Genomic DNA, 143,441 nt, shown 5'->3' on the forward strand with positions numbered 1-143,441 from the left:
AAAGGGAGACTAGTATAGATCCATTTCAAGCTATTTAGCTCTCATCAGCTAGCCATACCCTTACTGGGATTCGAACCTGGGCTGTGTTATACACTAGGCAAGAGCCTTAACCACTATGCCACAGGCTTCTCCTCCTTTATCAGCTGAGCCAGGGAAGGCTCTTGTCTAGTGTATAACACAGCCCAGGTTCGAATCCCAGTAAGGGTATGGCTAGCTGATGAGAGCTAAATAGCTCGAAATGGATCTATACTAGTCTCCCTTTATTTTATCAGCACAAATACAACACAAATATAAAAAAGCAACATTAAAAATAAAAATATGGGTTTCTGCCTGGATGGTTTTCTGTGATGAGCCGAAAGGACAGAAAGAGGGAGGAGTGAGCTCCCTCCCATATTTAGGCATACCAGGGGTTGTAACACAAACACACACACACACACACACACACACATATATATATATATATGTGTGTGTGTGTGTGTGTGTGTGTGTATATATATATGTATATATATATATATATATATATATATATATATATATATATATATATATATATATATATATATATATATATATATATATATATATATATATATATATATATATAATTTGTGTTACAACCCCTGGTATGCCTAAATATGGGAGGAAGGTCACTACTCCCTCTTTCTGTCCTTTCGGCTCATCACAGAAGACCATGGAGGCAGAAAACCATATTTTTATTTTTTAATGTTGCCTTTTTATATTTGTGTTGTATTTGTACTGATAAATAAATAAAGGGAGACTAGTATAGATCTATTTCGAGCTAATTAGCTCTCATCAGCTAGTTCAAATCCCAGTAAGGGTATGGCTAGCTGATGAGAGCTAATTAGCTCGAAATAGATCTATACTAGTCTCCCTTTATTTATTTATCAGTACAAATACAACACACACACACACACACACACACACACATATATATCCCATTTCCCTGAAAATAAGACCTCCCTGGATACTAAGCCCAATAGGGCTTTTGAGCGCATGTGCTAAAATAAGCTCTCTGCCAAAAATAAGCCCTCCCCAAAAATATTGCAACACACCAGCAGCCATGAGGTGACCACGCTCGCTGCTTCCTGCACCTCAAAAATAATAAGACCTTCCCGAAAATAAGGCCAAGCGCTTATTTCAGGGAATCAAAAGAAAATAAGACCTTAGGAAACCACATTGCCTTCTGTGAACTTGACTGTACTGTGGATATGCAAGGAACGGCACCCTCTATGTTTTATCTAAGATTTCACACGGAAAAGGGAGGTTAAAGCTCTCACCCTGTAATTTACCAAGCAAGCAGTTTTTAAATTGGATTTATCAGGATGAAAACTGGTTCCCGGCACTTGTGCAATGCAGAAGAGCAGTTGCCCATATAAAAGGTATTAGAGATTATGTTGGATTGGGAAGCTTCAGCTGCAAATGAAAAGCTTTGCTGTTTGGCTCCAGGGCATAGAAGAAAGCTTGTGTAGGTAGGGATGTTTTGACTTATTGCTCTCTAAAAGGATGTGTTTCTCTCAGGACCTAGCAATCAAGCCTTGAGTCCCTCTGGAAGAAAAATGCATACAGATAGATTTCTCGACAGTTATGGGACACATCCTGGCTTCTGGATACTGGTTTTTTTTAAGACTACTAATTTTTCAATTTGGTCTGAGCTCAGCCAAGGTAAGCTAAATCCTGCCACCTCTTGGGCCTTTGAGGAATTACAACTTCAGAAGGAGAATAACAGAGTTGGAAGGGACCTCGGAGGTCTTCTAGTCAGTTCGGGGTGTGTGGCAGGCCTGGGTCGCTACCAGTTCCAGTGACCCAGGCTGTCAAACCACTACCGGTTCGGCTGAACTGGGCCAAACCGGTGGGAACCCACCACTGTATTGTTTGCCGGTGTATTATTGAGGTTGAAGCTGAAGTAGTCATTGACAGGTAGGATGTTGTAGCAGACAATTTTGTGTAGTATGCTTAAGCCAGACCGTAGGCGGCATAGTTCCAGGTTGCCCAATCCCGAAATTTCAAGCCTGGTGGCACCAGCCTCTGGTGTAGGAGAATAGAATAATAAATCTTTCTTTTTGGTCTCCTCAAAATCAGAACCCTTGAGATATCCAAAGTATTTCTGAGTTAGGAAAGGGGGATGACTCTGAAATAATGGATGTTGTCCTTCCTATCTTAAGAGGACATTGTGGGAGGCTCCGTTTGGGTAGAGACTTTGGCTTAAAAAAACAGCTTCTTGCAATTGCAACACAGCCTCAACCCAACTATTGCTTATCTCCGGTTGCGGTATGGTTCAATTAACTCCGCTTGCTGTGTGATTTCCCCAGTGTGCACCACACACAGTGATCCATAAGCTAACCCCCAGGGCTGGATTCATACAGCAATCTGCAATTCAGTATTGCATCTCACTCAAAAAAGCAACACCGACCGAATTCTCCTTTTCCACAAAGTACAGGGGGTCCTCGACTGACGGCCACAACTGAGCCCAAAACTCCTGTTGTTAAGCGAGGCATTGGTTAACTTGAGTTTGGCCCCCATTTCACGGCCTTCCTCGGCCACAGTTGTTAAGTGAATCATCGCCGCGGATAAGTTAGTAAGACGGTTGTTATGTGAATCTGGATTTCCCTGTTGACTTGGCTGGTCAGAATGTCGCAAAAATGGATCATATGACCTCAGGACACCTGAACCGTCATAAATATGAAGCATTTGCCAAGCACCTGAATTTCGATCACGTGATTATGGGGAGGCACGTGCAATGGGTGGTGTGGGAAATGGTCATTTTTTTCCAGTGGCGCTGTAACTTTGAAAGGTCATTAAATGAACTGTTGTAAGTCGAGGACTATCTGGCACTGCTCCGAAGAGAAACCTTCTGCGTTTGTAGATAACAGCAGCACAACTTTTATATCAACCTCCTGGCAAACAAATTTTAAATATTTATTTACCTAACTAGCTGATAACCAGGCATAGCTCGGGTATGTATTTATACCAATCCTGTATTAGAAGTTCTGCAAAGCCGTTACTATGGCAACTCCACTGTGCTGTACAGTAGAAGTCATTTTAAGGCACAACAGGCTGTGTCTTAACAGAACTTGAATCCAAAACGCACACTGTCACCATCAAAAGTACTGTGACTTGGCACTATAGATAAAATTCAGTCCTTTTCATTTCAGCAGCCCAGGTGTTCCAGAGTTATGCTGGAACACCCACACGGACACCCACACCCATGCCGAGGGATGTTAGGGGGGTCTTAACCTCACAGTATTTGTTTCCAGAAAATAAGTCATCTGTGTACCAAGTTTGGTTGAACTTGCTCAAGACGTTCCAGAGTTATGCTGGAAAAAACACGCGCTCGCGCGCACACACACACACACACAAAAGGGAACAGAACTACAAACAAAAGTAGAAAAGAAAAAATAATATTAGATGAATAACAAAGGAAAAGAGGGAAAAGTAAAAGAAAATTATAAACAATATAAGCATCTATCTATCTATCTATCTATCTATCTATCTATCTATCTATCTATCTATCTATCTATCTATCTACAATATAAACAATATAAGCATCTATCTATCTATCTATCTATCTATCTATCTATCATCTACAATATAAACAATATAAGCATCTATCTATCTATCTATCTATCATCTATCTATCTATCTATCTATCTATCTATCTATCTAGTTTTGTGTGTGTGTGTGTGTGTGTTATCCAGCATAACTCTGGAACACACACACACACACACACACACTCACACAAATACTGTAGAGGTAAGACACCCTTAACCCCCCTTGGGGAGGTGTTCTGTTAAGATGCAGCCTGCTGTGCCTTTAAATGTTTTCTACTGTACTGCCGTAAAATGGATTCCACTGTACAGCACAGTGGAGTTGCCATGGTAATAGCTTCACAGTACTCCACAAGGGGGCTCCAGTTACAAATTACATTTAGTCTGGACATTTCCCCCTATAAATAAATACCCGCGCAACACCAGGTCATTGGCTATTCTTATATAAAACAATATATGAAGATTTCAGATCTAAAAGAGAAAAGGATTCTGTTAAAGTAAAATATCATGACATCTGATGTTTCCGAGAAAGAAGCATATTGCATTATTTTATGATTAGCAGAAAGGATCGCCTTTTTCCCAATGTATGAATAATACATATCCTGAATCCAACTTTTATTATCAGGGGGAAAAAATCCAATTTCTCACCTACAATTCCTTTGGCAATTTCCCACTCCCAATATAGCCAAAGCTTCTCTAAAACAGTTGAATTCCTCATTTTTGGAATGTAATTCGAAACAATATGCATATATTTAATTTCCTGGAGGATCAAACATTTTAAACATTTTTTAAGATATTATTTTTTGTGGAAAATGGACATTACATCATAGTTTTGAACTAAGAGTTGAATGTAAGTATTTCTTTTATCCTTAGAAGAAGTCGGAAATTAATTCTTTGTATATATTTTTTCTTTATCTATTTCTGCACCTCTATTTCTCTCTTTTTCTCATACTTTAAAGTTTTTATTTGTGTTATAAACAATTCAATAACATTATTACCAAGATTAAACTTTGCTAGAGCAGTTCCCTAATATGTCATATTTCTTCTCTGAAAACGTTCCTTTACTTAAAAGTTTTCCTGTTGCAACCAGCACAAATTACTTCTTTCTCCTGTTTCAAAATAGATAATCCTATTCATGCAATCTAGAAATTATTTTTGCAGCAACGTTGCAGGCTGACTCATCATAAGACTATGACCGCTCCGAGATTCCCCTTTGGTCTGAGGTAAATTTAACATATATGCCTCTGTAATGTGTGTTAGATTTCATTCTGTGATTTGCAGTCCATTATACTAAACAATTCAAAATCATTCCGGATTTTATCTTGGTTTTCAAAAGTATTAACAATCTGATTCAGTAATGGATCTTTCGCAAATTTGGAAAACCATGCTATTCCCCCAAGCCATTAAAAACTTGAAAGGCCAAACCATGGAATGTGGTGGTGTTGATTCAAACATTTAGTTGTGTTTATCTCTTGGAAATTTTATAGGCATGTTGCCTATAAAATGCATTTCCGCAGCCATTTGACTGAAATGGAGTACCAGTGGTGGGATTCAATTTTTTTTTACTATCGGTTCTGTGGGCGTGGTGTGCTTGGTGAGCGTGGCTTGGTGGGCATGGCAGGGGAAGGATACTGTAAAATCCCCATTCCCTTCCCTCCCCACTCCAGGGGAAGGATATTGCAAAATCTCCATTCCCTCCCTCCAGGGGAAGGATACTGCAAAATCTCCATTTCCTCCCCATTCCAGGGGAAGGATACTGTAAAATTCCCATTCTATCCCCACTCCAGGGGAAGGATACTGTAAAATCCCCATTCCCTCCCCACTCCAGGGGAAGGATATTGCAAAATCTCCATTCCCTCCCTCCAGGGGAAGGATACTGCAAAATCTCCATTTCCTCCCCATTCCAGAGGAAGGATACTGTAAAATCTCCATTCCCTCCCCACTCCAGGGGAAGGATACTGTAAAATCTCCATTCCCTCCCCACTTCAGGGGAAGGATACTGTAAAATTCCCATTCTATCCCCACTCCAGGGGAAGGATACTGTATAATCTCCATTCCCTCCCCACCCGGGGAAGGATACTATAAAATCTTCATTCCCTCCCCACCCAGGGAAGGATACTATAAAATCTCCATTCCCTCCCCACTCCAAGGGAAGGATACTGTAAAATCTCCATTCCCTCCTCACCCGGGGAAGGATACTGTAAAATCTCCATTCCCTCCCCACCCAGGGAAGGATACTATAAAATCTCCATTCCCTCCCCACCCGGGGAAGGATACTGTAAAATCTCCATTCCCTCCCCACTCCAGGGGAAGGATACTGTAAAATCTCCATTCCCTCCCCACTCCAGGGGAAGGATACTGTAAAATCCCCATTCCCTCCCCACTCCAGGGGAAGGATACTGTAAAATCTCCATTCCCTCCTCACTCCAGGGGAAGGATACGGTAAAATCTCCATTCCCTCCCCACTCCAGGGGGAGGATACTGTAAAATCTCCATTCCCTTCCCACCCGGGGAAGGATACTGTAAAATCTCCATTCCCTCCCCACTCCAGGGGAAGGATACTGACAAATCTCCATTCCCTCCCCACTCCAGAGGAAGGATACTGTAACATCTCCATTCCCTCCCCACTCCAGAGGAAGGATACTGTAACATCTCCATTCTCTCCCCACTCCAGAGGAAGGATACTGTAAAATCTCCATTCCCTCCCTACTCCAAGGGAAGGATACTATAAAATCTCAATTTCCACCCCACTCCAGAGGAAGAATACTGCAAAATGCCCATTCCATCCCCACCCCACCAACCTGCTTTCCAGCTCCATTCTCCTGTGCAGGGCAACAGAAGAAGACCCAGCCAATCAGCTAAGATGTGGGAGGCAGCGAAAAGATGGGGGAGGAGCCAGCCAGAGGTGGTATTTGCCGGTTCTCTGAACTACTCAAAATTTCTGTTACCGGTTCCCCAGAACCGGTCAGAACAGACCGAATACTACCTCTGGTGTAGGTGTAAGGTTTTCGACCCGAGCAGACAGTTCGACTACAAGACCTCCAAGGGCCTTCCAACCTAGTTATTTTTTGTTTTCTATGTTTGCTAAGGTGATGACCACAAGGGATACAACTAAAGCCCTACACTTTTTTTTAAAAAAAATTGATTACGCAGTTACAGCATATACTTTTCTACAAGTGGAGAAAAAGGAATAGAAGAAAAAAAAAGCCCAGAACTTCCAGGATAATTGATACAATTATCAACACACCTACGTTTTTTTTAATAAAAAATATTTTGCTTTGTATGAATTATATGGTGCTAAACATAAAAAAAAATTGGGGGGGGGGGGAAGAAATGTCTTTCTGGGTTCAGTTCCAAGTGGGGAAAAAGACACTGGATTCGTGGAAGCTGCTTGGAAAATGGTTTACAGGACCACATGGTTTGAGATGCTGAGAAAAAAAAGGGAAGAGATGCTGAGAATATTTTATGCCCTCTTTGGGCCCCACCCCAGAGCTTCCTCTTCCTGTGCAAGAAACATACTCTGATTGGTGATCAGACTCCCAGGGGGCGGGAGTCCTAGCTAACTATGTAGGCTGACTGTCTTTTGAGTCCCAAGCTTGGTTGACTCTTGCTGGGTGATGATGTAATGAAAGGGCTTTGGGATTCCTATTATGGCTGTGCCTGAAGGAGGTAGATCTTTGTTATACAGAATAGACTGGCTCAGGCCTTAATGGCTCATTGACAAAGGTGGGGGGCAGGGAGCTGTTTTGTCTTTAAAACATGTTTCTCCTTTGCTCATCCCTGGAAATATAATATTCTGGTCTTTTTAATATTTCCTAAAATATTTCATTTTCCTAGGAGAGGGGTGGGTGCTAACTTCTGACATATCAATGCATACGACTGGATTAATGGAATATTCAACACAATACTTTTAAGAAAGGGGAGGGGTGACATATCCTATAAGGAGCAACACATTCAAAAATCTATGACTGTGTTTTTTTTGAAAGCCTTCCTTGCCCCTTTCCAGAGAGGCCTCATCTTGATTAATTGCTCTCGTTCATTTAGTGACCATTTGAAGTTACAGTGTCCTTTTGAATCTTCCTCCTCCTTTTCCGAGTCCTTTTTCCATATGGATAGTGGAATGACATTTTTGGAACAGAGAAAGACTCTGCAAATTTTACCTTGCTCTTTCGTCTTCCGTCTGACACCATTGCAATGATTCTGTCGGAGATGACCCAGCTGAGCCCACGGATGGGGTCAAAATGCATCATCTGTTTGGAATTCTTACACCACCATAAATAAACCCATAGTCCTTTTGAACTCTATCCTGGCTCCTCATTCCCCACGCCGAACAGATTCTTTGACAAAAGCAATGTATTTTCTCTAACTGATTTCCCTTCTGACCAGCTAGTCGGTTTGCATGCGTGTGCCAGAAACCGGAAGATTATCTTCCTGGTGTATGCGTGTGCTCCATGCAGCTGCTCTTCCAGTTTCTGGTGCTTCTCATGCATGAAGACCAGCTGGCCGATGCGTCGGAACCCGGAAAAGCAACTGGCAACAGCACGCGTGCCCGGAGAGATGACTCTGCATGCCACTTCGTTCACCAAGACGGGTTAATCTAATGTTTCTTAACCTTGGCTACTTTTAAGGTAAGTGGACTTCAACTTCTTAGTTACCAAAGCTGGCTGGGAAATTCTGGGACTTGAAGTCTCCCTGTTTTAAAGTCGCCAAGGTTGAGAAAGACGGTACAGATAGTTCTCGACTTGTGACCATAATTGAGCCCAAAAATGTCTGTGGCTAAGAGAGACATTTGTTAAATGTGATTTGCCCCCTTTTACAACCTTCCTTGCCAGAGTTGTTAAGTGAGTCACTGCAGGTGATAAGTTAAGGAACACAGTTGTTAGGTGAATCTGGCTTCATCATTGAGTATGATCATACAACTTGAACATACAACTTGAACATTGGGCATTATCTAATAAAATAAAATTCAAGGATGAAAAAAAAAGTAAAGTTCTACGTTTGTGGAAAGCAAGACAAAATGCACAGGTACAGTATAGGTGGTACCTTGCTCAATAATAGTAACTATTAGTAGTAAATGTGAGAGGGATCTTGGAGTCCTAGTGGACAACCATTTAAATATGAGCCAGCCGTGTGCAGCAGCTGCCAAAAAAGCCAACGCAGTTCTAGGCTGCATTGACAGAGGGATAGAATCAAGATCACGTGAAGTGTTAATACCACTTTATAAGGCCTTGGAAAGGCCACACTTGGAATCCTGCATCCAGTTTTGGTCGCCACGATGTAAAAAAGATGTGGAGACTCTAGAAAGAGTGCAGAGAAGAGCAACAAAGAGGATGAGGGGACTGGAGACTAAAACATAGGAAGAACGGTTGCAGGAACTGGGTATGTCTAGTTTAATGAAAAGAAGGACTAGGGGAGACATGATAGCAGTCTTCCAATATCTCAGGGGTTGCCACAAAGAAGAGGGACTCAAACTATTCTCCAAGGCACCTGAGGGTAGAACAAGAAGCAATGGGTGGAAACTAATCAAGGAGAGAAGCAACTTAGAACTGATTCCTGACAGTTAGAACAATTAATCAGTGGAACAACTTGCTTCCAGAAGTTGTGAATGCCCCAACCCTGGAAGTCTTTAAGAAGATGTTGGATAGCCATTTGTCTGAAACGGTATAGGGTTTCCTGCCTAGGCAGGGGGTTGGACTAGAAGACCTCCAAGGTCCCTTCCTTCTATTGTATTGTACTGTATCATCAGAAGGTTGCAAAAAGGATCCCATGATCCTAAGTTACCATCATAAATATGAACTAGTTGCTGAGCATCTTAATTCTGATCAGGTGACTAGGGGCACGCTGCAATGGCCATGTGAAAAATGGTCGTATGTATGAAAATGGTAATAAATCTCTTTTTTCAGTGCCATTGTAACTTCAAACAGTCACTAAATGAACTGTTGTAAGTCGAGGACTACCTGTAATCCATACTTATCAACCTGCTTTTCAGTTGGCAAAAGGATTCAAAGCCAGTGCCAGAATTTGGCAAGAGAACGCAAATCTCAGGTTTACAGTCAATGTAAGGAATGAAATCCTGTTGGTAACTTATTTAATTTCCAATTTTGGGCAAATACAATTCTCGCTGCTCTAGTTACGTGTATAATCCAATAAGTATCCTCTTTCTTAAGTTTCTCTGGGATAATACCGAGTAAAAATATCTCTGGTCTAAATTCTATTTCTTGTTGTAACATTTTCTCTTGCCATACTCTTATTTTAGTCCAATATTTTCTTACTTTTGCACATGTCCATCATATATAAGAGCCTTTTGTTGACATTTCCAACATTTCGTTGACTTGTCTTTAAACATCTTTGCTAATTTTCCCAGTGACATGTGCCATTTTGTATAAGTTTTCTTTGTCAGCTGTTGACATGGTTAATTTATAGTTCCTTTCCTGTAGTTGTTGCCACTTTTCTAGCTCAATCCTGTAAGCAAAGTTCTTTGCCCAAGTTAACATTGTATCTTTAACCACTTCTTCTTTTAGCCTAGTTCTTAATAGGTGGCTAGATAGTTTCTTAATTATTCTTTCTTCCGTTCCCATAAGTATCTTATCCAACTCTGAACTTCCCAAGTTAAAACCGTACTGTAGGGAAGGAAATCCTCATCTGAAGCCAGCTTGAATTTTATTGACAAGTTTCCTTTTTTCCTTCCTCAATGAGGAGAAATCTGCGAAGGCGAGATCAGGCTTGGCTTGATGGCCTCTCCTTCACCATCTGTGTTTAAATTGAAACAAACAAACAAACAAACCTCTATCCTTCAGCATATAAAAACTTAGAATAACTTTATCACTTTGAATGTACACAAACCGCCCTACATTAAAATGAAATTTCGTCGCATACAGCTCTCCAAGGGTCACCACCTCCAATATACACAACATAAACATGACAAGAATATGAAAGAAAGAAAGAAAGAAAGAAAGAAAGAAAGAAAGAAAGAGGGAGGGAGAAAAAGAAAGAAAGAAAGAAAAAGAAAAAAGTAGAAAGAGGGATACAGACAAAGAAAAAGAAAGAAAGAGGAAGGAGGGAGGGAGAGAGAAAGAAAAAGAAAGAGAAAGAAAGGAAGATTGAGAGAGAATGAGAAAGAAAGAGAAAGAAAGGAAGAAGGAAAGAAAGAAAGAAGGCGGGAGAGAGAAAGAGAAAGAAAAAAAGAGAAAGAGAAAGACTGAGAAAGAAAGAGAGTGAATGAGGAAGAAAGAAAGAGAGAGAGAGAGAGAGAGAGAGAGAGAGAAAGGAACGAAGGAAGAAGGAAGGAAGGAAGGAAGGAAGGAAAGAGGAAGGCGGGAGAGAGAAGGAGAAAGAAAGAAAAAAGAAACAAAGAAAGAGAAAAGAAAGAAAGAGAAAGAGAAAGAAAAAGAAAAGAGAAATAGAAAGAAAGAACGAAAGAAAGAAAGAACGAACGAACGAAAGAAAGAAAGAAAGAAAGAAAGAAAGAAAGAAAGAAAGAAAGAAAGAAAGAAAGAAAGAAAGAAAGAAAGAAAGAAAGAAAGGAGGAAGCCGGGAGAGAGAAAGAGAAAGAACGAACGAACGAAAGAAGGATGCATATACCCACATATATTATAAAACTACACGGCTGCTGTAAACCTCGCATCATTTAATCCCTAACCACGATTCCTAATCCTTTAGGAGGGGGGAGGGGACGCGCGTGGAGATCCTCGCGGCGAAGAATTGCGCCCGCCCGTGTGGGGCTGTTTTATCAGGCGCGGAGCTTCCCCCGTCCCTCCTTTGTGCTTCCCCCGCCACCTCCCCGCACCTGGGATAGGAGCCACCCTATTTCCTTGCTAGGCTTCGTCCCGGAGAAGCCAATAAGCGCGCAGCTTTCCTGGCTTCCTGTCTCTCGTAGGTGTGTTCCTCCGTGGCTCACCTGAAAAAAAGTGAAGAGCCCGGTGCGAGGGCTCAGCCCCCCCCCCAACCCGGGGAAGGCAAGAAGGAGCAGGGAGCCGCCGAAAGCCTCCCCCCCCCCAGGGGACCCCAATGGACAGGCCGGCCTGGCCCCCAAGACCGAGGAAGGGCACCCGCTTCAGGTAAGTTGATCTGGAGCTCCGGACTTTTTTAAAACAAACAAAACTTTCGGCCAAGTTTGTCCCGCTGCCAAGTTTCCTGGGCTGAATCAGAGCAAAGAGACGCGCTGGGGCCTCGCGTAGGAATTCCAGGTGAGCTGCGGCGTCAGGTCGAGCCCGGAACCTAACTTTGTGGCAGGCAGGTAGGCAGTTTGCAGGGAAAGGAAGGGAAGGAAGGAAAAACCAGAGGGAAAAAAAGATTCATTCTTTCTCTCTCTGCCCCCCCCCCCTTTTTCAGCTGCAGAGACGCCCCCTCCCTCTTGTAAAGGGTTGTGATAAGGTGTGTGTTTGTGTCTCTTCCTTTCCTTCTGGGTGAATTTATCAGCAGTTCTGAGCTGGATCTCTTTTGCGGGAAAATTAAGACAAAACTTGCAATGCCGGGAATTCCCAAATTTGGGTGAGGATTGTCCAGGAATGTGCGCCCCCCCCCCCCACATCCGAAGGAGCTGTTTTCCAAGGCTCCTGAAACTTTTTTTTAAAGTTTGTTTTTACTTTTTAATCTCCTACATACATTTACAGGTTAGGGTTAGGGTTATATTCTCACGGTTGTTATGAACATTGTGTATTAACCATTTTGAAAACCCCTTTTTCCATACAAAAAATTCAAAGCTTAATTTAAGCTCCTGAAATTTAAGATGCCTTTGAAGACAGGTAGTCCTCGATTTACAGCGGTTCATTTAGTGACCAAAGTTACCAAAGCGGGAAGCCCTGAAAAAAGGGACTTAGGGCCATTTTTCACACTTATGACCGTGGGGAACAACATCCCTGTGGTTATGTGATTTACATTCGGATGCTTGACAATTGGTTCAGATTTACGATGGTTGCAGTTTGTGTGTGTCTGTGTGTGTGTGTGTGAATCATGTGATCTTCTTTTGCGACCTGTTGACAAGCAAAGTCAATGGGCAAGCCCAATTCACTGAATTGCTTTTAGCCATTTACCAATTCAGCTGCAGAGGTTCGCTTAACAAAGGTGGCATAGGAAAGTCGCGAAACGGGGCAAAACTCAACGGATTGCCCACTTAACAGCATCCATTCTGGGCTCAACTGTGGTCGTAAGTCGAAGACTACCTGGAGTCAGCAAGGGTGCTTCCGGGGTTCGAGATTTGGGGGGCTGCCAGCTCCTAGGGTGGGGATCAAGTTAGCATCTTCAAGTCTGGATGCAGAATTTCTGGAAAGATAATATTGTTGTCAGCCTCAATTGTTGTCTTCCTCCCCCAAGAAATGGTCCTCTTTTCTTTTAAACTTCTGAGGATCATTGTGAGGATGGCCAAGGGGTCATTGAGGACAGTCCCCAAGGCCAATGAACCCAGCTGGAATTCCAGACACCTCTGATGTTTAAATCCCGGGCTGCTTGTTAGCTGCCATCCTGTGGCTGGCTGTCGTTCCAAGGTGATGAATGCTTTCAGAGAGAGAGAGAGAGAGAGAGAGAGAGAGAGAGAGAGAGGGAGGGAGGGAGGGAGGGAGGGAGGGAGGGAGGGGGAGGGGGAGAGAGAGAGAGGGAGGGAGAGAGGGAGGGAGAGAGGGAGGGAGGGAGAGAGGGAGGGAGGGAGAGAGGGAGGGAGAGTGGGAGGGAGAGAAACGCTGCCTCTCACAGCCTCCAAGAAAGGGGATATTTGCTTTTTCCATTTCCTTCAGAGGCTCCTTTGAAATTATTTTCAGTGTGTAGTTCTCTTTTTTTTGCCAAGCGTGTGAGTCAAGGGTGAAAGGAAAGTGGACGGTGGATGGTTTCTCACCCCTCTGGTAGTTGATGGTTTCTCCCCCCCGCCCACAGCCCTTGTTGTGTGGACTAGTCCATCACTCCAACCACATTCTGAAGGCATCATCACGAGTCAAGACAACATGGAAATTTTGTTGACCTGGATTTAAGGTTCAGCATAATATCTGAACCCATCCACGTGTCTTTAAATCATCCATATTTCTTCTTTGATTCTTTTACTCGCTCTTCATATCAAGGGTGAAATCCAGCAGGTTCTGACAGGTTCTGGAGAACCGGTAGCAGAAATTTTGAGTAGTTTGGAGAACCAGCAAATACCACCTCTGGCTGGCCCCAGAGTAGGGAGGGAATGGAGATTTTGCAGTATCCTTCCCCTGCCACGTGCACCAAGCCACGCCCACAGGACCGGTAGGTAAAAAAAAATGAATTTCACGACTGCTTCATATATACGGTTAATTTTTGAAGTTCTGGTAATTCTCCCTAATTCTATAATATTACCCTTCCTCAAAAAAATAATTTAAAAATAATATATACTTGGCTGTTACTGGAGTATTCTAGCTCCAGAGAAGACTTTTCCAAGTTTTAAGGTACAAGTATGAAATACATCAAATATAATTGCACAGCTGCCATTTTCTACAGTTCTGTAATTGTGACCTTTCATTTTAATTATCCTTTTAATTTTATTCTAATTTTATTGGGTAGTTTTGGTAAGCTGGTTGGTTTCAGGCAGTCAGATAAATGTTAGGTTAATGTTGATTTTACTGAAGCATAGAGAAAATGATAAAACATGGAGGTGGCTATAAATGGGTCTAAATTTAATTAATTCAAGTAAGTCCATTTAAACAAGGATAAGTTTGAAACATTCTACGTTTAACAGAACTTTTAAATAGAACTTAAAATCCCTCTATTATTTGTTGATAACAGGGACGTATCACCTGGTAATTGTTACATCTATAAGTATTTTGTTGTTGTTAGCTGCGAAGTCATGTCCAACCCATTGCGACCCCATGGACAATGTTCCTCCATGCCTTCCTGTCCTCTGGAGTCCATTTAAGCTCACGCCGACTGCTTTGGGACTCCATCCAGCCACCTCATTCTCTGCCATCCACTTCTTCTTTTGCCCTCCATCTTTCCCAGCATGAGGCTCTTCTCCAGTGAGTCCTTCCTTCTCATTAAGTGGCCAAAGTCTTTGAGTTTCCTCTTCAGGATCTGGCCTTCTAAAGAGCAGTCAGGGTTGATTTTCTCTAGGACTGACTGGTTTGATCTCCTCGCAGTCCAAGGGACTCGCAGGAATCTTCTCCAGCACCAGAGATCAAAGGCCTCCATTCTTTGGCACTCAGCCTTCCTTATGGTCCAACTTTCACAGCCATCCATTGCAACTGGGAAAACTACAGTCTTGACTATACGCACTTTTGTTGGCAGGGTGATGTCTCTGCTTTTTGGTATATGGATAGGGAAATAAAGAAGCACATGTGAACGCAACCCAGTGAAGTGATTGTAAAATGTATGGAATTGTCCGTTTTTCGATATCTTTCCAACGCCTTTTATAAAAAGCTTTCCCCCATTTTTTTTCATTTAAAGTCTACTGTGAGAGCAGCAACTCAATTTATACACTTCTCTGCCACCATATTTGTTTACATTTTGCGTTGATGTTGAAACAAAGGCCATCTTTCCTGGGTTGGTTTTTGGTTGGTTTGCAGAATCAAAGCCAAATGGATAATTGGTGTGTTGTGGCTGCTTGTAGTTATTATTATTTTTTGTTTATGTCACAAGGTCTTAAACGAGGTTCTTTTAGAACTGGAGGCGGAAATGACGTAGTTGTGGCCCGCCAGCAGCCAGCAAAGATGGTGGCAGACTCAGACAGTGAGGAGGTTGGGAAGGAACATGGGCCAGTCCTGGAGTCTGGGGAAGGCTCTGATGAGGGCTCTGTGGCGGAGGCAGAGAGGGGGCCAGGGCCATCCAACAGTTATCAGTTGCCGTCGGAGATCAGTGGGGCAGAAGAACAGCAGGAGCCTGTTCCCTATGTGCACATGCGCAGAGCTGCCAGGAGAAGGGAACAGTTAAGGAATAAAGGCCAACTTGGGAGTAAAGGCACAGGTGGACCGTGAATGACCCTTCCCAAGTGGAATAAAGTGGATACAAAGTCTCACTGATACGGAGAGTAGAGAAGCAGTACTTTGCTTTTACAGAGGGACAAGGAGGATGGTTAGCTCGCCTGTCGAATTGACCTGTGCTAATTTCCCAATTTCAAGAGGAACAATTTGATTTGTTTATGCCGCGTGTACCACCAGGCAGGTACCAACAATTTGAAATAAACTCTGCTGATTAAAGTATAGGTTGAATACTTTTAAGATCCTAATTAATTTAAGATTCTGCCCCCACCCCCACCCCAAATCTACAACCCCGGCTTGTTTCTTAATTAAACAAGCGTGTTGTTTTGTTAAAATTGAAAATGCTGAGAATTTTAAAGTATACGTCTGATTGAACGTAGAGTAGGAGGTAGGGTCAAAAGACAAACTCCATTGGGTCTCTACCGAGTGGAATTTCCATTGTTTGGTTATGGTGCTTGGTTGTCATATCTGAATCTTTCAAGTTTCAGTGTAGTGCGTGTTTTTGATTTATTTATTTATTTATTTTTGGTCATTTGTCACTTTGTTCTCTGTAGAGCAGCTGACATTTTCCTGCTTACCCTTGCCTCCTCAGCAAGTTTTCCACAGTCCCAAGGGTTCATAGACCCTTGGGACTCATATGGTAGCATCTTCTGATTTTCTTCTGTTGGAGGAAACGTCCTTCTGGGTTCAGTTCCAAGTGGGGGAAAAGACACTGGAAACATGGGGGCTGCTTGGAAAGATGGATTTAATGGTGGGCAGGACCACATGGCTTGAGGTCCTGGGGAAAAAGGTGAGCACATGCTTCCAGATGTGGGGTGAAGAAGAAAAAGAGACTGAGATGCTGAAAGTCCCTGGTTTTGTGCCCTCTCTGGCCTTTGATCTTGAGCTTGTATTCTGATTGGTTGTCAGATTCCTATGGGGCCATGAAGGGACAACTTTGTAGGCTGTGCTTTGGTTGCATTGCTGGCTGGTGTAATTTTCCCAGATGCCTTGTGGTGAGTTTCTGTAGAAGGCTAATCCTTTGTTATGTATAATACACTGGCTCAGGCTTTAATGGCCCATTGACAAAGGTGGAGGCTATTAAAAGTGAGTCCGTCTCCTGTCTAAAAACATGTTTCTCCATTTCTTACCTGGGAAATATAATATCAACTGCCTTTTCAATATTTCCCAGGATATTTCATTTTTGTAGGAGAGGGGGGGGGATGTAAAGGATTTGAAGTCCAGACAGCATTACTACTGAAATAGAATAGCTATAGCACTTAGACTTATATACCGCTTCACAGTGCTTCACAGCCCTTTCTAAGCTGTTTACAGAGTCAGCCTGTTGCCCCCAACAATCCGGGTCCTCATTTGACCCACCTCGGAAGGATGGAAGGCTGAGTCAACCTTGAGCCTGGTGAGACTCGAACTGCCGAACTGCAGGCAGTCAGCAGAAGCGGCCATTTGCAATCTTCCCAGCCAGCTCCCAGAGAAGCTTGGATTTGTTTAATGGCCATATGATTCATTTAATGGCAGTGATTCACTTAAGCAGGGCCAAAAAAAACAACCAGTCTTACATTCAGGCATGGCTCCATTAACAACCTCTTCGCTTAACAATATTGAAGGTGAAAGGAGGAGTGATGTCAGAGGATGAGTTGGTTAGATAGTTGCCATTGATGCAATGAACTTGCATCTGGCCAAACTCCAGGAGACGGTGGGAGATGGAAAGGTTTGGCGTACTGGGCTCCATGGTTTTGCGAAGAGCCGTACAGGGTTTAGTGACTGAATAACAACAACAACAAATTGCTTAATCGTGGAAATTCTGTTCCCAATGTGGTCGTAAGTCGAGGACTTCCTGTGTTTTCGGCTAGAGCTATTCTGGGGTGAACAGGTTTTTCTGGGTTGCAATTCATGGCTAAGCAGGGTGCGTGGGTGTGCATTGGGGAGAAAGGGGTTGAACGCAATAAATCACCTCTTATTACTAAGGATGAAAATGAATGGCACGGCAGTTTTGGCCACCATGATATAAAGAAGATGTGGAGACTCTACAAAGAGAACAGAGGAGAGCAAGAAAGATGACTCAGGGTTAAAGATTTAAGATTAAAACATTAACAGACTGACATAGCTGGAAGGGACCTTATAGGAAGTAACAGTAACAGAGTTGGAAGGGACCTTGGTAGTCATCTAGTCGAACCCCCTGCTCAGTCAGGAAACACCTATACCATTTCAGACCAATGGTTGTCCAAACTCTTAAACAGTAACAGAGTTGGCAGGGACCTTGGAGGTCATCTAGTCCAGCCCCCTGCCCACGCAGGAGACCTGTACTAGGGATTCGAACCGCCGAACTGCCAACCTTTCTGATTGACAAGCTCAGTGTCTTAGCTGTTGTCCAAACCTCCCCGCTCAAGCAGGAGACCCTACACCATTTCTGACAGATGGCAGTCCAGTCTCTTCTTGAAAGTCTCCAGTGATGAAGCCCCCACAACTTCTGAAGGCAACTTCTGTTCCTGGGTTGATTGCTCTCACTGTCAGAAAGTTCCTCCTTATTTCTAGGTTGAATCTCTCCTTGGTCAGTTTCCATCCATTATTCCTTGTCTGGCCTTCGGATGCTTTAGAAAATAGCTTGACCCCCTTCTCTCTGTGGCAGCCCCTCAAATATTAGAACACTGCTATCATGTCTCCCCTGGTCCTTCTCTTCTCTAGATTAGCCATGCCCAGTTCCTGTAAATCATTCTTCATATGTTTTAATCTCCAGTCCCCTAATCATCCTGGTTGCTCTTCTCTGCACTTTTTCTAGAGTCTCCACATCTTTTTTATAGTGTGGTGACAAAAAATTATCCAAAACATATGACGAATGATTGCAGGAATTGTGGATATGTCTAATCTAGTGAATGGAAGGACTAGGGGTGACATGATAGCAGTGTTCTCATATCTCAGGGGTTGCTCCAGAGAAGAGGGGGTCAAGCTATTCTCCAAAGCACCTGAAGGCAGGACAAGAAGCAATGGGTGAAAACTAATCAAGGAAAGAAGCAATCTGGAACTTAAGGAGGAATTTCCCAACAATTAATCAGTGGAACCAGAAGTTACAAATGCTCCAACACTGGAAGAGGTGACTTGGTGGCTAAGACACTGAGCTTGTTGATCAGAAAGGTCGGCCCTAGTACAGGTTTCGAATCCCTAGTACAGGTTTCCTTCATGAGCAGGGGGTTGGACTAGATGACCTCCAAGGACCCTTCCAACTCTGTTACTGTTTAAGAGTTTGGACAACCATTTGTCTGAAATGGTGTTTCCTGACTGAGCAGGGGGTTGGCCTAGAAGACCTCCAAGGTCCCTTCCAACTCCGGTACTCTGTAGTTTTTACAACCCGAATAATGTGCTCTAATTTGTAGGCAGCGAGAGAGTGAGAAGAGGGTTAAAGAAAGTTCTAGGTTTCTCGAGGAATGACTTTGATGACTCTGCATTAGGAAATGGAAAGATGCATGCCCTGACTGGTTAGGAAAACACGCACAGATGCTTGTTTGCTTCTCGGTCAGATTGACCGAGCAGCTATCAAATACAAAATGCTTGTGGATGCAAAAGTAGGATCTCCCAAGGAAAGCCACTTTAGAGCTTATAAAGTCTAACAGCACTCAAATGATTTACAAACCGGTCCCTGGATTTACAACCATTGCAGCTTCCCCATAATCATGATCTACAGATCCCTCACATCTTGGACATAAATTGCGTCAACTTCTACCCTCAAAACCACATTATATAGGGCATTTACACACCAGAACAATTAGACACAAGGGCAGGTTTTTTTCCTGTCATCACTCTGCTAAACAACTAGTTCCTTCAACACTGCCAAACTATCTAGTGAGGCTGTATTGCTATTCTTCTTCTCATCCTTCCACGTATCTATCTCTTCCCACTTATGACTATAACCATGTTGCTTGTATCCTTACGATTTATATTGCTTTATTTGTTTTATATGATTTGATTGCTAATTAGTAACCTATGACTATCACTAAGTGTTGTATCTTATGAATCTTGATGAATGTATTATTTTCTTTTATGTACACTGAGAGCATCTGCACCAAAGACAAATTCCTTGTGTGTCCAATTATACTTGGCCAATAAAGAATTCTTATTCTACTCTACTCTACTCTACTCTACTCTACTCTACTCTACTCTACTCTACTCCACTCCACGCCCATCTCGCTTAAATGCCTTGTTTTACAATTCCAGTTGTGGTCGTAGGTTGAGGGCTATCTGACTTTTGGAGGAAGCTAATTGTCTTCAAATCCATCGGTTTGACAGGGATGTTTAGGGAGATAAGGGTGTGTTTCTTCACCTAGGAAGATCTGCAGCCTTTATTATCTATTCATATATTCGTTAAATTGCTACCGATATCAGTGGTGGCTAACTTCTTTGTCGAGGCGTGCCAAAAGCGGGGCGGTGCAGGGGGGGTCAGACATGCGTATGCCCACACCCTTAATGCAATGCCCTCCCCCCACACATGTGCTCAACCCCCCACATGCACGCGCACATGCCTCACTGAAGCCTCTGGACTTCAGGGAAGCCTCCAGAGGTCAAAAAAACAGCCAAAAACCAAGGCCAAAAATCAATTGGCCAGCGTGTATATGTGCGCTGGAGCTGACAGGGCAACGCCTCACGTGCCCTCAGAAATGGCTCTTTGTGCCACCTGTGTCATGCGTGCCATAGGTTCTCCGTCACGGACCTGTATGGTTACTTTTTTATGGGTGCCTTGTTTATCCCAAGCAAAATGGAATCTCATTTCGGGTGAGGGAAAACCAACAAAAGGCACCAAAAATTCATGAGAACGGGCGGACCGAACTCTGTAACGTGTTAAAAAAAAACAATACCTTTAAATGTATAAGAAAAAAAATCCATGTTTTGGAGGTTTTTTTCTAAACCGAAGTACACTTTTGCACGAAGCTGTACCTTTAGCTTTCCTCTTGCTTTACTAATCCCTGATGCTTCCACTTGCCCACGAAGAAGAAAAAAAGATTGTCCCACAATTGCCAAGTGTGACTTTGATGTAAATAAATGGAGCTGGAAGCAGACTAGTGCATCGCTGAGCTGCTGAAAATGGCTAATTAGAGGGATGAATGAATCCAACCAACCAGCAAAGCTAGTTTGAAACTAGTCCTACATTCGTGGGAGGTGCAGAAATTCCGGATACAGTCACTTGAACCTCATTAAGGAAGAAGGTGCAATCTCTTCATTTTTAATTAAGGTTGTTGGAAAGAAATGATATAGAAGACTTTGGAGACCCAGGAGCACCTGCGGGATAAATAAATAAATCTGTTCCGGCCCGCCAGCAACCAGCAGAGCTGGCAGCAGATTCGGACAGTGAGGAGGTTAGGGAGGAACATGGGCCAGTCCTGGAGTCTAGGGAAGGCAGAGGGCTCTGTGTCGGAGGCAGAGAGGGGGCCAGGACTGTCTGACAGTTATTAGCTGCCTTCAGAGTCAGACATCAGTGGGGCAGAGGAACAGCTGGAGCCTGTTCCCAGTGTGCACATGAGCAGAGTTGCCAGACGAAGGGAACAGCTAAAGAACAAGGGTCGACTTGGGAGTCAGGCCACAGGTGGACAACGAATGGCTCCCTCCGGAGGAAATAAGAGAGGAGCGAAAGGGGAGTGGAGTTTTCAGGAGACAATTAGTTCACTTCATTGGTTCGTGACTCTCCAAGACTCCTTGCCAAGTTCTGCAGATATCGGCCTGGCAGCTCTCCAAGCCAGATAAGGTCTGTGACTGTAAATCCTCCCTTGAAAGACTTTGCTGGATGTGAATGAGCAGAACTCACAGGAAATTAATAAAAGGGTTTTTTGTTGGGACCAGGACTTTGCTTCAGGCTCTTGGGAAGCCTTGGTCAGAACAACTCCTGGGTTTCCAGTTTGAATTCAGGTTTTTGGTTTGTTAATCTGTAAACCCCTCCTAGTTCAGCATCCAAGAAGAGACATTTTCTCCCACGGAGCTCCCATCTGTCTTGAAACATCCATTCAAAAGGGCCGGTGAGGTGAGACGAAATGAAAGGGATCAGTGGAGGTTTATCTTTAGGGGTCTCCACAAAGCGTGGTAGAAAAAGTCAAAATGGTGGCCGCAATGATGCCGTTATTCTTGAGGGCAATATAACACTCCTCTAACAACCTTCCTGAGGTGAAGGGCACCCTTTGATGCTGTTCCAGATTATGCGTATCTGGGTTTATTGTGTCTGCTTGTGCGTTGATTGTTCCATCTGGTTGGTGTTTCAACCTCCCAGAATCTTTTGAAATGGGCATTATACAACCGATCCTGTACATAACATTGGCTGCTGTCTACAAAAGAAACAAACCCAAAATGAAACAACAATATTTGGAAACTATTACTTCACGGGAAAGAAACAGAGGACCTTATGCAATTCTGATTTTTAAAAATGCTACACATTTTTGGTAAGGCCACACTTGGAATCCTGCATCCAGTTCTGGTCGCCACGATGTAGAAAAGACTTTGAGACTCTAGGAAGAGTGCAGAGAAGAGCAACAAAGATGAGTAGGGGACTGGAGGCTAAAACATACGAAGAATGGTTGCAGGAAACGGGTATGTCTAGTTTAATGAAAAGAAGGACTAGGGGAGACATGATAGCAGTCTTCCAATATATTCCAATTCCAATCCAATAGGGATTACATCGTCTTCTTAATGTTGCAATATCTCAGGGGTTGCCACAAAGAAGAGGGAGTCAGACTATTCTCCAAAGTACCTGGATAGTTCTAAGTTGGTTCTCCCCTTGAAGGGTTTCCACCCGTTGCTTCTTCTCCTGCCCTCAGGAGAAGCATCTTCTGATTTTTAAAAGTGCTATACAGGGGCCAGTTCTTGACTTACAACCACAGCTGAGCTCAAAATCTCCATTGCTAAGTGAGTTGTTCAGTGAGTTTTGCCCCCATTTTACGACCTTTCTTGCCATAGTTGTTAGATGAGTCACTGCAGTTCTTTTTTTTTTAATTGAAAAAGTTTTATACAAACAAATTCCCCCCCTTTTTACCCCCCCGACATATAATATAGATCACATACAAATACCATACCCTCTTCCCTCCCCCCGTCTTAAGATAAGTTTCTCATTCAAATATTGTACCCCCTCACCTCCCAACAATCATAATTTAAATTTCTCTTATAGTGACAATAGCCCATTAACCCCATCTTCTAAATTAATTATACATATATATTTCCCCACCCTCCACCCTAACCCTCTCCCCACCTTTCAATCAAACCCACCCCCCTGGCTTCCGCTATGCACCACTCCAGTAATTCCAAACATCCCATATGTTATTTACTCTGTTCATCTGTCAGTCTAAACATTCTTACCTAAAGGCTACATAGTACTTTCTAGTCCGATATTTATTCTGTATATAATCAATCCATTTTACCCATTCCTGTGTATAATTCTCCTGCTTCTGAGCTTTTAAGAAAGCTGAAATTTTTGCCATTTCCGCAAACCCCGCCACTTTCTGAATCCATTGGTCGATTGTCGGTAAGGAATCTTTTTTCCAGTGTTGAGCAATCAACAACCTAGCTGCTGTAACCATATACAAAACCAATTTTGTTTCCCCTTTAGTAAAATCCTTAATTATACCCAATAAAAACATTTGCGGAGTAAATTGTATTCAGTCACTGCAGTTCTTAAGTGAATCGTGCGGTTGGTAAACGAATCTGGCTCCCCCCCCGCCGTCAACTTCGCTTGTAGGAAGCCAGCTGGGAAAGTTACAACCGGTTATCGCTGACCCCCAAGGACAGTGTAACTGCCCTAAATATATTCCAAGTTGCAAAGTACTCAAATTTTGATCACCTGACCATGGGAATGCTGCAATGGTTTTAAGTGTGAATACCATCATAAGTGACTTTTTTCAAGTGGTCAGTAAATCAATCAGAATAGAGCTGGAAGGGACCTTGGAGGCCTTCTAGTCCAACCCCCTGCTCAAGCAGGAGACCCTATACTTGTGATGGTGAACCTATGGCACGCATGCCACAGGTGGCTTGCAGAGTTCTCTCTGTGGGCACGCGAGCTGTTGCCCCAGCTCAGCGCACATGCGCACATCTCCCGCCGGCCAGCTGATCTTTGGGTCTATTCCGTGCATGCGCGGGGACGGGGTGCAAGCAGGGGTCGTGTGTGCATGCACAGGGGGAAGGGAGATCGTGGGGGGGATTGTGCATACATGCGCAGAGGGAGCATGGGCAGTTTGCGCATGCATGCACGAGGATCATGCGTGCATGCACAGGGCACGGAGTGATGCACGTGCATTGCAATATGGGTGTGCGCGCACACGCTTTCTGCACGCAACAACAAAAAGTGTAGCCATCACTGCCCTATACCATTTGAGACAGGTAGCTGGCCACTCTTTTCTTAAAAACCTCCAGTGATGAAGCCCTCAAAACTTCTAAAGATGAGCAATGAATAATTAAGAAGTGAGGACTACCTATATTTATTTTAGGACAAACAGGGAGTAGCCCAAGGAGATACTTCCTCTGTCTTTCTCTCGGATGCCCTGTTTTTTTTTCCTACTAGGTGTTCCTACAACCCCCTCACTTTGATCCTTCCGTTTCCTAGATTTAATGACAGTTTGATGTCATGCGTAAGGCTCCTCGCTGGAAAACACGAGACGGTGAATTCCAGTCCCGCCTTGGGCTCAAAGCCAACTGGGTGACCTTGAGCCAATCATTTACTCTTTTGCCCCAGGAAGAAGGAAGTCAGAGCAAAATTACTTCCGAAACTTGGGCAAGAAATCCGCCTGGACTAGTCCAGGCAGTTGCCAGTCCTGAGTCAAAAGGCAGAAAAAAGAGGCCTGTGGAAGGAAATTTTGGACGGCAGTTTTATCACTATGTCTGGTTGAATGAGAAATTTATTTATTTTTATTTATTTTATTAAACTTCTAGACCGCCCCCTCTCCCTGAAGGGACTCGGGGCTGTGTACAGGTACAAATTTAAAAACCATACACTCGAAATATACATAACTAAAATTGAATTAAATATCCCCTGTACAAATTTATAAAAATTAAAAACTTAAACCTTAAAACCAAATCATAAAATTTAAAAATACAAACTGAGGTGGGAAAGCTGGAATTAGGCCAGGCCGGCTAGGTGAAACAGGTGGGTTTTGAGTTTCCGGCAGAAGGAGCGGAGGTCCGTAGTCATTCTAATGTCAGGGGGAAGGTCATTCCAGAGGGTTGGGCCCATCACAGAGAAGGCCCTTCTCCTGGGCGTCGCCCGCTGGCACAGCCTAGTGGACAGCACCCGGAGGAGTCCCTCTCTGTGTGAGCGGATCGGCCGAAGGGATGTATGAATGAAGCCTGTGCTGCTGAAATGCATTTCTCAATGAATTTTTGTGAGATATTTCAGGGGGGGGGGGAAATAAAATCAGATGAATTTTACTTTTCTTGAGATTCTCCGTTCCTTAAATGTAGCTTTTAAGGCCTGTAATAACTCAATTCCGTCACCAGATGGCTGCAGTTACATGGGTTTGTTTCTCCCCCTCTGGGAAAAAAAAAAGCTGTCCGTCAACAGTGGATTAATATATACTTTTAAAAGCAATCAGTGCTTCAACATTCAAAAACACGGATGTGGTGTACCTTAAAGGGACTGACCAAAATGTCTGTTGCTGACTTGTTCATTCTGAAGTTCACCAACCCATGCAACTGGATTTTCACGAAAGCGAATTTACTCGGATTTTTTATCACCTCCTGTCCTCTTGTGCAACAGCAGCCCCCCCCCCCAAAAAAGCTAATACAATCATTGGTTGTATAAACAAAGGCATCGAATCAAAATCATGTAGAGTTTTAGTGCCGCTTCGTAAACTTCAGCAAGGCCACACCTGGATTATTGCATCCAGTTTTGGTCACCACCTTACAAAAAAGATGTTGGGACTTGGGGAAAAGTGCAGAGAAGAACAACTAAGACGATTAAAGGTCTGGAGACAAAAACATACGAAGAACGGTTGCAGAATTTGGGTTTAGCTAATCTGGAGAAGAAGAAGAAAAGGACTAGTGGGGGGACATGATCGCAGTATTCCAGTATTTGGGCGGTTGCAACAAAGAGAAGGGGGGGGTGTCAATTTATTTTCCAAAGCACCAGAGGGCAGAACAAGAAGCAATGGATGGAAACTAATCAAGGAGAGAAGAAACCTGGAATTAAGGAGAAACTTCCTAACAGTGAGGGCAATTAACCAGTGGAACAGCTTTGCTTCAGATGTGGTAGGTAGCTTCATCGCTGGAGGTTTTTGAGAAGAGGCTGGGCAGTCACTTGTCTGAAATGTTATAGGTCAGTGATGGCGAACCTATGGCATGCATGCCACAGCTGGCAGGCGGAGCCATTTCTGAGGGCACGCGAGGCGTTGCCCTGTCAGCTCCAGCGGGCGCTGGCCAGATGATTTTTGGACGTTTTCCCCTGAAGCTTCTATAGGGCGAAAAAAACGCCCAATGCGCAAACCGGAAGTTCAGGAATGGACTTCCAGTTTGCGGGTTGGGCTGTTTTTTGCCCTCCCCGGGCTCCTAGAAAGCCTCTGGAGCCTGGGGAGGGCGAAAAACAGACCCACTGGAAGTCAGAAAATAGGCCATTTCCAGCCCCCAAACGGCTTCGGGGCAGGGCGGGGAGTCCGTTTTCACCCTCCCTAGGGTCCAAGAAAACCATGCGCACATTTGCAGGGTAGTGTGTGTATGTGTGTGGGTATGTGTGACACACACATGCACGGGGGGCATTAAATTATGGGGATGAGCAGGGGGCTGGACTAGAAGACCTCCAAGGTCCCTTCCAGCTCAATTCTGATTCTGATCCTGACTTCACAAACAGCAGAGGCTCCTACCCTCCTGCTCGCCCCCTATCCTCCTCCCTCCCTCCCTCCTTCCCTCCCCTGCTATTTTATTTATAACAATAAAAAGGGAGGGAGGCAAAGCTTCCTGCCATTCAGCTTCCGAGGCTGCAGGAAAAGGAATCGATGCAATCTCCAGTTTGCATTCATGCAGGCTAAATGCTCATTAAACCAGGACGCTTTGTTTTGCACCAAAGAAATTACCTGATACGAAGGCCTCACTGCTATGAATTATTTCTGTCCCCAGGGATGAGTGACCCTTTAGAGTCCCACTAGCCTCTTAAAAGGTATGACGGACATTTGGGGTCTGTTGCCAGAGCTTCTTCTGATAACAGAATAACATCGTCAGAAGGGAACCTGGAGGTCTTCTAGTCCAACCCCCTTTTCTCAGGCAGGAGTTCCTATCCATTCCAGACAAATGGCCGTTCAATCTCATCTTAAAAACCTCCAGGGATGGAGTATCTACACCTTCTGGATGGAAACTGTTCCACTGATGAATTGTTTTCATTGTCGGGAAATTTCTCCTTACTTCAAGGTTGCTTCTCTCTTTAATGATTTTCTATTACTTCTTGTCGTGCCCTCAAGTGCTTGGGAGCATAGATTGTCCCTGTTGTGGCATGCCAGCAGCCAGCAGAGCTGGCAGCAGATTCGGACAGTGAGGAGGTTGGGGAGGAACGTGGGCCAGTCCTGGAGTCTGGGGAAGGCTCTGATGAGCGCTCTCCGTCAGAGGCAGAGGGGGACAGAGCCATATGCCAGTTCTCAGCTGTTGTCAGAGTCAGTGAGGCAGAAGAACAGCTGGAGCCTGTTCCCAGTGTGCGCATGCACAGAGTTGCCAGACGAAGGGAACAGCTAAAGAACAGGGGTCAACTTGGGAGTAAGACCACAGGTAGATGATGTATGGCCCTCCCAGAGGAAATAATAGAGGAACGAAAGGGGAGTGGAGTTTGCAGGAGACAATTAGTTCGCTTAATTGGTTCGTGACTCTCCGAGACTCCTTGCCAAGTTCTGCAGATATTGGCCTGGCAGCTCTCCAAACCAGATAAGGTCTGTGACTGTAAATCCTCCCTTGAAAGACTTTGCTGGATGGGAATGAGCAGAATTCACAGTCAATGAATAAAAGGGGTTTTTGTCGGACCAGGAGTTTGCTTCATGCTCTCGGGAAGCCTCGGTCAAAACAGTCCCCCTGTTTGTGCTGGACATACAAATATTAGAACACTGCTATCATGTCACTCCTAGTCAGTGGTTGGCGTTGCATACTGTAACAACCGGTTTGAACCAGAACACAAAAATGTGAGTTTGTGCATATGCGCAGCAGGAGATAGGGTGATTATATAAGACGGGAGAGCATCGGGGTAAGTGGGCGGGCCGAGCCATTGGTTGGAATCACCGGTTCAGAGCATGCTCTCCCCGGCTCCTTCTTTTCTCCCGACTAGCCAAATCCAAATTCTGCAACTCTTCTTCATACGTTTTAGCCTCCAGTCCCCCAGTCATCTTTGTTGGTCTTCTTTAACTTTTGTCTTCAACTTTTCTTGCCAGTTTAGGTTCCCCAGTGGCAGGCGTGGTCTGGAAAGACCTGTGGGCTGTCACAATTGGGCAATCACAACGTGAAGTGCGCATAAAAAGCAAGCAGAGCTATTGGATTTCTTTGACCACAGATGAGGAGACCCTTCCCTGGTGGTCTCCTACCCTGTTTAGCCTATCTGTGGCTGATACTTCTCAGGACTGAAAAATATGGAATGCAGCGTGCCTAATTTACAGATGCATGCAGATAGGTTCCTATTTTTATAGTTTACTAAAGCTGTGGTGTTTTTTTTTAAAATCTTCACACACAATACAATTTTCCTTTTGTGCAGATTTGTCTTGCCCTAGTACACGGGTGAGCAAACTGCGGCTCTGGAGCCGCATGCGGCTCTTTTATCCCTCTGCTGCGGCTCCCTGTCATTCAAAATATGCATCACAACTGCCAATACAATACAATAATACAATACAATACAATACAATACAATAGTAGAGTTGGAAGGGACCTTGGAGGTCTTCTAGTCCAACCTCCTGCCTAGGCAGGAAACCTTAACCCGTTTCAGACAAAGGGTTATCCAACATCTTTTTAAAGACTTCCAGTGTTGGGGCATTCACAACTTCTGGAGGCAACTTCTGTTCCACTGATTAATTGTTCTCACTGTTGGGAAGTTTCTCCTCAGTTCTAAGTTGCTTCTCTCCTTGATCAGTTTCCACCCATTGCTTTTTGTTCTACCCTCAGGTGCCTTGGAGAATAGCTTGACTCCCTCTTCTTTGTGGCAACCCCTGAGATATTGGAACACTGCTATCATGTCTCCCCTGGCCCTTCTTTTCATTAAACTAGACATACCCAGTTCCTGCAACCGTTCTTCATATGTTTTAGCCTCCAGTCCCCTAATCATCTTTGTTGCTCTTCTCTGCACTCTTTCTAGAGTCTCAACATCTTTTCTACATCGTGGCGACCAGAACTGAATGCAGTATTCCAAGTGTGGCCTTACCAAGGCATTATAAAGTGGTATTAACACTTCACCTGATCTTGATTCTATCCCTCTGTTTATGCAGCCTAGAACTGTGTTGGCTTTTTTGGCAGCTGCTGCAAACAGCTGCTGACACCCATTGGCAGAACACGATTTATTGAACTCTTTGACCCCAGTAGGCCAACCATGGATAAATCCAAGAAAAGAAAAGCTTCAGAAGAAAACAGAACGTTTAATTCAACTACATATGATAGTTCTGTGGCCACTCAGGAAATAGTCAGGCAAGGGAAGCGTTTTGTGGCTCCTGGTGTTTTCTTTTCTGTGGGAAACAGGTCCAAATGGCTTTTTGAATGTTTAAGATTGCCGACCCCTGCCCTAGTAGAAAAGAGAAGTTTACAATAATTTTTATAAACACTGTGTCGGAAGAAATATGCATCTGGTTCAGTTCCAAGTGGGGAGAAAGAAACCGGAAACATGGAGGCTGATTGGAAAGATGGTTTAATGGAGCATTTGATTCTGGGTAGCTGACACATGGAGTGGAGAATGAGAGTTATTTATACCTCTTTTGGGCCTTGCCCTTGAGCTTCCTGTTCCTGTGGCAAGGGCATATATCCTATTGGTTGCTCTCAGGCTCCCATGGGCTAGGCAGGGGTCATAGCTGATTTTGTAGGTTATCTGAGCCAAGCTTGTTTGAAGCTTGGGCTGATGCAGTGAAGAAGGGGCTTTGTTGTGCAGTTTCGGTTGTGGCTGAATGGCTTTGCCCTGAAGGATAATCCCATCACCCTGGAGCTGAAGGTCTTTTCTTTAGTAGATAGGCTGGCCCAGTCCTTCTCAATGAGCATCAAATACCTGCTGGGGGCCAGGAGCTGGGGCTCTGAGTTTCTGTCTCCCTTAAGTTTCTATTCTCTATCAGAGGGGATGCTATTGTTTTTTCCAGTTTTGTGCATATATGTCCCTGGCCTCTGTTATGATGTGTAACATGATATATTGTATTTTTTTACAGTAATTTCCTCTTAATTTCCGCCTAATAAAAATAATTCTGGTTTTGAATCTATTTGTTGTTTGGTGATTTCCTCTAGCCACCTTCGTATCTTTGTCCAAAATTTCTTTGCTTCTGGGCTTGTTCACCACATGTGGAAATATGTTCCTTGCTTCTGTTTACATTTCCAGTATTCCGCTGGACTGTTTGGGAGCATTTTCGCTATTCTTGCTGGGGGCAAGTGCCAACGATAAAACATTTTATATAAATTTTCTTCATATGCTGCCGACATTGTTAATTAAAAAAAAAGTGTTAGAATGTGCGGAGATGGATAGGCTTACAATGAAAGTAAAAGAAAGGGGGAAAATGGAATACTATTTGATTTGGGACACATGGTATAATTGGTTAGAGAATAGAAGTAAAGATCAAGAAGGTTAAAGTAAATTAAGAGGTGACAACAATGTAATAAATATATATATAGTGTTGTAACTATAGTAATGGCATATTGTATAAGATAGATACATACCTAAAAGGAAAGGAAGAATAATGTAAACAACTTGTACATACATATGAGATATACCGATACCGGAACATTGTAAAGATTGAAATTGTAATACGAAATGAAGAAAATTGCTTGATAATTATTATTTTTTTAAAAAAGATTTCTATTCTCCTTTAGTGGAAATTTAATATTCTGCCTTTTTAATATTTCCTAAAATATTTCATTCTTCTAGGAGAGGTAACTTTCTACAACTGTTTATACCCAGCCATGGGCGATAAGGACAAATAATTCAACCAGCTATTTTTTCCTTGACCAAACAAATGTTTCTCCAAAGGGCTCCAGCCTAGGATTCCCAAACCAGCTTGCTAAACAAGCAGAGACTTTAATGACCTGATTAACTCAGTGCCAGTGAAAGCTTCAGGCCGTGATTCCCTTTTTTTTCCATTAAAACATCTAGTGCATTTGTTTCTGAGAACTGGCCAACTTGTTTATACAGCAGTGGCTAGAAAGAATGCTAGCGAAGTATATGAAATTAATCAGCTCTGAAAGTCTTAAGAAATTGCAGCGTTGATGCGGCCCCTCTGGATGAGGGGGGAATTTTTTTTTTTTACTCATTATATCTGAGGGCAGCTTGAAGTCAAAAATTGGATTTTTCTAACTTTGCTGTACTGAACATAGAACATAGAATAATCAGGTTGGAAGAGACCAGTGACGTGTGGTGAGATTGATGGCTGGTGAGGCCATGATGTCATCGCAATCAGATTTACAAACATTAAAATCCCTACAAATTATCTTATCCAATATTTGATTGGCAGCAGTTAACGGGTTAGGTTTAAAGTCTCACATCAGCATTCTTTACACATACTGTAGCACACGAAAAAGCACATTTAACTGGAAAAAAAATGAAGTTATTGTGGGTCTTACCTTTACTTATAAATGAAGTCCATCCGCCGCTCTTTCTGAACAAAAGCATCTATAACTTGTTGGTAGAATTTTTCATTGTCTTCTTTTAGTTTTAAAAAGTCTCCCTCTCTCGATGGCGATCGCGGCCAGGGAAGAAAGTCGTCCTTGGTGTCGTCATGTTCCGTGGCTGTCACTTACTCTGCTGCCGCTGAGTCACAGGAAGAACGAGCGCCCTCTACTGTGAGGCAGGAGAACTGCGGGCCTCACCTAGTCTGACTTTTTAGGCGTTTTAGGATCGCTCAGCACAAGAAACACAAGAAAATGGCCTGAAAAATGGTCCCCAAAACAGCCAAAAAACAGCCTGAAAAAGCCCAAAAATGGCCCGAAAAACAGTTCAAAAACAGCCTGAAAAAGCCCCCAAATGGCTCCAAAACAGCCCAGAATGGCCCGAAAAACAGCCCCCAAAACACCCTGAAAAATGGCCTGAAAAACAGCCAAAAAGTGGCCCCCCAAACGGCCTCTTTTTAAAGCTTTTTTGGGGGGCATTTTCTGGTGCTCTGGTGCCAGTGAAGGCCAGCTGGCCAGCGTGAATGTATGCACTGGAAACCAGAAGAGAAGCTGGCGATGGCACGCGTGGTCACAGAAGGGGGCATGCGTGCCACAGGTTCGCCATCAGTCCTAGACCCTTTCAGACAAATGGTTGTCCAATCTCTTCCTAAAAACCTCCCGTGTTTGGAGCACTGGAGGGAAGCCGTTCCACTGATGAAGTGTTCTCCCTGTCGGGAAATTTCTCCTTACTTCTCAATTCTCTCTCTCTTTTTAATGATCTTCCATCTATTACCGTACTTCAGGGGTGCTTTTCACTTACCTCCCCTACCGGATCGCAAATGGGTATGTGCGTGCTTGCTCACTTCACTCGCACGCACCCCATCCACGCATGCGCCTGGCCTTTCCCGCATGCGCCTTGATCAAAAACCATCCCTAAATAGGACAAAATAGCGCGACCCTTGGTTTCCGCTACCAGTTCGGGCAAACTGGTCTGAATCAACAGAATACCATCTCTGCCGTACTTTAGATGATGAATAACCTTTTTTTTAACAAAAAGGTAATTTTTTTAATTTAAAAAATAGCTTTTATTAAACATTTTTACCTTTAAAAACAAAAAGAAAAACACAACAAAAAGGAAAAAAACAAGAGAAACATAAAGTTGTTATACAGCCTTCTGTATTGGCATTTATGTTCAGCCTTTGTAGTTCTCCATTCTCCATTGCCTTTCCTGTTGATTTTAACTTCTCTAACAGTGTAAAATCAGTAGTAATAACACTTGTAATAATATTGATTGTTCATATCACCATTATATTTACATTGTAGTCAATACTTTAAGTTTGATAGTAATTGGTAACTTTGGTTAATTTTTATTCAGTACTAGTTTAGGAAAAAAAACACAAACAAAGACTTCTATTTCCTATTTTGGCTTGTGCTTTCTAGCCACTTATAAATTCTATTCCATATTTTATAGAAATCCAATTCTTCTCTTTCTTTTAATCCCGTTCTTTTAATTAAGGGGTGCACATTGTCTTTTTAGGCCTAATGCTGTTTCACCCACTTAATAACTATTATATAGTACAAACATAAGCCTTATTGGTATTGGGAAACCAAAAAATGTTTTGTAATTCACTTTATATTGCAAAATTCCCTTTATTGCGGTGGTCTGGAACTAAACCCACAATGTCTGCAAGGTGTGCCTGTATCCTTATCCAGATAAATCAGCATGCTTGCAAGAGACACACATACACATCCTTACAAACGCTCACTGGTGCAAACTCTTTCAAGCCATAACTTTTTTGCATAATTATTCAATGTTAAACACAGATAACAAAAATCAGGAGCATTCCAGCTATTGCTGTTTTTCTCCTGTTGGAGATTAGAGCTCAAAGCTTACCCAGTCTTCTTTCTATATTGCTACACGTTGTTGAAGATTTGTTATACAGTTGTTGATTTAATTGTGAATTTCATCAGCCATCAAATATGGTGGGTTTGGAGGGAAACCAGCTGGCATGTGAGCATTCTGTGTTTTGGCAGCCAAGAAATAATTCACCTTTTTTTGGGGGGGGGGTAGCATTTCCTGTCTTGCATACCCAGTAAGGCAGGCAGCATCAGAGGTAGAACATTCAACTGCCCAGAGAATTGTGATGGACTTGTCCAAGTTCTCCTATGCCCCCCTTTTTAAAAAGTTGACACCTCTTTGTTGCACACAATAAGGTACTTTGACTTGGGAGCCTCTGAGGACTGTGTCCCATCTCACAGCATAGAGAAGATAGTGGTAAGGTCAGCAGAGCCAGGAAGAAGGCTGGGCTTAGAAGGAAATAAATCCATGATTTTCTGGGGAAATCCTTCGTCATAGGCAAACCTGAGGTCACCCAGGACTGGTTGGCATGAAAAGAGGATAGTGCAAGATATTGCTAGAGAGCTGTTGGGATTTGTTGGATGAGAAACACACCATTTCTACTTCAAATCAAATGTCAAATAACTTTATTGCAGTGATTAACCAGCAAAACGAAGGAAGAAAAATAATAGTTTACAAATACCCAGAATGTAGAAAAAGAATAGGGAGAAAGAAGCATTACATGGAAAAATATGCTAATTGGTTTCATAAGGTAAAGCTAAAGGTTCCCCTCACACATATCTACCATCCTCCCGAGTCCATTTAATCTCACTCTGACTGCTTCAGTGACTCCATCCAGCCACCTCATTCTCTGCTGTCCCCTTCTTCTTTTGCCCTCCATCTTTCCCAGCATGAGGCTCTTCTCCAGTGAGTCCTTCCTTCTCCTTAGATGGCCAAAGGATTTGAGTTTCCGCTTCAGGATCTGGCCTTCTAAAGAGCAGTCAGGGTTGATCTCCTCTAGGACTGACCGGTTGGATCACCTTGCAGTCCAAGGGACTCAATGCAGGAGTCTTCTCCAGCACCAGAGTTCAAAGGCCTCCATTCTTTGGCGCTCAGCCTTCCTTATGGTCCAACTTTCACAGCCATCCATTGCAACTGGGAAAGCCATAGCCTTAGCTATACGCATTTTTGTTGGCAGGGTGATGTCTCTGCTTTTTAGTGTGCTGTCTAGATTTGCCATAGCATTCCTTCCCAGGAGCAAGCGTCTTTTAATTTCGACAGACTAGCCAACTAGAAAATTCCCCACTTTGGACAACCAGCTTTCTTTCTCTTGTTCATCCCCGTCTCTGCTTTTCTGCAACTTTTAATGTTAGGCTAAGTATGATGAAACTTCCTGACAGTGCTTGTGTATCTTTATGTGTGTGTGTGTGTGTGTGCGTGCGTGCACCCGGGTAGGGAGCAGCCTCTAATTAAACAGGACATTTGCTTTTAGCTTCACTTAGTCATTGGTGGGGGTGTGTGTTTAGACTAAATCTTCAGCATTGCTCAATGCACCGACTTCCGTTGAGGCACAATGAAGAAGTGGCCCGTCCAACAGCTTTCAGCAAACAGAGTTGGATTCCTTTAACCTCACAGTCCTCCCGTTGTGGTCCAGGAAGCAGAGGGAGGGGAGAACTCATAGCAACAATGGCTTTGGGACATCCTGCTGGCTCTTGACACGGCTGCCGTTCTCCCCTCCGAAAGAGCTTTCTCGCAAGGCCAGGACTAGCTTGTTCACTCCTACGACCTTCTGCTCTTTCCCCAAGCAAGGAAGGGGATGGAAGAAGATCCCACCAAGGCAGGCCTGGTCACCTAACCTGGGCTTTTAGGGGCTTCCAGCAGAGGCTGGCAAGGGGGGTGGTAGGCCTCCTCTTTGTGTGCGTGACATATGCGTCTTCCTGGATCAGAACAAATGGGATACAGAGGAAGCAAGGAGAGAATGAGACGCTATCTCAGAAAGCTGAGAAAGGTAAGGTGCCTTTTTCCACATATTTTATTTTATTGCTTGGTCAGGAGACTTTTGTATTCTGCAGGAGTTTAACTTGCTCGCTTGGTCATCCTTGGAAGGTTGCTGTCCTCCTGGGGAAGCCTCCCCGCTCAGGGGCAGCACGAACTGGGTAAATCCCCCAAGGATGGGTAACAATGACAAAGGAAGTCTAGGATCCTCATGACTTTCCTGTTTGGCTTTGTGTGCAGACACACACAAAGGCTTGTCTGGGAGGATCTTTGGCTGCTCCAGCAAAGCCAGTCAGACCTGAAAAGAATGCGCCTACACCGCTAAACAATGACTAACGGAATAGCAAGAGTCGGAAGGGACCTTGGAGGTCATCTAGTCCAACCCCCCTGCTTAAGCAGGAGACCCTATCCCGGTGATGGCTAATCTTTTTGGTGCTGAGTGCCCAAAGTGCACACCTGTGTGCCTGAATGTATGTGTGAAACCCCCAAAATGCAATGTGGGCACCCCCTGCTCATACACCCCATTCCCCCTCGCCCATTTTTGGCTTCTAGGTTGGTGCAAGAGGCTCTCCAGGCCCAAAATGGGGTATGTGGGGGTGGAAACATGCACACATGCGCGCACCCCTAAAATGCAATGCGAACACTCCTGCAACTATTCCCCCTCCTACACGCACATGTGCATCCACCGCATGTGCCCCACCCCCCCACGCATACACGGCAGAGACCCCCAAACCACCTGACCGGTGGGAGGCCTGTGTGCATGCAGGCGGGTGGAGCTCGGCTGGGGCGACAGCTGGTGTGGCCACAGACCGGGCTCTGCATGCCACCTGTAGCACGCATGCCATAGGTTTGCCATGATAGCCCTATACTATTGAGGTGAAACGGTTGTCCCGTCTTGTCTTGTAAACCTCCAGTGTTGGAGTACCCACAATTCTGGTCCACCAATTAATTTGTTCTCACGGTCCAGAAATTTCTTCTTACTGTATTTTCCGGCGTATAAGATGACTTTTTAACGCCCAATAATTATTGCAAAAATCAGGGGTCGTCTTATATGCCGGGTATAAGAAAGGCCATACCAAAAAAAAAAAAAAAAAAAGGAGAAGCAACGCCGCCAAGCAAAGAGCCAAGCCGCCACCAGTGGCAGACGCCAGCCTTTCAATCGATAACCTCGGCGCACCTCGCCTGGGCACGTGGATGGATGAGCGCTGGGATGACTTAATAAGGTCTGGCTGGCGGTCTGGAGGAGGAAGGCGCTGAGCTTAAACTACAGAAGCCCGGCAGCGCGGAGGCCTTCAGTCGGCTCACAGGCGCCTAAAAATAGAGGGTTGTCTTATACGCCCAGTCACCTTATACGCCGGAAAATACGGTTGTTTGCTTCTCTTCTTGATTACTTTCCATTTGCTGCTTCTTGTTCTGCCTTCAGTTGTTGAGTTTTGCCCCATTTCATGACCTTTCTTGCCCCAGTTGTTCAGTGAATTACAATACAATGCAATACAATACAATAGTAGAGTTGGAAGGGACCTTGGAGGTCTTCTAGTCCAACCCCCTGCCTAGGCAGGAAACCCTATACCGTTTCAGACAGATGGCTATCCAACATCTTCTTAAAGGCTTCCAGTGTTGGAGCATTCACAACTTCTGGAGGCAACTTCTGTTCCACTGGTTAATTGTTCTCACTGTCAGGAAATTCCTCCTCAGTTCTAAGTTGCTTCTCTCCTTGATTAGTTTCCACCCATTGCTTCTTGTCCTGCCCTCAGGTGCCTTGGATAATAGTTTGACTCCCTCTTCTTTGTGGCAACCCCTGAGATATTGGAACACTGCTATCATGTCACCCCTAGTCCTTCTTCTCATTAAACTAGACATACCCAGTTCCTGCAACCGTTCTTCATATGTTTTAGTCTCCAGTCCCCTAATCATCTTTGTTGCTCTTCTCTGCACTCTTTCTGCCGTTGTTAAGTTAGTAACAGGATCTTGAAGTGACTCTGGCTTTCCCATTGACTTTGCTCATCAGAAGGTCACAAAAGTTGATCACATGACCCTGGGATGTTGCAACGGTTGTATGTGTGGAAAACGATGGTACATCATTTGTTTTCAAGGCGGTTGTAACTTGGAACAGTCACGAGATGAATAGTTGTGAGTCATTGGTAGTCAACCTGGTCCGTACCGCCCACTAGTGGGCGTTCCGGCTTTCATGGTGGGTGGTAGGGGTTTGCTGTAACTCTGCTTTATAAATTTTATAAAGTAAAGTTACCTCCCTACTTTATAAATCACCATTACTGTGGAACCGGTGGGCGGTTAGAAAATTTTACTACTAAAAGAGTTACAAAAGTGGGTGGTAGGTATAAAAAGGTTGACTACTCCTGTTGTAAGTCGGGGTCTACCTAGATATGGAACTCCCAGTTATATATTCATTTCATTTGGGGGTGGGGTAATGTGGGAAACCTTGTGACAGTTGTCAATCTTTTGCCCTGGATCTGGCGAGGTTTGATGATGTTGGATGATGGGGGATTGTTGTTAGTTGCAAAGTTGTGTCCGACCCATCGCGACCCCATGGACAACGTTCCTTTAGGTCTTCCTGTCTTCCACCATCCTCTGGAGTCCATTTAAGCTCACACCGACTGCTTCAGTGACTCCATCCAGCCACCTCATTCTCTGTCGTCCCTTTCTTCTTTTGCCCTCAATCTTTCCCAGCATTAGGCTCTTCTCCAGGGAGTCCTTCCTTCTCATTTCATCTTTCATCTTCAGGATCTGGCCTTCTAAAGGGGTTGATCTCCTCTAGGACTGACCAGTTTCATCACTTTGCAGTCCAAGGGCCTCGCAGGAGTCTTTTCCAGCACCAGAGTTCAAAGGCCTCCATTCTTTGGTACTCAGCCTTCTTATGATCCTTCACAGCCATACATTGCAACTGGGAAAACCATCGCCTTGACTAAGCACACTTTTGTTGGAAGGGTGATGTCCCTTCTCATTAGGTAACCAAAGTTTCATCTTCAGGATCTGGCCTTCTAAAGAGCAGTCAGGGTTGATCTCCTCTAAGGATGAAAGAAAATGGTACCAACACCAGGGACTGTCTACAGTACCTCTTTGGCCCACCAGAGAAGGACAACTGTTTTAAGTAAAGCTGGTGGTATGATTGGTAAGCTATAGTTAAAAAAATAGCAGAATAGCAGGGCTGGAAGGGACCTTGTTTAGACCACCAAACAATGACTAACAGAATAATAGAGTTGGAAGGGATCTTGGAGGTCTTCTGCAGAGTCTAGTCCACTCCCTGCTGAAGCAGAAGATCCTATAATCATTCCAGACATGATTCCAACCATCTCTTCTTGAAAACCTCCAGTGATGGAGCCAACCACAATTTCTGGAGTCAAGTCGCTGCACTGGTTAATTGTTCTCACTTTTAGGAAGTTTCTCCTTAGGTTGGACCTCTCTTTAATGATTTTTCATCCATGACTTTTTGTTTTGATCTCTGGTGCTTTGGAGAACAGGCTGACCACCCCCATCCTCTCTTCGTTGTGGTAGCCCCTAGATATGGGCAAGACAGCACATTCTTATGGCTAAACTGTGGGGACTCAGTGGTGTCTTTCTCCTCAACTGATAATTGTGTGGATGTACAAAGGAGCTTTGTAATTTTATTTCTCCGTCCCTTGAGAGATAATTTAGGCTGCAAGTGTCTGGTCCCAGGTTGGCCAAGGACCATCTGTGCAAAGAGCAAAATTGAATGGGGCCCTGTGTGAATGAGCAGGATTATCATTCATTGGCATCCTTCAGTCTCAAAAGACGATGGTATCGTGCTCTGGAAAGAGATCAAAGCTGGAGTGTGCTCTCCAGAGCACGAGGTCTGGGTAGATGAATATGGAAGGTAGGCTGTTACCCAAGCAACGGATCCCCCCTCTCCACGTCGCTGAAATAGTCCAATGGAATTGCAGAGCTGATACGATTGGTTCCAGCTGCGTCACGGGAGTTACCAAAACGTGGTTGTACACAGTCATGAACTGGTTCCAGGACTCCGGCTCCGGATTTTGCCTGGAGGTTGACTCCTGAAGCCTTTTCCAGTAGTGGATATAGCCACAAGGCAGTGGGGGTTTGTATTCAGAGTTTCCCTTCTCCTAGAAGACAGTTCTGCCGCTTTATCTGCCGCTGGGGCATAGAGCCCTCTTCCACCTTCAAAACCGTTGACCGTCTTCTCCTGTAACCATGGAAAGGGGCCCTTATGAGGTGTTACTAGCTGGACCAGCTGGACCAAGGATTTTTTAAGGAGGTCTTACTCTTCCATCACTCACCCTTTGTCCTGGCTTGTGACAGGCAGAGCCTGGCTTCCCAAATGTTGGGCCCAGGATGGTGGGTTTATGAGCAGGATAAAATCCCCAAATCCCTGTAGATCCTCTTCTATTTTGTACTCCAGCAAGCCTACATCTGACAATATCTGCAGGCATTGCCCAAGACTCCCTTGGTATGAGTGTGTGTGGGCGTGGGAGTGTATGCACCCACCCACTCACCCACGGGTACAAAGCATGAACCCATCTGAGCTGTCAGTTAGGCAACAAGGCTGCTTGCTTTCATAAGATCTCATCCCGAAGATCCTCCTTGTGTCTCTGAGATTTTCTGCAGCCGTTGAATGAACATAGTATCTCCTTCTTGAGCTCCAGAATAGACCTTTGGAGGGGTCCAATGCAAAGTTGTTTAAAGCCCCCCCCCATTTTTTTGTTCAGGAGATGAGTCTGAGTGTGGTCTGTGGGTGAGTCTGCATTTTGGTCCATGTCTCTATGGCCCCAACCGTGGGAATTCTCTTAGAAGTAAGTTTTATGGCTGCTAGGTTTAAACTCCTTCATTCTTCTCTGATATAGTGGTCAGGGGTATCATGGGCCCATCCCTTAGCCCCTAAACCAGGGGTCCGCAACCTTAAACATCCAAAGAGTCACAAAGGTCCTAAACGGAAGCCTCCCATTTAATTCTGGAGCCGACCGGAAGTCTGGTTTCCCCCACCATAGAGTCTCCTCCTGGTGCAGCATCCTTTTTCCTCTAACTGTCCTAACTGAAAACCCTATCAATTGTGGAGCTGACTGGTGACAGGGAGCTGCAGCAGAGGGATGAAAGAGCCACATGCGGCTCCAGAGCCATGGTTGCTACCCCTGCCCTAAATGATTCCACAGCACAGCACCAAATGGGACCTCTCTTCCTTTAAACACTTTGGGGTGATGAAATTACAGGATAGACCTGGCATAAAAAGGTAAAGGTTCCCCTCACACATATGTGCTAGTCGTTCCCAACTCTAGGGTGGCTCAGTGACTAAGACGCTGAGCTTGTCAATCAGAAAGGTCGGCAGCTCGGCGGTTCAAATTCCTAGCACCGCTTAACAGAGTGAGCTCCCATTACTTGTCCCAGCTTCTGCCAACCTAGCAGTTCGAAAGCACATAAAAATGCAAGAAGAAAAATTGGAACCACCTTTGGTGGGAAGGTAACAGCGTTCCGTGCGCCTTCTGCATTTAGTCATGCTGGCCACATGACCTCGGAGATGTCTTCGGACAGCGCTGGCTCTTCGGCTTTGAACACCTGGCATAGATCTATCCATATTGTCTACTACCATGATTGGAGATAGCCTATGTTCCACTTTGAAGATCTATTGCAACTGAAGGGAGGGAGGGAGGGAGGGAGGGAAGGGGAGGAAGGAAATATTCCACCAATATTTCCAAAATAAAACCTGCTAGATGATTGGCTTTGCAGACTAAACCCAACTCTAGCTGGGTGAATGGAGATGAAGATGCTTCCGAGTGCAGTTCAAGTGTTGGTAATCACCATTAAAATTCTTCATGGAATGGTCCAGGATCACCTGTTCCCACTGGAGTTGGTCCGTCCCACCCATGCCATCAGAAGAAGCATGCTGCAGGCCACCTCCCACTCCCCCTTCTGTTTCCACCCTCCCCATTGCATTTGGCTGGATGTCGTATCTTATTTATGCTTTTATCTTCATAGTTGTTTTTTTTAACGATTGAAAACCACCCAGAGTTACCCTGAGGTAGAATGGGAGGCCAAACGCATTTTATAAGCATAATCAATCAATAAATTGCACAGAAGGCAATTGACTGGGTTGACTTTTGCAGACTGCTTCTTCCCAAAGGAACTCGGTTCCAGTGGGTAATCAGCCTTCACACATGTCAGCCAGTGGCATGGCTGTCTACAAAGGGGTATCAAAACAACAGCAGAGGAAGCAGCAACAACAACAACAACAAAACACACTTCCAAATGGTCAATTGTGCACATAAAAAGGGTTTGAATATCGAGGCTTGGATCGATATCCCTGCCTTTTCAAAAACGCAGAAGGCCGGTTTGCAAAATTAGCAGGCCCACTAAGGAAAGGAGGAGAATGACAATGCGTGCCCAGCCTCCCCTCGCAGGAAACAAATGTTTTAACCACTGGTTTCCTCAACTCTATTTACTCCATAATTTTTGTGTAATGTGCAGCCTTAGGGGACCTGCGTCGTTTTCTGCTGACATTTCTGTATTTTGGCTTCAGGAGGCCACGCGTCTCCCATCCTTCCTCAGCTCCCCTTTAAGGAGCTTCATTCTAAATGGAAGCCATTGGCTTGACCGGCATTCCGATACTGAGCACCAGCCAGGAATTAATGGATTAAATAGACTAATCAAGGAGAAAAGTAACCTAGAACTAAGGAGGAACTTCCTAATAGTCAGGGCAATCAACCAGTGGAATGGTTTGCCTCCAGAAGATGTGGATGCTCCAACTTTGGAGGCTTTTAAGAAGAGACTGGAGAGCCACCTATCTGAGGATGTAGGATCTCCTGCTTGAGCATGGGGTTGGAGTAGAAGACCTCCAAAGTCCCTTCCAGCTCTATTCTGATTGAATAATTGAATAATAATAACAACGCACAGTATGGAAAACGTGCGCCTAGATAATTTTTCTCCACTGCCATGTCATTCGGATCTGGAATTATCTGTTGACGTGTCCTGCAAGGAGGTTCAGGACCAGTAAAAGAAAGAACTGCTTTGCCAGCATCTCGGGTACTTCCTCGCTGCAGCTTCTTCTCACCGTGGTGAGGTCAGCAGAAACTGAGATCAGCCTGTTAGGAGATGGACCAGGATGGTGACGGTGGTGGACATGGCACTGTAAGAGCTGGTGTGTTATCGATGTGACCTTAAGGAAGTATGGAATTCATTGACACCAGATGTGGTCAGGGTCACCACCAGGGTAGACTGGTGCTCCAGGACCTTTGAAAGTTATATGGTTCAATGGTTCTGAGATCACTTCTGCCAACTCCTTCAGAACTCTGGAGTAATCCATCCAGGGGTGGGCTGCTACAGGTTCACCCAGGTTCACGAGAACCCGTAGCTAACATTATGGCCGGTTCAGAGAACCTCCAAATCCCACTTCTGGCTGGCCATGCCCACCCCACCCATCCCCTCCCCTCCTTCCCCGCCCTCCCCCCAGGAGTCTCCATACAACCCATTTTGGATGCAAGGTAAGTGCAGGGTCCACGCGGAGGCTCAGGTGAAGAAGCCCCACCCACCCCCATGGTGCAGGAGGCCGACTAGGCCACGCCCACCATGGCCACGCCCACACAGCAACCAGGCAGAGAACCCATTGTTGAAATTTTTGAACCCCACCCCTGAATCCATCAGGTTCCCTATGATTTGGACTCATCTAGAGCGGACAGCTGTTCTCCCTTTTTCCTTGCTTCTTTTAATTTGTATTCCTAGTCTGCCTAGGAATACGGTTATGTTTTTGGTAAGCGGGGCTGTATAATCTTTTTGGGTGAAGACAGATGCAAAGAAAGAACTAAGTAACTCTGCTTTCTCTCCACTGCTTGTTACTTCCTTGCCAACTTCTCTCATTAGTGCATGCATTGTTTCCTTGACTTTTTTCTTGTTTTTTATATGTTGAAAGCAACTTTTCTATATTTTTTTTACCATTTTTGACATTTGTTGCAAGTCTTACTTCATTATGAGCCTTAACTTTCCTGACTTCATCTTTGCAAGTTTGGGCTATTTGTTAGTGTTCTGCCTTAGTTCTGTGTCCCTTCTTTCCACTTTTTTGTTTTGTTCTTATGCTTGTTTGTTTTTTCAGTTTATCAGAGAGTTCTTTGTGTAACCATACTGGTTTCTTCTTGGATTTCTTGTTTTTCTTTTTCAGTGGTATTGAGCTGGACTGAGCTTTTATAATAATATTTTTCAGTGTTTCCCAAGCTTCTTGAATTGTTTTCCCCTTTAGGATCTTCATCCATCAAATCTATCCCAAGCTCTCTCTAGGTTTGTTAAAAATCAGCTTTTAAAAAAATATAAGATACTGGTTCAATTATGCTTTATTGTTTATATTTGCATTATATTGAATTCCAATATGACATGGTCGTTCTCCCCCAAAATTCTGCCAACTTCAATACCCTCTGTCACTTCTTCTCTGTTAGTAATAGTACAGTCCAGTGTAGCTGTCTCTCTAATTCCATCCTTTACCTTTTGGATGACAAAGTTGTCAGGTAGGTTGGTTAGAAACACGATCTTCTACTTAATGCAGTTTTTTTTTCCTCCCAGTTGATGTCAGGGTAAAGTTCTCCATCACTACTGTGGTGTGTTTCCTAGATAAATTTTTAACTGGTTAGCAAAAAAAAAAAAAAAAAATAGTTCATCAATTTCTATTACTTGTAGCTGTAGGAAGTATGGTTCCCAGGAACTATCATATTTTTGGAGTATAAGACGCACTTCTTTCCCCTCAAAAAAGAGGCTGAAAATCTAGGTGCATCTTATACACAGAATACAAAACCCAAAACCCTGCCCCCTTCACCAAAATGGTCGTGCATAGCTTGTAGGAAGCTTTCAGAGAGCTCCTGGGGGCTGGGGAGGGCAGAAATGAGCACAAAATGGTTGTTTTTTGCTCAATTTTGCCCCCCCCCCCAGCCCCAGGAGCATCTATAAGCCTCTTAAAGGCTATGCATGCCCTTTTTTGACAAAAACCAGGCCCATTTTCATGAAAAACTGGCTTTTTTGCTCATTTTTGCCCCCCCACCCGCCCCTCCCAGGAGCATTCTACAAGCCTCCTAAAGGCTATGCGTGCCCTTTTTTGAAAAAAGAAAAACCAGGCCCGTTTTTGCGGGAAAAAACGGACCATTTTGGGGAGGTTTGTAGAGTGCAAAAACTTTTTTTTTAATTTGCCTCTTCAAAACCTTGGTGCATCTTATACTCCGAAAAATACAATAACAGCTTCGCTGACTCTTCGTTACTTCCAGAATCAAAGCTTATTGTCACAAGGACCAACTGTGGAAGAGAACACATGGCTCCCCTTCTAGGAAGTATCTAACCAGCCATCCCTTGCCAGAAAGCTCTGGATAGGGGGAGGTCTTTGGTTGCTTGACTTGTGTTCTATTCAATAGAGCGTTTGAGTATATCACGTGGTAAACCGATGGATCTCTGAACCCTGTTGATATCACACTGATATTATGGAAGACCTCTTGGCTCATCTGATTTGTGTGCAGCTCACAATCAAAGTTCTATGGTTGGTTATATTTCCTAGTTTGGGTAATGAAACATCTGCAAGAAAACAAGCAAGCTCAGAGAGCACTAAGGACCCCAAAGTCCTCGTCCTTCTCCTCCTCCTCCTTCATCTTTCCATAAACTCTACTCCCTTCTAGCACTCATAATGTTACCTAGTTAGGATAATGAAACATCTGTAAGAAAACAAGCAAGCTCAGAGAGCACCAAGGACCTCAAAGTCCTCTTCCTCCAACCCCTCCTCCTCATCATTTCTTCTCTCCTCTTCAGCTTCCTCTCTCCTCTTCCTCCTCTTCCTCCTCTCCTCTCTCCTCCTCCTCCATTCCACAAACCCTACTCCCTTCTAGCAGTGATGATGTTACCTAGTTAGGGTAATGAAACATCTGCAAGAAAACATCCGAGCTCAGAGAGCACCAAGGACCTCTCATTTCCACCCTGAGCTTCTTCATGTTTTGTTGTATTGTCTCTTTCAATGTCCTGCTTTCAATCCAGAACAGTAGACGAGGGGCAAGGGGCATTGTGGCTTGTACTGGAAAATTATTTCCTGGGAAATATTCTCCATTATGAAGTGCATGTCTCTAACATTGTATGCTTATTACAAAACACAGTCGGCGGCCAAAAAATTAATACAGTAGTTCCCAATTTACGAGCACAATTGAGCCCAACATTTCTGTTTGTTAAGTGAGACATTTGTGAAGTGAGCTTGGCCTCATATTACGACCGTTCTTACCCAGTCATTTACTAAATGAGTCACTGCAAGTTGATAGCTTAGTTCTCTGGTTGTTAAGTGAATCAGCCATCCCTGTTGACTTTGCCTGTTGAAAGGTCGCAAAAGGGGATCGTCCCCCCCCGGTCACTGCAACCACCGTCATAAGTATGAACCAGTTGCCAAGCATCTGAATTTTGATTACGTAATTCCCAGGGATGCTACAAAAGGTTGCAACTATGAAAAAACGCTCATCAGTCCCTATTTTTCCCCAGTTGTAACTTTGAACGGTCACTAAATGAACTGTTGTAAGGCAAGGACAACCTGTAGGGTAATTCTAGCAGAATGTGACATATGGCAGATTGCTTTGGCTCTATCGCAGTGATGGTGAATCTTTTTTTGGCACCGAGTATCGAAAACATTGCGTAGAAATGTTGCATGTGCTCGTCAAGGCCACGCTCCCGAAAAGCCAAACTTCCAAGTTCTGGCTTGCATGCGCACCCTACAATTAGCTGTTTGGTGCGGATGCGCACATTGGTTTTTGGCACTGCCACGCACGGGAAGCCCAGCTGATTGTTGTGCATGCATGCGGCCCAGAAACCCAGAAGACAAACAGGCAAGGCCGTGCATGCCGGGCGACATGGCTTCATGTATCACTTTGGGCACATGTGCCACAGGTTTGCCATCCCGGCTCTATCGCATCCACAGGTCTGGAACCTTAAAACTTCTGAGCATCCTATGGATAATTATGAGGAGATCAGAGAGGTCTTTCAAACATGATTGCTGTAGTTGAGGGCAATGTATGACGTTTCCTCTTTTCTTTTCTTCTTCTTCTCCATGGTAGAGCCTAACTCCCGTTCTCTTGCTTCCTCTTTCTCCCTGCCGGGTCGGAAGAAGCAACGCCTTTGCTCAAGTCAGGATTCATTGTCTGCAAGAGCCGTTTATAATCAGGCAGTCCATGGATGTGTTAACGACTAAGGGAAAGTTTGATCTCAGGGTTTTCTTAAAGAGGTGGAGAGTCTAGAACAGTGTTTCTCAAACTTGGTGACTTTAAGTCCTGTGGACTTCAACTCCCAGAATTCCCCAGCCAGCTATGCTGGCTGGGGGATTCTGGGAGTTGAAGTCCACAGGACTTAAAGTCGCCAAGTTTGAGACACTGGTCTAGAAAGAGGGCAGAGAAGAGCAACAAAGATGATGAGCTGGCGGGAAGCTAAAACAGGACAAGGGTGGCTAATCTTTTTGTCACCACGTGCTGAAAACGCGCCCGCACCCATAATGCACCTTGCGCATGCATATGCGACTGCCCCCCATGCATGTGCGTGATTCCCTGCCCCCCTGCGTGCATGTGCCTCGCCCATCCCCCTCACCCATTTTTTGGTTTCCAGGTTGGTGCAGGAGGCATTCCAGGCCCGAAATGGGATGCCACTGGGGGCCTGACATGCCACCGTCCTCGCCCCGTTTTCGCTTCGAGGTTGACGCAGGCCCAAAATGGAGGGTGGGGATGCTGCATGAGGTCCCAAAATGCAATGTGAGTCTCCCCCCATGCATGCACCCCCCACATGCTTCCTGGACTCCCTCAACTATGCATGCATGGCAGAGACCCAAAGTCCAGCTGGTTGGTGGGAGGTGCGCGTGCATGCAGATTGGAGCTGGGCTGGGGCAACAGCTGCCATGCCCGCAGAGAGAGCTCTGTGTGCCACTGTGTCACATATGCCATAGGTTCACGGCAGGGCTGGGTTCCTGCCAGTTCTAACCTCTTCTATAGAAGAGGTTCCAGAAATCTACAGTGCCGTTTAGAACCGGTTCCAGCTCCCTCCCCCCGTCTGTCCGCACATCATCAAGATGAAGAGCGAGAGGAGGAATTCTTGGAGTTGAAGCCCACAAGTCTTAAAGCTGTCAATTTTGAACACCCCTGGGTTTTTTTCCTAAAGGGTTAGGGGTCCAAGGATCTTGTAACTTGACAGCTTTAAGACTTGCACACTTCAATGCCAGAGTTCCTGAGCCAAACATGACTGGAGGAGGAATTCTGGGAGTTGCAGTCCACAAGTCTTAAAGGTGTCAAGTTTGAACACCCCTGGGAGTTTTTTTCTAAAGGGTTAGGGGTGAAACTTGACAGTTTTAAGACTTGCGTGCTTCAAATGCCAGAGTTTCTGAGCCAACATCTTGGTTGCTAAGCAAGAGCATTGTTAAGTGAGTTTCGCCACATTTTACAAGTTGGCCATGCCCATCCAGTCACATGACTTCCAAGCCACTCCCACTAGGTCACATGGCCGGCAAGCCACTCCCACCCAGTCACATGGCCAGCAAGCCACTCCCACCCAGTCACATGGCCGGCAAGCCACTCCCACCCCGTCACATGGCTGGCAAGCCACTCCCACAAAGCAGGCCACCTACAGAAGAGGTTCTAAAAAATTTTGAAACCCACCACTGGTTCACGGGCATAGGATGAACAGTTGCAGGAACTGGATATGTCTAACCTCATGAAGAGGAGGACTAGAGGTGACATGATCGCAATCTTCCAGTATTTGAGGGGCTATCCCAGAGAAGATTGCGGGGGGGGGGGTCAGCCTATTCTCCAAAGAACCTGAGGGCAAGATAAGATATAACATATGGGAAATAATCAAGGAGAGAAGCAACCTAGAACTAAGGAGAAACTTCCTGGCTGTTAGAACAATTCATCAGTGGAATGGCCTGTTTTCAGAAGTTATGGGCACTTCATCACTGGGGGATTTTAAGAAGAGATTGCGCAATCATTTGTCTCGAACGGCGTAGATTTCTTGCTTGAGTTGGAGGATGGATTAGAAGACTTGCAGGATGCCTTCCAACCGTGTTGTTCTGTTATTGCGTTCACCCACCCATCTCTTGTCTTTCTTGAGAAAGCTCCTGCCGTGTTGTTGTTTTTAGTGTTGCCTTCACTAAAAATGCTGAAAATGTCAAAATACTCCTAAAGTGGAGTCCTCTCTGAACTTGGTTGCTTGCATGAAAATTTTCTGTTGCCAAACTAGGTGACATCTTGCCACTCGCTTTGAAACATCTCCAGTTTCCATTCTATTTTAACTCCCATTATTGCCTCCAGCCAATTTTTGATCTTTTTCCAAAACTTTTTAGCCTCCTCACAGGTCCCCATAAATGGTAATACGTTCCGTGTATCGATTTGCATTTCCAACATTTTGGGGAGGCATTTGTTGATATTTTAGCTAACCTTGTTGGTGCCAGGTGCCATCTATAAAAACATTTTGTCCTGGTTTTCCTTGTATGCAACCGAGAGTGTCATTTTTAAGTTTGTTCCCCAAGGTTTTTCCCATTTGTCTAATTCAATATTATATCCAAAGTCCTGCGCCCATTTTATCATTTGTTCTTTCACAATTTCCTCTTCCATTTTATACTTCAGGATAAATTTATATATTCTCCCTGTCATTTTTCTATCTGGGCTTTGAATGATTTTATCCAATTCGTGTGGTTCTGTTTCAATGTCATATAATTTGGTATCTTTATTGTATTTAGTTTTGATTTGAAGGTAAGTTAGCCAGTCAACTTTCATGTTCTGTTCTGCCAATTCTTTGAAACATCTCCAAATGCATCTCCAAACATCTCCAGAGAGCACCAAGGATTCCACAGTTCAACCCTGAAGTCCGTAGTATTCCCTCCCATTGTCTCCTTCAGTGTCCTGTTTTCGTGTAGAACAGTAGATGAAGGCCAGTAAGATTTAAGAGTCAAAGGATGGCTTGTTGCGGACAATTGCTACAAGCGTGGAGCATTCAATCTACTCAGCCTTGCTGTGAAGCAATCGGAGATCACTTACACAGCATCTCATCTGAATTGTTATGGTTTAATCTCCCAAATTTGGCAAAAAACCAGTACGTATTTTATTTTAGGAAAGCTATTTGTGGAAGAGTAGTAATAGTCCACTTTCCCCCACCAAGCTACTCAGCATCAAGGAAAGGCTGACGGGGTTTTCTAAAAATGTCCTGTAAAAAATATGACGCCCTCAGATGGAGAGTCAACAGCCCCCAGGTCTGGAGGTGGCTGATGAGGAAAAAGAGGAACAGCTGGGTCCAGTGCCTGATGTGTAGATGTGTAGAAGGCAGAGGAGAGGAGAGCAGTGGAAATCTATGGGCTGATCCTTGGGATGGAAGAGCCACCGCTGCCAGCAAAGCCCCACTCTACCTCTGCGGATCAAAAGCAGGGGGTAGAGATGAAGGTGGCTCAGTGGCTAAGACGCTGAATTTGTCAATCAGAAGGGTTGGCAGTTCGAATCCCTAGCGCCGCGTAATGGAGTGAGCTCCCGTTACTTGTCCCAGTTTCTGCCAACCTAGCATGTCGAAAGCACATAAAAAATGCAAGTAGGAAAATAGGGACCACCTTTGGTGGGAAGGTAACAGCATTCCATGGGCCTTCAGCATTTAGTCATACTGGCCACATGACCGTGGAGACCTCTTCAGACAGCGCTGGCTCTTCAGCTTTGAAACAGAGATGAGCACTGCCCCCTAGAGTCGGGAAAGACTAGCACATATGTGTGAGGGGAACCTTTACGTTTACTCTTATGAAATATGCTTATGAGACCAAGGTGAAAGCTAAAGCAATTCAACTCAGTGTGAACTGAATGTCTGGTTTACGAAATTTTAACCACTTATCAGTTCTTCTCATGCAAGGGACAGATGGAAGGTTTTTTTTTTAATCTCTAAACACCCCCCCCCCTCTCAATTCCTTCTTGATTTTGGGAAGCTGCATGGATTCTGCATCTCAAAACAGAAAACATCGGGCCAATATTTGCAGTGAGAGCTATCAGGAAGCATAGGCCCGTGAGGCTGGAGGGCTAAGGATAGGATGCTTGGGCAGGGGTTGGACTAGAAGACCTCCACGGTCCCCTCCAAACTGTTAGTCTTTTTATTCTGTTGTTCTGTTAAGGGGAGCATCATGCCCAAGAGAGCTTCACAGCCTGCCTCCGCCACGGACGTTTCCTGTTTTGGTCTCTCAGCAATGCCTAGCTGGTGGTTGTATCTTTGATTCCGAGATGCCCACTAACATTCAGGGAGAACAATTCAGACATACTTGAAGCTCTTGTTGCAAGAAATGTCCATGTGGATTCAGTTCCAAGTGGGGAAAAAGACACTGGAAACAGGGCGGCAGTTTGGAAAGATGGTTTCAATGGTGAACAGGACCACATGGTATGAGATTGGGGGGGGGGGGGAGGATGATCCCATGCCTTGAAGATCTTGAAGAAAAAAGGGAAGAGATGCTGAGAGTGCCCTCTCTGGGCCCCACCCCAGAGCTTCCTGTTCCTGTGCAAGAAATGCACTCTGGTTGTTGGTCAGATTCCCAGGGGTGATAGCTAACTTTGTAGGCTGTCTTTCTTTTGGGTCCCAAGCTTGGTTGACTTTTGCTGGGTGATGATGTCATGAAAGAGCTTTGGGCAATTCCTACTATGGCTCTGCCTGAAGCAGGTCAATCTTTGTTATGTAGAAGAGACTGTCTCAGGCCTTAATGGCCCCATTGGCAAAGGTGGGGCCAAAAGTAGGAGGCTGCAGGGAGCTTCCTTTGTCTTTAAAACATGTTTTCTCATCCAGGGAAATAGAATACTCGGCCTTTTTAATATTTCCTAAAACATTTCATTTTTCTAGCAGAGGTACTTCCTGCACATTGCTTCTTAGCATTTCCCTAAGATCAATTTGCAAGGTCCATTTATCCAACGGACAAAAAAGTCTGCAGAAGGCTATTCCAAAGGCATTGATACCGTGTGTGTGTGTGTGTGTGTGTGTGTGTGTGTGTGTGTGTCCGTCCGTCCGTCTGTCCGTCCATCCCTGTATGTTTCTGTACAAACAGACTTTATTCCCACACACCAGGGAGAGTAAACAGAAACAAAAATTGAACCCCAATCCAGAGGCTACACAGCCACCGATCGGAGTTGCTTCAAGTTGAACTTCAACTCCCAGCGTTCCCATGGCTGGCCCAAGGAATTCTGGGAATTGAAGTCCACAAGTCTTAAAACTTGCCAAGATTGGATGCCTCTGGGTTAAAAGGGAAAGGAAGCAGTCTGGTTCGTGCTGCAGTGAAGTCACCGGGGTCATGATGTCATCGTGCAAACGATGCAAATTAGATAAGGTGGTTTCCCATCTGGAAGCAGCAGACACCAGCTGACCTCAACCAGATGTTTAGAACGTTGTTTATTCCATCAGAAAGTTCAACTTTTTGGTGACGAAAGTGATCTCTGAAGGAAACAGAATAACAGAGTTGGAAGGGATCTTGGAGGTCTTCTAGTCCAACCCCCTCTTTTCAAGCAGGAGACCCTAAGACTCCCAAGAAGGCTCCACACCCATTTGCCACCACTCAGGTGTCCTTGAGGACACAGATAAATCTCCAAGTGGCCTCAACGACCCTCTAAAAGGATGCAAATGACCAGCTGTCTGCAAGGAGTATCAATCCTTCCATTTTCCCCACCATCCAGTCAGAGCTGAAGAAGCTTCTTGGATGAGAAGTGAAACATCTTCAAAGAAAAACCAGAAAGTCCAGTTGCCTCTCGAAAAAAAAAAAAACCTTTGAGACAACCATATGACTGAGAATCTCCGTAGACAGGATATATTATTTTACCACAATTTACCATTTTACTATACTATTTTACCACAAAACACTTCAGTAAAGTTAAATTTCACAACAGGACTTTGAATAGCCCACCCTCAGTCCTTCAAGTGACTTCGTTTCAAAGCCAGTTAACACCCCCAAAGCAGAACATCTAAGTAGAAGTTTGCAAACACTTGGAATAGTGTGTTCAATTTTGGTTGCCACAATGTAAAAAAGATGTGGAGACTCTAGAAAGAGTGCAGAGAAGAGCAACAAAGATGATGAGGGGACTGGAGGCTAAAACATACAAAGAACGGTTGCTGGAATTGGAAACTATTAACTATTAATAGTTTAATAGTTTCATTAAACTATTGAATTTCTAGTTTAATGAAAATGATAGCAGTGTTCCAATATCTCAGGGGCTGCCACAAAGAAGAGGGAGTCAAGCTATTCTCCAAAGCACCTGAGGGCAGGACAAGAAGCAATGAGTGGAAACTAATCAAGGAGAGAAGCAACTTAGAACTAAGGAGAAATTTCCTGACAATTAGAACAATTAATCACTGAAACAACTTGACTCCAGAAGTTGTGAATGCTCCAACACTGGAAGTTTTTAAGAAGAGACTGGACAACCGTTTGTCTGAAATATTACAGTGTCTCCTGCCTAAGCAGGGGGTTGGACTAGAAGACCTCCAAGGTCCCCTCCAATTCTGTTATTCTATTCTCTCTCTCCTCTGAGGAAAACAAAACAAAACAAACAAACCAAAACCAGAGTCTATTTTAGGGAGTGGGAGGACCAGAAATGATGCCGCCTTCTTCCTTCTGGTTTAGGAGGAGCTTCCTTTACATGCCAATCATAACTGCCACTTCCATGTTCAGCGGGCATTTATCTGAGCGGGCATTTATCTGTTCACTGCTGTTGCTTCCTTCTCCACAGGAGGCTCAGGAGAAGTGAAAGCACTGGCCTGTTTCCTCTCCACAGTATGTGATGGGCAGGGAGGTGTCAATGCGAGACCTCAAGAAGGGTGGGCCTTTTTCTCACCTCATCTCCACCACCAATTGGTTTTCCCCTGAAAAGATTCCTGGGTGGAGGACAAAGCTATGCCTGGAGCCAAGGGATGGACGAAAAGGACTTAGCAGAAGGGAACATTTCCAAGCAATTAAGTAGCTATTCAGTGAGTCTGATGCAATAGAGTTTCAACAAATGTGGTTTGTTGGAAAAGATGCCATCAGGTTCTTTCTCGTTTTTTTAAATCCATGCAATCAACATGTGATGCAAACAGTGATCTGAATGGTAAGGAAATAAGGAAGAAGAGCAAATCTCTCTCTCTCCCTCCCTCCCTCCCTCCCTCTCTCTCTCTCCTCCCCTCTCCCTCCCTCCTCCTGTGCCCTATTTCTAACTAGGGATGAATTTTCTTTTCATTCATGGCTTAAGCATTAGGACAGGATGTGCTGGTGGAAATCGGGGAAGGGTATCAAAACAACAATACTTTATTTTAATGTTGAAGATTTATGGGGCCAATCAACTCAGGGCAGTGGAAGTATAAACAAATAATAACATTCCCCTGCCAAAAACATTGATGATGATACAAAACAACAACAATAACAACAATCATCTGGCAGCAACCCGTATCAACCATCAGGATACGTCAATGATATTTGTGATACATTTTTAAATGTTCAGTTGACTGAGTTTCATGTTTCATGAATAAAAAAGATGATGATGATGATAATAATGGTAGGTAATTAGATGGATAGGTGGATAGGTGGCCATCGAAACTACACAGCTGTGGATGAAGCATGTAAGAGTGATAACCATTGTCTTCGGGGCACTTGGCACCATGTCCAAGAATTTTACAAGATACATCCACAAATTGCAGCTTCCTGCAATAACACCAGCGGAACTGCAAAAAAAAACTGCGCTACTCGGAACAGCTTATATTTTAAGAAGGTCCTTGGTTGATACCTAGGACACCGGCAGCAAACAGTATCAACCATTAACACCAGTCATTGGTATTTGCAATGCATTTTTGAATGTTCAGTTGGCTGAGTTTCCTGTTTAATCAATAAAGTATATAATAATAATAATAATAATAATAATAATAATAATAATAATAATGAGGAGGAGGAGGAGGAGGAGGAGGAGGAGGAGGAGGAGGAGGAGGAGGAAGAAGAGAAGGAGAAGAAGGAGGAAGAGGAGAAGAAGGAAGAAGAAGAAGAAGGTGGTACTTAGTTGATACCTAGGATGCTGGCAGCAACCCTATCAACCAGCAGTACCCGTCAATGGTATTTGTAATGCATTTTTGAATGTTCAGTTGACTGAGTTTCATGTGTAATGAATAAAGTATAATCATCATCATCATCAGCATCATACAAAACAACAACAACAATAATAATCTGTCAGCACCCTTTTCAACCATTAGCACCAGTCAATGTTATTTGTGATACATTTTTAAATGTTCAGTTGACTTGAGTTTCATTTAATGAATAAAAGAAAATAATAATAATATAGGTAGGTAGGTAAATAGGTAGATGGGTAGGGGGATAGATGGGAAGACAAATGGGTGAGTGGGTGGGTAGATGGATGGATGGGTAGATGGATAGATAGATGATAGATAGATAGATAGATAGATAGATAGATAGATAGATAGATGATAGATGATAGATAGATAGATAGATAGATAGATAGATAGATAGATAGATAGATGATAGATAGATAGATAGATGATAGATGATAGATAGATGATAGATAGATGATAGATAGATGATAGATAGATGATAGATAGATAGATAGGTAGATAGGTAGATAGGTAGATAGGTAGATAGATGGATGGATGATAGGTAGATAATTGTACACACAGCCATTCCTTCTTCGGCTTCTCCCAAAACTCACCATTTTGAGAAGTAGATTGGGCTGAGGGACCAGTCACAGGGTTCCATGCCTGAATGCAGCTTCTGTCCTATGTCTGCTCTTAACCCACTACATCATATTGGCTCTCGGTGGGCCACCCTTGTCACTCTTTCTAATGTCACTGGGGCTCCTCCCGGCACAGCAATTAATTAATCTCCCTCGTGCGTATTTCTCTTGCGTGTGGATGTGTGTCATGAACTTAGTTTTGATGGTTGTGATTTGAAACAACAATTAAGGGAACAAGAGATCAATACCCTCTGAATTCATGTAAATTCGGTGGGTGGGGAGGAAGATCCATGGAATTCAGGATTGGAATTTTACGTAATGGGAAGGTTGAATAGAAGCGTATTTTTTTTCTCCATTTTTTCGTCATCTTTGTCCATCCTTCTCCTCTTGCTGTTCTATTGATTAGCTATATTTTTCGTCCTTCCCACAATAACAGCCGCAGGCAATATGTATGTACAGCTCAATCAGGTTGTAATTGTAACCACTGTGCTTCTCTCTCTCTCTCTCTCAGGAAGCTTCACTGATGGAGCCTGAGCAGATCCAGGAGACAAATTTGTTACAGCGGACAACCCATAGAATACATGAAGCCAGCGATCCTGCCTCAGCCAAAAAGTACCATGATGTCACAGACACTTTCATCATGAGTCAAGTTCCTGGAAGTGGGGAGTTGGAAGAGAAGGAAGATTCGTCTCTTTCCCATGATCTTGCACTTCTCTTTATGATGAAAGAACATATGTGGGACGGATCTTCTCATCCTGTGGAGAAGGATCCTTCCCAAGAACCGGAAAGAGGGCCAAGAGATTTAGAGAACTGGGAAGAATCTTCTGATGGAAAACAGAATCTCAGTAGTGAAGGACAGCTCAGCTTGAAAGAGAGCAGGGAATCTTCCTTAAATTCCTTTGATGGGGAATTCGTAAGTTGTTCTTCCACCAGTTCCCAGTCTTTTCTTCTGGATACAACTAGCCCTGCTCTCTCCTATCCCAGGGAAGTCAGTGCAGGACAGATGGAGAGCCAAGTCTGTGATTCTAGTTTTGGCCAACCTCCAAATTTGTGTGACACACACACTCCGACATGGCATGAGGAATCAGCAATGACAGACGCTTTTCCTTGTCAAGAAGACTTGGTGAATGAATCTCCTTTGGTGATTCATAATGTTTCAAATTGCCACAAAAGTGCTGATTTCTCCAACTGGAAACTAGAGACACAGCAGGAGGAGAGCAGAAGCTCTTACGATGGGATGGACATTGCAATGAGGATCAATGAACTTTCCTCTAAAAGAGAAGAAGTGAGTAACCGATTGAGCAACCCTTCTTCCGAAGAGGAAGATCTGAATTTAGACGGGGCGCAAAGAAAGGCGGACCACATTTTATTCCAGGTATCTTCCAAAGAAGTGGAGGATCATTCAGATGTTGATGATGAAACAGGAGATTTGGAGGAAAATGTTCTCAACTTCCTTGTTCTCCAGCTCCAGGAAGAGGAAGAGAGTAACGTCGAAGTGAGCAGCTCTCCGTTACTAAAGAAAAACATCCAAAACGATGATGATGTAAGCAATATGAATTGCGAGGAATCAGAGTCAGACCAAAAACGGCTATCATCGACCACCAGGAAGCCAGAATTTGCAGAATCAAAGGCGCTGGAGTTGGCGGGCAGCGAGGAAGAGGGAGGGAAGGATTTGAATGAGAAAGCAGCAAAGAGCAACACGGCAACAAATCTGGAGGAAGTAGAGCGGTCACACAAGGACCAAGAAGAACAAGAATGGATGGTGCGAGCAACAATAGACTCCGCGCCTATCAGATCAGGCCAGGACACACTGGATCCTTTGGAAAACAATCTGGCTCTTTCTGGTTTAAACGATAACAGTTCTGAAGAACTTGCTTTCTCTTTGAAGGAGGTGTCCTCAGCAGATCACTCTCCAACATCAGGTTGCGCATTGCCTGAACGTTGTGTCCAAACAACTACTATTCCATTCCCTGGAATGACCCCTGCGGGGTTTCAGCCAGGTAGTGGAAGCCCAAGGATGCAGTCTGCCCTATATCACAGCTCTGGACAAGTGGAACACTCCGACATCTATGACGAAGCAAAGACAATGTTCTGTTGTGATCAAGATGGTGCACAACCCACCGTGGGCTTTGGAGAAGAGGATGTTGGAAAAGAAGATGTTGAAAAAGAGGAAAATGCTAGGAGTGTTGACGGTGAACAAATAACACAATTGTTTACAGAGGTAGCATTAGGCCATGACTCCCGAGATCTTCATGGTTCTCAAGCTGCAGACAGTTCTTCTGATGCCAAAGAAAATCCTGTCCCATCGTTGAGGACTACCATCACCGCTCTCCTGCAAGAAGATCCCATTAAGGGAGCCACGGATGAGACTGCCACTTGTGCAGGAGATGAATCAGTTTCACATTTCTCCAGTCAACCAGACAGAGCGATCGGTGATGATGAAGCTTCAGTATCGGACAGTGATGGAGAGGATCGTCTTCCCACTTTTGGTGAAGACTTCCTTGAAGACACTCAGAGTTCTCCTTCCCTCTCAAATCCTTCTCTAGAAGAAGGCCTGTCCAACATAGCCAAAGAGATGATCAAGCTTAGTCTTTCTTCCTGGGGTTCGGTGGAAGACACTAGTGAAAACGATGTGAAGTCCCACCGACAACTGAAACCCACAACTAAGAATGCTGCATTGTCCGGGAAGGAAGCAGCAACAGACACACATTGCACAGAAGATGATAGCTTAACCAGTGAGTCACCATATTTTGCAGTTCTTGGAAAAGAAAGAACAGAATGTGACTGCAATGCCGGCAGCCTCCCATCCTGCAGGACCCTTTTTGCAATGACCACCGATTCAGCTCAGCTGACACAACCTTTGGCCCCAGTTGCAGAGGGAGACTCGGAACAGATGTTGGCCTTTGAATCTGCTTCGTTTTTGTCCTCCAGGAAGCCTCTCCAGTTTGTAATCCCCCCATCCGCGGCAAATTTTAATGCCCAGCCAACTCCCCCAGGCCTTAATCCTGACCGACTTCTAGAACAATTGTCCTCTTCCAGCCAGGTTAATCCATTAACCCCCACATCTTCTGCTAACGAGACTGTTTTGGAGCATTCGTCTTTAGCCCCTGAAACCAGATTATCTGAGCAGCTTTCCGCCTCTGAAAGTGACTTGGATCAGTGTTGCCAAGTTCCACATTCCGTACACAGCTTTAAGCAGTCTGTACCTGTGTCACGTCATGCCACTTTACCCATTCTGCCTAGACGTTCCGTGTTTCCTTCACTTAGTATCAATGCAGCTTCCCAGCGGACTAACTTTAAACAGATCACACAATCTGTAGCTGCTGGACCGGGCTACAACTTCCAGACACAACCTCCACGCATTGCTGTTAGCCAGGGTTCTCGCAGTTTCCGATCAGATTCCAATTCCAGGAAGCATCTCCTAGTTGGGGACAATCCTTCTACACAGCAGAGGACCGACGCTTCAGAAAACAGCCCCCTTGTGTCCCACACAGGAAGCAATGAACCGACACATCTCAGCCCACAGGTGGGCCGTCGTGCCTCTTGGAATTCATCCTCCATTTCCAAACGAGGTGACCTTGTCCTGGTTTCAAGTTTGGACGATACAACGGAAGAGTTTTCTGGTCTTCCGTTGGCCACATGCCCTGAGTTGGGTCTTTCTTTTTCAGACTTACAAGGTGAATTTTTAGGAAATGGTGCCATGGGTGCAGATTCCTTCATCAGTGTCCCTGAAATGATATCCAAGTTTGAAGATATGCCCGATGGGAGGTCTTCTTGCTATACTCTCCATCCCTCGGGAGGTCGCGAGAAACTGTGCGAAACCAAGACCACAAACGTAAGGCAGGCTCCTTCTCTTTTAGCTTTCACTAACCCGATCCACTTTTTCCAGCTCGGACCTCCTTCGCCCCCAAGTTTCCCATACCCAGGGGGGCATCAGGATCTCCAGTGGCCAGAGCAAGAGGCCAAGATTTCAGATGATCCAATTGCATCTTTCTCGGAAGGTTCGGGAAGGTTCAGGAAAGTCCTTGAAAAAACAGGGGGGGAACCCGTTTGCCTGGCGATCCATAGAAAAGGCCAGGAAGGCAGACATCCGCGCCTGGAGAAGTCCTCCAGCTGCCCCGACAAAAACACCATCGGGTTGGTCACCAAAGAATCCGCTTTGGGAACAAAGAAGCAGGAGGCGGGGGCCAAGCAGCGAGCGAAAAGCAAAGATTGGCATCGACAGCGCTTAAGAAAGATTTCGATACCGACCGACGGTGCAGCAGGTGAGCATTTTTTTCTATCTCAGATCCCAAAGTTGCAGGAAAAACAATTGCTGTAGAGCAGGGGTATGAAACTCTCAAGGCTCAAGGGCTGGATCCGGCCCCACGGGGTGCTTAGATCTGGCCGATGGGACTGCCCTGGAAACAGTGAAGGACCAGCCCACGGTGCCTCTCCATTCGGCCCTCCCGAGCTTCATTTTCCCTGGCAGAGGGTTGCAGGAGGCTGCTGCAGCTGAAAAGGGAGCTCAGGAGTCCGTTTTCGCTGGCAGAGCATTCTGGCCACTACAGGCACCCCCAACATGAGTGATGTCGAGCTGGCCACGCCCCCTGACCATGCCTGTCCTCGGTCAAACACAACCCTGCTGCAGCCCTGAATGAAATTGAGTTTGACATCCCTGCTGTAGAGGATCAAGGAGGCAAAACGTGCTTCTAGAACTCTTCTATTCTAGTAGAATCACTCCATTTAGTAGTACAGGTAGCCATTGTCTTACAATACCGGTAGCCCTCCATTTATGTCAATTCATTGAGTGACTGTTCGAAGTTGCAACGTCACTGGAAAAAATGTGACTCGGGGCCATTTTTCACACTTATGACCATCGCACCAGCCTTATGCAAGATGTGGATGCTATACAACTGGTTCATATTTATGACAGTTGTGGGGTCCCTGTATGGCGTGAACAGCTTTTGCGACCTTCTAAGTCAAGGTTCACTTAACAACTGATTTGCCAATTTAACAGCTGCAATGATTCATTTAACAGATGCGGCAAGAATAGTCATAAAATGAGGCAAGATTCACTTAACAAATGTCTCACTTAGCAACACAAATTTGGGCGCAGTTATGGTCATAAGTCAAGGACTGCCTGTAGTTCATCTAGTGACAGTTCAAAGTTCCAACAGCACTGAAAAGGGTGACTTATGACCATTTTTCACTCTTACGATCATTGTGCCATCCCCATGGTCATGTGATCAAAGTCCAGACGTTTGACCACTGACTCAGACTTATGAGGGTTGCAATGTCCTGGGGTGTTGTGGTCATCTTTTGTGACCTTCTCACAAGCAAAGTCAACGGGGAAGCCAGATTCCCTTAACAACCCTGTTAGTAACTTAATAACTGCGGTGATTCACATAACAACGGTGGGCGAGAACAGTTGCAAAATGGGACAAAGCTCACTTTGACAGACGTCTCACTTTGCAGAAGGAATTTTGAGCTTCATTGTGGTCGTCAGTCAAGGGCTATCTGTACATTGATCAACAATGTTGTGGTTCAACATGGCCCTCTTGAAAAGCCTGTAACTCAGGGTGTGTCAAACTCAATTTCATTGAGGGCCACATCAGGGCTGGGATTGATCTCAGGGGGGCCGGCCAGGCATGTGGCCAACTGGATGGGCATGGCCAGCTTGATACCTCTCCCCAAACTGCTGGCTCTGGGTAGACCGGGCTGAAGCTACGCTGTGTTGTGGCCCACCAGCGGCCAGCAGAGCTGGGAGAAGATTCGGATAGTGAGGAGGTTGGGGAGGAACATGGGCCAGTCCTGGAGTCTGGGGAAGGCTCTGATGAAGGCTCTGTGTGGGAGGCAGAGAGGGGGTCAGGGCGGTATGCCAGCTTTCAGCTGCCTTCAGAGTCAGACATCAGTGAGGCAGATGAACAGCTGGAGCCTGTTCCCAGTGTGCGCATGCACAGAGTTGCCAGACAAAGGGAATAGCTAAAGGACAGTAAAGCCACAGGTGGACGATGAATGGCCCCTCCCAGAGGAAATAAAAAAGGAGCGAAAGGGGAGTGGAGTTTGCAGGAGACAATTTGTTCACTTAATTGGTTCGTGACTCTCTGAGACTCCTTGCCAAGTCTTGCAGATATCGGCCTGTCAGCCCTCCAAGCCAGAGAAGGTCTTTGACTGTAAATCCTCCCTTGAAAGACTTTGCTGGATGTGAAGGAGCAGAATGCACAGTAAATTAATAAAAGGGTTTTTTGTCGGGACAAGGAGTTTGCTTCCTGCTCTTGGGAAGCCTCAGTCAGAACATGTGGCCTGATGTTTCCTCTTCACCTTGGGTAGTCCAGGCTGAAGCGATGTGGCCAGTCCCTTAAATTTTCCAGGATAGTCCTGTGGGCCGGATCCGACCACATAGCGCACCAGATCTGGCCCGTGGGCCTTCAGTTTGACACCCCTTCTATAACTGCTTCTCAGATCTCTATGGATCTCAGGGCAGCTGTGCCTTCGGTCAACCCTCACCACATGGTCATAAGTGGCCGGGGCTTTGCTTGAATCACAGAGGTCCAACCCTTTAACTTGTGTCTCTTGTTCTTCCTTGGCAGAAGTCTCCATAGCCTCTCTCCACTCAAAAGAGGAAGCCGCCGCAAACAAAGACAGAGCCAACCACTTAGACTTTGTGAAATACGGGTGAGTCCCTTCTCGTCGGTGCTTTGCTGTGAAAATCCTCTCTTCCCACAGAGGTGGGCCTGTGTCAGAAAGGAAAACAGGGCAGGGTGAAGAGCTTGGGTTCAAGGCATGTCTCTCCTAAGGGGAGAAGGTCAAAGCTGTGCGAATCAACCAGGAGATCAGAAAAGGTTGGGAAGGAAGCGGAGTATCCATGGATTGAATGGCCCAGCTAGCAGGCTAAATTTAACCTACAAACCATTATTTCGACACTTTTGGAACGTCCCCAGTCAGCAATTCCTCAACTTACAACTTCAATTGAGCCCAGAATCTCTGTTGCTAAGTTGAGACACTTGTTCAATGAGCTTTGCCCCATTTTATAACTTTTCCCTGCCAGGGCTCTTAAGCAAATCGCTGCCGTTGATGAGTTAGCAACCTGCTTTTTACAGGAATCCAGCTTGACTTTCCTTGTCCAAAGGTTGCAGAAGGACACAGCAATGGTCATAAATAGGAACTGGTGGCCAAGCATCTGAACGATCGGGGGGTGGGGTGGGGGGAATGCAGGAAAGGTCACAACTGTGAAAAATGGCCGTAAGTCGCATTTTTCAGGGCCCTCACAACTTTGAATCCTGGCTCACCTACCAAACTCAGTGAATGCGATGGATACATTGCTACAACCCCTTTGAATCTCCTACGCTGACCCCAAGAGATATCTGGGGCAACTTCCAAATATGACTTGTTCAGACCCAATGGCTGCTGATGTGTTGTTATTAGCCACAGTGTCAAGACATTGCTCCATCCATGGAGGCTAGAGAGAACTTTTGGGATTCATAAGAAATTAAAGCAGAAGAAGCCTTAGCCGTGAGAGCTATCTGGCTGACCTTGGGCCAATCACTCTCTCTCGAAAGCAACCTAAAATTGAGGAAACACTTCTTAACAGTGAGGACAATTAACCAGTGGAAAGAGCTTGGCCTTCAGAAGTTGTGGGTGCTTCATCACTGGAGGTTTTTGAGAAGTGAGGAGAGGAGAGAGAAGAGGACAGGAGAATATGGAATAGAACAAAATAGAATAGAATAAGGAGGAGGAGGAGGAGGAGGAGGAGGAGGAGGAGGAGGAGGAGGAGGAGGAGGAGGAGGAGGAGGAGGAGGAGAAATAATAATAATAATAATAATAATAATAATAATAATAATAACAACAACAACAACAACAACAACAACAACAACAACTTGTGTCTCTTGTTCTTCCTTGGCAGAAGTCTTCTAGTCCAACCCCCCGCTCAGGCAGGAAACCCTACACCATTTCAAAACCCTAAACCACTCACTTATCTCAAATGGCATAGGATCTCCTGCTTGAGTTAGGGGGCTGGACTAGAAGACCTCCAAGGTCCCTCCCAGCTCTACTCTGATTCTGGATATGTTTCCCACCTTAAGCTTGTTGCAAAAATAAGAAAGGTAGGATGTAAAGAAAGGAATTTAAAAAAAAGAAGTCCAAAGGCACTGAGGTGAAGCTGAGAATTAGGTGACTACATGCAGAAAGAAGGAGAGCTGATTTCTGAATCACGTGACTCAGCAAAAGCTCATCCTTCTTAGGATGAGGCCGGCTGGTGGACCATTCCAGAAGGCCTTTGTTAGTCAGTGAGAGGAAACATGACCATCTATGGCAGAACAACAACAGTTCAGAGGGTTGACGAGGAAGCCACGAGGCTACAAAAGGCAGCTCTTTGGCAGGAAGCCGTGAGTACATTATTATAAATAAACAGAGTCACTTCTGGCTAAAAGAAAGTCTCCAGCCAAGTTGTAAAAGACCGACGATATGACAGTACAACACTTCATTTAATAACCGTTCAAAGTTACAACGGTATTGGAAAATAGTGACCGCTTTTCACAATTACCTCATAATCAGGCGATCAACATTCAGAGACTTAGTAATTCATATTTATGACCGGCGCTGTGTCCCGAAGTCAAATAATCTAGTCATCAACTGTTCTAACCACCTGACCGGCAAAGTCAATGGAGAAATCTGATTCACTTAACAACGACTGGATTACTAGCTCGTCAACTGCAGTGATTCACTTAATGTCCATGCAGGGATGGGTTCCTGCCGCCATTACTACCGGTTCGGCGCCTGCGTGCTAGCTTCGCTCATACACATGCCAGACGTGCACTCCGCATGTGCACAACATTAAAAAAAAGGGAAAAAATACATTTTTTCAGTGAAGATTGTTCTGTGCATGTGCAGAACAGAAAAGTAAGATGGCGCCGCCGAGGATAGAACCGGTTCGAGCACGCGTCCGGCCAAGTTATTACCTTCTCGGCCGAACCGGTCCAAACCAGTAGGAACCCACCTCTGCATCCGTGGCACGAAAGCTGGCCACATGGGGCAGAATTCCCTGAACAAATGTCTCGCTTAACAACAGAAGTGTTGGGCTCCATTGTGGTCATAAGTCAAGGACCGGCTGTACTACGTCGATCGGAGTAGACATAAAGTAAGGCTACTAAACTTTGATCCGGTCGCTCACAAGGTAGCAGCCAAGCGACCGTAGTCACTTTAAGATGCATGGACTTCAACTCCCAGAATTCTCCAGCCAGCATGCTGGGAATTGAAGTCCACGCATCTTCAAATTTGCTTAGGTTGAGGGGGGATAAAAAGCCTTCTCTAACCTTTTGCTGCCATCTAATGACCGTCTGAATTTTGCAGCCCAGATCTGACAGGATTGAGGGTTGATGCGAGTTACTGGGATCTGAGGATCTGCTTGAAAGAAGTTGAGGGTAGGCTAGGGTCAAATTTAGGATAGTGTCCCAATACAAGGACAGCTGTTTTCTGCCTTTAAAAAACCTGCTTTATAGGGAGAGACGTACAGGCAAAGCAATGAAGGGGGAAAAACATCAGCAAGGACGATGTCATCGGGAGTGCCTCCGGCTGTTGCCACGTGTCGGTTATGAACAAGATTTCATAACAAAGTCCACCGATGGAGACACTTGAGGATACCAAGGAGATGATTTTTTGCATGCCTTAATCCTGAGTTGCAGACAGTCCTTCTTTCCAAGTGAAATAAATTCGTCAGCCGGTCTTAAAAAGGCAATTCCAATGGCTCATTTTTCTAAACGTAAACTTCATTGTCATCTAGACCCACATTGAGGGCGTTTGAGTGCACGTTTCTCTTCATTCATTGTTGTGTACACGTCAGAGGTGGGTTGCTACTGGTTCGTACCGGTTCGGGCGAACCGGTAGTGAAAATTGGGACTGGGTCGCTGAACCGGTAGGGTCAACAGGCTGGCCATGCCCCTGAACCGGTTTTCCGGTTGCTGCTGCCGTTGCCGGCTTTCTTTTCAGTCATTTTTCATGTTCTGCGCATGTGAAGAACAATTTACAGGCAACGACGCACAGTCAACTGGCAGCAACCCACCCCTTGCAAACTTCCCTAGCATAGCTTTATAGATTGTCTCGTAATATGATATATGTTTACGTCTGCTCTCACCAACGTATGCATTTTCCTGCACATGTTTCTTGGCTTGCAAGCTGTCCTATGGCATCTTGGTGGGAAAACAAGCAACATTCCCCACCTACCCACCACCCACCCCATCCACATGCGTTAGGGAGAGGGGTGGGCTGTTACAGATTCGCAGTGGTTTGGGAGAACCTCTAGCTAAGAATCTGCCCAATGCAGAGAACCCACAAATCCTACCCCTGGCTGGCCACACCCAGCCACCCTGCTCCTCCCAGAAGTCCCCACGAAGCCTGTTTAGGATGCCAGGTAAACACAGGGCCTGCATGGAGACTTGAGGCCGAAAAACAGGCCTCCAGGAAGTTCCAGAAGGCCGGAAGTGGGCCTGTTTCCACCCTCCGGAGCCCAGGGGAGACCTTTTTGCCCTCCCGGAGGATTGAGAAAAGCCTCCAGAGTCCGAGGAGTGTGAAAATGCACCCCCTTGGTCATGTAGGAGACCGGCCATGGCCACGCCCATCCAGCAACCAGGAAGAGAACCTGTTGCTAACATTTTTGAAGCCCACCCCTGGTTAGGAATGCAACTAGAATCAAATTGATGTAACAATCTGAGCAGGTGATTTTTGTGTTTTTTTTTTACCCAACGCTTAGGGGTAATTGATGAAAGCCAATTCCTTTGGAGTAGACGTCTTAATTTTTCCTTCTTTAAAAACAATTTTCCCTTCCTTGAAAGAGAGAAGAAAATGCCAGAAAGCCTAGAAAATATCAAACGGCGCCGTTCCAAACTGATAAATTCATGTAAGTATGGCTTCTCTTGGTATGTTTGGTGGCTTCCCCAACTCCTCCCTTAAAAGGGGTTAAACATGTTCCTCTAATTGGGCTCGATACTGGTAGTCCTTGACTTACAACAGTTGGTTTAGTGACCGCCTGAAGTTACTACGGCATTGGAAAAAATATGATTTATGATCCTTTTTCACGCCTCCAACCATTGCAGCATCCCCATGATCATGTAATCAAAATATTATTTACTAAGTGAGACATTAGTTAAGTTGAATTTTCCAACATTTCTTGCCACAGTTGTTAAGCGAATCACTGCAGTTGTTAAGAGATTAGATTAGATTAGATTAGCAGAGTTGGAAGCGACTTTGTAGGTCATCTAGTCCAACCCTCTGCCCAAGCAGGAGACCCCACACTCTTTCTGACAGATGACAGTCCAGTTTCTTCTTGAAGGCCTCCAGTGATGAAGCTCCCACAATTTCTGAAGGCAACTTCTGTTCCATGGGTGGATTGTTCTCCCTGTCAGAAAGTTACTCCTTATTTCCAGGTTGAATCTCTCCTTGTTCAGTTTCCATCCATTGTTCCTTGCCTGGCCTTCAGATGCTTTGGAAAATAGTTTGATCCCCTTCCTCTCTGTGGCAGCACCTCAAATATTGGAAGATTGCTATCATGTCTCCCCTGGTCCTTCTCTTCACTAGACTAGCCATGCCCAGTTCCTGCAACCGTTCTTTCCGGTTCTCTGAAGTAACACAGTTGCTAAGTGAATCTGGCTTCTCCCTTGACTTTGCTTGTCAGGAGGTCACAAAAGAGGACCCCATGACCCTGGGGCACTGCAACCGTCATAAATATGAGTCAGAAGCCAAGTGTCTGAATTTTGATCACATAGCTGTTGATTTATGACAACGGACGTAAGTGTGAAAAATGGTCAGAGGTCACTTATTTCAGTGCCTGTTGTAACTTCAAACAAACAGTTGTAAGTCAAGGACTACCTGTAATTGCAACAGCCTTGTGATCTCCCATGCCAGGGGTTGGCAACCTGCGGCTCTGGAGCCACATGTGGCTCTTTCATCCCTCTGCTGCAGCTCCCTGTCACTCAAAATATGTGTCGCAGCCGACAATGTGCGACGCCCGCCGGCATATGATTTATTGAGCTTTTCAACCCATGGTAGGTTTTGTAGCTCCCGGTGTTTTCTTTTCTGTGGGAAATGGATCCAAATGGCTCTTTGAATGTTTAAGGTTGCCGACCCCTGTCCTATGCAATCCGTTGTTCCCTGCAGCCAAATTGCTCTACCAGGAATACAGCGATGATGCCCTGAACAAAGCAATCCAGAGCCAGAAACAGGCAGATTCCTTGCCTGAAGAGGTGGAACCGATCTCTCCCAAGCTGCGGAGAAAGGTGCTGGTCTCCCAGGACTCTTACCTGCAACGCCTGTCCGTCTCGTCGGGCTCCTCGCTGTGGCAGGACATCCCCATGGTTCGAGGGAGCACTATGCTGCTGAGCATGACCCGTGAGGAGCAGAAGCTGCAAGAGGTAAAGGACAAGGGCCGCCGTCGGATCTTAGAGGGCTATACGAGCAATGAGTAGCAATCGCACTTAGGCTTATATACCGCTTTCACAGCGCTTCCCAGCACACTCTGAGTGGCTTACAGAGTCAGCATTTACCACCACCAACAACAACAATTTGGGTCTTCATTTTACCGACCTCGGAAGGATAAAAGGCTGAGTCAAACCTTGAGCTGGTCCGGATCGAACTGCTGGCAGTGGGCAGAGTTAGCCTGCAAGAGTGCATTCTAACCACTGCGCCACCAGGAAGGAGAATAAGAAAGGGAATGAGGGAAGGGAGGGAAGGAAAGAACAGGAACAGGAATACCAGTTAGACTTCAATACCACTCCATAGCACTTTTCAGCCCTCTCTAAGCGGTTTACAGAGTCGGCCTATCGCCCCCAACAATCTGGGTCCTCATTTTACCCACCTCGGAAAGATGGAAGGCTGAGTCCACCTTGAGCCTGGTGAGATTCGATTTGCCAAATTGCAGGCAGCCGGCAGTCAGCAGAAGTAGCCCTGCAGTACTGCACTCTCACCACTGCGCCACCAGGAAGGAGAATAAGAAAGGGAATGAGGGAGGAAGGAAGGAAGAGTAATAGGAGTAGCACTTAGACTTATATACCGCTTTACAGTGCTTTTCAGCCCTCTCTAAGTGGTTTACAGAATCAGCCTATTGCCCCCCTCCCCCCAGCAATCTGAGTCCTCACGTTACCCACCCTGGAGGGATGGAAGGATGAGACAGCCTTGAGCCTGTTGAGATTCGAACTGCCAAATTGCAGGCAGCCGGCGGGCAGCAGAAATCGCCCTGCAGTACTGCACTCTAACCACTGCGCCACCTCGGCTCTTTTTCTCTTCTTCAAACAGGCCAAGTTTGAACTAATTGCCTCCGAAGCCTCTTACCTGCGTAGTTTGAACGTAGCCGTGGATCACTTTCAACACTCCCAGGAACTTCAGGGGGTTTTAACCACGCAGGACAAGCAGTGGCTTTTCTCCCGTCTTCAGGATGTCCGGGACGTTAGCGCAAAGTGAGTTCTGTTTCTCCCATTCGATCTTTTTTTTAATGCAAATAGCACAAACGTAGACATATACATCTCAAGACAAAAAAAGAAAGGGAAATAAGGGGGAAAATTAATATTACAGTTTCCCACCCACCCCGAGACCCCTGTTTTATTCCCCTTATATTTCTTCGTCTATAACAACTAAAAGATGTACGATATATTCCCATCGTGTCCTTATCCCCTCCAAAACAACATATATTCTTTTTTTTCAAAGAATTTATTATTTTTTTATTCTCTTACATACCATTTTAAGTATATATTCACATGATTGTTATTCTTCTTTACATTTAGCATTCTTATGCATTTATTATTTCATTTAATAGGTTATAATATACAGTTTGGGTTGCTCTATTGACCATCCCTTCCTCCTTTTGTAACACCTCGTTTTCCCTTTCTTTTCTCCCACCCTTCTCTACTTCCTTCCTTCCTCCTCTGCTTCCCCTTCCTTCTTCCCTTCCCTTCCTTCTACTCCTACTCTTCCTCCTCCCCTTCCTACCCTCTCTCCTTCTCTTTCTCTCCTTTTCATCCTTCTCTCCTTACCTCTTTCTTCTTTCCCCCGTCTTCCTTTCATTCTCTCCTCCTCTCTCCCTTTCTTTTTCTATTGTTGTAGGTGTCTCTTTCAAATCTCAATTTATGTTTCCTTGGGATGGTATTTCCGCCAACCCAAATATAATTTGGCATCATTTCTTATTCCCTTACCTTCGCTAGTCTACCCTAGTTATGTCCCCGCCCACTTTATATCTCGCTCTTGAATATATACTTATATATTTAATATCTTCTTTTCTGTTTTCCCCTTCTTCTCCCCCGTTTTCCATTTAATAGTGCATCGTCTGGGTACTTTATCTTCTCCCTACTTTTTTTCCTAGCTTGCTTTCTCTAGCCAATCATAAAATCTTCCCCATGTCTTGAAGTACTCCGATTCCTCTTTATCCTTTATTTTCATTGTCAACCTATTCGTCTCTGCACAATCTAATATCTTTTTTATTATTTCTTTGTCTGTTGGTAGCTTATTTAATGTCCAATTCTGGGCAAATACAATTCTCGCTGCTGTAGTTACATGTATAATCAAATAAGTATCCTCTTTCTTGAATTTCTCTGAATTTCAACATATATTCTTGAGTAGGTTCATTCCCTTTGCCTTCCACCAGCGCTGATTTTATAAAATCCCTCCGTATTTCATTATAATTGTTTGCTTTGATCATCCCTTTTAAAAATTTAATTTACATTGTTAATTTATCGTTTGTTGCCATACTACAAATTTCATTATACCACTCATTTCTTTGAATACCCCAATTTCGTCCCCACTATTTAGCCATCACGAGTAGCTGCTGTTATCAAATTTACAATCAATTCCTTTTTTTTTGTTTCATTCATTCATTCATTCCGTTACTGTTGCTGGTGGAAAAAACAGGATATATATGAGTTTCTCCCATTCTCTAAAACCAATCACTGATACCCTGAATAGAGAGGGCAGGATGAGAAAATACAGATGGAAGCTTAGCAAAGAGAGATGCAACCTTGAATTAAGGAGATATTTCCTCTCACTGAGGACAATCAGTAGAATGGCTCACCTCTGGAAATTGTGGCTGCTCCGTGAAGCCGTTACCATGGCAACTCCACTGCGCTGCACAGTAGAAGCCACTTTACGCAGTACAGTAGAAGCCACTTAAAGGCACAACAGGCTGCATCTTAACAGAAAAGGGGTGTTAGGGGTGTCTTACCCCCCATGGTATTTGTTTCCAGAGAGTAAGTCGTCTGTGTACAATGTTTGGTTCACAACTCAACAAAATAAATGAAATAATGATGTTCTACTTCTTTTCCATGATAACCTGATGATGCCTGCAGTTTCCTCTTTGAACTGGAAGAGAAGCTTGAGGAGAACATGTTCACCTTCAACGTCTGTGACGTGGCACTCAGAAACGCACCAGAATTTCGCCGGGTTTACTTGCCGTATGTGACCAACCAAACCTACCAGGACCAGACTTTTCAGAGACTCATGTAAGCACCTGAAGATGCCTTCTGGCTTGCTTGTGTTCTGACCTAGGCTTCCCAAAAGGACGAAGCCGACTCCTCGTTCCGATAAAACCCCTTTTATTTCGTTTTGAAGGGAATTCCTCTCCAGCAAAGTCCAAGCCAACAGTCTTTCAAGAGATTTCACAACTACAGACCTTTATCAGGCTTGGAGAGTTGCCAGGCCGATATCTTCCAAACTCCACGCTGTAGCAGACAATACTTGGCAAGACGTCAGGAACAGGTCTCCATCCTAATGAATTGAACTAATTGTCTCCTGCAAACTCCACTCCCCTTTTGCTCCTCTTTATTCCCTATGGGAGGGGCCATTAACTGTCCACCTGTGCCTTTACTCCTGAGTTGGCCCTTGTTCCTTAGCTGTTCCCTTCTACTGGCAGCTCTGCGCATGTATACACTGGGAACAGGCTCCAGTTGTTGTTCTGCCCCACTGATCTCCGACTCCGAAGGCAGCTGGTAACTGTCAAATGGCCCTGGCCCTCTCTCTGCCTCCAACGCAGAGCCCTCATCAGAGCCTTCCCAAGACTTCAGGACTAGTCCATTTTCCTCCCCAACCTCCTCACTGTCTGAGTCTGCCACCAGTTCTGCTGGTCACTGGCGGGCCACAACAGCTTGACCTTTTTCTAGTACTCTCCAAAAGCTTTTAAGGCAAATCTGAAGTCATCTTTCCTCCCTTAAACCTACATCTTTGTAATTGACACAAGTTCATATGTTAAGGCAGGGGTGTCAAGGTCAAGGCCCATGGGCCGGATCCAGGCCACAGGGTGCTTAGATCTGGCCTGAGGACCCACCCTGGAGATGGAAAAGGACCAGCCCGCGGTGCCTCTGCCAGTGAAAATGGAGCCCAGGGAGCTCCATTTTCAATGGCAGGGAGCTGCAGGAGACCATCACAGCTGAAAACAGAGCCCAGGCAAGCTGTCATGGCCAAAAACAGACCCTCAATGAGTGATGTCGAGCTGGCCATTCCCCCACTCCTGGCCCTACACCCCCAGCCTCCTGAGGTCACAACCCTGATGTGGACCTCCGTGAAATTGAGTTTGACACCCCTGTATTAAGGCATAACAGAAAATTCCTAATGTCCTCGCCTCTCACCATGCTTCAAAGGCAAGTGTGGAGTGTCCCAGCTGGTTTAAACATTGCTTGTCGGAACAAATCATTAGACTAGAATCGCCAACCAAGGGAGAAGCCAAAATTCAGGTGAATGGTCTTTTGTATCTCGTTTAAGAGGTTTAATCTTCCGAGCTTTTGGACTCATACTGGAGCCCATCCTCAGGGAACTTCTCCCTACTGGGAAATGTGCTTTGGGTTATTCTGTGGATCATATTTATATGGCATTGCTATTGGTTGATTGGTGTGTTGATGGCCGGCCATTGGCTGTTGTTTCCTTGTGCTGCCAAGCCCTCAGTTCCTAAGAATCTGATAAGCTGGTAGTAAATCAGCACTCCTGTTGACTTACAAGGGACCCGTGTCCCAGGCTTCAATGTATTCCCTGGCTGTTTTTGTACCTGCTCGGCCAACAATCTTAGTAGCTGCGAAATTGAATGCATATCCTTGTTCATTGCTTGCGAGGCTACCAATGAGTTTGGGTTTTCTCATCTGACCGCTCACTTATGTTCTTGCAGTCTGGTGGTTAGCTTCCTCCACATCTATCCTACATAGTCACAGGGGCAATCCATGCAAGAGATCCAGTAGATTACATTAGAAGCTTCTTCTGTCTCCAAACGATCTTTGCAATGCATGATTTCACCATACACTTTTATAATATAGATTAGTGCTGACTTCAGTGGGAAATTGTTATCTACCTGGTTACATGTTATAGGTTTGTACCTACCTAAAACTTCCCACTCTGAGTATATATGCAATTGTCCCTTAACACCTGCCTGGTGCTTTTTTTGTCTTAAATCAGGGGTGTCAAACTCAAGGTCCACAGGCCAGATCCAAGCAGTGAGGTGCTTAGATCTGGCCCACAGGGCCACCCTGGAAACAGTGAAAAACCAGTCCACAGTGCCTCTGCCAGTGAAACCTGAGTTCGGGAGCTCCCGAGCTCCGTTTTTGGCTGCGACGGCCTCCTGCAGTCCTCTGCCAATGAAAACAGAACCTGGAGGAGTTGCACGCTGCCCTCCCAAGTTCCAATTTGAACTGGGAGAGGGCTGCAGGAGGCCATCACAGCCGAAAACAGATGTCAAGCTGGCCACATCTCCTGGCCACACCCACAAGACCTCTCCAAGGTCAAACACAAACCTGATTTGGCCCTCAATGAAATCGAGTTGGACACTCAAGGACACAGGAAGCTATGTGTACAGCAGTTCTTAGCAGGTGTTTTGTCTTGTTGAGCATTGGATCTCATGTCTTTCCTTTAGATCCCAGTCTCCCACTCCTACTTCACAAAGTGTCATGTCTGCCTTTTTCCTCTGCTGCCTAGGAACGGGGTCCCTGCTTTCCAACAGGTCTTGGAGAAACTGGAAAGTGACCCGGTGTGTCAGCGCCTCTCCCTCAAATCCTTCCTCATTCTCCCATTCCAGCGCATCACCCGACTGAAGCTCCTTCTCCAGGTAGGAAGACTCGCCTGGCCGCAGTTCAGCCAGGGACCTGAAAGTAGCATCCGATATGGGTAGCATATTTATCCAGTTTCTTGAGGTTCGAGGCTGTTGCAAGGTTCGGTGGGGCAAGGCCGGGCGAGGCGTAGCATGGTGAGGTGAGACCGGGGCCCTCCTCATCGAGGCTGCTGCAAGGCGGGGTGGGGAGACACTTGGTGAGGTGAGGCGTGGCATGGTGAAGCCAGGTGGTGTGAGGCCAAAGAGCTGCTTCCTGGGTGTGGGCCGGGGCCAAGGCATCCCGTCAGCATTTCCAGGGCAGTCTCATGGGCCACATCTGGACTGCAGGTCTTGAGTTTGACATGTCTGCATTAAGGTCCTTGTTCTGACCTGGGCTTCACAAAATCACAAAGCAGACTCCTTGTCCCAAAAAAACCCCTTTTTATTAAGCTCGTGTGAATTCCTCTCATTCACATCCGGCAAAGTCCTGACAAACTGTTTTTCAAGGGGGAATTTACAACCACAGATCTTACCAGGCTTGGAGAGCTTCCAAACGCAACGCTTTATAAGGAAATACTTGGCAAGGAGTCTCTGAGAGTCACGAACAAATCTTCACACTAATTATGCGAACTAATTGTCTCTCGCAAACTCCACTCCCCGTTCGCTCCTCTTTATTCCCTATGGGAGGGGCCATTAACCCTCCACCTGTGCCTTAACTCCCAAGTCTGCCCTTGTTCCTTAACTGTTCCCTTCTGCTGGCAGCTCTGTGCATGCGCACACCGGGAACAGGCTCCAGCTGTTCTTCTGCCCCACTGATGTCTCCAAAGGCAGCTGATAACTGGCATACGACCCTGGCCCCATCTCTGCCTCCGACGCAGAGCCCTCGTCAGAGCCTTCCCCAGACTCCAGGACCGGTCCATGTTCCTCTCCAACCTCCTCACTGTCCGACTCAGCGGCCAGCTCCTCCGGCCACTGGCAGATCACAACAATCATCTTCCTTATTGGCCTCATCATTTCCACCCCTACTCCAAAGCCCTTTGTTATATCCAGAGCCCTGCACATGTTCAGTATTCTTCTATTTGAACCTCATTTACCATTGATATACAGCTAATCCTCAACTTAACAATGGTAACGGGCCGTGCCTGTTACTGTCATAAGTCCTGAGCCATCACGTGACGGTCCCGTTTTTATGACCTTTTATGTGTTGGTTACTTATACAATAGTCGTTGTTCACAATGGGGCGTTTTTGCTGAAACATAAGCGACAAAAATATCGTAAATTGTGGGCACTCAATGTTGGGATAATGCAATGGGCCGTAAATGTGAGCCAGTTGCCAAGCAACCAAAATGCAAATCACGTGACTGGGGGAGTGGCTATTGGAACTTTGTAACTGTGTTGTAAGTATTTTAGTAGCGGGCATTGTAACTTCAAAAGCTAAGTGGCCGGTCGTAAGTCGAGGAATATCTGTACAGGTAGTTACAAGAGTTTGTTTAGTGACCATTTGAAGTTCCAACGACATTGAAAAAAAGTGACTTATGAACTTTTTCACACATATGACCATTGCAGCATCCCCGGGATCGTGTGATTTTCATTCGAACACTTGACCCCTGACTCACATTTATGACAGTTGCAGTGTCCTGGGGTCATGCGATCCCCTTTTGTGACCCAACGGGAAAAACCGATTCACTTAATCAGGTTGCTCATTTAACAACTGCGGTGATTCACTTAACAAATGCGGCGAGAAAATTTGTAAAGTGGGGCGAAATGAATTGATCACTCATCAACATAAATTTGGGATTCAATTGTTGTCGTAAGTCGGGGACTACCTGCACACGATTGAAGGGGGTTTGTTTGGCCTCAGCTCTTCTTCTTTTTTCCTTCTATAAAATACCCTGGCAGAGTTCTCCTTCCCTCTTACTCCGATTCTCTCTGTGTCCCCTTAGAGAAAAAGAGAAGAGATGTTTACCAAGTTCTCTAGCAAAGATCTCTAGATAGAAATAGTGGTGTTGCCCCATTTCCTGTTCTCAAGATGTTGGCGAGAATTCGTGGCTGCCGTGAGATCAGTTTGAATTCAAAATTGATGACTAGTTCCAAAAAATTAAACCAAAAAAAAAAGGGGGGGTTAGAAAATACAGAAGCTCTCCAGCTTTTCACAGAGAGCCAGTTTGGCCGACTATTGGTTAAGACACCAGGCTAGAAAGTGGGATAATGTGAGTTCTAGTCCCATTTTAGGCATGAAAGCCAGCTAGGTGGGCCAGTCACCAAGAGACTGGGAGTTCTAGTCTCGCCTTAGGTATGAAAGCCAGCTGGGTGACTTTGAGCCAATCACCAAGAGACTGGGAGTTCTAGTCCCGCCTTAGATGTGAAAGTTAGCTGGGTGACTTTGGACCAGTCATCAGGAGATGGTGAGTTCTAGTCTTGCCTTAGGCATGAAAGCCAGCTGGGTGACTTTGGGCCATTTACCAGGACACGGTGAGTTCTAATCCCATTTTAGGCATGAAAGCCAGCTGAGTGAGCCAGTCACCAGGAGACTGGGAGTTCTAGTCCTGCCTTAGGCATGAAAGCCAGCTGGGTGACTTTGAGCCAGTCCCTCTCTTTCAGCCCAACTCACTTTACACTTTAAGAGGGGATAGGTATGTTGGATATGTTTGCCACCTTGGTTTATTTGTAGAAATAATAAAGGCAGGAAATCAATCAATCAATCTATCAATCAATCAATCAATCAATCCATCCATCTTTCCTTCTGCAGAACATCCTGAAAAGAATTCCACCTGGGGCTGATGAAGAAGTCCAGGCCACACAGGCATACGACGCTCTTGAAAAGGTAAAAGCCCCTCAGAATCTGTTTTTCAAACGTCCATCTTCTCCCCTCTTCTCTCCTCACACAAAAATCTCCTTTCGGTTCAGAAGCTGAAATATCCAAGGTTGTTGCTGAGGAGTTTTACTTCCATTTTTGGAACACAGCGGCATGGTGTTACCCTCTCTGTAGAGTAGGAATAACAGGTGGCTCAGTGGCTAAGACACTGAGCTTGTCGATCAGAAAGGTCGGCGGTTCGAATCCCTAGCGCTGCATAACGAAGTGAGCTCCCGTTCCTTGTCCCAGCTTCTGCCAACCTAGCAGTTTGAAAACAGGTAAAAATGCAAGTAGAAAAATAGGGACCACCTTTGGTGGGAAGGCAACAGCGTTCCGTGCACCTTCAGGCATTTAACCAGCCACATGACCACGGAGACGTCTTCGGACAGTGCTGGCTCTTCGGCTTTGCAACAAAGATGAGCACCGCCCCCTAGAGTTGGGAACGACTACCACATATGGGGGGGGGACTTTACCTTTACCTAGAGTAGGAATGGAAAGGAAAGTGTTTAGTTTGCCCCTGAATGCAAATGTACTTAAATTATTATTTGAATAAACCAACATAGAATGCGAAACTGAGGTATTTTTAAAGTCGGATCGCTCTGCAAATTTTTTGGATAGTTATTTTTAAAAAAAAGAAATGTAGTAGGGGAAATTGCTCTTTGGTTTATCTGTTTTTATCCTTAAAAAGTTATTGCTAAAAAGGAAAAATAAATAAATTAGATATTTCTTGGTATCTTTCTGCTTTGGTGGGCCAAACAATTGTGGGATAAGTCTAGTCGAGTGGGATAAGCGGGATAAGTCTAGTCAAGAGACTTCAACAGTTTCCCCACTGTTCAAATTCACCCTTTGGAAACCAAAATTAAAACAAGTTGACATATATAGAATAACATTCCTAAGGAGCCCTAAGGGATTGCTGTTCTGGGATGTGCATAATCCCTGCTCCCTCCGAGAAATAATAATGCAGAATTTCCCTCTGCGTGCTAAAGGGAGAAGCAACCTCTTTTAAATCCAATTCTTTCAAAGTAAAAATTGGTGGTTTTGCAAATATTTTTTCCTCCCCTTTTTCTATTCTGATGGCCTTTTTCTCTCTGCAGCTCATCAAAGACTGCAATGCAAATGTCCAGCGTATGAAGAGCACTGAAGAATTGATTCACTTAAGTCAACATATGGAGTTTGAATGCAAGGTAAAAATACATACATACTGTTGTGGTCCAGCAGCGGCCAGCTGAGTTGTTGGTGGACTCTGACAGCTCAGACCATTATGGGACTGCTCTGGAAGATGAGAAGACTCTGGAGGGTGTTTGGAGTCAGAGCAGGAACTAGAGCAGCCTGTTGGCCACCAGGTGGCATCTGAGTCAGGGAACATTGAGGAGGAACAGAGGGAGGTTGTCCCTGATGTGCATATGCGTAGAATTGATAGGAGAAAGGAACAGCTGTGGAGAAGATGTCATAGAAGGAAATAGGGACAGCTGTGGTGTGGCCCCTCCCAAAGAGTTTATAGGTAGAGCGACGGGAGGGGAATCTTTGCAGGAAACAGCAGTCCATTATACGAGCCGTTGAGAAAGCGTTCCGTAAATTTAATCTTTGGTTCTTGAAGAGAACTTTCTAGGCTCCTAGCCAAGGGGTGACTTTATCTATGTAATTAGTCGTGGCAGACAGCCAAGCCCGGGTCTGCATATTCATTGGAATCACGGGACAGAACATATACATACATACATACATATCCTGCAAGGAATCTCTTTTGGATTCAGAACTCAGAAATCCCTGCCCAAGATTGTCAGAACTAACATCCTTTTAACTTTTGTTTAAGCTCATGGGGCAAATAGAATTTAGAACAGAGTAGAGTAGAGTAGAGTAGAGTAGAGTAGAGTAGAGTAGAGTAGAGTAGAAGAGAGTAGAGTAAGTAGAGTAAATAGAATAGAATAGCTCACTTAACCCATGTCTCCCTTAACAGCAGAAAATCGATCGCGGTCGGCAGTTCGGCGGTGCGAATCCCTAGTGCGGGTCTCTTGCGTGAGCAGGGGGTTGGACTAGATGACCTGCAAGGTCCCTTCCAACTCTTATCACTGTTTATTTAAGCTCATGGTTTTCATCAGGGAACAGGGTGAATGGTTGAGGATGCCAGAAATTCCCCGTGAAGTCAGCAAAAGTTGAACTGCATTTGCAGGCGATTCCAGTAACTGTTGCAAAGCTTTGGGATTTCTTAAGAGAGGCAGCAAAATGTGTCTCAGAGGCTTAACTCACTCAAGGAACTATTAATCACTCTAAATCCCTACAGACTGTTTCCTCCTGCAAAAAAGCAGTTAGCTTCTGTGAGAACAGATGTGGCCACCTCACGTCACCCAAACAGTCCTTCTGGAATCGCTTTCAGTTTTCAAACACACTCATCTTACTCTAAGCTTCCTTAGAAAGCCCCTTCCCTAATCCTGCTAGTAGGTAACATGAGATCCAGAGTGTGACTTGTAGAACCCAGAGAGGATATAATATTTTAGGAAACTCCAGGTCACCGTTTATTTTATTTATCAAATTTATAGGCCGCTCACCTCACAGCGTGAACCAATGTCATCATGGAGACATGAAATCTTTTTTTTTAAAACAAAGGTGGTTTATTTATTTTTTGTTACATATTTTAACTTCTTTTAAAACTTCTTTTAACTTCCTTTCCCCCTTTACATCTTCTGTTATGCATCGTTCATTTTACATCATGTTTCCATTTCACATTTCAGTCCTTTTATTTTCTTTCCATGTTTTCCAGATTAATTTTAATTTCTTCTTAAGATATAAGCAATATCACTATTTTGCCTCTCCAAGCTAATCAAATGTAACGTATCATTTCCGTCTATTATTCTGTTTTACTATTGGTAACATACATCCTCAAATTTAATTTTATATAGTAAACATTTCACTTAGTTAATTATCCACAATTAATAGTATTCTACTAGTAAATCCTTTTCCTTCTTTCCTCCTTTCAATCATTTTCTGTTAGTCTCTCAGGAGCTTTACTTCTCTTATATTCTCTTTTCTCCATCCATTCGCCTAGCCTTTTCTTGTTCTTGTAATTTCTATATTTTTTCTTCCAAATCTTTTTTCTCCTTTTTAATTCTATTGTTTTGGTACCTTTCCCCAGTCCCCCACTGTCTTTCCCCATTAATCCCACCTTTGCTATTTAATTTTCCCTTTTGGGGGGGCTGCTTCACCCTTGTTTCCTTTTGGTGTGTCACTGTAAATCCCAATGCAATCATCTAAGTTTTTTTCTTTTTCAATCTCTTTTTGTTCTGTTGTATAACGTATTTTTCGGAGTATAAGACGCACCTTTTTCCCTCAAAAAAGAGGCTGAAAATTTGAGTTCGTCTTATACACTGAATACAGCATTTTTGGCCTCCCGAAATCCTGCCCCCTTTGCAAAAATGACCATGCATAGCCTTTAGGAGGTTTCCAGAGTGGTTCTGGGGGCTGGGGAGGGCAGATATGAGGGGAAAACGGGGCGTTTTTTGCTCATTTTTGTCCCCCCCCCCCCGGAGCACTCTAGAAGCCTCCTAAAGGCTATTCGTGCCCTTTAAAAAAAAACGGGCCCATTTTCACGAAAAACGGGCCTTTTTGGGGAGGTCTGCAAAGTGCAAAAACTTTTTTTTAAAATTGCCTCTTCAAAACCTTGGTGCGTCTTATAATCCGGTGCGTCTTATACTCGAAAATACGGTATCTTCTTCTTGTCCTTCATTTAGTCCCTTTTCTTTCTCCTTTTCTCCTTCTCCTTGTTCTAGGTGTCTGGAGACATGAACTCTTAATTCCTCTCCGACAGCTTTCTTGTGTACAGGAAAGTTGTCGAGTTACAACCATTTGGTTAGCAACTGTTCAAAGTTACAGCAGCACTGAAAAAGTGACTTACGGCAGTTTTTCACACTTACGACCATTGCAGCATCCCCGTGGTCACCTGATCTAAATTCAGATGCTTGGCAACTGGCGTGTACGTAGGACGGTTGCAGTGTCCCGAAATCATGTCATCTCCTTTTGCAAGCTTCTGACAAGCATAGTCAAAGAGGAAGCCAAATTCACTTAACAATCCAGAAGTGGGTTTCTACTGGTTGGCCCCAGATCGGGCGAAGCCATAGTGGCGGCGGTGGGAAGCTCCACCCACCTGCCTGGATGCTTGCACACATGCGCACGAGCGAACCGGTAGTAAAACAAATTGAAACCCACCACTGTAACAACCGTGTGACGGACTTAACAAGTGCCATGCTTCACTTAACAACCGTGGCAAGAAAGGTGGTAACATGGGGCAAAAGTCACTGTCTTGCTTAGCGGTAGGAATTCCGGCCTCAATTGTGGTTGTAAGCCAAGGACTTCCTTGTACTGAGTCATCACCCTTGTTTAAGGGAGGCACTGATGAAGATGTATGAATAGAATATAGTTCTGAAAAGCAATGCTTTGAAAATGAAGGCATTTAAGTTTCAACATGTAAGTAGATAGAATGAGTACACATTATATATAGATAAAAGGCAAAGGTTATACAGACACATTAAACATTTTAGCAGGTAGGTGAGTTTGGGAACCTTGCTTAACAATGTTTGCTAATGGTGGAGAGGTTCTAAGACCTGGAAATGGCTGTAGGAACATAGAATAGAATTGGAAGAGACCTCAGAGGTCTTCTAGTCCAATATGTTGGATAGCTATTTGTCTGAAATGGTGTAGGGTTTCCTGCCTAGGCAGGGGGTTGGACTAGAAGACCTCCAAGGTCCCTTCCAACTCTACTATTGTATTGTATTGTATTGTATTGTATTGTATTGTATTGTAACCCTCTGCTCAAGCAGGAGACCCTATACCATTTCAGTCCAGTCTCTTTTTTAAAAACCTCCAGTGATGAAGCACCCACAACTTCTGAAGGCAATTTGTTCCATTGGTTAATTGTCCTCACTCTTTGCAAATGTCTCCTTCGTTCTAGGTTGATTCTCTCCTTGGTTAGTGTTATGGCCCACCAGTGGAGCTGGCAGCAGACTCAGACAGTGAGGAGGGTTGGGGAGAAACATGGGCCAGGAGTCCTGGAGTCTGGGAAAGGCTCTGATGAGGCTCTGTGTCAGAGGCAGAGATGGGGCCAGAGCCGTCTGACAGTTATCAGCTGCCTTCAGAGTCAGACATCAGTGAGGCAGAGAAACAGCTGGAGCCTGTTCCCAGTGTGCACATGCGCAGAGTTGCCAGCTGAAGGGAACAGCTAAAGAACAGGGGTCGACTTGGGAGTAAGGCCACAGGTGGACGATGAATGGCCCCTCCCAGAGGAAATAAAAGAGGAGCGAAAGGGGAGTGCAGTTTGTAGGAGACAATTAGTTCGCTGAATTGGTTTGTGACTCTCCGAGACTCCTTGCCAAGTTTTGCAGATATCGGCCTGGCAGCTCTCCAAGCCAGATAAGGTCTGTGACTGTAAATCCTCCCCCGAAAGACTGCTGGATGTGAATGAGCAGAATTCACAGTCAATTAATAAAAGGGTTTTTTGTTGGGACAAGAAGTTTGCGTCATGCTCTTGGGAAGCCTCGATCTGAACAGTTAGCTTCCATCTATTGTCCACAGGAAAGGGATATACAGCATGTGTCCTTTTGAAAAGATCACACCATTTTGTTATGTGGCAACGAGGCTGGGAAGATCAGGTTCAATGTTCAAACTTTAGTCAGAATTTAGCAGAATCGAGCAGTAAAACCAGAAGAGATAAAACTCCAGAACAAAAGGTTGCTGAGTCAGTGTGTGTATAAAAACAAGGAAAAACATAGAGATGACTTGGTCATAAGGAAAGAAAAATGATTTGAGATGAAAGGGCAGACTGAGAAAATGTTGGCTTTGTTGAGATCGTGGAAAGGAGACAGGTGAGATCAAAGGTGTGGATGCGAAGACAGGAAAGTATCGGAAAGTATTGCTCCTGTTCTTGGAATAAACTAGATTTTGGCTATTTTGTCTCAGTTAGAACTGAAGAAACCTCTTGAACAAGAAGCGAAACGTTTTCAGGAAAAAAAACCAGAAAGCCCAGTTATCTTTTGAAAAGCATCTTTGGCGTAAATTTGGCCAGTTTTTGGTTCTGCTGCTTTTAATTCCAGGTCTCATTTCTTTCTCACAATTATGGTTCCAGAAGAAAAATAGCACAGGGGATATTTATTTATTTATATCCCACCTTTATTATTTTTTACAAATAACATTTATAGGGCACCCAACATATCCAACACACTTTCCTTCTCCTGTTTTCCCCTCAACAACAATCTTGTGAGGTGGGCTGGGCTGAATGAGCGACTGGCCCAGAGTCAGCCAATTGGCTTTATGGCTAAAGTGGGACTTGAACTCGCAGCCTCCTGCTTCCTAGCCTGGCGCCTTAACCACTAGACCAAATTGGCTCTGATGTGTACTTTTATATAATATGCATACAATATATAACACATATATGTCCTGCTACTTGCTGGAGGAGAAGCCTAGCTGGGAGTTATTATAAGACAAGGATTTAAGTATGAGTAAAAGGAGACAGTTGTTAAGTTAATCATAAATATGAGTCAGTTGTCAAGCATCTCAGTTTTGAGGATCATTTTCTTCTAACTCCTTTAACAAATGTCTCATTTAGAAACTGAAAATTTGGGTCAGTTGTGGTCATAAGTCAAGGACAATGTGTGTGTATTTATGTGTATATTTAAAAAACATGTCTAAAAGGAGACTCTTTCCCTTTGCAGATCTTCCCACTTATCTCACAGTCTCGGCGGCTAGTAAAACATGGAGAACTTACAGCTCTGGAATATAATATCAGCTTAAAGTGGAAGCTTACCACCAGGCCCATCTACCTCCATCTCTTCAATGACTACCTGCTTCTTTCTCGACCCAGGGAGTAAGTTTTTTGGGGTGGGTCTCTGCAGAATCCAGGGCTGTTTTGAACCTATCAAAGAAGGAAGGGTTTATGACTCCCTACAGCTTCAGAAGTTCTTCTCAGTAAGATAGATGGCTACAGAGACCTCTCTTGAAAGAAGGTGGCTAGTATTTTCACCTGCCCTCATGAGGACCTGGGGTGGCTGAGTGGCTAAGACGCTGAGCTTGTCGATCAGAAAGGTCGGCAGTTCGAATCCCTAGCGCCACGTAACGGAGTGAGCTCCCATTACTTGCCCCAGCTTCTGCCAACCTAGCAGTTCAAAAGCATGTAAAATGCAAGTAGAAAAAATAGGAACCACCTTTGGTGGGAAGGTAAGTGCTCCATGCGCCTTCTGTTAGATACTAGCAACTGTCATAATTGTTTCCACCAAGGTCCTCTGTTCCAGCGGGAACAGAGGTTCAGTCTCATTGGTCGAAGGGTCTGACAGCTCCCTATAAAAGGGCTGCTGTCAGACTGAACCTTCGCTGGATTGTATATAGTTGTTCTGTTACAATAAAGAGCTGTTGTTGCCTTTAGCCTGAGTGTGCCTTTCCATTACCCAATGTTGAATCATGCCGGCCACATGACCACGGAGACATCTTCGGACAGCGCTGGCTCTTCAGCTTTGAAAGGGAGATGAGCACCGCCCCCTAGAGTTGGGAATGACTAGCACATATGTGCGAGGGGAACCTTTACCTTTACCATGAGGACATGCAAGACGTTTGGCTCATTGTTTTATTTTTCTTACGCAACTGACCTAGGAAGAAAGATCCTGACTGAAAGCAGATGAATGGGATAGAACAGAATGATAGAGTTGGGAGGGACAAATGCTTGTCTGGTCTCTTCTTAAAAGCCTCCAGCTATAGAGTATCCACAACTTCTGAAGACAAGCCATTCCATTCAACGTTAGGAAATTTCTCCTTATTCTGGCAACTTAGAACTAAGGAGAAATTTCCTGAAAGTAAGAACAATTAACCAGTGGAACAGCTTGCCTCTAGACATTGTGTTTGCTCCATCGCTGGAGGCTTCTGCAGAGTCGTTTGTCTGAATGGGACAGATTTCCTGAAATTCTGTAGAGATTCTCAATCATTCAGGTCAGGGTTATCCCAAAGGTGCTTTTATTTCAGGAGGCAACTGGACTGGTCTTTTCTTTTGAAGGCTTTTCGCTTCTCATCCAAGAAGCTTCTTCAGCTCTGACAGGATAGTGGGGAATTGAAGGATTTATATTCCTCGCAGACAGCTGGTCCTTTGCATCCTTTTAGAGGGTCGTTGATATCTTTCCATTCCCCACCATCTGGTCAGAGCTGAAGAAGCTTCTTGGATGAGAAGCAAAACGTCTTCAGAAGAAAAACAAGGAAGTCCAGTTGTCTCCTCAAAAAGCACCTTTGGCACAGATTTTCTGCTTGAGGAAGCATTTGGACTAGAAGACCTCCAGGGTCCCTTCCAGCTCTGTTATTCCATTGTTTTATTCTGTTAAGATGAAACTAGTACAGTTCTTCCTGTATTTTCCTGTAAGAAGAAAAATCAAACAATCAGGGCCCAGAGCAATGAATATTGATCCCTGTTTTTTTTCTCTGTCTCTCCCTCTCTTTCCCTCTCTCCCTTTCCTTCTCTCTCCCTTTCCCTCTCTCCATCTCCCCCTCTCTCTATCTCTCTCCCTCTTTTCCTCTCTCTGTCCCTCCCTCTCCCTCTCTTTTTCCTCTGTCCCTCTCTATGTCTCCCTCTCTCCCTTTCCCCCCCTCTCCCTTTCCCTCTCTCCCTCTCCCCCTCTCTCTATCTCTCTCCCTCTTTTCCTCTCTCTGTCCCTCGCTATCCCTCTCTTTTCCTCTGTCCCTCTCTCCGTCTCTCTCTCCCTCTCCCTTTCCCTCTCGGTCTCTCTCCCTCTCTCTTTCCCTCTCTCCATCTCTCTCCCTCTCTCTTTCTCTCCCTGTCTCCGTCTCTCCGTCTCTCTCTGTGTCTCCCGCAGGAATGGCCGTTTCATTGTGTTCGATTACGCAGCCTCCTCGGATGTGCGTGGGGAAAAGTGTGAAATGAAGCTCCACGGCGACAACAAAAACCTTTTCCGCCTTTTCCTGCTGCAGAACAATCAGGGGAAGAAAGTGGAATTCCTCTTCCGCACAGAAACACAGTAAGGACTGGCAGGGAGAAACTCGGCAACCCGGCTCAGTTTTACAGGCCTGCACAGGAGAAGGCCGTTTACACCACTGCCAGCTTGGACCAATGCCAAAAGCTTATTCCTCTTTAAATAGTAGCCGCCCCTCTCTTTGTAAGTCCACAAAGTGAACCCTGGTTTCCCTCAGCTAAGAAACAGAGGTGAGCCGCACTTCCTAAAGTCGGACACGACTGGACAGGGGAAACCTTTACTTAGTTAACTTGAATTGCATGTGTGCATCTGATTGCTGGTGCCCGACAGCCCTTGTCTGATGGTCTATAGTATAGCATGACCTAGGAGGACATCCCAATGTGGCTGATATAACAAGTCATGTGCAAGGACTTGCAGCCTAGTATGTTTCAAGTGAAGGAAGGGAGCATGTGAGGTCTTGCTTTCTAATCACATTCTTTGCTTTTCCTAGGAGTGAGAAGCTGCGATGGATTTCTGCTCTTATGCCCCAGCAGCCTGAACCTGACCTGTTGGATGATTCTGGTAAGAAAGCTCAGGACACGAAACCAATAAAGGAGAATATTTGTAGCTCAGGGTTGACATGAGGGGTCCTTGATGCCCTCTGAGATTAGTTGTTTTCTTTTTTAAAAAGTTTTTTTTATTAGATAAACATTAAAAACATAGTGTGACGTTTCTGGCATAAACATTTCCCTATAGTTTTTGGATCTTACAACAATTCCATTTTATATCCATTACATAGTTATGTGTGGTCAGTCAGATGACCTGTCCATTCATCCCTTCTTATATCTGATTACTAACCATACAAATACATATCCGATCACACTATCACACAATCTTTAAACCATATTTTCCAATTCTTAATTTGACTGTGTTTTTCTGTCCCGGCCTTTTCCCCTCATTTCTAATCATCGGTACTATTTGTCCCAGATTTCCTGACACGGTATTCCGTCTCACCTTTGTTTTTGAGCTCTAGAGTCAGTCTGTCCATTACTGCATACATCTTATTTATTATTTCTTGTTCTGAGGAAGTCGCCTTATTTTTTCCATTTTTGTGCAAAAACCAGTCTTGCCACTGTTAAAATATGTAGCATTAAATATAGTCCATCTTTACCATGTTTTTCTTTTGTGATCTCTAATAAAAATAGTTCTGGCCTCAATTCCATCATTTGATTTAGCACAGGGGTGTCCAAACTTGGGGACTTTAAGACTTGTGGACTTCAACTCCCAGAATTCCCCAGCCAGGCTGGCTGGGGAATTCTGGGAGTTGAAGTCCACAAGTCTTAAAGTTCCCAAGTTTGGACACCCCTGATTTAGCATCTCTTCCACATACTTTCTTATCTGGTGCCAAAGGGCCCTAGCTTTCAGGCACTCCCACCATATATGGTAAAAGGTTCCTAGTGCAACATTACATTTCCAACATCGTGGCGATAGGTTTTTATTAATTTTAGCTAGTGAGATTAGTTGTTTTCTTGCAGAATTTCATTACCCTAAATAGGTAACATCATCAGCAGTAATAAACACATGAAACATCTGCAAAAAAACAACTCAGCTCAGAGGGCACCAAGGACCCCATATTATTATTCCTCCTCCTCCTCCTCCTCCTCCTCCTCCTCCTCCTCCTCCTCCTCCTCCTCCTCCTCCTCCTCCTCCTCCTCCTCCTCCTCCTCCTCCTCCTCCTCCTCCTCCTCCTCTCTGCAAAACCTTCAAACAGTGATGATGTTACCTCCTATGGGGTCTATGACAACTTACCGCAGCCAACTCATCATGGCCAATTTGCCACAACCAACTAACCACATCCAACTTCTCCCGGCCAACTCAACCATGGCCAACTAGGACAAGAGTTACATTAATATCAAAAGAAATAGTGGAATAGAATCCTGAAAAGAAAGGATGCAAAAGAAGGGACAGAATGAAATGTGTATGGCCAAAATTAAAAACATTTTTAAAAAACTTATTTTACAATTAAAGAGTAATTATAATCAATCAATCAATCAATGTTAAAGAAGCAATTATAATTAAATAATTAAATAGAATTGTTAAATTGCCCTGCAGCAAGTTGCCCCAGGTTAAGTTGGCCGCGGCGAATTGGGCACTGTGTGTTGACTGTGGCAAGTTGCCCCATTTCAATCCTAGGGACAGCATGGTTCTTGAAAACGAACTTTCCTTAAAACAAAAGCACTGAGATATATAATTTTAGATTTTAAGCTGGTGGAAAACAGAGTCCAGAAAACTCTGGCCCATCACTGTTGAATCGCAGAGTACAAAATAGGGCTAAAGTTTTTATTTATTATAAATATTTTACTCTGCGTCAATCATTTTCACTCTAAGCATCTTTATTTATTTTTAATGGTTTTTTTTTAAATATATATGATTGCTTAGTGATTGCTTAGTGTCTGGGTTAAATTTACTTTATACAAGATACTACTACTACTAATAATAATAATAATAATACAAGATACAAGATACTACTACTAATTATAATAAGATAATAAGATACTACTACTAATAATAATAATAATACTGTTTAGAAGTACATGACAGTAATCTTTCAACTTCTAAGACTTAAAAATACAGTTTAGTTATATTATATTTTGTAAAAGTGTACATAGTAATCTTTTTCCACTTTCTGCTTTCTACCTCTTTTTTTAAACCCAATTTCATATTAAGTATTGTGTATCTATCCATCATCTCTTACCCTTTACTCTTTAAGCATACATAGTAATCGTCTTTCAATTTCTAACATTTACATATACATAGTAATTATAGTAACTTATATCATGTGACAGTATACATAATAACATTTTCCCAATTTCTAACTTCTAGCTCTATTTTCTAATCTTGAGTAAGACAAATCCCATATTAAGGGGTATTCTGTATCTATCCATCATCATCTCTTGCCCTTTTCAGTATTTCAACTCTTATTGACTCTATAAGTGTCCTTATTATGTGGTGTAAATAGAGTTCATGACGAGGTGCTTGCGTTAACCCCAAAGTATTTTGAATTAGGGTAATTTCCCCCCCCCAAAAAATCATCCCTGTATCCCATCGTATTTTCAGATGCCGCTCAAGTGCAGTGCGTGAAGTCCTACAAGGCACGAGAGCACGATGAACTGACTCTGGAGAAAGCCGACATCGTCATGGTCTTGCGGCAAAGCAGTGATGGTGAGTTCACCAACATGGGCTTTGTGGTAGGAGAAAGAAGGACATTTCTGGCTTTGCCATTGGCTTCCTGCTGGAAAAGGGTCCCTTTCAGGGATGAGATTCAGCCGGTTCGGACCGGTTCGGGCGAATCAGATGCTAATTGTCCATCTGATTCTCCGAACCGGTAGTTGCAAGGACTGGCTGGCCCTGCCCATCCTGCCCTGAGCCTTTGCACAAGCCCTGCACTTACTTCAATCCAAAACAGGCCACATGGAGACTCCTGGGAGGAGCATGGTGGGGTAGCAGGGGCAAGGTGTGATGGGCAGGGCCATCCAGGGTTGGGATTTGGTAGTTCTCCGTACCGGCTCCAACGTTAGCTATGGGTTCTCTTGAACCCGGGTCAACCGGTAGCAGCCCACTCCTGGTTGAGTTGCTTGAATCAAGAGTCACAACACACAGCCACTGTACCTTGAGAGCTAAGGAGGATTGAGGCAGAGGAGAGGAGAGCAGTGGAAATCTATGGGGCGATCCTTGGGATGGAAGAACTCTAGCTCTGTGGATAAAAAGCAGCGGGTAGAGAAGAAGGTGGCTCAGTGGCCAAGAAGCTGAGTTTGTCAATCGAAAGGTTGGCAGTTCGAATCCCTAGCACCACGGAACGGAGTGAGCTCCCGTTACTTTGTCCCAGCTTCTGCCAAACCTAGCAGTTTGAAAGCATGTAAAAAATGCAAGTGGAAAAATAGGGGCCACCTTTGGTGGGAAGGTAACAGCGTTCCGTGCACCTTCGGCATTTAGTCACGCTGGCCACTTGACCATGGAGGCGTCTTCGGACAGCGCGCCATGGTCACTGGAGAGGGTTTGTCTTGTTTGAGGAGCTGGATCAGAACAGGCCATCTGAAGCTTGCCTGCAGATAGAGTCCCAAAGGTTGTGACCTTACTTGCATCATTCATGTAGGTGATGTCATTGGGGCTTCTGCTAGGCATGTATGCCACGGAGCGCTGAAATTCCTAGGTATATTATGGTGTTTCCCTGAAAATAAGACAGGGTCTTATTTTTTTCTCCCCCCCCCCACACAAACAAGTGCTTGGCCTTATTGTCGGGGAAGTCTTATTATTTTTGAGTTGCAGGAGGTCCCTTAACCTTGGCCCACGACCCGCGTACCAGCTGATCCAGAGATGGCCAGAAGTTCTGTGTTTCTGGCACACTCTTGCCTGCTGCTCTTTTTGTGGCCACCAGTAAGAGAAGGGGCACGGGAGCTAGTGTTTGCAGGAGCAGCCTCCGCAAGGTGTTTCCACTTGGATAGCAGGTGCATGTGGGGCATGTTCCCCCTTCCCCCCCCCAGGAAATGGCGGGGACAGGCTGCGCATGCGTTTAAATATTTTAGTAAAGGGCTAATTTTCAGGGGAGGTCTCATTATTTTTGAGGCACAGGAGGCAGCAAGTGTGGTCACCTTGTGGCTGCTGCTGCGTTGCAATATTTTCTGGGCTTATTTTTGGGGGGAGGGCTTATTTTAGGGCATGCATGCAAAAGCCCGATTGGGCTTATTATCTGGGGAGGTCTTATTTTTAGGTTTCCAAAAGAGGCCCTAATTAATTTACGAGCCTCGAGCCAAAGTTCAAAAGAAATCCAGTCATTTATTAGGAGCAACATTTCTGGAAATGCCTGTGGTGGAGTCAGATCTGATTTCCATTTAATGGTGGCTGTAGAAATCTGAGATCCGACCCCAGCTGAAGGTATGCGTGGAATTCTCTCCCCGCTCTCCTCCAATGTTAACTTGATAACAGGCATGGAAATGCTTGACACTTATTTTCAGGGAAAAGAGGGTAGGATCGTTGACCAGATAAAGAGAGCCATCCTTTATACATCAGGGCAATGCGTGCATTAAGGCGCTTAATTTTTAGGATGACAAGATAAAGTTGCAATGCACAAAATCATGGCGCTTTGTCCTCCAAACACTTTGCTTTTGATCTCTCCGCAGGATGGATTAAAGGCGTGAAGCTCTCCGACGGAGAGAGAGGCTGGTTTCCTTTCGATCACGTGGAGGTGATCTCCAGCAGGCATATCCGGCAGATGAATCTGAAGGAGGAGCAGCGGGTCAAAAATGCCAAACAGCAGGTCTTTCGCCGGGTAGATAAAAGATCCCCTTTCTCCAGATGACCTCCACCCTGTCCCTCCAACCCAGGAGGACGTTGCAAGGTGTTAAACTGCCGTGTCAAAGACAAGACTTGAAGGGGCAAAGCACAAGCTGCTGGCACTGGCATCGGTTGTAACCCTATTGGAAAAAGCAGGAGGAAAGAGCTGCATGGTTTTGCTCCTGATTGCAGAGAAGAGGAAGAGCCAAGGAAATGGACAAGGATCTTCAGAAAAACTGAGCTTTGCTCTGCGACGTTTAAATGCACAAAACCGCCGGCCAGGGAGTTCGCTTCAGCTCTGCAAAAAAAAAAAAAAAAAAAAGGCTTTAGCCCACCTCACAGAAAGACGTGAGGCTAAAATGTTAATATTTGAACAGGCTTTGGACTGTCTAGCAGAATGCAGTAGGGGAAAAATACACTTTGTGGTATTCGGGTGAAATGGCCTTTTCTTTCCATTTTAGCATCGTGCAAAATAATGTTCCCACCGCAAAGAAAGAAAGATGTTACAGCAACTACTGGCGGGAAAAAATTAGGTCCCGGTTTCTAGCATCATTGGCGTTCTGATGTAGCTCTGGTCCCTTTTACACTCCCCCGACACGTGTCTGCGCCTGCACATTTCTCAAGGGAAACACTTGCTTTTGTTCACTAGGAAAGTTTTGTTGTTAGTTGCGAAGTTGTGTCCGACCCATCACAACCCCATGGACCACATTCCTCTAGGTCTTCCTGTCCTCTACCATCCTCTGGAGTCCATTTAAGCTCACGCCGGCTGCTTCGGTGACTCCATCCAGCCGCCTCCTTCTCTGTCGTCCCGTTCTTCTTTTGCCCTCCATCTTTCCCAGCATGAGGCTCTTCTCCAGGGAGTCCTTCCTTCTCATGGCCACCTAATGAGAAGGAAGGAAAGTTTTACCTGTTTTTAATTTCTGCATGTTGGGTGGTATTAAAGGAACAGGATGAAGAATAGAAATCGAAGGAGGAACGGTTGCAGGAATTGGATAAGTCAAGTCTAGTCTAGTGAAAAGAAGGACTAGGGGTGGCATGATAGCAAATGTTTCCAGTATTTGAGAGGTTGACACAAAGAACGGGGGGCAGGGGATCAAGCTATTCTCCAAAGCACCTGAGGGTAGAACAAGAAGCAAGGATGGAAACTGATCAAGGAGAAAAGCAACCTAGAACTAAGGAGAAATTTCCTAACAGTGAGAACAATTAACTAGTGGAATAAATGTTGCCTCCAGAAGTTGTGAATGCCCCAACACTGGAGGTCTTTAAGAGACTGGGCAGCCACTTGTCTGGAAAGGTATAGGGCAGTGATAGCTAACCTTTTCCAGACCGACTGGCCAAAGTGCAAAGCATGCGCGCCCCCTGTGCATGCACCCACACCACCCCCAAATGCATGCGCCTCCCACACCCCCATGCCCCTCGCACATGCATGGCAGAGACCCGACAACCAGGTGGCCGGTGGGAGGCACGAGCGCATGTGTGGCGGAGTGGAAGTGGTGGGACGGCTCGCTTGCCCACAGAGGGCGCTGCATGCTATAGGTTCACCATCATGGGTATAGGTCAGTGGTTCTCAACCTTCCCAATGATGCAACCCTTTAATACAGTTCCTCATGTTGTGGTGACCCACAACCATAAAATTGGTGTCTCGGTTCCTAAGACCATCGAAAATACCTGTTTTCCGATGGACTTAGGCGACCCCCGTGAAAGGGTCATTCGACCCCCAAAGGGGTCCCGACCCACAGGTTGAGAACCACTGGTATAGGGGCTCCGCTCGAGTCAGGGGGTGGACTAAAAGACCTCCAAAGTCCCATCCCACTCTTGTTGTTCTGTTCTATTAAAAATGAAAAGTAGTGGTTTTGACCTACCTTCTCTCTTTTTTTAAAAAAAATCATTTTTATTAAGAGATAAAAATCCGAAAGAAAACAAGATTTTTAAGAGTGAAAGAAAGGAGGAGGAAGGTGCAAAGAAGAAAAAAAAAGGAATAACTTCCCAGTTTTTTTCAGTGCAGAAGCGTACAAGAAAAAAGAAATGCAACCTCTTGTTTTACATTTGACAACATTCCAAGTCGTTTCTACAACAACAAAATCATTCCCATCAATGAAACGTAAAATCAGAGTTTCAAATTTTTTCCCCAGTTTTGAGCAAAACCTCCAGAAGTGGTTTCCAAGTCAAGTATGGGCAGGGGGTTGGGCTAGAAGACCTCCAAGGTGGGAGGTTATTTTATTATTTTACTAATTTATTATTTTATTATTTTTCTTTTTCCTTTCTTTTTTCTTTTCCTTTCTTTTCTTTTCTTTCTCTTTCTTTCCTCCCTTCCATCTTTCTCTTTCTCTTTCCTTCGTTCCTTCCTTCCTCTCCTTCCTCTCCTTCCTTCCTTCCTTCCTTCCTTCCTTCCTTCCTTCCTTCCTTCCTTCCTTCCTTCCTTCCTATAATTTTTATATCCACGAAAGCCATCTTATGTTGCTGTGTGCAAGCAGGTGGCAATATAAAGTTTCTAAAATAAATTGTGCAACCATCCTGGGCAGCCTAAAACAGGGGGTCTCCAACCTTGGCAACTTTGAAAACTTGTGGACTTCAACTCTCAGAATTCTGGGACTTCTGGGAGTCGAAGTCCACAAGTCTTATTATTTATTATTTATTTAATTAGATTTCTAGACCGTCCCCTCTCCCCGAAGGGACTGTTAAAAGTTGCCAAGGTTGGAGACCCCTGGCCTAAAAGGTGCTCTGAAGTCAACCCCACTGAATTTGACTAGGTTTCCTCTACTTTTGAAATGCAGTATCCTATTTGCGCATTCGTGCTGAGGATGCTGGTTGACAATTATTTGCCTGGGGTCTCATAACAGCACGTATCATTGTCTTGGGGATTCATTTAAACCGGGGAGAGAAAATGTGCCAGAAGTCTCGCAAACGCCGGAGGAGAGGGGGCGAATCAGATCCAGAAGTGCCGCACATGACCCCCAGTGAGCTACCTAAAAACTACTTCTGAAATGGAAAACATGGTTTGGGGTTCAGCGGCACGCAATCCAGACCTGGAAGTGCGCAGAGGCACCAGCTGCACACACCCTAGAAGGGGTGAAAGGCAGCTATCCAACAATGGAGAGTCAGGAAGGCCAAGCTTACATCCGGCTTTATAAAGCCTTAGTAAGACTACTCCTAGAGTACTGCATCTAGTTTTGGTCACCACACTATTCAAAAAAGTTGTTGAGACTCTAAGAAAAAGTGCAGAGAAGAGCAACAAAGATGATTAGGGGACTGGAGACTAAAACATATGAAGAACGGTTGCAGGAACTGGGTATGTCTAGTTTAATGAAAAGAAGAACTAGGGGAGACATGATAGCAGTGTTCCTATATCTCAGGGGTTGCCACAAAGAAGAGAGAGTCAAGCTATTCTCCAAAGCATCCGAAGGCCAGACAAGGAATAATAATGGATGGAAACTGACCAAGGAGAGATTCAACCTGGAAATTAGGATAGACTGTCTGACGGTGAGAGCAATCCACCCATGGAACAGAAGTTGCCTTCGGAAGTTGTGGGAGCTTCATCACTGGAGGCTTTCAAGAAGAGATTAGACTGCCACCTGTCGGAAATGGTGCAGGATGGCAGCGACTTGCCATGACTTTGGAAGCCTTTACAGATTGAGTTGGAAGGGACCTTGTAGGTCATCTAGTCCAACCCCGTGCCCAAGCAGGAGATCCTGCACTATAGATGGCAGCCTAGTCTCTTCTTGAAAGCCTCCAGTGATGAAACCCCCACAACTTCTGAAAGTAAGCTCTCCCGCTTGAGTGTGTGTGTGGGGGGGTTGGACTAGATGACCTACAAGGTCTCATTTTTCACGCCCACTACTGTTGCAGCATCCCCAGACAGTGATCAAAATTCACTTGGCCCCTGGCACGTGCTTAGGAGAGTCACGATGTCCGAGGGTCGCGCGATCCCCTTTTGCGACTTTCTAACCAGCAGAAGCAATGGGGAAGCCAAGGTTCGCTTAACGGCCACGTTGCCTAACAAGCGTGTTCAGAAAGGTCATAAAACGGGGCACGCTTCACTGAATATCTGTCCTGCATAGCAACAGAAACTACCATTGTGGTTCAACTTCGCAAGTTCTCCTGCTTGGGCGGAGGGGGGAGGGTTGGACTAGATGACCTACAAGGTCCCTTCCAACTCTGTCCATCCGTAAAGGCTTCCAAAGCCGTCGCAAGCGCGAGCAGCCTTGACCGTCGCTGCCATCCCGGCGTCCCGTTCCCAAACTCGCCCACCTGCGAGACACCTCCGCCGGCCACCTGCCCCGTTCCAAGCTAACCGGGAGGACGACTCCCCCTCCCCTCCCGACCGAACATCTGGCCGACCAGGTGTCTTTAATGAGGACTCCTGGCTGGTTCATTCCGTCCTCTGGCGCCCCCTGGCTGCGGGGTCGCATCTCGCGGACTTCCCGGAGGCTGCTCCGCGCACGCGGGTCCTAAGCTGGGACGGGATGGCGATGGATGGGCGCGCAGCGCAGCAGCGGCTCTCCCAGCAAGATGCGGGTAACGCGAAGGGCCCCGGGCCCCTCTGCCTCTCTCCCCCCCCCTTTCTGCCCCACGGACCCCCTTTGCTTGCGTGGCTGCTCCACGAAAGGCCGGGGGTGGGTGGGCGAGGGGCGCAGCTGCCTGGCTCCCGGCTGCTGTTGGGGTCTTTCGTCCCCTCAAAGGGTCTTTAAACCCCCATTAGGAAAGGAGACGCAGCTAAGTACCCCCGACCAAGCTTTGCTCCGCCGCAGTAATAGCGTGGGAAAGGGCTCTGCTTTGCAATGGGGAGGGGGTCCCACAAGCCTCACCCCCACGAAATGCTGAAAGCCAGGGGCTGTGGGGTGGACTTTTCCCACACACACACCCCACGGCCCGGTGGGAAGGATCCAGGTAGGGTGGGCTTGCCTTGGGATGGGTGGGTCTCCTGCCTTGTAGGAACCCCCTACCACGCATTCCTCGCAAAGAATGAAGTGGCAACACGACTTGGGGTGGGGGTGGGGGGCTCCCGGAAAAAAAATTGCACCGTGGTTTGTTTGGGATGAAGCCCTGATTAAGCCCAGCCACCGCGTGGGAAGCTCCTGGGTGAGCGAGAAGGCTCAATTCTGGGAAAGGAGCCTTGGATATCTATTTGGTTGTGTTGCAACAAACTGCAAACTTTTAATTTCCTTTCCAGGGGATAAACAAGAACAGGGGTTCCCAAAGGGGTGTGTGTGTGTGTGTGTGTGTGTATTTGCACCCCCTTGGGGGTGTCCAAACTTGAGTTTTAGAAGCTTCAACATGATAGGCTAGGTGTATCATTATAATGTGCAATGATAACACATATCATTATTTATTTTTTTAAAATAATTTTTAGTCAACGTGTTTTTAAAAACATTGAAATCACAGTTTACAGCTTTCTGTTATCGGTATATATATTTTTTCTAATTTCGAATTTTCCATTCTAAGGCCTGTTGTTTTATACATGTGCCTCCTTATTTCATACTTACTCATTTATATAATCTATACAACATTTGCACCTCTGTTACTCTCTAATTATATACCATTTCCTTCTGTTATACTTTCTATGCATTAATTTTACATCTCTTTTCTAGCCAATTATACCACTTATTCCATGTCTTGTAATGCTCTGCTTCCTCTCTATCCCTTAGTTCCATCGTTAATTTATCCATTTCCGTGCATTCTAGCACTTTTTTTTAATGATCTCTGCGTTTGAGGGGAGGTTTTTGTTTTGTTTTATTTTTAAGGGGTGCAAGAATACATCAGAAGTGTTCTAGGGGTACAGAAAAGGTTGGGAACCCTGAACTAGAAGGACGAAGAGCTATTTCTTTTCCTCATCTCTGTACAGAGCCAGAGGGAGGAGGAATAGCACTTAGACTTATATACCGCTGTTTTACAGTGCTTGCTAAGCGGTTTACAGAGTTCCCCCCAAACAATCTGGGTTCGAATCCAAGCCAGGATGCTGGTTGGCCAGAAAAATGTAATCGTTGTATGGAGCTTTTTGTTGCATCGGTTCCCTACAGTTGCATTTTCTCAGTTTTCCCCCTTGCATGGAGTTGCTGCAGTCGTTCTGCAAAAAGTTTCCCTCTTTCAAAGGAAGCATGGGCCTCTGGCATTTGGGGTCTCTGAGACCTGCAAGCCAGAGGAGGTATTCAGCAGGTTCTGACCAGTTCTGGAGAACCGGTAGCGGACATTTTGAGTAGTTCAGAGAACCGGTAAATACCACCTCTGACTGGCCCCGCCCCCATCTATTATCTGCCTCCCGAGTCCCCAGCTGATCGGGAGGGAATGGAGATTTTGCAGTACCCTTCCCCTGGAGTGGGGAGGGAATGGAGATTTTGCAGAATCCTTCCCCTGCAGTGGGGTGGGAATGGAGATTTTGCAGTACCCTTCCCCTGGAGTGGGGAGGGAATGGAGATTTTGCAGAATCCTTCCCCTGCAGTGGGGTGGGAATGGAGATTTTGCCGTATCCTTCCCCTGGAGTGGGGAGGGAATGGGGATTTTACAGTATCCTTCCCCTGGAGTGGAGTGGGAATGGAGATTTTGCAGTATCCTTCCCCTGGAGCGGGGAGGGAATGGAGATTTTGCAGTATCCTTCCCCTGGAGTGTGGAGGGAATGGAGATTTTGTAGTTTCCTTCCCCTGCAGTGGAGTGGGAATGGAGATTTTGCCGTATCCTTCCCCTGGAGTGGGGAGGGAATGGGGATTTTGCAGTATCCTTCCCCTGGAGCGGGGAGGGAATGGAGATTTTGCAGTATCCTTCCCCTGGAGTGGGGAGGGAATGGGGATTTTGCAGTATCCTTCCCCTGCCACACCCACCAAGCCACACCACACCCACGAAGCCACAAATTTGCATTTCACCACTGGTTAATTCTCCTGGTCTTCTGTTCGTCTTCTACTGTCTTTCCACTTTAGAATTTTAAAAAAATAAACTTTTTGGTTGGTTTGCTGGTATGAATGATAACGTAGGATCTTTTCATTATTAGTGTACAAGGTTGAATTTGAGGAGCCAGAAGAGGAAGGAGTGAGAGAGTCACTTCTGTGCACAGAGCAGTTGGTTCCAAATGAAAACCTCGTGAATGAGGTTAGCGCTCAAAGCAGCTCCATGCATCATGCCGCGATCCTCGGTGATCCACTTGGAAAGATCCTGAAAAAAGAAGGGAGCCCTGAAGTTTCAAAGGAGGAAGAGAAAGAAGACGGAGAGTACTATCTAGACCACAAGCCTGAGTCCCCTCTTGCACGGGTGATGTCTTTAGATCCCCATCCATTCGCTTTCTACCAACCTCCCAACCCAAGGGCCAGCTGCGGTGACATGAACGCTGACCCTCCAAGTTCCGAAACTGGACATAACCAAGAACTGGTCTGTCCTTCCATATCAGAAGAAAAAGTAGACTTGGGCAGCTTGAACGGGACCGAAAAGGAGAAGATAAAAAAGAAAGCAAAGAAGATCTTTGTAAGGGCTTCCCAAAATGCTTCGTGTGACGGGATGGAAAAGGAACAAAATCCAGATGTCAACCAGAACCTCAATCCCACACGCAGGTCTGCCAGATGTGCTACAGCCAATAATGTGGGCTCTCCCTCTTTCAGCCTCTGTTCGGTTCTGGTATCCAAAGACAATGCGGCTGGAATTGAGGATCGAGACGATCCCGGTTTGCTAGAAATCTCCAAAGAACCTGCTCCACCAGTTCGGAAGAAAACACGGACTTTCTACAACGCGAGTAAGTTACAAAGAATCAATTGTGACGGGTTTGTATGATTTGGCGCCGCAGGCAGTCCTCGGCGATTGAGCCTGACATTTCGGTTTGCAAAGTGAGATGTTTGTTTTCTTGAATTTCGCCCCGGTTTACAACCTTTCTTGCCACTGTTGTTAAGCGAAGCCCTGCAGTTGATAACTACCGTATTTTTCGGAGTATAAGATGCACCTTTTTCCCCCCAAAAAGAGGGTGAAAATCTGGGCCTGTCTTATACACCGAATACAGCACTTTTGGCCTTCCGAAACCCCGCCCCCTTCACAAAAACGGCCATGCAGAGGGTTTGGGAGTCCTGCAGAGTGCAAAACCTTTTTTTAAAAAATTTACCTCTTCAACATCTTGGTGCGTCTTATACTCCGGTGCATCTTATAGTTCGAAAAATACAGTAAATAACAAAGCGGTGAAGTGACTGTGGCTTCCCCATCAACTCTTACTTGTCAGAAGGTCACAAAAAAGGGATTATTAGTGACCCCAGGATGCTGCAACCATCGTAAATGTGAGTCAGTTGCCAAACTCTGATCACATGACTGCAGTGGTCATAAGTGTGGAAAACGGTCATAAGAGCCGTTGTAATTTTGAATGGTCACTAAATGAGCGGTTGTAAATCGAGGACTATCTGTATTCTCCCATTTAACCAGAAGGTCTTGGAACAAAACCACTGTCCCCTGGTTTCCTTGGGCAGTTTTTGGTTTCTTCTAATTTTTAGGTGGCTCACCAGCTAAGTCACTGAGCTTGTCGATCAGAAAGGTTGTCAGTTCGGCGGTTCAAATCCCTAGCGCCACATAACGGAGTGAGCTCCCGTTACTTGTCCCAGCTTCTGCCAACCTAGCAGTTCAAAAGCACGTAAAAAATGCAAGTAGAAAAATAGGAACCCCCTTTGGTGGGAACGCCTTTGGCGTTTAGTCATACCAGCCACATGACCATGGAGACGTCTTCGGACAGGACTGGCTCTTTGGCTTTAAAACAGAGATGAACACCACCCTCTAGAGTCGGGAACGAGTAGCACATATGAGTGAGGAGAACCTTTAATTTCCAGGTGGGCATATTGAATTTGGAAAGCAGATGAAAACTGGGAATCGGAAGTAGTGTTTGCCTCCTCAAGCCATTAGCAGCCTTTTCAAACAGCTTGAATTTATTTTAATTGCAAAAAAATGATTCATTACCCAGATTCCTGTTCAAAATGATTTCTTTCCAGCCCGTCCTTGACCTTGTAGCTTGGAGAAACCAGCAATCACTCCCAGCCACACAAATTTCCACCCAGGTGGCCAGTAAAAAGGATCTATCTAAAGGAGCTGGAAGACCGAAGGTTATCTCCTCCTCTCAGCTCTTTAAGGCAGGCAGGTCAGGAAACATACCCCTCTAGGATTTCAGAAATACTAAGAATAGAATAGAATAACAGAGCTGGAAGGGACATTGGAGGTCTTCTAGTCCAGCTCCCTGCTTAGGCAGGACACCCTACACCACTTCAGACAAATAGTTATCCAACATCTTAAAAACTTCCAGTGTTGGAGCATTCACAACTTCTGGAAGCAATTTGTTCCTCTGATTAGTTGTTCTAATTGTCAGGAAATTTATTCTCAGTTCTAAGTTGCTTCTCTTCTTGATTAGTTTCCACCCATTGCTTCTTGTTCTACCCTCAGCTGCCTTGGAGAATAGTTTGACTCCCTCTTCTTTGTGGTAGCCCCTGAGATATTGGAAGACTGCTATCATGTCTCCCCTAGTCCTTCTTTTCATTAAACTAGACATGCCCAGTTCCTGCAACCGTTTTTCATGTGTTTTAGCCTCCAGTCTCCCAATCATCTTTGTTGCTCTTCTCTGCACTCTTTCTAGAGTCCCCACATCTTTTTTACATCGTGGAGACCAAAACTGAATGCAGTATTCCAAATGTGGCCTTACCAAGGCCTTATAAAGTGGTATTAACCCTTCACGTGATCTTGATTCTATCCCTCTGTTTATGCAGCCTAGAACTATGTTGGCTTTTTTGGCAGCTGCTGCACATGGCTGGCTCATATTTAAATGGTTGTCCACTAGGACTCCAAGATCCCTCTCACAGTTGCTACTATTGAGCAAGGTACCATCTATACTGTACCTGTGCATTTCGTTTTTCTTGCCTAAATGTAGGACCTTACTCTTTTCACCATTGAATTTCATTTTATTAGATAGTGCCCAATGTTCAAGTTTGTCACAATCCTTCTGTATCTTAAACTTATCTTCTGGAGTGTTGGCTATTCCTGCCAGCTTGGTGTCATCTGCAACTTTATTGTTATAGGGCAGGAATCCCCAAAGTGCGCAACTTTAAGACTTGTGGACTTCAACTCCCAGAATTCCTCACCCAGTTAGTTCTTTCTTCACGCCTTCCTCTTCCCCAGGATTTGTTTACTTTCCCTTAACAATACTTTTAATATTTTACTCCACAAGTCAGAGGGGAGGTGCTCATCTCCATTTCAAAGCCATTGAGACAGCACTGTCTGAAGACATTTCTGTGGTCATGTGGCCAGCGTGATCTCATGGAGTGCTGTTACCTTCCCACCGAAGTGGTACCTATTTATCTACTCGCATATGCATGGTTTCGAAGTGCTAGGTTGACAGGAGCTGAGACGAGGACAGGAACTCACTCCATCCACAATGGCGCTCAGGTCTCGAACCTGAGCTGCCGGCTTTCCAGCTGACAAGTCCAGCATCTTAACACTTGCATTATTCCTTTATCAAGGTTATGTTTTCAAGAGTTGCCCTCTTGGCAGCTTCAGCTGCCCCTCATTATGAGATCTTTGTGCCATGGGGCATAAAGGGAAAGGAAAATATGGCTCTTGGTGAGATATGTGTGTGTGCTTTAATGAATACTAGCCGATAACCCGGCATTGCCGGGGTATTTATTTTTAGGGGGGAAATTTCCAGACCAAACGTAATTTCTAATGTTTGATTTTCCCCCTTATGAGAGCGAGCCTCCTTGTGGAGTACAGTGAAGCCATTTCCATGACAACTCCACTGCGCTGTACAGTAGAAGCCACTTTACAGCAGTACAGTAGAAACCTTTGAAGGCACAACAGGCTGTATCTTAACAGAACACACACCCCAAGGGGTGTTACGGGTGCCTTACCCCCCACAGTATTTGTTTCCAGAGAGTAAGTCATCTGTGTACCAAGTTTGGTTGAAATTGCTCGAGGCTTTCCAGAGTTATGCTGGAACACACACAAACAGATAGATAGATATAGAGATAGATAGATGATAGATAGATGATGATAGATAGATAGATAGATAGATAGATAGATAGATAGATAGATAGATAGATGATAGATGATAGATAGATAGATAGATAGATAGATAGATAGATAGATACATAGATAGATGATAGATAGATAGATAGATAGATAGATAGATAGATAGATAGATAGATGATAGATGATAGATAGAAGATAGAGATAGATAGAGATAGATAGATATAGGGATAGATAGATAGATAGATGATAGATAGATAGATAGATAGATAGATAGATAGATGATAGATAGATAGATGATAGATATTTATTTTATTTATTTATTTATATTTGATGCTTCTAAACCGCCCCCTCTCCCAAAAGGGACTCGATAGATAGATAGATAGATGTAGGTAGGTAGGTAGGAAGGAAGGAAGGAAGGAAAGTAGGTAGGTAGGTAGGTAGATGATAGATAGATAGATAGATAGATGATAGATAGATAGATAGATAGATGATAGATAGATAGATAGATAGATAGATAGATAGATAGATAGATAGATAGATAGATAGATGATAGATAGATGTAGGTAGGTAGGTAGGAAGGTAGGAAGGAAGGAAAGTAGGTAAGTAGGTAGGTAGGTAGATGATAGATAGATACATACATAGATAGATTGATAGATTGATAGATAGATTGATAGATAGCTCTTAACACACACCCCTTTAAAGCTCAGGGGTCTTTCCCTAACTCTCTGATTCCTTTTCTCTTCCTGGTTGCTTTCTCACATTATTTTGTTCCTTGATGGATCTCATTTCCAGAACAGCTACAAGAACTGGAGAAAGCGTTCCAAGAAGACCATTATCCTGACAACGAGATGCGCCGAGAAATTTCTGCTTTGGTTGGTGTGACACCACAGCGCATTATGGTGAGTGGAGCCCCACTGAACAGTAGAAAGATAGAACATTGCTATCCAGAAATGTTGCATCTAACATTTCTGCACAACGAGCCAGAGTTAATCATTCAGAAAGTAAGGATCTCCTCCCATGTTCTTAAAGACACACAACGTCAGTGGAGATAGTCCTCAACTTACAACGATTCATGTAGGGACTGTTCAAAGTTACAACTGAAAAAAGTGCTTTATGGCCATTTTTTCACTCTTAGACCATTGCAGCATCCTCACAGTTACGATGGTGATAAAAACTTGCCACCAGGCCTCAGATTGACAACTTTTGCAGGCTCGTAAAGCTGAGGTAAGATCGCAATCCCAGTTGTGGTTTCACTTTGTGATGGCTTCGCTTAATGACCAAGTTGCTGGTTACCAATTCTGTTCGATAAATGAGGACTACCTGTTTAATTTTAGGCAGGTGTACTAATCCTGCCTCCCTTCCCCTACCCCATATTCAAATAACAGGTAGTCCTCAACTGATGACCACAAGTGAGCCCAACATCTCTGTTGTTGAGTGAGACATTTGTTAAGTGAATCTTGTCCCATTTTACCACTTTTCTTACCACCGTTGTTAAGTGGATCACTGCAGTTGATAAGTTAGTCTCACGGTTGTTAAGTGAATCTGACTTCCCCATTGAATCTCTGCTTGTCAGAAGGTCACAGACAGGGAATCACACAACCTCGGAACTCGGTGACCATCATAAATACGAACCAGTTGCCAAGCGCATAAACTTTTTATCACGTGATCACGAGGAGGCTGCCAAGGTTGTAACTGAAAAGTGGTCATAAGTCAACGTCTACGGTGTCGTCGTACCTTTGAATAGTCACTAAGCAAACTGTTGTAAGTTGAAGGCTACCTGTACAACCCCCGCTGAATCCCCAGCCAACACAGAAGGTTGGATTAAAGGATCCTCCTGTCTGTCTAAGAACTTTCTTTGACGAAAGGTTTCCCCTTTTTTTCCCCCTAGGTGTGGTTCCAGAATCGCCGAGCAAAGTGGAGAAAAATAGAAAAACTGATGGCGAAAAACAATAAGAAATATTCTCTCGCCTCACCAGCTTTACCAGTGGATCCTCAGCAAATGCCACAAGGGTGAGGAGACCTTGCCTCTTACCTTCAGGACGGCTGTTGGCGCTTTCTTAGAAGATTTGAAGAGCTGAGGGGGTCCTTGGTGCTCTCTGAGCTTGGTTGTTTTCTTGCAGACAGTGCATTATCCAAACTAGGCAACATCAGCGGTGCTAATCCAGTGCTAGTGACTAACACTGATGATGTTACCTAGTTGGGTAATGTTTTAACGTCATAATGTTTTCCTTTTCTTACAGCACAACTGTGATGGCTGTGACTCAGCTGTCCGATGTGGCAAACAATCAACCTAACACAGTCACAATGGGTACTGCAAACATAAACTATTCTGGACCGTCCATCCCATTGTCCGCTTCATCAGGTGAGATCTCTTACACCTTTATCAGTGGAGCCGCTCATGTTCTCCTTTCTCTAAAAGGCGGCTTAATCTTTGCTCTTTCCTCATTGCAAGACCACTTCGCAAACCATTGATGTTGAAATATGTGCGGTATAAAACGTCTAGCGTATTCATCATTTAAGGCGTGGGGAGGAGGGCAAATGTGGCAACTTTTAAGACTTGTGGACTTCAATCCCCAGAATTCCCTCAGCCAAGGTGGCTGGCTGGCTGAGGAATTCTGGGAGTTGAAGTCCACAATTCTTAAAGTTTCCTAGGTTTGGAGACTCTTGCTTTAAGGTGGACCTACAGAAAGAACACCTTGATGGCGTGCCCATCAAACAATTATCTGTCCTCACCTCCATTATTTTTCCTCAGGTTTGGATTGGAAGTACCGTATTTTTCAGAGTATAAGACGCACTGGAGTATAAGATGCACCAAGATTTTAAAGAGGCAAATTTAAAAAAAAAGTTTTTGCACTCTGCAGACCTCCCCAAAGTGGCCTGTTTTTCGCAAAAATGGACCCGTTTTTTTTCTTCAAGAAAAAGGGCATGAATAGCCTTTAGGAGGCTTGTAGAGTGCTCTGGGGGGGGGGGGGGCAAAGACGAGCAAAAAAACCACCTCGGAAGGATGGAAGTCTTGAGTCAACCTTGAGGCTGCTGAGATTCGAACTGCCAAATTGCAGGCAGCCGGCAGTCAACAGAAATAGCCTGCAATACTGCATTCTAACCACTGCGTCACCGCGGCTCATAAAAATAATAAAGGCAGGATCTAAATACATACATACATACATACATACATACATACATACATACATACATACATACATACATACATACACTCCAGAGATTGCAGCTGATTTACAACATCACAGCCAGATTATAGTGGAATTCCTTTATCTACAGGGATTCCAGAAATCCTACTTTATTGCAGGGTGTAGCGCGGTGCCTCAGTGTCGATCAGAAAGGTCGCCAGTTCAAATCCCCAGTGCCACGTAATGGAGTGAGCTCCCGTTACTTGTCCCAGCTTCTGCCAACAGGGCAGTTCGAAAGCACGTTAAAAAATGCAAGTAGAAAAATAGGAACCACCTTTGGGGGGAAGGTAATAGTACTCCATGCGCATTTGGCATTTAATCATGCCGGCCACATGATCACGAAGACAGTGGTAGCTCTTCGATTTTTGAAACGGAGATGAACACCGCCCTCTAGAGTCTGGAACGAATAGCACGTATGTGTTAGGGGAATCTTTACCTTTACCTATAACGACAGATGTTTGACAATTCGGCAGAATTTTCGCTTACATGAAACAGAATCGAGGAAAGGCTATCTTGAGTTTCTTTCACACCCTTTCCCAGTGGTCATTTTCTTTCCTCGCTTGACAGCTCATCCATTTCTTCACCAAGATTGCCTCTGCATTCCTTTACACCAGTGTTTCTCAAACTTGGCGACTTTAAGTCCTGTGGACTTCAACTCCCAGAATTCCCCAGCCAGCTATGCTATGCTGGCTGGGGGATTCTGGGAGTTGAAGTCCACAGGACTTAAAGTCGCCAAGTTTGAGAAACACTGCTTTACACCACCAGGAAAACGTAGGCTTAGATATCCATCCCAAAAAAGGCAGCGCTGAGCAGCTTTGTAGGAGATAACCAACACTTTGAATTGGACCTTGAAACCTTCACTGAAGCAGCTATAAAAATGAGTATTATTTCCCAGTGACAGAATCCATCCATGAAACTAGCTTGGTGGTCATGTTAAAAAAACAGCTGCAACTTCTGGATTGTATGCATGTATGTATTTATATCAGTGGTGGAATTAAAAAAAATTACTACCAGTTCTGTGGGTGTGGCTTGGTGGGCATGGCAAGGGAAGGATACTGCAAAATCCCCATTCCCTCCCCACTCCAGGGGAAGGATACTGTAAAATCTCGATTCCTTCCCACTCCAGGGGAAGGATACTGCAAAATCTCCATTCCCTCCCCACTCCAGGGGAAGGATACTGTAAAATCTCCATTCCCTCCCCACTCCAGGGGAAGGATACTGTAAAATCTCCATTCCCTCCCCACTTCAGGGGAAGGATACTGTAAAATCTACATTCCCTCCCCACTCCAGGGGAAGGATACTGCAAAGTCTCCATTCCCTTCCCATTCCAGGGGAAGAATACTGTAAAATCCCCATTTCCTCCCGATCAGCTGGGACTCGGGAGGCAGAGAATAAATAGGTGTGGGGCCAGTCAGAGGTGGTATTTATTGGTTCTCCGAACTACTCAAAATTTCCGCTACTGGTTCTCCAGAACTGGTCAGAACCTGCTGAATACCATCTCTGATTAAATATCCTGCCTTCATTATTTTTATAAATAAGTTAAGATGGAGAATATACCAAACGCTCTTTCCTCCTGCTGTTTTCCCCAAAATAACCAAAAGTCAACCACACCCAGTGTCAGAGACACATCTAGATGAGCTTTCTTAAGTTTTTCAGGTTCTTCAAGCCAAAGGAAATGAGGACTCTGCATTCTGACAGTAATAATAGATCAAACCATGAGATGGCACCATAAGACAATATCTTCTCTCTTAATGGTGGCTAAGATTCCTATCCCACCTTTAATCTGCCAGTAAATAAACAGAAAAAAGGAAGGCAGATGTGCAATATTTTTTCTTTACGTTTTCCCTATGGGTCTCAAGCTTTCTTGCAAAATAAAAATGAGAGATGGGAGGTTGAAAACCATAGCTTGCTTTGACTGTTTTCAAATGGAGATATCCTTCGTTTAGATAATAATGTTCAGATTTTGGATAGGGAAGCAGCGAAACATTTCAAAGCTAAAAGAAAAGAAAAGTCCAGTTGCTATGACTTAGTAAGACCCCACCTAGAGTACTGCATCCAGTTTTGGTCACCACACTATACAAAATATGTTGTGACTCTAGAAAGAGTGCAGAGAAGAGCAACCAAGATGATGAGGGGGACTGGAGGCCAAAACATACAATGAACAGTTGCAGGAACTGGGCATGGCTATTCTAGAGAAGAGAAGGATCGGGGGAGACATGATAGCAGTGTTCCAATATTTGAGGGGCTGCCCCAGAGAGGAGGAGGGGGTCAAGCTATTTTCCAAAGCACCTGAAGGCCAGAGAAGGAATAATGGATGGAAACTGAACAAGGAGAGATTCAACCTGGAAATAAGGAGGAATTTTCTGACAGTGAGAGCAATCAACCCATGGAAGAGAAGTTGCCTTCAGAAGTTGTGGGAGCTTCATCACTGGAGGCTTTCAAGAAGAGACTGGACTGTCAGAAATGGTGTAGGGTCTCCTGCTTGGGTGGGGGATTGGACTAGATGACCTACAAGGGCCCTTCCAACTCTGTTAATCTGACTCAAGTTCAAAGCACTTGCTTTTCCTCCTCCAGTTGAAAAGGCAGCCATTGGCCCACTTTATCTCTCTAACCTGAAAGCTTCTGTTGAGCCCGAGTCCTCTGTTGACTTCTTAACACTTGGGCCGCTTCATATTTTCCTTGATCCTCCAGAAACGAGTCTTCCATGACCGGAATGACGTGTATCTGGGAAGCGGTGGTGCAAGATATCTTTCAAGATTCCTTTCCTGCCAAACAATTGCTGGGCACTCTCGGTCTTTCCATTTGTCTTTCATCTCCCTCCGTTCTTCTTCCTTCGCAGTTGCCTCGGTTCCCGGCAAGACGAGCTGTTATGACTCCATCCAGGCCAAAGGCTCCACCTCTCAGGGCTGCTTGGGGTCCCTCCGGGAAGAGCTCTTTCCTGCTATTCCAAGCCCTCCGCCCATTCGCAGAACCAACCTTCCCCTCAACGTGGCCTTCAACCCCAACCACCACCTCGTTCCGTTGATGCTGGATGATAGCCTGGCCAGTGAATGCAGCCCTTCCAGCCAAGAGAGTAGCTCCAGCGACGCCGTGACCTACAGCGTCCAGAGTCAAAGGTAAGCACGTGGCCCAGAGCAGGGAAAAAGAAGTCACTTGGCCACTTTGCAGTAGAAATCACATCTAGAAAGCACACCCAGATAACGGATTCAGCAGGATTCATTAACTTCTTTCTATACATAATAACACATGAACAATTGTACAATACCAACAGCAGATTCTTCCAACGTGGTAGCAGTTACAAGCAAGCACAAGGCAGAGGAGAGCAGACTAGTTTTTGTTTCAGTTCTCAGCACAGACTCAGAAGTTAAGCCACACCCAGACTCCAAACTCTTTCAGCTCCCATTGGCTGACCTTGTTACCATGTCTCTGCCAGTTCATGAATATTCTGACACTTAGTCCCCAGGGAGCAATAATGATCCATCACCAGAAAAGAAAAGGGATTACATTCCATTGTTTCCGGCTCTCTTCTTTGGAATTCGGACCCAAATGGGTCACAGGCCTTTCTTATCTAAAAGATGCATCGGGCAGTCTGAAATACAGATAGTTCTTGACTTATGACCGATCATTTAAAGATCCTTGCATAAAGAGTTGTAAAATCAGATCTGGTCACACGGTAACCCAGTTAACAAGCAGCATGATTAAGTGAACTTTGCCTCATTTTATGTCCTTTCTGGTCATGGTTGTTAAGTGAATCATTGCAGTTGTTAAGTGAGTCACGTGGTTGTTAAATGAATCTGGATTCCCCATTGACCTTGCTGGTCAGAAAGTCCCAAAATGCTCACATTAGGACACTGCATTGTAAAAGCATGCCAATTGCCCAGCGTCTATTGTGGCCCATCAGTAGCCGAGTCAGACAGTGAGGAGGTTGGGGAGGAGCATGGGCCAGTCATGGAGTCTGCCAAAGGCTCGGATGAGGGCTCTGTGTCGGAGGCAGAGAGGGGGCTGAGGCCGTCTGGTAGTACTCAGCTGCCTTCGGAGCTAGATAGCAGTGAGGCAGAGGAACAGTTGGAGCCTGTTCCCAGTGTGCGCATGCGCAGAGCTGCCAAGACAAAATCAGAGTAGACTTGGGAGTAAAGTCACAGGTGGAAGGTGATTGGCCGTTCCCCTAGGAAATAAAAGAGGAGCGAAAGGGGAGCGGGCTTTTGCAGGAAACAATTTGTTCGTTCATTCGTTACATTCATTTCAGGAGTGTGAAGATCTGTCCCTGAATCTCCGAGACTCTGTGCCCAGTCTTTCCTTGCACAGCATTGTGTTTGTAAAATATTGACATGGCAGCTTTCCAAGATAGATAAGGTCTGTGGTCATAAATCCACCTTTGAAAGATTGTTTACCAGGCCTTGGCTGAATGTGAATGAGAGGAATTCACATTCGTTTAATAAAAGGGGTTTTGTCAGGACCAGGACTCTGCCTCGTGCTTTTTGGGGAAGCCTCGGTCAGGACAGCATCCGAATTTCGATCCCGTGATCATGGGGATGGTCATATAAGTGTGACAAAGCGAAGTCAATAGGGAAGCCTGATTCACTTAACAACCGCAACGAGTCACTGAACAAACTGTGGCAAGAAAACTCGTAAAATGGGGCCAAAGCTGCTGAATGGATTTCTCACTCGGCAACGTAAATTGTGGGCTCAGATGTCACTCTTCAGTTCCTTTGAATGGTCACTAAGTCAATAGTTGTAAGTTGAGGGCAACCTGCATTGGAGAGTTCTTTGAAATAGCCTCAGTAATGTTATATGATGATATATGGTAGGGATGTCAAACTCAATTTCATTGAGGGCCACATCAGGGTTGTGTTCGACCTTGTGGGGGGCGGTGTGGGCGTGGCTGGTGTGGGCGTGGCCAGCTGAATGTCACTCTTGTCACGGGGCACCTGTGATGGCCGAGGGCTAAGGCAGGACTTCACTCAGACCCTTCCTCGCTCTCATTATAATTTTCCTTCCTTCCTTCCTCTCTCCCTCCCTCTCTCCCTTCCTCCTTCTTTCTCCTTCCTTCTCCCTTCCCCTCGTTCCTTATTTTTCCTTCCTTGATCTCTTCCTGTCTTTCCTTCTTTTTCTTTTTCTTTCCTTGTTCCCTTTCTCCTTCTCTGTCCCTTCTTACATGCTCAAATGCAAAAGGGGAAAACATTTCTCCTTTTAGTTTGTTTTGATAGCCCTCGGCCAGCGAAAACGAACTCCTCTGGGCCATGTTTTCGCTGGCAGAGGCACCGTCGGCCAATCCTTTGCTGTTTCCGGGGTGGCCCTTGGGCCAGATCTAAGCACCTCGTGGACCCGATCCGGCCCACAGGTTTGTGTTTGACACCTCTGATATAAGGACTCATCAGTAGTCCTGCTTCTAAACAACAACCAGTGAATTTCTTTCTTTCTTCTTGAGCACCAGTTCTCCTATGGACTGCAATTACCCTGAGCAACTGGAGCCTACAATCAACCTCGAAGCCCCCTATTTCCACCCAAATAGCCATCCTGGTATGCAACCGCACGGCCAGTATTCCCAACACGAGATGCCTCACTTCCCAATCCATCTTTCTGGCAACACCTTGCCCAGTGTCCGACTCACAACGGCTACACCCAGTAAGTCCACAACATTTTTCTCGCTACCTGGCAGTAATGGACTTGTGACCTATGGAGCAGCTGAGTGTCCTCAAGGTTTCCTACAGAATCACATAGGAACTCACCTCCTACTACAGCCATCAGCTGGGAGTTCAGGTGAGTACCTCCTAAATGAAGGTCTATCCAGTATTGGGAATTCTTCCTCAAGGGTGGGGAAAAGGCAAACAAAGGCCTTTTCTTGGTGTTGCAGGTACCCCTCAAGCTAACAAGTGCAAGTGAGCCCAAAATGTATTGTTGCTGAGTGAAAAATTGGTTAAGTGAGATTTGCCCCATTTTACAACTGTGGCTGAGATTCTGAGTTTGTCGATCAGTGAGGTCGGCGGTTCGAATCCCTACCGCCGTGTAACGGAATGAGCTCCCGTTGCTTGTCCCAGCTTCTGCCAACCTAGCAGTTCGAAAGGACGTAAAAAATGCAAGTAGAAAAATAGGAAACACTTTTGGTGGGAAAGGAACAGCGTTCTGTGCGCCTTCGGCGTTGAGTCATGCCGGCCACATGACCACGGAGACATCTTCAGATAGCACTGGCTCTTCGGCTTTGAAATGGAGATGAGCTCCGCCCCCTAGAGGCAGGAATGACTAGCACATACTCGTGCCGTTCTTCACTTAGCAAGGAAAAGTGGGGCAAAACTCCCTTAACTGTCTCACTTAGCAACAGAAATATCAGGTCGTAAGCCGAGGACCACCTGTGCCATTAGTTAGAATTGTTTCTGGGCTAGTTGAATGTTGTTAGTGCTTGGGAGCAGACTAACGTGAAGATTCTCTCTTCCTCCTTTCTTTAGGCTACATCCCTGCTTTCCAAGCTTTCCCGTGGAATGAATTTTCCATGCAAGGACCATCCTTCACCCACTCCTTCTCTTCCACGATACCATTTTCTGGCTTGGCGACGATTGGTGGGGGCTCTGCCCAGCAGGCCCCCTTTGCCCCGAACCAGACATTGCCTGCCAGCTCCTGCCTCCTCCAGCTGCCAAAGGCCCCTGGGCCTGGTGCCACCTTGTTGTTTACCACCAAGCCACTGGTGCCAACCAATCCAGAACCCCCGTCTCAGCCACTGCCCAAGATGCTGGCAGAAGAGGCCTCCAATCCTGCCGATGGTCTTCGGGAGATGGAGAGGGTGTCGCTGCCAGGTTGGTGCTGAAGATGCTCCCCTTGCTGTGTCTGGTCAAAATAAGGACAGTCAGAATTTGGGTGCGTTCTTCCAGAAAAGAAGCCTTAAAGAGGAGAGCATTGGGGGGAACCAAAGCTGCTACTCTGACAGAAACTAAAATAATGGAAGGGACCTTGGAGGTCTTCTAGGCCGACTTCCTGCTCTACACACCTGAGTACAGGAAACCAGTGCGTATGCACCAGCGGTGGGTTCTGACTTCTTCTACTGCTGGTTCGCTCAGGGATGCGCTTGATGCGCACTATGCATGCATGCGCAGTAAGTAAAAAAGATTCTGCGCATGCACAGAAGCAAAAAACCAATGGCGCCACTGATAGAACCGGTTCAGGGGTGTGGCCAGCTGAGTTGCTACCTACTTGGCCGAACTGGTCTGAACCGGTAGGAACCCACCTCTGGTATCCGCACGCTGGCCAGCTGGTCTTCATATGCACTGGAAACCAGAAGACCAGCTGGCTGGCATGCATGCGCAGGGAATATCAGGAAAGCCTCCAGTCATGGAGCCCTGACAACTTCTGGAGGCAAGTTGTTCCACTGATTAATAATTCTCACTGTCAGGAAGTTCCTTAGTTCTAGGTTGCTTCTGTCCTTGATTAAGTTTCCACCCATTGCTTCTTGTCCTGCCCACAGGTGCCTTGGAGAATAGTTTGACTCCCTCTTCTTTGTGGCAACCCCTGAGATATTGGAAGGACCCCTAGTCCTTCTTCTCATTAAACTAGACATACCCAGTTCCTGCAGCCGTTCTTCATATGTTTATAATGTAATGTTTATAACATAAGCAAAGACTTCCTTTGGGGGCTGTGCCAACTCCATCGTCTTGCTACTTTGGTCCCTTAGTTGGTCTTTCAGGACTCCACCCCCCCCCAAAAAAATGACCCCAAACCACCATTTCGATTGCCTGCCCATTCCTTGGGGCTGGTTCCTTTATTGCAAGGTTGTTGGAACGATGGCTCTTTTATGACTTGGCGGGCTTCAACTCCCAGAATGCATGGCTCAGGAATTCTGGGAGTTGAAGTCCACAAGTTGTAAAAGGGCCATCGTTCCCCACCCCTGCTTCACTGCAATAGAAGATGGATAACAAGGGCGCATGGGACACGGAGGTGGTATTCAGCCAGTTCTGATCGGTTCTGACGAACCGGTAGAGGAACTTTTGAGTAGTTCAGAGAACCGAAAAATACTGCCTCTTGCTGGCTCCACCCCCATCTATTCGCTGCCTCTCGAGTCCCAGCTGATTGGCTGGGTCTTCTGTTGCCCTGCACAGGGGAATGGAGCTGGAGAGCAGGTTAGTGGGATGGGGAGGGAATGGAGATTTTACAGTATCCTTCCCCCAGGATTGGGGGGGAGGATGGAGACTTTGCAGTATTCTTTCCCAGGAGTGGGGAGGGAATGGGGATTTGAAAGTATCCTTCTCCCAGGAGTGAGGAAGGAATGGGGATTTTGCAGTATCCTTCCCCCAGGATTGGAGGGGGGGGGGTAGAGACTTTGCAGTATCCTTCCCCAGGAGTGGGGAGGAAATGGGAATTTTACAGTATCCTTCCCCTGGAGTGTGGAGGGAATGGAGATTTTACAGTATCTTTCCCCCAGGATTGGGGAGGGGAATGGAGATTTTGCAGTATCTTCCCCCTGGATTGGGGGGAGGAATGTGGATTTTACAGTAGCCTTGCCCTGGAGTGGGGAGGGAATGAAGATTTTGCAGTATCCTTCCCCAGGATTGGGGGGGAGGAATGTGTATTTTACAGTATCCTTCCCTTGGAGTGGGGAGGGAATTGAGATTTTGCAGTATCCTTCCCCTGCCAAGCCCACCAAACCACTCCACACTCACAGAACCGGTAGGAAAAAGTTTTTGAATCCCACCACTGACGGGACATCTTGTGTTGCAATGCCCAAGGAGGACACCAAATAGAGGGTTTTGTAGACAACCCAAGCATCAGATAAGGTCCTCCATGTCCAACCTCCGTTTGATTGCACATTGCTGTTCAACTCTCTTCCCTCAACCCAGACGATTCCTTCACGAGACTGACCTGACTCACTGATCTTTATCCTTTTCAGATTTCTTGGAAGACAGCAACACCCGACTAAATTTTTCTCCTCGCCAGGCGGGAGATGAAAAAACAGCCTGATTATCGTTAAGCTTTTCTTGGCAAGATCAACAGAAACATGATATAGCATTGAACGTAAGCCTCTTGGAAATCCCAACAGAAGGAGAATGCCCAGTACAATCACTACAGGACGTATTCTTATTGTTGCTGCTACTATTATTATTTATTCTCGTTGTTGCACTTATCTGCTGAGATAAATAAGCAGTAATAAAGCAAATCTCATTCTTTCCTTTACCCGCAAGTATTATTTACACGCCGTTCTTCCTAAGGGCTTTTAGACCCTGATGTGCAATAACATTTCCAAAGGGCATAGTCAGTTCAGTTTAGTTTATTGCAGTAATAGACCAGAACAAATAAAAGCACTCCCTAAATGTACAATTAAAAATGCTAGTATAAAATAATAACAACTAAAATCTATGATAAAATCCAGTCTGTCAATTATACATGGTCTAACTATGCTAAAATTAAAATCCATAAACTGTGTGGCCCCTAGCCTTTAATAGTAAAAGGGAAAGGAATAAGCAGTGCAAAGGTTTTGCCACATTTGTTGTACAAAATAACTATGGTGTATTAAGACACTTATCTCCGACAGAACCGCAGTGCTTCTTGCGCAGAATCTAGCCACATGCCCTGTACTTAGGATGGTTCGTCCTTCAGCAGCCAATTGGAGATAAGCAATGTTGGAACGGCTAGGATACCTAGCAATTATTGGAAAGATGAGCTGTGGTGGCGCAGTGGTGAGAGTGCAGTACTGCAGGGCTACTTCTGCCGGCTGCCGGCTGCCTGCAATTTGGCAGTTCGAATCTCACCAGGCTCAAAGTTGACTCAGCTTTCCATCCTTCCGAGGTGGGTAAAATGAGGACCCAGATTGTTGGGGGCAAGAGGCTGACTCTGTAAACTCCTTAGAGAGGGATGTAAAGCACTGTGAAGCAGCCTATAAGTCTTAAGTGTTATTGTTATTAATATGTTTTTTTTCTGAATCTTTCTGTAAAAGGAACATCAAAGGAGCGTGTGACCAACTCTTGTTGTGGTTTCCCAGCAGCCTGTGAAACTGGCAGCAGATTCGGACAGTGAGGAGGTTGGGGAGGAACTTGGGCCAGTTCGGGAGTCTGGGGAAGGCTCTGATGAAGGCTCTCTATCTCTCTCTGTCTCTCCCCCACCCCTCTCTTTCACACACACACACTTTTATTTCTCATACTCTCATCTTTCTCTTTCTCTCTCTCTCACACACTCTATTTCTCTCTTTCTTCTTTCTTTCTCTGTCTTAATCTTTCTCTTTCTCTTGTTCTCTCTCAAACACACACTGTTTCTATCTATCTCTCTTCTTTCTGTCTTAATCTTTCTCTTTCTCTCTCACACACACTATTTCTATTTCTCTCTTCTTTCTTTCTCTGTATTAAACTTTTTCTCTCTTCTCTTTCTCTAACACACTCTATTTCTCTCTCCTCTTTCTCTGTCTTAATCTTTCTCTCTCTCACACACACTCTCTATTTCTATCTCTATCTCTCTTCTTTCTTTCTCTGTCTTAATCTTTCTCTTTCTCCCTGTCATGCACACTATTTCTATCTCTCTTCTTTCTTTCTCTGTCTTAATCTTTCTCTTTCTCTCACACACTATTTCTCTCTATATCTCTTCTTTCTGTCTTAATCTTTCTCTCTCTCACACACACACACTATTTCTATCTCTCTTCTTTCTTTCTCTGTCTTAATCTTTCTCTCTCACACACACACACTCTTTCTATCTTTTTTCTTTCTCTCTTTCTCACTCGCTCTTCTCTCTTTTTTCTTTTTTTTTGAAAAAAAAGGGAAAAGCCTCCTTTCAGCTTAGAAAGGCCCAAATGTGGAAGGAAGGAATTTCAGTGGCAGCTTTTCACAGCAAGGGGTATCACCCCAGAGGATTGAGTTTCTCAGAAACACTTACGAGCACTCTTCCCAAATCATGCATTCAATCAACCTCCAGCCTGCCAGGATCGTTGATTCAGGACATCTAGAAAGTAGAAGGGGAATAACTTCATCTGATTTAGTATCTTTAATACAATTAGGCTGCATTACTTAACATGGAATTAAGCCTCGGTGAATTTAATGGACTTTAATTGCCAGTGCAAAGGACTGTGTGCTTAAAAATACAAAGCTAGATTGACAATTTTAATGCATCCAGGCACAAGGTTTTGCTACAACAGCTATAGCAACGGGATGAAAATGTTTGGTGGGGAAAAACATTAGCACAAGACCACAATCGACCCTCCAAATTTCTGTTAGGAGGTGAAATATTTGTTTAGTGAGTTTGCCTCATTTTACGACTCTTCTTGCCACAGTTGTTAAGTGAATCACTGCTGTTGTTAAATTGGTAACACGGTTCTTGAGTGAATCTGGCTTCCCCATTGCTTGTGGGAAGGTCACAAAAGGGGATCGCATGACCCTTGGACACTGCAACGGTCATAACTATGAGCCAGTTGCCCAGGCTCCATATGTTTACCATGAGACCAAGGGGATGCTCCAATGGTGGTGTGAAAACTGATTGTAAATAACTTTTTTTCAGTGGCATTGTAACTTCGAACAGTCTTATAAACATGAACTCTTATAAACCGAGAAATGTTGTAAGTTGAAGTGATTTAGAATAGAATAGAATAGAATAGAATAGAATAGAATAGAATAGAATAGAAGAATAACACATAGAATAGAACACATAGATATTCTTTATTTATCAAAAACAGAGCAATCAGAGGATTTGGGAGGCTTGTAGAGTGCTCCGGGGGGGGGGGCAAAAGTGGGCAAAAAAATGGCCCGTTTTTGCCCTCCCCAGCCCCCAGGAGCACTCTGCAAAGCTCCCAAAGCCTATGCACGTCCATTTTTGTGAAGGGGGCAGGGTTTCGGGAGGCCAAAAATGCTGTATTCAGTGTATAAGATGCACCCAGATTTTCACCCTCTTTTTGGGAGGTAAAAGGTGCGTCTTATATTCTGAAAAATACGGTACATTCATCCAGAATCATAAGGTGCAACACTTAATGATAGTCATAGGGTACAAATAAGCAATCAGGAAACAATATCAATATAAATCGTAAGGATACAAGCCACAAAGTTACAGTCCTGCAGTCATAAGTGGGAGGAGATGGGCGATAAGAACGATTAGATTAATATTAATAGTAATGCAGACTTAGTGAATAGCTTGACAGTGGTGAGGGAATTATTTGTTTAGCAGAGTGATGGTGTTCACGAAAAAACTGTTCTTGTGTCTCGTCGTCTTGGTGTGCAGTGCCCTATAGTGTTGTTTTGAGGGTAGCAGTTGAAACAATTTGTGTCCAGGTTGTGAGGGGTAAATATACAAAAATATCTGTAAATATTTTCACAGCTCTCGCTGACTCGTGCAGTATATAGGTCCTCAATGGAAGGCAGGTTGGTAGCAATTGTTTTTGCTGCAGTTTTAACATGCCATAATTCCAAGACCTTGAGAAGTTCCTTCTCTTTTGGATTCAACACTTAACTTAGCTTAAAATGGGTTTCTTCAGCAGAAGAAATAACATTCTCTGTGGGATTTCCACCCCCACCCCTCATTTGTAAAACAAAAAACCCCCACACACAGCAAAGAGAAAACTGCTGATTCCTGGCTGCCCTAAAAGCTAATAATTTTTCAAAGGTCATAGATCACGAAACAAAAGCTGTACCCTCCTTGTGAATGACGAGGTTGGTGTCCAGGCTACCGAAAAAAAAAACATAACGAAAGATGGATGGAGCATTGTTTTGCACTCAAGGTTCATCTTGGTAGACCTTCAGATGTGATTCTTGGGCCCAGCCAACTTGAAATCTAGTTCTTTCAGTGTTTAGGGGGGCCAAAAGATCAGTCGGCCTCTATACAATTCAGCCCAGCACGACAAAGGTTAGTTTGCTTGGTGGAGCAAGTTAACTTCCTCTTTAAAAATGGCAGGGAATTTCTTATCTTATGGAAGGCCGGCATTTCCTCAGTCAAATGTTATCATCCAGACAGAGGGTGAATGTGCTGCTCTTGATGGATGCATCCTGTACAAAATAAATGAGTCTTTAACTACGTATTAAGACAGCAAGTTAGGAATGCGTCACGGTGGCTATTTCAAAAGAGAACATGTTTATTATCCTCCAGTTCTTTTGGTGAGGCAGGCAAGAACCAATCATGTTCTTCTTTCCTAGCCTGTTTCGTTAAATAATCAACCTTGGTGGTCACCATCAGAGGTAATTCTATTACTATATTTTATGAAGAATAATATATATGCCTGGGTAATGAGCCTGGTGCGGTCCACAATCTGCTTGTTTCACAAGAAGCCTGAAGATAAGTTGTCCTTTCTTCAATCTTTATGAGAAAAGCAAAGTTTTACACCTGGGTAGGAAACACCAAAGGTGCAAGGACAGATTAGGCAAAACTTGGCTCAAAATCGTAGCTGCGAGAGGGATTTTGGAGTCCTAGTGGACGGTGACTTAAACATGAGCCAGGCATGTGCAGCAACAGCCAAAAAAGCAAATGCAATCCTTGGTTGTATAAACAGAGGCATAGAATCATGTGAAGTCTTAGTACCGCTTTATAAAGCCTCAGTAAGGCCACACCTGAAATATTGCATCCAGTTTTGGTCACCACATTGCCAAAAAGATGTTGAGACTTTGAAAAAAAAAAGTGCAGAGGAGAGCAATTTGGATGATTAAAGGAATGGATTAAAGGATTTGTAATTCCTGCAATCTTACTCTTCTTTGTAGGATCCCAGATAGGATTGCAAGGCTCTAGAAGAGCACAAGATGTCAGCAAAGAGTTATGGAAAGGCCGAGACAAAATATAGACAAAAAGAAACAGAAAATTGAGTAATTGGGAAAAGGAAGGTAGAACTATAGGGGAGGAGTGGAATTAAAAGGCAATTGAAATGTAAAGACAAGATAAAATAGATTAAAAATGATGTGACTGTTAAATAGGATGAGACAAAGACTGTACCCAGATGGCACACTGTAACTGTTCTTCGTATGTTTTAGCCTCCAGTCCCCTAATCATCTTTGTTGCTCTTCTCTGCACTCTTTCTAGAGTCTTTTTTATTTTTTTATTTATTTTTATTTATTTCTTGGATTTCTAAACCGCCCCCTCTCCCAAAAAGGGACTCGGGGCGGTGTACAGTCAGATAAAATGCAGATAAAATACATGAATAACAATATAAATAGTATAAAAACAATTAAATACTAAACATTTAGATGGAGGAGAAGAGACTGTACAAGAAATAAATATGCTATGGAAACCCTAAAAAACATCCCCAATTAAAATACCCAAACCCAGTTAAAATATATCCCCGGGAGACAAAACTAAGAGAGTGCCAGGCCAGCTGTTTGAAACAGGTGAGTTTTTAATTTTTGACGGAAGGAGCGGAGTTCGGTGGTGGTTCTGATGTTGGGGGGGAGGTCATTCCAGAGGGTTGGGCCCATCACAGAGAAGGACCTACTCCTAGGTGTGGGGACCAGAAGTGGATGTGGTATTCCAAGTGTGGTCTTCCTAAGGCTTTGTAAAGCTGTCCTAGGACTTTACGTGATCTTGATATTCTATCCCTCTATTAATGCAGCCTAGGATTGCTTTGGGTTTTTTGGCTGCTGCCACACATTGTTGGCTCATATTTAAGGTGCTGTCCACTAGGACTCTTAAGATCCTTCTCACAAATACTGCCATTAAACCAAGTTTCACCCAGCCTGTACTTACGCAATTGGTTTTTCTTGCCTAAGTGTAAAAACTTGACTGCTGCCTCATACAGTTGGCTCCTAACACTTTTTTCAATGGGGTTTTTTTATATCCAGATCTGCCATGTCTACTGTTATATATTGTGAGTGTGTGTGTGTGTGTATAAACACACACACACACATAATAACATAGGTATGTATGTATGTATCAGTGGTGGGTTGCAGGCGGTACGCCCCAGTACGGGCGTGCCGGAGCCTGCCCGGAGCACTGAGTACTGTTCTGGTACGGTGGTCCGGAGGGCCCGCGCACCCGCCCGAGCTACTTACCTGTCCTTTAAGCCTTTGGCGCTTCCGCGCAGGTGCATGGCGTGTAAGGCACCTGCGCGACGCTCCACCAAGCAGCTGGAGCATCACAGAGGCTTGCGGAAGCGTTGCAGGCAAGTACGACGCATGCATGTGCTGCATGCGTCCATGTGGGCAACGCCAGGCCCGTTCCAACCGTACCGTAACAGGATCCGGAACCCACCACTGGTAAGTATGTATGTAGGTAGGTAGATAGGTAGGTAGGTAGGTAGGTAGGTAGGGGGGTAGGGAGGGAGGGAGGGAGGGAGGTAGGTAGGTAGGTAGGTAGGAAGATGGATGGATGGGTAGGTAGGTAGGTAGATAGGTAGATGATAGATAGATGATAGATAGATAGATGATAGATAGATACATAGATACATAGATAGATAACTGTAGATAGATGATAGATAGATAGATAGATAGATAGATAGATAGATAGATAGATAGATAGATAGATGATAGATAGATAGATAGATATAGATAGATAGATGATAGATAGATAGATAGATAGATAACTAGATAGATAGATAGATGATAGATAGATAGATAGATAGATAGATAGATAGATAGATAGATAGATAGATGATAGATAGATAGATGATAGATGATAGATAGATAGATGATAGATAGATAGATAGATAGATAGATGATAGATAGATGATAGATAGATAGATGATAGATAGATAGATGATAGATAGATAGATGATAGATAGATAGATAGATAGATAATGGATGGAAGATAGATAAAGGATGGAAGATAGATAATGGATGGATGGATGGATGGATGGATAGATAGATAGATAGATGGAATGATAGATGGAATGATAGATAGATAGATGATAGATAGATAGATAGATAGATAGATAGATAGATAGATAGATGAGATAGATGATAGATAGATGATAGATAGATAGATAATGGATGGAAGATAGATAGATAATGGATGGAAGATAGATAATGGATGGAAGATAGATAATGGATGGATGGATGGATAGATAGATAGAATGATAGATAGATAGATAGATGATAGAAAGAGATAGATAGATGGAATGATAGATAGATAAATGATAGATAGATAGATGATAGATAGATAGATGATAGATGGAATGATAGATGATAGATGGATAGATAGATAGATAGATAGATAGATGGATAGATAGATAGATAGATAGATGGAATGATAGATAGATAGATAGATAGATAGATAGATAGATAGATAGATAGATAGATAGATAGATAGATAGATGATAGATAGATAGATACAGATATAATTTATGCATTTTTCCATAACATACATTGGTGCTTGGGTTAATGAATGTTATTTATAATAACAATAGTGAAGTATTGTCTGTTTATACATACCGTGTTTCCCCCAAAATAAGCCAGGGTCTTATTTTCTTTTTACTCCCAAAATAATTGCTTGGCCTTATTGCTTGGCTCTCTACATGGGGCTTCCCTTGAAATGCACTCGGAGACTGCAGTTGGTCCAGAATGCGGCCGCGCGGGTGATTATGGGGAGTACTAAGTACTCCCATGTGACACCTCTCCTGCGCGAGCTGCACTGGCTTCCTGTGGTCTATCGAGTGCGTTTCAAGGTCTTGATTACGATCTTTAAAGCGCTCCATGGCTCAGGACCTAGTTACCTGCGGGATCGTATTCTGCCCCATACATCCCTACGACCCATCCGCTCGCACAGAGAGGGACTTCTCCAGGTGCCGTCCACCAGACAGTGCCATGGGGCGGCGCCTAGGAGCAGAGCCTTCTCTGTGGCGGGCCCAGCCCTGTGGAATGACCTCCCCCCGGATATTAGGACCACTACTGACCTCCGCTCCTTCCGTGTTAAGCTCAAGACCCACCTTTTCCAAATAGCTGGCCTGGCTCAACCATAACTTCGTAACGCTCCTGATGGGTTTTTTAATTTAGTAATTTTATTTAAGGGGATTTTAAATTGTGCTTTTAATTGTGTTTTTTAATTGTGTTTTTAATTGTCCTTCACTTATAAGTCAACTCTCCTCCATGCACATATGTATATGTCTCTGTTCTTTTTGTATATATGTTTGTCTTATGTGTATTTTTATCCGTTTTGATTGTACGCCGCCCCGAGTCCTTCGGGAGAGGGTTGCGGCTAATCAAATAAAATTATTGATTATTATTATTGATTGATTGATTTTTGGTGAAGTCTTACTATTTTTGAGGCGCAGGAGGGAGCGAGCGTGGTCACCTCATGGCTGCTGCTGTGTTGCAATATTTTCAGGTGAGGGCTTATTTTAGCATATACGGTCAAAAGCCCAATTGGGCTTATTATCCAGAGAGGTCTTATTTTCTGGGAAACAGGGTATTAATGATCTTTTAACTTCTTTGCTCCACCTCTATTATCTAACCATTGATAAAACAGAACCCATATTAAAAAAATATTCTGTATCTTCCTTGCCCTTTCATTATTAGTGTTAACCTAAAGATTTCTGCACTCTCTAGTATTTTTAAAAAATTATATTTTCCTCTGTAGGAGTTTCCTCACTTTCCCCAGTGCTGTGCAAATACAATTCTCACTGCTGCAAACCCTCCTGCTGTGTTTTTTTTTTCCTGTTGCCCAGCTCTGCTATGAAGAAATGAAAGAATGCTTTGGCGTCTGCAGAACATGAAGTCTTCCCCGAATGTTGTTATGCAGGTGGTCTCCGCCTTACGGCCACAAGGAAGACCAAAAGTTGCATTGCTGAGCAAGATGGTTGTTAAGTGAGCTTTGCCCCATTGTAGGAACCTTTTTTGCCACTGTTGTTAAGGGAATCACTGCAATTGGCTTAGTAACACTAATTTCCTGACAGCGAAGACAGTTAACCAGTGAAACAGCTTGCTTCCAGAAGTTGTGGGTACTTCAGAAGAGACTGGACAACTATTGGTCTGAAGTAGTATAGGGTCTCCTGCTTGAGCAGGGGGTTGGACTAGAAGACCTCCAAGGTCCCTTCCAACTCTGCTATTCTGTTATTCTGTACATGAAGCAAGAAATGCCAGACTCCTGATGCCCACCGATCGGTATGCCAAAGGGGCAAGTCCCCACCTGCCGCTCTCTGGCTCCCAAATTACCCTGAAGGCACAGGCTGTTGACTTGTCCCAGCCAAGGCGAGGATTTTGGCAATAACAAGGCATTGGCCAGGGAATCTTGTCTAACAGCCTTCCTGTTTTGGCAATATTTGCTTGCCGCTGCAGGAAAATAAAAGAAAGACAATTTTACAGCTCTCTGGTAAAATGGAAGCTAAATCTTGTCACTCGTCCCCGTCAGGGTTTCCTTGCTCATAATTTTATTTTAAAAGTTTCCTTTTTCTGGAACAATTTTTTCCCTCGGGTTAAGAGTTCAAAACATGACGTTTTATGAAAAACGCAAAAGATAGGCTCCAAAAGTGAACAAATGTCACCAGGATGAATCGAGAGATAGAGGGCTCCCTGAATCGTCCTTCTTGGGAATCGTTGCTGCCATCTAGTGGCTGTCTGGGGGATTTAGCCCTGAGGGAGGGAGAGAGGGAGAGTGTGGAATCGAACTTAGGACCCCAAACTGACAATCAAGACTCACTAGAGCAGTGATGGTGAACCTACAGCACACATGCCACAGGTGGCACGCGGAGTCATTTGTCAGGGCACGCGAGGCGCTGCCCTGTCAGCTGGCCAGCGTGCATGTGCGCGCTGGCCAGCTGAGTTCACCCTTTTTTAAAGCCATTTTTCACCCTCCCCAGGCTCCAGAGCCTTTATAGAAGCCTGGGAAGGGCGAAAAGAGCCTCCCCCGCCCCTCCGGAGGCTTCATGAGCTTCCCTAAAGCCTCCGGAGTGCAAAAAAACAGCCCTACGGGTAAACCGGAAGTTCGGGAACAGACTTCCGGTTTGCTCAGAGGGTTGTTTTGACTGCTCCGGAGGCTTCAGTGAAGTCTCCTGAAGGTTCCTGAAGCCTCCGGAGGGCTTCCGGGTGGCGGGGGAGGCTGTTTTCACTCTCCCCAGGCTCCTATAAAGCCTCTGGAGCCTGGGGAGGGCGAAAAAAGCATGCAAAAATGGGGGGTCGCGCCTGTAGTATGCACATGCAAACTGGGGGGTCGCACATTGCATTATGGGTGTGGCACACCCGCATACGACCCCCTGCGCTCCCCCCACTTAATGGTATGCGAGCCAAAAAAGGTTAGCCATCGCTGCACTAGAGTATAGGTAGTCCTCCGCGTACGACCACAATGGAGGCCAAAATGTTTGTTGCTAAGCGTATTGTGCCCAATTTTGTGACCCTTTTTGCCACGGTGGCTAAGCGAATCACTGCAATTGTTAAGCAGATCATGCCATTGTTAAATGAATCTGGCTTTCCCATTGAGTTGTTTGTCATAAGCCGCCTGGGAAGTACAAAATAATGACCACATGACCCGGGAGAGTACGACCGTCATAAATATGAGTCAGTGGCCAAGCACCTGAATTTTGATCACATGACTGTGGGAAGGCTGCAACGGTTGTAAGGGTGAAAATGGGTCATACATCACTTTTTTCAGTGCTGTTGTAACTTCCAATAAATGCTTTTTAGTTGAGAACTGCCTGTATTTATTTATTTATTTATTAAGTGTACACTGGAGGAATTAATTTCATCCAGAAAATAAAAAGAGGGACTCCTAGAGACAAAAAGATTCATTATACACGTAGTCCTCGACGTACGACCACAATTGATCCCAAAATTTCCATTGCTAAGTGAAACATTTGTTAAGTGAGTTGTGCCCCATTTTACTATATTCCTTGCTACAGTTGTTCAGCGAATCTCTGCAGTTGTTAACTTAGTAACTCAGCTGTTGAGGGAATCTGGCCTCCCCCTTCACTTCGCTTGTCAGAAGGTCGTAAAAAGGGATCACATGACCCCGGGCCCCTCCAACTGTCATAAATAGGAGTCAGCTGCCGAGTGCCTGAATTTTGGTCACGTGATCATGGAGATGCTATAGTGGTCACAAGTGTGAAAAATGGTCATAAGTCACTTTTTTCAGTGCTGTTGGAACTTTCGTCGCTAAACCAACTGTTGTAAGTCGGGGACTACCTATATTTATAGATTTCAGGAAAGGATATTGTCAATTCAGCCGGTTTGGGCGAACCGTTTTTCCAAAGCTGCTCCCTCCTCCTTGCAGCCCTACGCATACGTATGTTAGGGACAGCCTCCCTCTGTTCTTCCTCACTGCTCCCTGACTCAGACGCCACCTGGTGGCCAACAGGCCTCTCTAGTCCCTGCTCTGACTCCGAACACCCCCCCCCCAGAGTCTTCCTCAGCCTCCAGGGCAGTCTCATAATATTCATCGCTGTCAGATTCCACCAACAGCTCAGCTGGTCGCTGTTGGGCCACAACAATATGGTCCTACATATGCATAGATAATAGAAGATGTAAACTTAGATTAACTTGCATAATTCATCATTAGCAAGCCTCATTACTTTCCCGTACTTCTACTGTTACTAACAAGAATTATTGTCTTAATAATAATCATAATAAACATATTTACTTGCATCACCATAGAAGTTTTGACTTTAGCACTGAGAATTGAACACTTCAAGGTTGTCCCAATTAGCACACATTCCTTCTATGTTTCTATCTCGCTAACCACGCTCCCACGCTTCCAAAAATGTGTTTTCCTCCTAAAATCCCTTCAGTTTATATAAACAATCTACATACTATAACAAGTACTATTTTAAAACCTGAGATGGTGGAATTTTTCTTAATCATAGCCAGCCCTTTGCGTTCCCTCTCCTAAAAATACCAAATAGGAATTTTCCCATTGCGAAAGAAATGTTATCCACAGAGAGGATATTTAAAAGGCATTGTTTTAAACGTCCAGGAAAAGATGTTAAAAGTAGGATTAATCAGAGTGTGATACAAACTAAAATCAAAGAGCTGCCATATGAGAGTAAACATACTCTTCAGTCGTGAAAAAGTAGTTTAAAAAAAATAGATTGTGCAGAAATGGGTAGGCTAGCATTAAAGATAACAGGTAAAAGAAAATACAGAATAATTTTCAACATCGGATTTGTTCTATCAATGGTTGGATAATAGAGGTAGAAATTAGAAGCTGAAAGATTTTACTATGTATAAGTAAATAATATTAATTTATCATTATTATGTATAAGTAAACTGACCCAGTCAATACACTTTTTACTAAGCGCTTATGTACATTAAAGAAAAATGTCCTCCTCTTCATTAGGCTAGACATCCCCAGTTCCTGCAACATTTCATTATATGTGTTGGAAGAAATCTCCATCTGATTCTGTTCCAAGCTGGGAGAAAGACACTGGAGACAAAATGGAGGCTGGATCCTGATTGGAAAGAGGATCCATTTATTGATGAAGCAGAATCACCAACCACATGTGACTCTGGGTAGCTGACCACATAGAGTTGAGAGTTGGTGACTTTTATAACTTCTCTTGTGCTTTGCACTTGAGCTTCCTGTTCCTGTGCAAGAACATACATTCTATTGGCCGTTGTCGGACTCCCACGGTCATGCTTGTCTGACACAGGTTTGGTTGATGTTTGCTGGGTGATGCAATGTCTTTAGGAGATTGCAGTGAGCTCTGCTGCTAGATAATCCTATTATATCCAGGAGGGACATGTCTTAATCCCATCACTCTGGAGCTGAAGGTCTTTTGTCTTGTGAATGGGCTATCCCACTCCTGCTGGGGCTCTTAAGAAAGACTTAAGAGGGCTGCTTCCTGTCTTTAAAAACATGTTTCTCTTTAGGGAAATATAATATTCTGGCTTTTTAAAATAATTTCTCAGAATATTTCATTCTTCTAGGAGGGATACAATCAGGATCAAGTGAGGTACTAATACCACTCTATAAAGCCCTAATAAGACCACACCTAGAATATTGCATCCAGTTTTGGTCACCACACTATAAAAATGATGTTGAGACTCCAGAAAGACTGCAGAGAAGAGCAACCAGGATGATTAGGGGATTAAAACATACAAAGAACGGTTGCAGGAACTGGGCATGGCTAGTCTAGTGAAGAGAAGGACCAGGTGAAACATGATAGCAGTCTTCCAATATTTGAGGGGCTGCCACAGAGAGGAGGGGGTCAAGCTATTTTCCAAGGCACCTGAAAGTCTAACAAGGAATAATGGATGGAAACTGAACAAGGAGAGATTCAACCTGGAAACAAGGAGGAACTTTCTGACAGTGAGAACAATCAACCGATGGAACAGAAGTTGCCTTCAGAAGTTGTGGGAGCTTCATCACTGGAGACTTTCAAGAAGAGACTGGACTGCCATTTGTCAGAAATGGTGTAGGCTCTCCTGCTTGAGTGGGGGTTGGACTAGATGACCTACAAGGTCCCCTACAACTTTGTTAATCTGTCTGTTAGATGGTGTAGTTTCCCACAGTTGCAAGAAAAATAATTTGGAGATTTGTGCAGCGGGTGTGTTTGTGTGTGTGTGGAATTTTTAGGTGGCTCTCTGCCGGTGCTTCGTGGGCTCCCTGATATTTTTAACAGAAACTTTTTTAGAGAAAGTTCCAGCAAGAGGCATTTCCCTCATAATGCTTCCAGAAAGACTTGGGAGTTTCCCCCTTTTTTATTGCTGAGATGATTCATTCAGCTTATAATGGCTTGGCAAGAAGAAAATAGTGGCATAATTGATTCATCCAGCAAACATCCAGCTGCTACACACACACACATACACACAAAAACACACACACACACAGAGCAAGAAGGGCTCCTCCTTTTGTGTACAAGCAGGGCTTGGATTTATTTACCATGTCTCCTTGGTAATTAATTGCAAGATTTGCAATTTGAGGCAGAAAGGAATGTGCAAGCTTTATGTAGGCTTTTTAGAACATAAATAAATAAAATGTCCAGAAAACACAAAATCTAAGGGTAAGGAAAAACAGGTCCGGGAAGAGAATCCTTACCTTGTTGTTTGCCAATCAGGCAGAGAAGTTAAAAGGATAAAGTAGAAGAGAGAATGCAGGGTGAAAGGGCTGGAAGGGACCTTGGAGGTCTTCTAGTCCAACCCCCTGCTCAAGCAAGAAACCCTATGTCATTTCAGACAAATAGCTGTCCTGATTCTTCTTGGCAAATTAGAAGAACGAGCAATTCAGCTGAATATAAGGGAGCTTGGTAGAGAGGGGAGCTGTTCAACAAAATCAGGGAGAGAAGCAACCTAGAACTAAGGAGAAATTTCCTGACAGTTAGAAGAATTAATCAGTGGAACAACTTGCCTCCAGAAGTTGTGAATGCTCCAACACTGGAAGTTTTTAAGAAGAGACTAGGCAGCCATTTGTCTGAAGTGGTGTAGGGTTTCCTGCCTGAGCAGAGGGTTGGACTAGAAGACCTCCAAGGTCCCTTCCAATTCTGTTATTCTATTCTATTCTAAAGTGTAAAACTTAGAATAATAGGATTGGGAGGGGCCTCCGAGGCCTTGTGCAGATACCTACAATCACAATTGAGTCCAAAATTTATTTGGTTAAGCGAGACATTCGCTAAGCGAGTTTTGCCCCGTTTACCTTGTACATTCTATTTATGAGAATGGGACATCACAACCGTCGTAAATACGAGTTAGTTGCCAAGTGCCCACCAGTTGCAGCATCTCTGGGGCCAAGTGATCCCCTTTTATTTATTTATTTATTTATTAAATTTATAAACCACTCCCTCTCCCCGAAGGGACTCGTGGCGGTGTACAGACAAAGGTTAAAATACCCTATACATAGAAAGACATCAGAACCCCGTAAAAACAAATTAAATAAAAATCTGTACAATAGTAATAAAAATTAAAACAACTTAAAAATCTACCCCAGGAATTTAAAATACTGGCCAGGAGGGTTGAAGATTAAAACTATGATTGGGCCAGGCCAATTTTGTGACCTTCTGACAAGCAAAGTCAATGGGGAAGCTGGATTCACTTAACAACCAAGTTACTAATTTAACAAACGCACTGATTCACTTAACAACAGTGGCAGGAAACAAAATGCACTGATTCGCTTAACAACGGTGGCAAGAAACAAAATGCACTGATTCGCTTAACAATGGCAAGAAACAAAATGCACTGATTCGCTTAACAATGGCAAGAAACAAAATGCACTGATTCGCTTAACAATGGTGGCAAGAAACAAAATGCACTGATTCGCTTAACAACGGTGGCAGGAAACAAAATGCACTGATTCGCTTAACAACAGTGGCAAGAAATGTGGGGCAAAACTCCCTTAACAAACATTTCACTTAGCAACAAAACGTTTGAACTCAATTGTGGTTGTAACGCCTGTAAATGGGACGGCCAGTTGTGGGTCAGTATCGCTGTCATTTCAGACAGTGGCCACACAAACGGCCGTCAGTTGAGGACTGCCTGTCGCTTGAAAACCGAGTTTGAAAACGGAGAAATGCCTTCCTTCAAAATGCCGCAAACTGGTCCGACGAGTTCAAAAAACAGTTCTGCTCCGATCCCCAGGATAGGCTCAGCGGTAAAATGAGTGGACTCTGGGGCCTGTATGACTCTGCTTTGCATGGGAGAGTTGTCAGAAAGAGGCCATTTTCTTTGACCTCTGCACAAAAGTCATTGTCTGAGGTAAAGCGGCAAAAATCTCGATCAAGCCTGAAGCGCTCTGGAACAAAACCCTTCGGGTTGGCGGGGCAAAAATAAAAATTGAATAGTTTGGTCGCGGCCAAGAAGATATTTGCTGAGAGAAAACAAGCAAACAGGGCGAAGCATTTGAAGAAAGGCACAGCTTGGCGTTCATTAAACACAGAGGGTGGCCCTCATATGGGCTGCATGGCATTCGGTGACATAGAAAAATACTACATATATCAACGTATGCCAAAATCGCCACGGCCCAGAACCAGTGGAGAAAATGAAATCAAAAAGAGAAAATTAGATAGTTCTTTTGCTACTGCGTTTCCCTGAAAATAAGACATGGTCTTATTTTCTTTTGACCGCCCCCCCTGAAATAGGTGCTTGGCCTTATTTTCGGGGAGGTCTTATTATTTTTGAGGTGGAGAATGCTCCTTAACCTCATCCCGCGGCCCGCGGATCAGCTGATCCAGAGAGGGCCGGAAGTTCTGTCTCTTTCTGACGTACTCTTGCCAGCCCTAGCGTTGCTGTAGCTAGGGTTGGCGGGAGCGGCCTCCGCGATGGCAGGTGCATGTGGGGGCACATGGGGCATGTTTCCCCCTTCCTTCCACAGGAAATGGCGGAGACCGGCTGCGCACACGTTTAAATATTTTAGGGGAGGTCTTATTTTCAGGGGAGGGCTTATCTTAGAGCATGCACAATAACAGAAGGGAAGGAGTAGCTAGGGTTTATGGGAGCAGCCTCCGCGAGGCCATTCCTCATGGATGGCAGTGCATGTGGGGCATGTTCCCCCCTCAGGAAATGGTGGGGGCTGCGCACACATTTAAATATTTTAGGGGAGGTCTTATTTTCAGGGGAGGTCTTATTTTGGGGAAAACATGGCACTATCTTACCACAGCGGAGGTTAGTAGTAGTCAGAGAAAGACTAGAAAAGGGAATGGGTGGAGAGATATGAAATAATGGCATGTTAATTTTGATCCTAGGTTAGCTGTGTGCCGGTCTGGAGGTGGAGCTCTGGACTCACAATCAGGAGCTGTGAGTTCAATCCCAGGTAGCGGCAGATAATTCTCTCTCTGAGCGCAATGAGTAAATTGTCTGCTGTGAACCCTGAGTGGGTGTCAGGAAGGGCATCCGGCCAGTAGCTGCTCAGTTCTAATCAGTTGCCCCGACCCCACCCTGAAGCAGGGTCTTTAAAAGACAGAATTTCGATCCTCAGATATTCCAGCAGATCCTTCCATATTATTGTCAATATCTTAGGTTGCATGCTTCTACAGATAGTTTTGGTCTTACGACAGCTCATTTACTGACCGCTCAAAGCTACAGTGGCACTGAAAAAAAGTGACTTATGACTGTTTTTCACAGTTATGACTTTGCAGTATCTCCTTGGTCAGGTGACCAAAAACACAGAGGCTTGGCAAATGGTTCATATTTACGATGGTTGCTGTGTTCTGGTGTTGTGTGACCAGCCTTTGCAAACCTCTGATGAGCTAGTCAATGGGGAAGCCAGATTCACTTAACAACCATGTTACCCATTTATCAACTGCAATGATTCACTTAACAGCAGTGGCAAGAAAGGGCGTACAATGGAGCAAAACTCACTTAACAAACGTCTCACTTAGAAACATAAATCATCATCTTCTTTTAATGACCCCATAATCCCTTACAAGGTGGAATCTGGGTAGCTAAAATAGAGCTGAGTGTTTACTGGCCCGATGCCCTACCTGTCGCCAATGAGGAGTTGTATTCAGCAGATACATTCTCATCGTGCCAAGAGAGAAAATATCTGCCTCTACCTAGGATCGAACTCACAGCCTCCTGATTGTGAGGCAAGAGTTCCACCACTAGGCCACTGCCCCACTCCCTTAGAGACATAAATGTTGGGCTCAAGGGTGGTCGTAAGTCAAGGACTGCTTGTATCGGTGCCAGATTCTTCCCAAAAATCTCCTCGAGAATTCAATTGCTAGGAATCTTGAAGGCAAACTCTGCAGTAATCAGATGACCAGCTGGGAATTTGGGATAAATGTCAGAATGGCTCCTCCTTTCTAAATTGGCCAGCAGTGGCCTAGTTCAAATCTCTTGACCATCAGAGAAGAATGTCAGGCAGGGCGTGCATTCATGCCCAATGAATGGCTTCCTTGTTGATTTATCTTCAGCATTGCAATTCTGATCCCACGCTGGGAAAAAAAATCTTGGCCTGTTTTGGGTATTTGGATACTACGTAAGCATACAAAACAGATTCCTAGTCTTGATCGACAGGAGATGGATTATTATTATTATTATTTCTTGGATTTCTAGACTGCAACTTGATTTCTTTATTCCTTTCCTCCCATTTCTTTTCCCCGCAAGAAAAAAGAAAGACTCACAAAGAAGAGGTGTTCCAGCTATTCTCCAAAGCACCTGAGGGCAGGACAAGAAACAATGGATAGAAACTTAACCAAGGAGAGAAGCAACCTAGAACTAAGGAGAAATTTCCTGACGGTTAGAACAATTAACCAGTGGAAAAACCTGCCTCCAGAGGTTGTGGGTTCTTCATCACTGGAAGCTTTTAAGAAGAGACTGGGCAGTCATTTGTCTGAAATGGCATAGGTCCAGAGGTGGGATTCAGCTGGTTCAGACTGGTATGGACAAACCGGATGCTAAGTCACTCTCTCTCTCTCTCTCTCTCTCTCTCTCTCTCTCTCTCTCTCTCTCTCTCTCTCTCTCTCTCTCTCTCCTCCCTCCCTCCCTCCCTCCCTCCCTCCCTCCGCCTGCCTGCCTGCCTGCCTGCCTGCCTACCTAATCTATCTACCTAATCTCTCTCTCTCTCTCTCTCTCTCTCTCTCACTCTCTCTCTCTCTCTCTCTCTCTCTCTCTCTCTCTCTCTATCTCTCTCTATCTATCTATCTATCTCTGCCTGCCTGCCTGCCTGCCTGCCTGCCTGCCTGCCTACCTAATCTATCTACCTAATCTATCTATCTATCTATCTATCTATCTATCTATCTATCTATCTATCTATCTATCATCTATCTATCATCTATCTATCATCTATCTCTGCCTGCCTGCCTGCCTGCCTGCCTGCCTGCCTGCCTGCCTGCCTGCCTGCCTACCTACCTACCTACCTATCTATCTAATCTATCATCTGTCTATCACCCTGTATTTATATCTATCATTTCCTCTCTCCCTCCCTTCCCCTCCTCTCTCTCACACACAAATGTTCTTGCTTTCTTAATTAGCTGGGATTTCTTTCCCCTCCAGGCCCAATTTCTTTTGTCTGGTGCAGGTAAGATTTTTTTTTCCTCCCTTTGTTCCTTAATGACTTGTTTCTTTCTTATCCATTTCTCTGGAGGGATTTTTTTTCCCCCTCAGACAAGATTCCTGGCTCGTTCTCTGATCCTCTTACTGGCCTGCTTCATCTGTAATTATGACAGCTTCAACCTACATTCAAAGCCTCGCTTTCTAAATCTGCTGAGATGGTGGTTGGAACCAAACTCACAACCTGTGCAGTTGTAGATTTTGCAAGGAGCAAAAATCCACGAAATGGTTTTTTTGGGGTGGGTGCCTCGGCTTCGTGGACAGACACACCTTGCAAAGCAGGGACAGGAGGAACAATTGACAATGTACCCTGTTGGAAGAAATGTCACCTGGGTTCAGTTCCAAGTGGGTAGAAAGACACTGGAAACATGGATGCTGCTTGGAAAGATGGTTTAATGATGGACAGGACCACAAAGCTCATCCCTTTGGAATGAGCTGCCCCCGGAGTTCCGCATAATCCCCGACCTCCGGTCCTTCCGGCGTGCCCTAAAAAGTTGGCTTTTTCAGCAAGCCGGCCTGGTCTGAATAGAATAAAATGAATTATTAATTTAAAATTGTCAATTTTTAATTTAATCCTAAATTTGATGTAAATTGTCAATTGTAGGTTATTGGATTTCCTATTTAATCTTTTTTAACTTTTGTCATATGTGTTTTTATGTTGTACGCCGCCCAGAGTCCTTTGGGAGAAGGGCGGCATCTAAGTCCAGTAAAACCAAACCAAACCAAACAAGAATGCAAAACTGCATCCAGTTTTGGTCTCCACGATGTAAAAAAGATGTGGAGACTCTAGAAAGAGGGCAGAGAAGAGCCACAAAGATGATGAGGGGACTGGAGGCTAAAACATATGAAGAACGGTTGCATGAACTGGGTATGTCTAGTTTAATGAAAAGAAGGACTAGGGGAGACATGATAGCAGTCTTCCAATATCTCAGGGGTTACCACAAAGAAGAGGGAGTCAAGCTACTCTCCAAGGCACCTGAGGGTAGAACAAGAAGCAATGGGTGGAAACTAATCAAGGAGAGAAGCAACTTAGAACTGAGGAGACATTTCCTGACAGTGAGAACAATGAATCAGTGGAACAGAAGTTGCCTCCAGAAGTTGTGAATGCCCCAACACTGGAAGTCTTTAAGAAGATGTTGGGTAGCCGTTTGTCTGAAACGGTATAGGGTTTCCTGCCTAGGCAGGGGGTTGGACTAGAAGACCTCCAAGGTCCCTTCCAACTCCACTATTGTATACAAACATGGTTTTAGATCCTGGGCAAAAGAAAAAGCACATGGGTGAGAAAGGGAGATAGATTTATACCCTCTCTCCCACCCTGCTTTGGAGCTTCCTGTTCCTGTGTAAGAAATGTATTTTTATTGGTTGTCAGACTCCCATGGTCCATGCAGGGGTAACTTTCTAGTGTCTTGAGTCCCAAGCTTGGTTGAATCTTGCTGGGTGATGTAATTTTCCCAGGTACCAAGTGGTGAGTTCTGTTGCTAGATGGGTAGAGGGCTAATCCTACCTTTCTTCGCTCTTGGGCGAGGGCATTTGCCTATGAATAGTCCTAGCTATCTCTTTCTCTCTTAAGTGCAGACATCTGCTTTGTGCTATTGAGGAGGCTGGGTGCTATTAGGAGTGAGTCTGCTTCAGAGGTGGGTTCCTATCAGTTCAGACGAGTAGGTAGTAACAGCCTTCCCACGCCCCCAAAACCGGTTCTATCAAGCACAACCCTGATGTGGTCCTCATTTAAATCGAGTTTGACACCCCTGTTCTAGTAGCTTGCCCGTCAGTGTTGGGGGGGGGGTGATTTGTAACTTTGAAAGGTCACTAAATATACTGTCGTAAGTCGAGGACTACCTGTGGTCAACTGCTGCCAACAAGAGACAGCTGAAGGAGTTCCCTCATGAGTGTCATCTTGAAGGGGAAGAGATCTTTGTGTAAAAGTAGATTACACAAAAGTAGAGTACACACAAAAAAGGCCCATCTTTCCTTCCGCCCTCTCTTTCCTTCCTTCCTTCTTTCTTTCTTTATCTATCTTTTCTTCCTTCCTTCCTTTCTTTGTGCCACAATAGTTTACATCCGGTTCTTTAGAGATATTTAAATCCTGTGGTTCCGTGAGGCAGAATGGCTTTTCCTTCTTATGCAAAAGAGTTTGGAGTGTTTGGTTTAAATTGCTGTAGAAACCAAAACGGAAAGGTAGAGAGAGCAGTCTTGAAAGAGGAAGAACTTACTTCTGGTTGCAAAGGTTAACCACTCCCGGACAATTACATACCAACAATTTGCATTTTCTGGTTTCGTTGAGGGTGCCTTTGCTGCTATCCCAAAGGTGCTTTTTCAGGAGGCAACTGGACTTTTCTTGTTTTTCCTTCCTTTTGAAAAGGTTTCGCTTCTCATCCAGTGGTGAAATTCAATATTTTTACTACTGGTTCTGTGGGTGTGGCTTGGTGGGCATGGCAGGGAAGAAACTGCAAAATCTCCATCCGTCCCCAGTCCAGGGGAAGGATACTGCAAAATCTCAATTCCCACTCCACTCTGGAGCCAGCCAGATGTGGCATTTGCCGGTTTTCCGAACTACTCAAAATTTCCACTATCGGTTCTCCAGAACAGTTTGGTAGTTCGAATCCCTAGTGCTGCGTAATGGAGGGAGCTCCCGTTCCTTGTCCCACCTTCTGCCAACGTAGCAGTTCGAAAGCACGTAAAAAATGCAAGTAGAAAAATAGGGACCACCTTTGGTGGGAAGGGAACAGCGTTCTGTGCACCTTCGGCATTTAGTCATGTCGGCCACATGACCACGGAGATATCTTCGGACAGCGCTGGCTCTTCAGCTTTGAAACGGAGATGAGCAGCGCCCCCTAGAGTCGGGAATGACTAGCACATATGTGTGAGGGGAACCTTTACTTTTAACATGAAAAACCAGCCCAACCTACAGGTTAAAATGGTATGCTGATAAAATACTTCTTTTACAAAAACGTGGTCTTAAATCTTTATTAAGTATGAAAATTTCTCCAACTTAAATTACATCCCAGTTTTAAGCTTACAGAAAGCAAGACTGTCAATTTAGAGACAAAAAAAAAACTTTATATACAAGTGGGTAGGACTTTAGCTTTACAAATATAGTATCTTTCCAAGAGTAGATTCCTTTTGAGATTTATAAACTTACAGAGCCAAAAAAAAAAAAAATTAAGAACATCCAAACTAAATAAAGCCTTTAAAAATGAAATATATCCTTTTTAGAAATGCTATTTAAAATGCAAAGTTAATAACTGGAGATTCTTTGGATGAAGGGAGGAGACTCTCTAAAATGGCTTCAGACCATCTCCCGGTCTCTTCTGATAGCACAGCAAAGAATCATGCTGAAGATCATACCAAAGATCTGAAAAAGAAATAAAATATGTATCCGTTTGTTTATATATATATAAACACAAATACATACATACATACATCATACATACATACATACATACATACATACATACATATAAACACAAATACACACACACACACACACACACACACACACATATATTTCAACCAAACTTGGTACACAGATGAGTTAACCCCTGGAAACAAATTCTGTGGTGGTAAGACACCCCTAACATCCCTTGGGTGTTCTGTTACGATACAGCCTGTTGTGCCTTAAAATGGCTTCTACTGTACGGCCATAAAATGGCTTCTGCTGTACAGCGCAGTGGAGTTGCCATGGTAATGGCTTCACAGTACTCCACAAGGGGACTCCCTCTGGTAAGGGGGAAAATCCAACATTCAAAATATTAGTAAATCTTAAGTAGCCAGTTCAACATTTCAAGACTTGGTCTTTAAAGTTGAACGTAAATATTTAGAGTTCTTTGGCAGAGTCTACTGTCTAAAAATAAATGGAACCATAACTATTTAAAGTAACTGAGAAGAGAATCAGGGTCTTTTAGGGAACTTGGAATTTAGGAACTAGGTATGTCTAGGCCTAATGAAGAGAAAGATTGGAGGGGGGGCAGGAATGATAGCTATCTAATTTTCTTTTTATTTATTAAATTCATTGGCTACCTATCTTAGCACAGGGTAACTCTCGGTGGCTGACAACATTAAAAAGGTAAAATAATAGCAAAATCGAGAAACACTATAGTAGGTTTTGCTGCTATTAACTTGTTTATTATATTATGTATTCCTTCCTTTTTCCTTGCTTCCTTCCTTCTTTCCCCTCCCTCCCACTATTTCTTTCTTTCTTTCATCTTCCTCGTTCCCCTTTCCTTTCCTTTCCTTTCCTTCACTCCCCTTACTATCCCTTCTCTTTTGTAAGATGACCAGAACTACTCTGTATTAAGATAGAGGGCCAGTAAATTTTATAAATAAAATAAAATAAATAATACTAAATATAACTGAGGGCTGCTTTTTTGGCTGCCGCCGCACACTGCTGGCTCATATTTAAATGATTGTCTACTACGATTCCAAGATCCCTCTCACAATTGCTGGGATTAAGCCAGGTGTCAACTAATCTATGACTATACAGTTGGTTTTTTTCTTGCCTCAGTGTAAAACCTTACTTTTATCTACTGCATTTCCCCCCCAAAATAAGACAGGGTCTTATTTTCTTTTGACCTCCCCCCCCCCAATAAGCACTTGGCCTTATTTTCGGGGAGGTCTTATTATTTTTGAGGTGCAGGAGGTGGTGAGCGTGGTCACCTCATGGCTGCTGCTGTGTTGCAATATTTTCAAGGAGGGCTTATTTTTGGGGAGGGCTTATTTTAGTGCATGCGCTCAAAAGCCCAATTGGGCTTATTATTGGGGAGGTCTTATTTTCAGGGAAACAGGATTTTGTGAGGTAGAACTCAATGTTCTTCCACAAACCTTATGAGGAAGGCTTATCAGTTGATGCTTTTAGTCTTCCACTTGGTCAATTTATATATTTCATAAAACAAATGCCCCATTTGTCATTAAGTCAGGATCCAACATTCATAACCTACCATCACCACAGCAACTCCAATGCCAACGGCTGCAATCAGGTTCATCTTGCTTTTGAGGAATTCATCAATAGCTTTAGGGCATGACTTGAGCTAAAACAAATTACATCCTTTGATTTAATTGCATACTCAAAATATTTTGGATGACATTTTTGTAATACTCTCGCTTAAGAGTTCTGTGTTCTGACTGCATTTAAATCAATTATTCTGCTCCTGCATTCTGAATTGAGAAAGAGACAGAAACAAAGAGAAAGAGAGACAGAGAGAGAGAGAAAAAGAAAGAAAGAGAAGGACAGATGGTAAGAGAGGAAGAGAGAAAGAGAAAGAGAGACAGAGACAAATAGAAAGAGAAAGAAAGAAAGAAAGAAAGAAAGAAGAAAGAAAGAAGAAAGAAAAAAAAGAAGAAAGAAAGAAAGAAAGAAAGAAAGAAAGAAAGAAAGAAAGAGGAAGGCAGAAAAAGAGAAAGGGAGAGAATAATAGGAAAGACAAGGAGAGAAAGAGAGAAAAAGAAAGAGAAGGACAGAAGGGGAGTAAGAGGGAGAGAGAAATAGAAATATAGGAAAGAGAATGAGAGAGAAAGAGAGACAGAGACATATAGAAAGAGAAAGAGAAAGAGAGAGAGAAAGAGGAAGCCAGAAAGTAAGAGAAAGAGAGAACAGTAGGAAAGAGAAGGAGAGAAAGGTTTTGACTTTTTTCTACAAGGTATCCACGAGCGACGGTGGTACCGTGGTTAGAGTGCAATACTGCAGGCTACTTCTGCTGCCTGCCGGCTGCCTGCAATTTGGCAGTTCGAATCTCACCGGGCTCAAGGTGGACTCAGCCTTCCATCCTTCCGAAGTGGGTAAAACGAGGGCCCAGATTGTTGAGGGCAAGAGGCTGACTCTGTAAACCGCTTAGAGATAGCTGAAAAGCACTGTGAAGCGGTATATAAGTCTAAGCGCTAAGTCTAAGCGCTATCCTCTCAAGCATTTGAAGAGTCGTGTATGATACCCCTACAGACATCTTTTGCAGGCAAATCACTGCAGTTAAATCAAATCTCTCTTCAGAGGAACTCCTTGGGGTTGGCCTGTCCCAATTCCCCTGAATCCTTTGGAAGCTCAGTGCCCAAGCAGAACCTGCGGTGGGATCCAACCAGAGGTGGGTTGCTGCCGGTTTGGCCCGGTTCGGCTGAATGGGTAGTGGAATTCAGGCCTGGGTCGCAGAACTGACAGTGACACAGGCTTGACACGGCCCCGAACCAGTTCTCTGGTGTCTTCTGCTCTGCATGCCCAGAGCAATTTTTAGTCAAATGTGCATGTGCAAGCAATGGCCGGCAAAGCCCTTGCACAGCGAACCGGTACTAACCGGTTCAGGAATCCACCTCTGGGTCTGACCCATCCAGAACGAAGCAGCAGACTAAAACATTTACCTATCATCCTTCTTTCGCTCTCCCAGACTGGACTTCGATACAAAACTCCCAATCGCCACATTTGCATTTAAAGATAGAAGAAGTGGCCCTTCCCACCCAGTCTCCATTCTGAGAATTTTCATCCTCAGAATGACAGTAAACCTCAGGAGGGGAAGGGGTCGTAGAAGATCCCCTTGGACTAGATAGATTATTTGGGGGAAGGTGATTGCAAGCGCGGTTTGCGAACCCTCGCATGCAATTCTTACAAATGGCGACGAAACTTTCATTCACAACCGCCCTTGTCCTTGCACGCACAGAGATCTCGATGGCTTTGGGAAGTGGGATTAGAACTCAGATCCTTAGGCCGTCTAACCCGATATAAACCCAAGGTATAATTTGCTTCTCTAAACAAAACAAAAAATGGCATGCGTAAGTCAAAATACAAAATTTGCACTTTCTGCCCCGATACGTACCTCGATTTTTTCAGGACAGGTATCTTCATAATCAGGTTCGCGAAGGCCAGTCTTACCACAGCAACTAAACTATAGCAAAAAGAAACACGAGAGTTGTTTTTAGCAGTGGTTTGCTCCCCAAGCTTGTTTAAATTTAGTTTCTGAACATTTCGTTACCAGTCTAGGTAATGTCATCAGCAGGATTGTTATGCCCCAGTGTATAACTTTTATATACTGCTGTTGCTCTCTAGCCCCATCTAGTGGCAGGAGAGACAAACACCAATTATATTGTTTGAAGCTGACCCATCCCCTTTACCCATGGTCTCAAACCAAGTGCATGATGGGAAGCCAGACTCCATTTCCTTTAGCATTGGGGAGGGGAGAAGGACAAAGAAGAATCCATCTTAATCTGTGGCACATGGTCATTCAAGGACAAACCCACATCCCACATACAGATCATCACTGGTGAGATTTAAATTGCTTGTATTTATTAATGGTTATTGTTAGGGATGTAACCCTAGGCTTGGCTTGGCAACGTATATAAACTTTGATTGTAACAAATGTATCTGTTACTTTAAATGCTAAAGAGATGTAATTGGTTTGTTACCTCAAGCAGCCATAAGAGGGAGCCAGAATGACTGTTAGCTCTCTGTTTTGTTAGATGCTGATTGGTGTATTGTGAGGTACTGTGGTTTGCTACTGTTAGCTATTTTGTGTGCTAAACTGACTATTTGATAAGTGAATGACTGAACCGTGTATGACTTGGACTGTTAACCGGACTCTGAATACCTCTATATTTCCACATAGTAAACTACTATATTTTATACTATTCAGTGTCCCTGTATGCTGGTTTGTGCATGTTTTTCCATACCACTCTCATTACGCTTCTCTGCACACTCGCTCTCCTAATGGGGCGCTTACTTACTTAACAGTTATCTTCAGCAGTAACCCAATACTGTCTACTGTATTTTTCGGAGTATAAGACGCACTGGAGTATAAGACGCACTGGAGTATAAGATGCACCAAGGTTTTGAAGAGGCAAATTAAAAAAAAAGTTTTTCCACTCTGCAAACCTCCCCAAAACGGGCCTGTTTTTTTCCCCAAAAAAGGCATGAATAGCGTTTAGGGGTTTGCAGAGTGCTCCTGGAGGGTGCCCCCCCCCAAAACAAGCAAAAAATGGCCCATTTTTCACGAAAACAGGCCCATTTTTTTGTTAAAAAATTTGCATGCATAGCCTTTAGGAGGCTTATAGAATACTCCTGGGGGTTGGGGGGGGGCAACATTGAGCAAAAATCAGCCCGTTTTTCGCTCATTTCTTACCCTCCCCAGCCCCCAGGATCCCTCTGAAAGCCTTCTACAGGCTCTGCATGGACATTTTGGTGAAGGGAGGTGGGGTTTCGTGAGGCAGAAAATGCTGTATTCAGTGTATAAGATGCACCCAGGTTTTCAGCCTCTTTTTTGAGGGAAAAGGGTGCGTCTTATACTCTGAAAAATATGGTATCTTGTATCTGGTTCCCATTGTATGTATCCCTGTTTTCCCCCGTTTCACCGTATCCTGTTCTTTCAAAAAAGCATTCAGATCTACACACTTGGTCTGTTTCATTGGCGGATGGGTGGGTTCAGCTGCCTGTTGAGCTGCAAATAGTGAGGACAGAACAAGGATTTACTGGCCCCATTCCTCTTTAACTTATTAATGTTTTGCATGCCAATGGGGGTCAGCTGGTTGTGTGATTCGTTTGTTCGTTTGGTGTTCTATTTGAATTCTGGCGGGCCACAAGACTAGGGGTTAGAGACCGGCCTTCCCTTGAAGCTGCTTCTCTAATTCTTTCCAGAATTAAGATGAAAGGCATTGATCAAATATAAACTTACTGTCGAATGGAACAGCTTTAGACTCTCTCTCGGTTTCTCTTCCTTCCGTTGGTCAAATAAGGAATTGTAAAATTTCTGCATTTCTTGAGGGATCTGACAAAAGAGAAGATAAAGGAAAAGGTTTGTAGTGCAGGGTTGAAACGAGGGGTCCTTGGTGCTCTCTGACCTTGATTGTTTTCTCACAGACGTTTCATTACCATACTAGGTAACATCCTCAGGGTTACATCCAGTGGTGAAATCAATTTTTTTCCCCAATGGTTCTGTGGCCGTGGCTTGGTGGGGGTCATATGACTGGGTGGACGTGGCTATGTAGTCATGTGACGGGGGGTGGTGTTCAAAAGACAGCAGCTCACTTTAACAATGTCCTGCTGGAGCAGGGGGGTGGACTAGATGACCTCCAGGTACCTTCCAGCCCTGGATTGCTGTGTTCTTTCAAGGTATCCTCTGAAGCTGCGTCTAGTGCCAGGTTTGTGGTCCTCCCTCCCTCTCCTTTTTCCTTCCCTCTCTTTCTTTCTCTCTCTCTCTATTTCTTTCTCCCTTCTGTCCCTTTTTTCTCCCATCCCTCCATCCCTCTTCCTTTCTTTCTCCCATCCCTCCCCCTTTCTTTCTTTCTTTCTCCCATCCCTCCCACTCTTTCTTTCTTTCTTTCTTTCTTTCTTTCTTTCTTTCTTTCTTTCTTTCTTTCTTTCTTTCTTCTTTCTTTCTTTTTCTTTCTTTCTTCTTTCTTTTGCAGCACCCCCCCCACCCCGTTCTTGGCCTATCAGGCCTCAGGGAAGCTTATTGGGAGCAAAAACGGACCCCAAATGCTAAAAAAAAGTTTTTAAAAGTTCCTTCCATCGCACAGCACAGCTAATCGTCGGAACTTTTTTTTTTTTTTTTTTTACTACCGGTTCAGATGAACCGGCCCGAACCAGTAGCATTTCACCCCTGGTTACATTGGACAGCAAGAACAATTAACAGCTTGGCCTCCAGAAGTTGTGAATGCTCCATCACTGGAAGCTTTTAAGAAGAGACTGGACATCCACTTGTCCGGAATGGTATCGGGTCTCTTACTTGAGCGGGAAGTTGGATTAGAACAGGGTGGGGGCCAACCACCAGTCCGGCCTGTTGAGAACTGGGTGGCACTAAGAGTGGGCGAGCGCATGAATCTCCATTCGTGTAAGAGGTGGGGTATGCATGCAACCCAGAGGTGGGTTCCTGTCAGTTCTAACCCCTTCTATAGAAGAGGTTCCACAAATCTACTGTGCCGTTTAAAACCGGTTCCAGTTCCCTCCCCCCCACCAGTCCGCACATCATCAAGATGAAGAGCGAGAGGAGGAGTTTGGGGAGTTGAAGTCCACAAGTCTTAAAGCTGTCAAGTTTAAACACCCCTGGGTTTTTTTTCTAAAGGGTTAGGGGTGCAAGGGTCTTGTAACTTGACAGCTTTAAGACTTGCATGCTTCAAATGCCAGAGTTTCTGAGCCAACATGACTGGAGGAGGAATTCTGGGAGTTGAAGTCCACAAGTCTTAAAGCTGTCAACTTTGAACACCCCTGGGTTTTTATTTCCTAAAGGGTTAGGGGTGCAAGGGTCTTGTAACTTGACAGCTTAAGACTTGTGTGCTTCAAATGCCAGAGTTTCTGAGCCAACATTTTGGTTGCTAAGCAAGAGCGTTGTTAAGTGAGTTTCACCACATTTTACAAATTGGCCACGCCCACCCAGTCACATGGCTGGCAAGCCACTCCCACCTGGTCACACAGCCAGCAAGCCACTCCTACCCAGTCACATGGCCAGCAAGCCACTCCCACAAAGCAGGCCACACCTACAGAAGAGGTTCTAAAAAAATTTGAAACCCACCACTGATGCAACCATCCCCTCCCCCCTATCGCTGCTGGGCCGCAGAACAAAAAAGCTGGACTAGAAGACTTCCGAGGCCCCTTCAAAACTCTTATCCTGTTTTTCAGCACTGAGGACCCTTCAAAATAGAAGATGATACCGTGACTCACCTGGTCATGCTTGCTGGAGGAGTCATAAACGTCTCTTCCCCTTTATCATGAGCTCAAGAATTTAGTTGCCTGTCTACGGTCTATTTAGACCAGTGATGGCTAACCTTTTTGCCCTCGCGTGCCGAAAGCTCGCGGGCGACACATGTGTGCACGGAACCCCACCCATAATGCAATGCACACATGATACCCTCTGTGCTCCGCCCCCTGCGCATATGCATGCACCACCCTGCGCCCCCCCTGAACCCCTGTTTTGGGCCTAGCAAGTTTTCCTGAAGCCGCCTGGGACCAAAAATGGGGTGCAGGGGGGCGCCCCCTGCACATGTGGCAGAGACCCGAAAACCAGCTGGCCGGCAGGAGGTGCGTGCACATGCGCAGTGGAGCCTAGACCCTCAGCCAGGATTAAGCAAGAAAACACGATAAGAAAGTAGATCCTGCACAATGTGAGAGATTATTAAGGCCAAGTTGAGGTTATATCTGTCAATCTAGAGCATGCAGCTTTATTTCTACCTTGTCTCCCTGCAATTAATATAAGAGTGATCAGATAGACTGTCACCAGCTCCATCTGGTTGGTCACAGAGCCATTCCAGGAGAAATCGGGCTTAGTTGGGAGTACGTGAACCAACCGAGGGGTTCAGGATATCATCTAAGTTTCCCAATGTTCCACCGGGTGATTCTGTGGCCACAAGGTTTTGGTTTAAAGTTGAAGATGGAAACAATTTGAGATCAGCTGCAACAGATGCCATACAGCTGTGCGAGAGGCATCGTCCAACACCCGAAAAATTCTTGAAAGGATCAGGGTTGATATATTTGTTTCTGGCTTCTTTGATTCAGGGAAAAAAATTGATGTAAACCAGAATAACACAACTAGTCCGGTTAATTTTAGATGTCTTTATAGTCTTTTTTGTGGTCATCCATTTGAACTGTGGCTCTCCCCCCCCCCCTCGCCAGCCACGAGGACATGCTGCCAAATTTCTGAAGGACACATATTTGAAAGTTCTCCTACCTTTTCTTTGTTGGAAAATCCCAAGATGGCAACTGC

The 143,441-nt window shown here is 44.7% G+C and overlaps 3 protein-coding genes across 5 annotated transcripts in view; 2 read left to right on the top strand and 1 right to left on the bottom strand.

The window, feature by feature from the left end:
- Nucleotides 1-11,476: 11,476 nt before the first annotated feature.
- LOC309394577 (uncharacterized protein) lies at nt 11,477-90,406 on the top strand. The gene is made up of 15 exons (XM_081957945.1): nt 11,477-11,623; nt 55,233-58,986; nt 61,294-61,378; nt 65,530-65,594; nt 66,851-67,104; nt 67,985-68,145; nt 70,024-70,176; nt 72,629-72,758; nt 75,490-75,564; nt 76,689-76,778; nt 82,290-82,441; nt 84,426-84,587; nt 85,033-85,103; nt 87,639-87,743; nt 89,699-90,406. The coding sequence occupies exons 2-15, from the start codon at nt 55,245-55,247 to the stop codon at nt 89,875-89,877; spliced, it is 5,424 nt and encodes a 1,807-aa protein (XP_081814071.1). The 5' UTR covers nt 11,477-11,623; nt 55,233-55,244; the 3' UTR covers nt 89,878-90,406.
- Nucleotides 90,407-94,224: 3,818 nt separating this feature from the next.
- Nucleotides 94,225-113,158, top strand: NOBOX (NOBOX oogenesis homeobox). 3 transcript variants are annotated; one of them, XR_014175752.1, is made up of 9 exons: nt 94,225-94,367; nt 96,832-97,563; nt 101,607-101,713; nt 102,703-102,824; nt 103,055-103,176; nt 106,842-107,118; nt 109,431-109,762; nt 110,446-110,851; nt 112,875-113,158. XR_014175752.1 is itself a non-coding variant. In XM_081957982.1 (9 exons), the coding sequence occupies exons 1-9, from the start codon at nt 94,316-94,318 to the stop codon at nt 112,943-112,945; spliced, it is 2,160 nt and encodes a 719-aa protein (XP_081814108.1). In that variant the 5' UTR covers nt 94,225-94,315; the 3' UTR covers nt 112,946-113,158. The 3 variants fall into 3 exon arrangements, 2 of the variants coding, with proteins under 2 accessions (XP_081814108.1, XP_081814109.1); XM_081957982.1 differs by having other exon boundaries at nt 110,446-110,790; XM_081957983.1 differs by having other exon boundaries at nt 109,437-109,762; nt 110,446-110,790.
- Nucleotides 113,159-134,728: 21,570 nt separating this feature from the next.
- The window catches only part of CD9 (CD9 molecule), a 33,381-nt gene continuing 24,668 nt past the window's right edge, over nt 134,729-143,441 (bottom strand). The window contains exons 4-8 of the mRNA XM_081958658.1: nt 143,406-143,441; nt 140,418-140,510; nt 138,570-138,638; nt 136,713-136,802; nt 134,729-135,130 (exon numbers count right to left, since the gene is read on the bottom strand). The exon at nt 143,406-143,441 is cut by the window's right edge and continues 39 nt beyond it. Of these exons, the coding sequence (XP_081814784.1) occupies nt 135,065-135,130; nt 136,713-136,802; nt 138,570-138,638; nt 140,418-140,510; nt 143,406-143,441 (354 nt within the window). The 3' untranslated portion in view covers nt 134,729-135,064. The remainder of the gene's footprint in view (nt 135,131-136,712; nt 136,803-138,569; nt 138,639-140,417; nt 140,511-143,405) is intronic.

This window comes from Natrix helvetica, assembly GCF_964273705.1.
Source record: "Natrix helvetica genome assembly, chromosome: 6".
In the NCBI taxonomy this organism is placed as follows: domain Eukaryota; kingdom Metazoa; phylum Chordata; class Lepidosauria; order Squamata; family Natricidae; genus Natrix; species Natrix helvetica.

Excerpts from the sequence above, each read along its gene's own strand:
- LOC309394577 (XM_081957945.1), top strand. The coding sequence starts at position 55,245 with ATGGAGCCTGAGCAGATCCAGGAGACAAATTTGTTACAGCGGACAACC. Across the intron at positions 67,105-67,984 it reads AGGAGCAGAAGCTGCAAGAG|GCCAAGTTTGAACTAATTGC; the intron begins GTAAAGGACAAG and ends TTCTTCAAACAG. Across the intron at positions 84,588-85,032 it reads CTCTTCCGCACAGAAACACA|GAGTGAGAAGCTGCGATGGA; the intron begins GTAAGGACTGGC and ends TGCTTTTCCTAG.
- NOBOX (XM_081957982.1), top strand. The coding sequence starts at position 94,316 with ATGGCGATGGATGGGCGCGCAGCGCAGCAGCGGCTCTCCCAGCAAGAT. Across the intron at positions 107,119-109,430 it reads TACAGCGTCCAGAGTCAAAG|CACCAGTTCTCCTATGGACT; the intron begins GTAAGCACGTGG and ends TTTCTTCTTGAG. Across the intron at positions 110,791-112,874 it reads GGAGAGGGTGTCGCTGCCAG|ATTTCTTGGAAGACAGCAAC; the intron begins GTTGGTGCTGAA and ends TATCCTTTTCAG.